Genomic DNA, 144,179 nt, shown 5'->3' with positions numbered 1-144,179 from the left:
TAAACCCATTCCTGGTAAATTGGGTTCCAAATGTCTCTTGATGAAGCTTTTGCCAACTGACAACTGGGTTTCTTAACTGCATTCCAATAATCCGCATATACTTTTGTGGGCTGGATGGAAATTTAATGTTGTTCTAAATTAAGTAGAGAACAAGAATGTGTTAATTATATGCAACGATGAACCAAGTGTAAAAACTGAAGTCTTTAAGTTTATTCTTTGAAGCATATCCCCAGTTTATTTAAAAGAAATGAAAGTAAGGAATTGATGAAATCATTTTGCGCCTGAAAAACCTGGATCCCTGATAGAAGTGTAATGTGCAAACTGTTAACTTAGTCATTATTGAGAGGCCGATCTGCCCTTGATAGTGCTTGTAATTAAAGCCTCTGATTTGGGAGTCTTTTATCTCTGACATGGCTCTCAGGATGGGTGAGAAAATTCTGAGGATTGACATCTGGAAAGAAGCAGAGTGACTGTCTGTAGTCAGAGTAAATCATTTCTAGTGAACAGTGAGAATTGGAGACAAGGGCAAGAACGAAAGGTTGAAAGAAAGAGGATCCTATGTGAAAAAGAAACACATAATTCTATCAAAAAGATTTATACTGACTTACTACAGAGGCCTGTTCACTTGGCAATCACTTGTTGCGACAGGTTAAGAGAGAAAAATTGCAAAGCTTCCATGGACTGAAATCCACTTCAGGTATTGGAGTCTTTGGGTCTTCTTTATCTGTAGTTCATGTAGAAGTGTGCAAAAATAAATCCTTGAGTATAATTTTCCATTCCTTGTTATTTGTTAAATCACAAAGCATCTCATGTAAGGAATACTAACATTAAGCACTTTTTAGTTAAGGAGAAGGGAGGCAAAGATTATCAAGGAACATTTCCAAAGAACATGGAATTGGAATTCAGGAAATTTGCTTGCCTTCTCCATAACTAACTGCCTTCCCTCTAACTCTGTGCCCAAGTCTCTCTCCTGCTTTGTTGAAGACAGTTCAGATTCCTCAATCAATGAAAAATGGAAGTCATTCTTAACATCTGGCTCATCTATTTGACTCAAAAGAGGTTTAATACACAGTAGCTATTTATTGGTTTTGTATGTCAAATTTATAGGAGAATAAGCTGAATTTGATAATTTGCAGCTCAGTCTGGAAGATATGGAATATGGATATAAGCATGGATAATGTAGATACAGATATAGTAGGCTTTATCTGTTGATTATCAAAGTATAGTATTGACTGGTGAGTATTTCCTAGTTAGTAAATGAGCTTTTACTTACTCAGTAAAAATAGTTTAGGGAGTGGGCTGGGTAGTTAAACAGCAGCTCTCTACTTTGCCAGTGGTGAGAGAAAGACCTGAGAGATGCTGATGTTATCAACAAACTGCATTTGGATTCAGAACCACAGTTGAAGATACTGGAATGAAGATTCTTTCCAAAGGGAGAGGAGCATTCCATGAGGAGAAACACGGAGGGAGGCTTGCTGGTCTGCAATCTGACTAGGGAGGAGGAAGGCAAACAACAGCCAGATGAATCCATAAAACTAACTTTTATAAGAAGGAGCAAGTATCACAAGAGGAAGGAGGAAATTCTGGGAGGTCCCTGGTGACTCACCAGGTTAAGAACTGGAAAACTGTCCCAAAATAACATCTAAAATATCCACTGCTGAATACTAATCACAGAACCTGGGCAATATTAAAAACAATATTTAAGATAAAAAAGCAAGACAATGTGAATTTGTGATCATGGCTGAGACTTGGTAGGATGCTTTCTTTCTGATGATGGTTGACAATTGAGACCCTCTGTCTGGAGGCATAAGCCTTCCTGGCCACTGGCTTTGCAAGGCATCTTTTCTTAGAAGCTGGATCCCACCCAGATTCCCTCTGGCACAGACTAGGGGCTCGTTTAAATTCTTTTAAAAAATTTGTTTAAAAAACTGCTTTATTATTTTGATGTGCTTTACAAATGCCTATTATAGGGGATCCAATGGATCTGGGACTCACGGCTCATCAATGTAAAAGATATGACCACAGAGGCAGCAATACACAACACAACAAGCTTTATTGGGCAGCCCTTGGACACGGTAGTGAGGGGGAGTCCTTCACTGCATAAGACCATGGGCAAGAGGGTCCCTATCCAGAATGGGAGGAGCGCAAATGGCCTTTTGGGAAAGAGGGGATATCAGAGACATAACACTTCAGCAGCACTGCAAGGAATCTCTGGTCAGAGAGCTCCAGAGGGCCTTAGCAGCTCCAGGGTCTTAGACCCACACTGTTCTACTTTATCAATGGGTAATAACTGTCCAGTGAGGTTTTCCAGGGTATGCAAAGCAGGTAGGCTTTAAATGGTTAAAAATATGCTTGTTTAGGCTAATTTTTAAGCCTTTTTTAAAATGATTGCTTGGGCTATTTTAAAAAGTGGTTGTGTCAAAATTTGAATCTGGTACTGGTAGACTTTTGAGCTAACAAGTTTCAGCCTATAGTAAAGAAGTAAACTGGCCCATACATGGACATCTTCCTTGGCTTATTTATATAATACCTGTGATAAAAACTTCACATAACAATTCAAACAATGCAATAAATAAAAAGAAGAAAGTAAAGCTACTCCATATCCTTCAACCAATAAGTAAGTACTATTAACATTTTGATCTTTATTCGTATTTTCACATGTATGCACATGCATACACACTACAGTATAATCAATTTTACATAAATGGAATCACATTATGGTAGCAAACTACAACTAGTCTCTAGCTTTTCTTCATTTGATAACATTGTTGTTGACATAGGGATAGATCTATATTATAATTTTTATTTTCATTTTTTTTAAAGATTTTATTTATTTATTCATGAAAGACACACAGAGAGAGGCAGAGAAATAGGCCCAGGGAGAAGCAGGCACAAGGAACATGATGTGGGACTCGATCCCAAGAACCTGGGATCATGACCTGAGCCAAAGGCAGATGCTCAACCACTGAGCCACCAAGGTGCTCCCATAATTTTTATTTTTGCATAGAATTTTACTATGTATGAGTTAATACTACAATTTACTTTTAAGTCCTTATTGACATATGTTTAGGTTTTATCCATTTTTCACTAAACAATTTTTCAGTGACCAATTTTGTGCATCATTTTCTAATTTTCATAAATTCCTGGAAGTGGGATTACTAAATCAAGGTGTATGAACATTTAACATTTTTTATACCAATTACTCATTGCTCATTTTTATCAGTTTGTACTCCCATGTATATTCATGAACTTTAAATTAGGAAGGACTGTCAGAAAGTTTAAAATAAAAAGGAATGAAAACATGTACAAGTTGCTATGGGTAAAACTTTGTTCTTAAAATGGTATTTGGAGCAAGAAGGTAATCACAGAAGGGATATATCCTCTGACCCTTCACTCTTGGCAGATGATCCATCTTTAACGTCCATAGAAAGCAGAAGTCAATGGGATTGAAGTCTCTACCCCTCCACCTCATTTCCATTCAGCATCATCTGCTGTATTAGAGGAGGAGGTATCTCTACTTCTTTCTGAAGCTCTTGATCTCTCTCTATTTCATAGATTTGTCACTCTCTTACTCTCTCCCCTTTAATAGTTTAAACCTAGAAACCTGTTCAAAACATCTTCAAAACATTCTAAAAGTAGTACCTTTGACTGTGCCTTCTCTTCAAGTCTTCACCTAGGATGAAAGAAAAAATGTGCCAAGTCCCAAGGATGTGAAAGTGCATATAAAAATACCTAATATGTAGTCCTAAACCCAGAAGAACATTTCTGGGACTCTTAAAGACTTTGACATACTTCTGTGACATAAAGCAGACTACTGATCAATTTCAGGAAGATAGTTTATAATCCTCTCCTTAACAAATTAGCATTTAATGCATAGAATCCTTCCCCATGTGGAATAAATTCCCTGTATGGCTTTGTATCTAGTCCTTCCTCTTTCAGCTTATAGAGACCTGCTGAAGTCTTCCTGAATGACTTGGCTCCACTCTGCTTGACAAAGAAATAAATTCACCTCTGATTTTGCTCTGGTGGTCTTTGTATACTCTTTGACTCTGCCTTCCTCCCTGTTATTATGGTACTCAAGAGATATCTACATGTCATGCCTCTACTTTTCCCATTTCCACTTATTTTTCAATCTGAAAAATGAGACTGAAATATGATTTCTGTCTCTACCAAGCTACCTGAAAAAGTCAACAAAAATAGGACTTCTAATTTATAAAGTTAGTGGTTTGTTTTTACTTCGTATTCTGGGTGATCTTCCTGTAGAGTTTGACCATTTCTGCCTTGAAATTTTTCTCAATCTTGGTTTCCTCAATATTATTTTCTCATTATTTCCCTTCTACCACTCTGATTTATTTTTCCTAGTCATTTTCCCCTTCTGGTTCCTTTTCCTTAACTGATACTTTAAACATTACTTTTACTTAAGGCTTTGTATTAGTCAGTTTTTGCTGTGTAACAACTCACTCCAGAGCTGAGTGACACAGGATAATGAATCGTTCTACTCTCATGTCTGCAAGTTGGCTGAAGGTCAGGTTATTTAGGCAGAGTTCAACTGGCCTTACCTCTTAAGGCAGGTCTGCTCCATAAGTCTCTCATTCTCTTTTGACTAACAGCCTGGATGGGGCATATATTTCTTGTGGTAGTGGCAAAAGTACAAGAGAGCAAACCCAACCATGCATGTGTATTTCAAACTTCTACTTACATTAAATCTGCTGGCATCTCGCCTCCCAAAGCAAGTCATATGGTCCAATCCAAAATCAAAGTCTAAGGGAGTATCCTTTGCTTATCATAGATCCACGACAAGAGCAAGCTGCATCATACTACTGTAAATGAGTGATGAATTTTTAATAGTAATATAACCTATTAAGCCTTCTTATTGCCTAAAAGGTCCTGTATGATGAGACTTCAGCTTATTCTATAGTCTTGTTTCTTGCAACTTTTCCTCTTCATTGCAAAGTTGCTGACACAATGCTGCATTTCCATTTCTCTAATGCCATGCTGCTTTTGCTTTGCCTACACAATCTTCAAGTCACAGTATAAATGTTACTCTTCGAGGGTGGTCTTCCCAGTCACTCCAGATTAAATCAGATTCCCTTGTTATATCTCCTAATAGGTTGTTACATTTTTCTTTATTGTATTTACTATGTTTTGGTGGAATAACTTGTTTATTTATTTTATAACTTCTTCCCTAGAATTTAAATTCCATTATGGTAAGAATTGTCTTTGTTTTGTTAACTAACATTCCTAGTGCTTCGTATTTACTCATCATATAAAAGATGTTCAATAAATTATGGAGTTAACAAATCTATGTGTTCTTCCTGGGAAATTTTTTCTATTTCTATGACTCAAACTCTCACCAGATCTAAATCAAGAGTTTCAAAATCTTTCCTGGGCTGCAAACAATATTTCCAACTAAATTTTCCATGGCAACTTCATACTGTACATGTCTAGAAGTCAAATCTTTCTTCTTCACTAATAAAAACATCCCAATTCACCTGGCCACATAGGATGTTTAGTTTTATGTGACAACTTGCTGGGCTTTGAGGTACTTAGATATTTGGTTAAACATTATTCTGGGTACATCTGTGACAGTGTTTCTGGCTAAGTTTAACATTTGGATTGGTAGATTGAGTAAAGCAGATTGCCCTCTTCAATGTGAGTGAACTTCATCTAGTGTGTTGATGGCATGAACAAAACAAAAAAGCCAAGGAATACAGGACTTGTTCTCTCTGCCTATTTTTGAGCTGGGCTATTGGTCTTTTCCTGCCTTTGGATTTATAATAGGACTGGGATTTATATATCTCTTTTTCTGGTTCTCAGGCCTTCAGAATTGAAGTGGAACCATCAGCTGATTTTATCTGCTCTCCTGGGTCTACAGCTTGCTGATCGCAGATCTTGGGATTTCTCAGGCTCCATTATCACTTGAGCCAATTCCTTATAACAAATCTCTCTCTCTCTCTCTCTCTCTCTCTCTCTCCATTCTCTTGGTTTCTCTGCGGGAACTCTGAGCAATATACCATTCAAAGTCCTGGAAACTACCCCTAGATCCATGTTTCCCTGAACCTTCATATGTAATTTGTTTCTAAAACTTGCTAATTTTTACTCATAAAATGTCTTTTTAGTTAGCACTCTGATTTTTCTTCTCTATCATGAATAATATTGGCACTAAAAAGTGTATGAATATGTCATTAGGAAGGAAAGGAAGTCCAAGATGGAGCAGAACAATCTAAGAAAACACCTGGCAGTTCTAAATGTGGTCTAAGTTTCCAGACCAAGATGAGTCACATCCTAGAGAGTGGAGAACATATACAGATGACCTTCCACAAGGGCATGCCAAAAAAAAATGAGATAACATATAAAACTGGTAGAGGGATCCCTGGGTGGCTCAGCGGGTTGGTGCCTGCCTTTGGCCCAGGGCGTGATCCTGGAGTCTTGGGATTGAGTCCCGCGTGGGGCTCCCAGCATGGAGCCTGCTTCTCCCTCCTCCTGTGTCTCTGCCTCTCTCTCTCTCTATGTCTATCATAAAATAAATAAATAAATCTTAAAAAAAAAGAAAACTGGTAGAGAGCATGGGGCTTACAGGTGATTGAAGGTCTCAGTTGATACTATGGTATTATAGGGACCTAAGATACAGTGTCTCACTGCCTGCCTCTGGGACCAGATTTCCAAAATACCTCTTTGCAGAAGCAGTGTACATGACAGTGTCAGCACCACAAATTGTGAGCTCTTACAAATAAGTAGACAATATAAGTAGCTCTGCCCAAGATAAGGAAGGAAACTAAAAGAAAAATATATATAATATTATTTAGTAGAATATACTATTGTGTAATAGTAGAATGTTTGCCCTTGGGGATTTACCTATTGATCCTTTTGGGAGTAAAAGAGAAGGGACTAGAGGATGTCAAGAACCCCTACTCCTTCCACTATTTCGACAACATGTAGCCCACCATCACCATTATAACACGCTCATGTTTGATTATATTGTATTTTGATAAAACTTATGAACATGTATCTTTTTTAAAAGATTTATTTATTGGAGAAAGAGAGTACAAGAGGAGGGAGGGGCAGAGGGAGAAGGAATCCTCAAGCAGACTTTCCACTGAGTATGGAGTCCAAAGTGGGGCTCGATCCCAGAACCCTGAGATCATGACCCAAGCTGAAATCACAAGTTGGACACTTAACCGACTAAACCACCCAGGCACCCCTGAACATTTATCTTTATGGACTTTCATTCGTATTTAAACAATAACTGTCCTGATTTAAAAATGCATTAAAACTAAATTAAAAACAATAGCCTTGGAAAGACAGAATTTAAGGATGTCAGTATGCTTAGCTATGCATAATCAGTGTGTGTGTGTGTGTGTGTGTGTATGTGCGTGCTCTGGGGGGAATGTGTAAATATATACTTAGTGCTCTTTGACCTTTCTGGGATCTCACTATTCAGTCTACATTGAAATGTTTGAACTGAAAATCCACATAAACTTTTGCTTGTCATGTCACATGACTATAAACAGAAGCAATAAGGGATGATAGGCATAGTTAGAAAGGAACAAAGGGAGGAAGCACTAGTAAGAATGACAAGAACAAGTGAAAGTTTCGAAAAGAGGCTGAAAATGTGTTTCTCTAATACACTGGTAAGGATGAAATAGTTCTTTGCAGAACTATTATACCAGTTAATTAGTGTGAAAGTCCAAAAAGAAATTTTCATAGGCAATTCTGCCCAAGATCTAAAAATGAAGCAATAACATCTGTTTCCATTTTTGTTAGCAATGACAATAAATGCAAATCATTGCAGAAATGGCATGTTGGGTAATGGAACAATGAAAAGAGAAATCCCTCTTCTTTAAAAATTATATGATTCCATGACATTAAATGATGAGAAATATCTTTTAAGGACCTACTGCTCTCCAGCCACCATTTGGTACATCTATCTTCCATTATCTCTTCCTTCCTTCCTTCTTCCTTCCTTCCTTCCTTCCTTCCTTCCTTCCTTCCTTCCTTCCTTCAATTCAACAAATATTTATCAGGTATCAAGCACTGTTCTAGGCACAGGGAATAAAGTAATTTAAAAAACATATAAAATTCCCTGACCCCTTGGAATTTATTTCCTAGCAGAGAAAACAAACAAGGCCAGGAATGGCCTCATTGAGACAGTCTTTATATGTAGAGGCTGGAAGGATATGAGAATGTGCCTATCCAGCTAGAGGGAGAATGTTTTAAGGAGAGAAGTACCTGCAAAGGCCCTGTGGTGAGAACATGCATGATGTGCTGGAGAAATAGCAAGGAGGCTAGTAGCTAGAAAGGAGTGAGCATGGGAGAGTAATAGGATTTGAGATCAGAGAAGTACTCGGGTGTCAGAATATGCAAGGCCTCATGGGCCATTGTAAGGCCATTGGCTTTTATTGAGAGTGACACAGGAAGGAAACAGGGGTTTGGTTTTGTTTAAATCAAATGTTTATTTTCAAATAATTCTAAACATATAGAAAGATTGCCAGGATAGTATAGAGATCCTCTATGCCTTTTACTCAGCTTTCCTTAATGTTAATATCTTACATGGCCATAGTGGATTTTTCAAAATCAAGAAATTGACATTGGTACAATACTACTAACCAAACTACAGATTCCATTTGAATTTATCAATTTTTCCAGTAATGTCCTTTTCCTGTTTTCTAGATTCTGCTCTAATGGAGGATACCATATTGCATTTAGAAATGAAGGGTTTTGGGATTCCCTGGGTGGTGCAGTGGTTTAGCGCCTGCCTTTGGCCCAGGACACGATCCTGGAGACCCGGGATCGAATCCCACGTTGGGCTCCCGGTGCATGGAGCCTGCTTCTCCCTCTGCCTGTGTCTCTGCCTCTCTCTCTCTCTCTCTGTGTGTGTGTGTGTGTGTGGCTATCATAAATAAATAAATAAAAAAGAAATGAAGGGTTTTGAGCAATGAACTGACCTTCATTTTGCAATTTTACTCTGGCTTCTCCATCTATACTCACAATTCATTTGCTATATACAGTATTTCTACTTCATTTATATCAAAGCAATGAATACTCATAATAAAATTACTTATCTGGTGGTAGACTCTGTTCTACTAGATGTTTTTCATTCCACATGACATTAAATAGATGCAGCCCTTTAATTCCCAGCATGTATTAAGGTAAATCAGCTGTGCATTTGAGAACATATACTTAAAGAAGCCCTTTAATGTTAAATAGAAGAAACTAGGGCTCAGAAACAGGATCATTGTTCAAGAGCGTAATTAGATCAATCACCCAAATATGGCCCATAGTTCAGATTTTGCTTTTATCTTCATTATAAGGGATGCCTGGGTAGCTCAGCAGTTAAGAGTCTCCCTTTGGCTCAGGATGTGATCCTGGAGTCCCAGGATAGAGTACCACACTGGGCTTCCCGCATGGAGCCTGCTTCTCCCTCTGCCTATGTCTCGGCCTCTCTCTCTCTCTCTCTCTCTCTCTCTCTCTCTCTCCATGTCTCTCATGAATAAATAAATAAAATCTTTAAAATAAATAAATAAAATATCTTCATTATACTGACGGTACAATTGGGTCAGCTTATTTGGGTTCCAATTGAGTAGCACTTTACAAATATTCCCATATACTGATGAACTGCCTTCACAATTATTCCCGTACTCAATAATATACAAAATACACTACATCAGGCATTATCTAGAATAGATTTCTTTTCTCAGACTTATGTGTGCAGAGACAGAAGGTCAGGGTGCCCTGGTTAACATAATGTCTGAATCATGCAATTTAAAGCACCATGTGATCCAACCACATGTTTTAAGTAATTACCTATAAATCCAGATACTGATGAATTAAATCTCACCATTCCACAGACACCTTGCTATCATTTCCATTAGTGTTAATGAGCCATTCCATTTTCCTGGTAAATTTACTTAGAGACCACATAGTTGTCCAAATAATAGCTCCCATTTTTCCTTAACATTTCATGTTGAGATTTATTAGTCTTTTAATGAATTCCATCAACTGTCAGGGAGACATTTAATGGTGATGTGAATAAAGCACTACTTACTAAAATGACGCACATAGTGTCCTATAAAATGTGTTTTAATTCATATTATTTGCTCTTCACACTGTTGGCATTTGCCCACCTCTGCTACCAATTTTAGATAGTAGTTTCAATACTGTTTAAGGTAAATTCTTCTGAAAATAAATAATTTTCCTTTTTATTATAGTATCCACTTAGATCTTAGCATAATGATAGATTTCTATCTTTTTTAATTTAAATTCCAGTTAGTTAACACATAGTGTAATATTAGTTTCAGGAATAGAATTTAGTAATTCATCACTTACATACAACACCCAGTGCTCATCACAAGTGCCCTTCTTGATATCCATAGCCCATCTACCTCCCCTCCAACAACCCTCAGTTGTCCTCTATAATTAAGAGTCTGTTTTATGGTTTGCATCTTTTCTCCCCCTATGTTCATCTGTCTTGTTCCTTAAATTCCACATAGGATTGAATCATATATTTGTCATTGTCTTACTGACTTACTTTGTAAGCATAATACACTCTAGCTCCATTCGCATTGTTGCAAATGGCAAGATTTCATTCTTTTTCTTTGGCTGAGTAATATTCCATTGTACATATCTACCACTTCTTTATCCATTCATCAGTGGATAGATATCTGGGCTCTTTCCATAATTTTACTATTCTTGATAAACATCTGGGTGAGTGTGTCCCTTTGAATTAGTATTTCTGTATCTTTTGGGTAAATATCTTATAGTGCAATTGCTGGATCATAAAGTAGTTCTATTTTTAACTTTTTGAGAAATCTCTATACTGTTTTCTGGAGCAGCTGCAGCAGCTTGCATTCCCACCAACAGTGGAAGAGGGTTCCCCTTTCTCTGCATCCTCACCAACACCCGTTGTTTCCTGTATTGTTAAATTTAGCAATCTGACAGGTGTGAGGTGTCTCTTTGTAATTTTGATTTGTATTTCCCTGATGATCAGTGATGTTGAGCAGCTTTTTTCATGTCTGTTAGCCATCTGTATGTCTTCTTTGGAAAAATGGCTATTCATGTCTTCTGCCCATTTTTTTAAACTGGATTGTTTGGGTTTGGGGTGTTGAGTTTTATAAGTTCTTAATATATATATATATATATATATAGATACTAACCCTTCATCAAATATGTAATTTGCAAATATCTTCTCACATTCCATAGTTTTGTTGACTGTTTCCTTCTGGTATGGAAATCTCAGATATTTTGTTCTTGAAAGCCAACTTACTAAACGCATTTGCTCCAGCTTAAATATTATTTTATTGGTGGATTTACCATTCTGAGATTCATCCAAGGCAAATCTAAAAAAACAAGGAATAGAACATGAATTTGTTTAAGAAATATCAAAAATTTCTCACCATTTCTTAACACTAGTAAAATTTAAAAAGTAATTTAAAAAATAAAAAAGAGGGTGCCTGGGTGTCTGAGTCGGTTAAGAACCTGCCTTCAAATCAGGTCATGATCCTGGAGTCCTGAGTTGGAGCCCTGCATCAGACTCCCAGATCAGTGAGGAGTCTGCTTCTCTCTCTCTGCTCCTATCTCTGTTTGTGTTCTCTGACTCACTCACTCACTCTCAAATAAATAAAAATTTAAAATTAAAAAAAATTGTAAAAAGAAAAGTAATTCTTTGGAAGTTAGTATAACTGGATAAACAGACTGAGAAATGATGGAAAGGAGGTAATTGAAACAAGCAATAAGTCATGTTTTACGCAAATTTTACAAAGAATTGCAATAAAATTTGATGTTACTCAAGGTCAGCTATGGAGGCCATGGGTCATAAGACAATTGCTACATTAAAATTTGGACAGTGTTTCTTTTGGGGTGAATGTTACAAGCTAATTTTACAGTGCTTACCTAGAAGGCCTTTTCAACTTTTGGTTTACAAAAATCTATTGACTTGAAAGCTTCCTCTCTAGTTGTTCTATGTTCTTTCTAGTAAATGGATGATGTGAGTTATGTTATCTGTCCTGCCAGTTAATCTTCATGCATTGCTGGTGACTTTATTTCCTTTTCTGAATAGATACACAGTTTAAATAATTTTCTAATAGAATTTAAACTAACTAAAGCCTATTTGTCTAAGATTTTAACATTTGAAATTATAGCTATAACTCCAATCACAATAATTTCTACAGCAGAAATGTCTATTGAAATTTGTGTGATTTATATCAAGAGTATCATCATCCATTGATAGATATTGGGCACATTTAGTATGAAATATGAAAATAGCAGTTTCTTCTTTCCCCTCTGTTATTATAAATACCTCCCTAATGAAATGATCCATTAACTATGTCACTTCAAAATAGTATTATCCAATGGATCATCTCTCCTAGATGTCTGTCAAAAAAGAGGAAATGAACATATGTATTTACCTGCCAACATCTATAATGCCTATAAAACTGTAGCCATATATTATAGTTGTGTGTGACTATGAAACTGGTATTAATTTATCTATGAAATTGGTTAGCTATTCATAGTAGAAACTGATCTTCTCGTTATCTAAAGCAGTCTGTGTATAGTAGTAGTAGTAGTAATAATAGCTAATATTTATGTGAAACTTATTATATGATTAATAACATGCTGATTACTTATATTTATATGGCTGAAAACTTTTAACACTTTCTTATGTCATCCTTAGAGGTTAGTGAGACATCTTAGAAATAGCCCTATTATAGCATTGAGTGGTAAAGCATGGGAAACATTATACATATTTCAATGGGAATTTTACCTTCTAAGATTCCTACCCATAGAGCTCATTAGCATTATCATTTGATTTCACCACTGGTACTAACTGGCCTATAAATCATTGAGATTCTCAGAGTTAAATATATAGATACATACACGTCATAAAATATATATGCACACTGGGATCTCAATATATCAGTGTGTTTTATACTCTATAAAAGTGACTTTTGAGATAGAGTTTTAATACCTGAAAAAAACCAAGATGTATTTATTATTTATGCTTATCTAGCTGTATAATGAATGATTTGAAAATCAATGGCAAATGATCAAGTTCAAATACAAATCAGAAACGTACTTAAGTCAGTACAATTCTGACTATTCCACTTCACTTGACTTGCACCTCAGTACTTTATTAAATTGTATGGGCTTATTTGCCCTAGAAGTCTAGATTCAGTATTTGCATTCATTTTTTCAGGGTAATGCCCTTTTAGTAAATCTCACATATTCCACCCACCAACCAGAAAGTTGAACCACAGAGCAGTAGTTCTTGATTACAACCAGGGAGTAATACTAACTAAAATGAGAAAATGTTTACACATGAGCAGGTTTGAGTACAAATGGACAATGATTCTCTAGGTGTTGCATCAAGTTCACATTTACATACATTTTTAATACAGATGAATATATCATTCCTTGTTTAAAACAAGTAACATAAAACTGAAAATAAACCAGAAAAATCTGAATGTTGGGAAAGCATAACTGCACAATTTATTTTTAAATATAAATTGTCATTGTGAGAAGCGCTAATATCAGCCTACCTTCACTACCTCCACTATCTTCAAACCTGAACCAAGCCATCTCTTTAGATTCGCTATTAAGACCAATATTATATACAAAGGTTAATATGTGAGAAAATTTATATGGCTTATCATTGGCAAAAATTCAGATTCCTCAAGAGTTCCTGCTTCAGGACTGGTTTCAATCTTCCCATCTCATCGTTCATCACTTTTGAGCAAATAGTCATAATTACCTCTCTTAATTTTACCTTTTTTACCTACTTTTTTCTTTTTCCTGAGATAGGAGTGCAAAGAAGTAATGAAATGGCCAAAGATAAATAGTAAGAAGAGGCTAGAGCAATGCTTTCCTAATTTGAAAAGTTAATTATATTGAATTATTCTTATTATACCACAATCCTATTGGTGTTCATGACAGAAAGGAAACTTCCATCCAATACTAAAAAGTAAAGACTGTTGCTAACAGAGAGAAAAATGATGGATTTGCCTGAATCTCATTTTTATATATTAGTACTCAGAATAATGCATTGAAATAAATTAGGTAGTGGGGTGTCATATAAAATTTTAGTTTAAAGTTTATTTTGGCATTGGGATCAATATAATCTTAGATCCAATACTCACCCTAAGTTTTTATCTTCCTACACAAAAGGCATTAATAGGGGTGCCTGGGTAGCTCAGTCAGTCAAGCCTCCAACTCCTGATTTAGGTTCAGGTCATAATCTCAGGGTGGTGTGATTGAGCCCGATATGGTGCTCGATGCTGGACATAGAGCCTGCTTAAGATTCTCTCTCTCCTCCTTCTGTCCCTCAATCCCCTCTCTCTCTCTTCCACTTAAAAAAAATCAGTAATACGGGAGATGCCTTAGTCACTGTCAGACATTTAACAGATTTCCTTAGTGGACAGCCTGGATTTTAGAGCTTGTATTTTAGCTTTACCCATATTTAGACTTTTTACTCACTCCAATTTGCAAAATTTCAAATAAAGCTTTTGGTTTGAAGGAATACTATGCCATCTTTGAAACTGTGATTACTGGCTTGCTTACATAGTTACATTATTGCAATGTTTTAGAAACAAATAAAGGAATCATAATGGTTCAATAGGTAAGATACTTTTATTGGCACATTCTACTATTCTATGTGGTACAGATGAAGAGTTAGCGTTTAGTCTAATAAGAATACAACATTTTATTTACTATATCTTGCACTTTATCAGTAAAATTCATTCAATTATTCAAATATTTACTGAGTCCTTATGATGTGCCAGAAGGCTCTGAAATTATAATGCATTTTAAATATCTTATTTGTAAAGACCTGTTTTCATTAGAAAGCCCTATTTAATAGTAACTCTTCTTTAGCTACTGGTCTCAAAGCATGTTCTTTTAATCACTTATTGATGTCCACCACTTATAAAAAATTACATCATCTACTGGATATAGAAATAGTTTTCCACTTTCAAAAGTCAGGAAGAAGCCTATTATTTAAAAGAAAATATCTGTTTTGCTTCTCTTATTTCTTGCAACAAGAACAGTATGATTCAGAATGACTTTTGTAATAATTACATGGAACTTCTTCTGAAACTTCTCCAATTTTCTTTTTGTTTTAATAGCAGTCTAATGATTCCTTGGGAAATCCTATATGGAAGGTAAAGGGTAATACCAACAGAGTCCATTTACAAATGAGGAAACGGTAATTATTTACCTTAGATTCAGGTTCAAATCAGAAAGTCAGAAGCTATTGTTCAAGCTCAAAAAAGATAATGATTTTTGTCCAGCATGTTTTTCAGATTATTGATTGATCTCAAGGTCATGTAATAATTTTTACAATTTCCCTTTAGCTTTATGCCAGCAACAATTGCAATTTGTCCCCAGTCTTGGGAAGGGATCAAGAGGTTGGCAAGGAATCATGCGGATGTTTTAAGAGACCTGCAGGAACATTAGTAATGTCATAGTGTATGTGTGTATGCAGTTACCAATCAACTAACAAGAATCTGAAGAATTTACAATAAATTGTATTAAACAGCTATAAGAATAAATTCAGAGAGCTGTTTGATTTTTTTATCTAAGATGTTTTTTGAATACTTTTTCAAGTTATTATTAATGTTTGAGACTTTATGCCTTTCTCTTTCAGTCTCCCAAGGTAAAATGATACAAGCTACTGGTATTAGTATTAAATACTATCTTTAGGGACAATTCTTTTAGCTGATAATCTTTGTATCTACCCTGGGAATTTCTTTCCTTGTATTCAAATTCCTGGCTGGAGATCTACTAAGAATAGAGTAAGGAGCAAGATAATCAACAGAAATTTTAAGTCAAAAACTAATATTGGGACCCCTAGGTGGCTCAGTGGTTGAGCATCTGCCTTTGGCTCAGGGTGTGACCCTGGAGTCCTGGGATGGAGTCCCACATTGGGCTCCCTATAGGGAGTTTGCTTCTCCCTCTGCCTGTGTCTCTGCCTCCGTGTGTCTCCCATGAATTAAAAAAAAAATTTTTTTAAAAACCCCAAAAACAAAAACTAATACTAGTGTATGGGATTGCACTTTCAGGAAAGAAGCTTTTTGTATTAAGGCATTTCACAAACCTAGTTGTCTTCCTTGAGTTTGCTGATATTCATTCTGTCAGATTTCAGTTACCCAGTTTTTGGAATATGATTCAGAAATATGTGGTATTTGTACTAAAGAAACGGCATTGGATGTTTGGGGGTGGGGGCTTGGGGAAAAGGCTGTAAACAGAAGCTTGGGTTGCCATGATCTTTGGGTCCTCACTTTCTGGAGTCACCAACGTTACCTCTTTTGACGCCCCTAATCCAATAAGCCCCTGTATTTCAAAAGAGATCTGTTGAATAACATTGCCCAATGGCCTGCATATCCCAAGTTAGACCTATGCATAGATGGCCTGGCTTCTTGACCATTCCCATATTAAGCTTTGGTTCTGTAGACTTTAACACTGTCTCTTCTATCCTAGATTGTGGATAGGACAATATTAGACTCTGGTGAAAAACATAAAGGTGGCTTGTTGATCTGTGAGTTATTAGGATCACTGAGAGTCTACTCAAGAGTACTTCTCAACCATATTTTCTGATCATTTGGGACCCAATCTCAATAGGCTGAAGCTCCATAGGTCAGGAAGATATTTAGAAACAGAAGCATCTGAAGAACTCCACAGTCTGACTGCTAATGTTACCCCTGTCTCCCAGAGTCAGGAGCACTGTCAGATCCTTAGACTCCAGTCCAGATCCCGTGCAAATGAGATGCCTGGAGAAATATTAATTTACTGTGTTCAAAATCTTCTAAAACTCTACTTTTAATGTCATTAAAACCTCTAGCATTTAGTGTCATTTGCCCTCCCCTGTCAGGTCTGTTATCTGACCCGTAGCTTGGAAGCCTGGATATTATGAACCCACAAAGGAAAACTCAAAAGTTATGTAGAACTATTGATTTCCTTTTTCTCATCCCAGAAGAAATTATTTTTTTCTGGAAACTCAGCTATATGGTGCCACAGGGGTGGAAGGTAAGAAAGAATCTAGCCAAACGAGAATATGACTTTTCATTTATGTCCTTAGCACTTTCATTTACCTCGTGTGTAAAAATCATTTAATTCAACAAGTATTTATTGAACCCCTAGTATGTGGCAGACACTGTTCTAAGTACTAGATGTTGTCAGTTAACAAAACTAACTAACTACTTCTTGTCATCAAGCTTATAGTTTCTTTACAGGGTTGTTGTGGTAATTGAGACATGCAATATATTTGGCACTATGCTTGGCATATAAAAACTATGTAAAATGCAGATTATGTTTAATAGAAAATAGGACAAATGGCAATGTTCCAGGTAGAGCTTAATTTAATCATCATTTGTCATTGCTATGATGAATATTGTAAAAATGAAAGATTTAGTTTGATACTTTCTAAGTCAAAACATGACAAAAAATATCCTTAGAGTCAATTGAAAAATGATGTTAATCTATCAGTTGATATTCTGACTTTCACAGCAATAGTCTAGTGCAAGTATTAACTTAATCCTAGCATAATTTATAAAATTTAAATATTAGTTCTGTTACAGCTGCCTTTTTCCATTTTTGAATAGTGCTGAGATCTCATCCCGAGGGTATGTTCTCTTTCCTAAGAAAAAACGCACATTTGATGAAAAAGATTCTGTGAAATATTTTAAGATGCTTAAGAAGAAAAATTTGCAATATGATTTTCCATTATTAAAATATGCCTCAATCTTTCAAAAAATGCTTCCATTTTTTGCTATGAATGAGACTCAATTGAAAATCAGTTATTCAATTGCCTTTTGATCTTTAGAAATTGAAGCTATCTGACAGCTTGCAGAATTATAGAGTTCCCTTTTTAAAAGTTCAACACTTTTAATAATAATCACCTTATTTTGTGTTAAAATCCTCAATAGTGTAATTAAAATATTATTCTTTATTATGTAAGGGAGACCTAATGGAACTACAAAGGCCAGAAAGTGAATCATAGTTGGAAAAATCATGAGATTAGCAGCATGACTAAACAAGAAGAAAAAAAGAAGTCTAGTGGATCTTAACTTTTTCCAATGATTAGAATGTTACAACTGTAATGCAGTTATAAGACATGCAACATACACATAGTAAAAGACAATCCACATTAGATTTTAAAATCCGCTATAATATTAATAAAGAAAGGAGTTCTGTATCATATATATATATATATATATATATATATAATCACTATATAATCACTATAATCACTATATGTGTTTAGCAATGGTGGGAAATTTCCTCAAAGGATTCTTTTGAATGGATATTCCTATCCATTAGGATGCAACCTAATACAGAAAACTCGTCATAAGAATTGAGACCTTCTGATCTTATGTGCTGTTCCTTTTGAGTTCCAAATGATATTTTTCTCAAAGATGTCTGTATCTTTCTCTAAATGAGTTTAGATTTGCTTTAAAATATCTCAACTCATTACATACAATCCAGGATGACTCTGAGATTTGTGTTAAGGGAGTATCTTGAATTTTGGTGCCCAGGTTTCTAGACATAGCCAATGGTAGATGTTTTTGTTTGTCAGAAATCATTGCAAACCTGCAGAACTTTCCTGTTCTATCCGTGAATGCTGTGGTCATTCAAAATGCATAAAGGTGCACTGGGTAGTCCAGTGAGTTGACTGTCCAACTCTTGGTTTTGGCTCAGGTCATGATCTCAGGGTTGTGGGATTGAACCCTATGCTGGGCTCCACTCTTGGGGAAGTCTGCTTGAGATTCTCTCCCTCCACCCCTTCCCCCACTCACATGCTCACTCACTCTCCCTCTCTCTGTCTCAAATGAATAAATCTTTAAAAAACAAAATGCATAAATGTGATACATATTTACAACAAAACAGTTTATGTTCTTTCTATTTATATCCAAACCCATTTTATGAAGACTGTTTTGAGGTAAGTTGCAATGTCTCATTAACCTCATTCTATAGGTGGAGTAAAGGAGGAAGGAATTATCTGTTTGCCTTTTTACTGTCTTCGCATTATATAATGGTTTGTTGTCTAACAGAATCACCTTAGCAATTTATTTATTATTTATTTATTTATTTATTATTTATAGTTATTTATTTTAAAGATTTTATTTATTTATTCATGAGAGACACACAGAGAGAGGCAGAGACACAGGCAGAGGGAGAAACAGGCTCCATTCAGGGAGCCTGATGTGGGACTTGATCCCGGGACTCCAGGATCACGCCCTGGGCCGAAGACAGGTGCTAAACAGCTGAGTGACCCAGGGATCCCCACCTTAGCAATTTTAAGTGCGGCATAACCTCTCAGACTTCTGCTAACAAGTGAATATAAGCTGTGGTTACTAAATTTCCTTCAAGGTAATTGGGGTGATCCAGCAAATTTCTTCAGGGAAGCTATAAAAAAGGGGGCCATTTGGAAAGAGATGGTATTATATCTAAGATTCTGAGATGTTTTCTGTATCATGCCCCAGTGGCATATATGATAATCATGAAGGCAGGAGGGATAATTTAGCAGGTCTTTGGAAAGGCCTAACTAGTTGCACTATCACATCATGCTACTTCAATTCTCTGCATAATGCTTGTTAATTAATGTTGATTTTAAAAATTTAATTAGTTAATTAATTATCTGTCTCCCTTTACCAGAATGTAAAAGGTAGCTGAGGAGGTAACATTTAAACAGAAATTTATGGGATAATGAAAAGCCCAGGAAGTATCAGGAAATGATATTACAGCCAGAGTAATAATAGCTCATTCCAAAGTCCTAGACTGAGAATGAGTTTGGTATGTTTGAAGGAAAGAAAGGACATAATATCTAGAGCATAGCAGAATAGAATAGCGTGAAAGATTTTGGAGAGGCAAAGGCCAGGTCACATAGAGTTTGGTAAATCAGAATTAGGGGTGTTACCAATTGATTTTTCTTTCCCCAACAAAGAGGTTGGAATCCTTGGAGTAACCCCTCTCTCTCCTTGAGAATACTTTCTCCGTTAGGTGTCACAAAGCAAAACTGAAACCGAAGCAGGGTGTTGGACAGCACAAGTGTTATTCAATGGCCAAAGAATGGAGAAGCAGAATCTTTACAAATCAACTTTGCTGACTTTCATGGAGCCCCATTGTAACAACATATCTTAATTTATTAACTTGCAATTTAAACCTTTCCATTGATCCATGTCAATCCCTCTCTCCCACTTCTTTCCTTGTCGGATAGAATACATTACTCATTATTATCTCCCAGTAAATTTTGCTCATTTTATCTTCTATAATTTTACATATACTAGTCTCCTAATCTAAAATACTTTTTCATCTTTATTCTACCATTCTTTGGGGCCTCAGTTCTCTAGGGCTTCAAAATACCAGGGTAATCCTCCATTTGTCTGAAGCATGTGACCTCTATGATGCTTTAACTTCTACAGGGCACTCCTCTTGTATTTTGCTTTCTTATGAAGTATTGCATCTGTATTGTTTTGATATCTACACTGAAGTCTTATATTTTTTCCTTTTAAAAAAGATTGGTTGATTTTAGGGAGAGAGAGCATGTACACATGTATGAGGGGAGTAGGGAGGGCCAGAGGGAGAGAGAGTCTTAAGGAGACTCCACGCTGAGTGCCCATGGAGCTTGATCTCATGATCCTGTGATCATGACCTGAGTCCAAACCAAGAGTCAAAGCTTAACTGACTCTGCCACCCAGGCACCCCTGTATCTTGTTCTTTGAGGATGTATGGAATCCATATTGCTTTAATTTCTACTCCTGTTTCCTCTATTTTGTTCCTTTGTGTGTCCATCACCTCTAGCATAGTACCTGGCGTAAGCTTCATATTCAATACATATTTGTTGAGTATGTGATGAAAGGATTCATTAATATGCATTGTTGGTTATCACTGATGTATTTTTTCCATCTTTCCACCTGGATTGTATGTTCTCTACAGCAAAACCCAGGTCTTATATTTCCCACCATATCATTCATAACATCTAGCAAGGTGACCTAGAGAAAGTAATAGACTGAAAAGTTAGCAACTCCTGTTTTTCCTAAAATGCATCTCTTTCCTTATCCTAATTGACTTCTCACTGATTCAAGTAACTTTGAGAGGTATGGGAAGGAGGGGTAATAATAGATACATTGTCGGTGCTCAAATTCGGTGTCTCAGCTGTGGGGGATGTGATTCAGATATCTGGTAAAACCTCTGGCAAACTCAAACTTAAAGATGCTTGTAAGATACACTTTCTGTAATTCTGGAAATTTACCAACCCTCCTTGGTAAGCAGATCCTATGCCCAGGAGCAAGACTGGACTATTCTTAAACACTTCCAATAAATGGGTATATAATAGCCACACAGATTGTTTCTACGTAATAAAGAACATGAGATTAAGAATAGTCAGTTCATCCTCCCATAAATTTTAATGAGGAAACTGAATTGACTGCCAAGCAATTTGATTATTAAAAAAAATTAATAGTAGGCAGACACAGTTTAATGTAAAGGCCATCAGAATATGAAACGGAGGACCTGGATTCAAGTTCTAATATTTTCCTTAACTAGATGTATGACTTTGGAAAATTTGCTTAAATTCTCTGAAATGTATTTCCTTATCTTCAAAGTAGGTATGATCAGAAAGGCGGTGAGGAGAGAATGAGATAGTGCATGAGTAGATCTTTGAAGGTATATGTGCCAATATAAATAATAAGGGGGCAAAAACATAATTTAAGAGATGGAAAATGTACATGTAGATCCAATAACTCACAGCCATGTTGCCTTACTGTTCCCTGTCAGGCACTGCACGCTTTTATGAGATGATCCATTTCTGGCTGACTCGTTTCACATTGACAAGTGTTCTCGTGGTTCTTGTCTCAGACTCCAGAGAGCTGTTCTGAATTGTCACTTGGGTTCATCCAGGCATCCCTCCAGTAGTGTTGGATTCCAATAGTTGTGGAAATTACCAGTTTTCCTGTCTGATGTGGCAGCTGGTAAGCAAACAGAACCCTCAATTTTATGTCAATAGCGCTTGGTATTTGGAAATTACCAGATTACAAAATTCAATAGCATCTTTGTATTGTCTTAACAGCAAGCCACCAGTGAAAGTCCAGGAAGCCATTTACATCACATTAGACCTCTAAATGATTTGGTATAAAAGTAGTTATAGTCTTGATAGCTCAGCTTTGCCAATCACAAAAGAATAATTCGAATCCCTTAGAGAAAACAACAAAAAATCTCAGTAAGTAAACATTTCTTTTAAGTATATGTAGAAAATAGGTTAGTAGAAAACAGTGACAGAGGAACAAAATGCGTTATTCAAAGTATTAATTATACATATCAACTAATTAATAATATAATTCTATTAGGTTTAGAAAGGAGATCAAGGTTAATTTTATTATCAAGTGCCCTCGGCCTTATTCATTTAATAGTAGAGGATACATAATCTATCAAAATAAAAAAAAGTTTAAAGCAATTTAAAATTGCTTTAACAAGGTCAGAAATTAAGTTTTCAGGTATTCATTCCAGAGTAAGTGCAATGTCATGACTTTAATAACAGCTAAAACTAAATTTAGACTTTTGAGAAAATTTTTTTTTCTGAAGAAACACAGACCTTGAAAATACCTTGAAGGAAATTACTAACCTCTCTGGAAATTAATGAATTCTTATAATATTCCTAAAGGGTTATGGGATGTTTTATAATTGTCCATTGCAGATGGGAAACCAAAGAGCTTGGCCAAATTTCTATTTTTAAGGATGAACTGACTGGGACTCTTGCAATGTTCTTCACTTTCAGTTTGTCCATCATTTGGCCTTGTCTTTTTTTTTTTTTCTTCCTAATACAGAGTGAGGAGATAACAAATATTTGTTCTTTGTTTTGGATTCTTATTTCATTCACTAAAATCTCTAGTTATACTCTGGACTGTTTAGAGCTAAATGAAAATCTTAGTTTTGAATGTGCAATATTGTACTTTCTTTCTAATTTTTGATGCCCAGCCCATAGGATTACGCATCTCCACATGCTGTCATGTGACGCACTGAAATCAGTGTGGGCCACATGCTAGTCAGCCAGTGGAATGTAAGCAGAAGTAGCATACACTACATATGTCCAAGCAAAAGCTTTGAGAACCATAGAATGCTCCCAACGTTTTTCCCTCCCTTTGCAATGACAAGGGCATGGCTAGATAGGAACTTCTCCTTTTAGCCTGTGTCTCAGAAGAAGACAGGCAGAGTGGAGCTGGAGCTGATCATAGATGACTCATAACATGAATAAAAAATAAATCTTTATTATCATAAGCCATTGCGATTATACAGTTGTTTTTTAACACAAATATCTTAGTAAAATTTGACAGTACACAGTTCTCACCATATTGTGATAGATTAAATAAAGGACTATTTTAGTTCTGATGCATAAAAGGTATTCAGTTGGGGATTTACGCAAAAGCTTGATATTTGCATTTGGTTCATTGTCACTGGATTTTCATCATCTTAATTACAGTATTGTCTGGATACTGGAATAAAGGATGTATATGTCTTTTAGAAAAGAGACAAAAGTTATGTTTCAGTGTATCACTCAGCTATACAAAAGCAGATAAAATTCAGTAGACAATTGGCATTTCTATATTTAAAATGGACAATATACATGTGATTGTTAAGTCTGTGACGAGGTGATTTATACTTTTGCTGAGGTGTCTGTTTGAGTGGTATTCTTGGTGAACTCATGATCCTGGCATTTGGCTTGTCACGGAATTTATGGAAAGCCCTAGTCCAATGTCCTTCAAAGCTTAGTTCCTGGACCAGCAGCATGAGAACTTGGGACTTTGTTAGGAATGTAAATTCTCAGACTTTACCCCAAACTAACTGAATCAAAAACTCTTGAGTTGAGGGCCTAAAAATCTGTTTTAACCAACCCTCCAGTTGATCCTTGTGCTTGTTAAAATTTGAGAACCATTGGCTTTGTCATTTTCCTTGAAGGCCTTTGTTACTGTCTCTATCACCTAGTGGGACAGGATCTAGAAATCAGATTTTTAAAAGCATCCTTGTAAAAAAAAATAAATAAATAAATAAAATAAAAGCATCCTTGTTATTCCTGATACTGGTGGCTCATTTTCACTGGCTTACATTTTAAGAGATAATAGAATAGTATTATTCAGAATATAACTTTCACAGTATATAAGTGACATTCAGAAAGAACTTGGAATACAGCTAATGTCAAGGGTTTCATGTACATGCAATTTATTTATTTATTTTAAAAGATTTTATTAATTTATTTAACAGAGAGAGAGAGAGCACAAGTAGGCAGAGTGTCAGCCACAGGGAGAGGGAGAAGCAGACTCCCACTGAATGGGGAGCCTGATGGGGGCTCATCTCAGGACCCTGGGGTCATGACCTCAGCCAAAGGCAGATGCTTAACTGACTGAGCCACCCAGGCACCCCTGTACATGCAATATAAAGTATTACATTGATGTCCAAATAATCATTATTATAATAAATATTAGCTTTTACAGAAGAGTGAAAACACAAATATGATTCCACAGTGTCTCTTGACATCCACAAGGAGCTGGGCCACTGCCAAGACCACAAAGCATGAAGTTCTAGTCCCTGCTTTTCTCTACCACACATTTTAGCTGCCTGCTCATCCTTTGGTACTGGTTGCCCTAAGGAGGAAGATAGGAGAAAGGGAACCTAAAGTTTGGAAAATAGCTTCCCAGGGGCAGATGCCTTAAATTAAAACATGAAAGCAGAAATCAGGGTCAAATCTGGGAAGGTAGCTCTGGTTGGGGTTTTGTCAGGATGAAGAGAGATCTGGATCCTTTCTCTCACCCCCAAAGTCAATAAGAAAGAAAAAGGAAAGAAAAGAAGTCAGAAGGAAAGAGGGAAAGCAATGAATTGTCAATAACAGTCTGTTTTAAGGGCTAATTTTCCGTCCTGTGCCAACATTATGCTCATATTAAATCACCACCTGAATACCATGAACTCCTGCTGGTCTTAATGTAGCAGAATATTTCCTGTAGTTAGAACGTGAGCACCATGGGAGGGATCTTTGTCAGGCTTATTGCTGCTATACTCCAAAGCCCTGACTAATCAGTGAAGCCCAAAGGCAGCTTTACTATGAAGTCTTAGGCCTCTTCCCTGGTAAGGTCACTTTCAATATACAAAATTTTATTTTTATAATTTTGTATTATTTTTCTTAAAGAGGACCCTGCAAATTGTATAAGTTTCAGATCTTCTCAAACATGGATCTGCCTGTGGTTAGGAAGTAAGAAGGAGAGGTGAAGTATGCTTAGACAAAGGTGGGAGCAAGGAAGGAGAAAAGAATAGAAAATATGTTAGAAGACAATCAGCTATACCTGGTGATTGATTAGGCTGTGGAAAAAGGAAATAAAAAGTGAACAATCCTATTTCTTTCTTTGATGATATTATTCAGTTCAAAGATAAATAATTTGTAACAGGCAGGATATCTGGATATCAACTAATAAATAGTAAGAATCTCAATGATACATTTTTTTTTCCAAAGTGGAGAAATAGGTACATTCTGCTATAATTCAGTAGATTACAAACTGGTTAAGTCACTGTACCAAACGATGGTGATTGAAGGTTTAATATGAATTTAGAAGTTTCTAAGGATATGTCAAATGCCAAGGTCTTTGTACCTCTTCTTTTTTTTTTTTTAATTTTTTTTTTTTTTTATTTATGATAGTCACAGAGAGAGAGAGAGAGAGAGAGGCAGAGACACAGGCAGAGGGAGAAGCAGGCTCCATGCACCGGGAGCCCGATGTGGGACTCGATCCTGGGTCTCCAGGATCGCGCCCTGGGCCAAAGGCAGGCGCCAAACCGCTGCACCACCCAGGGATCCCCTTTGTACCTCTTCTTTTCAATATATTTGTCACTGATTTGTACCAGATTATAGTCATATGCTCAATGCATTGATATATGTAATGTGATTTTGAAAAGACCAGAAGATTAAACTGAAAACTAAAAAAGAGGTAGAATTAGATACTAAGTAATTTTAATTGGGATGCAGGACCTGGCAGCAATACTGTTAAAACTGAGTTCACTTTGTGTCAAGTGTGTGATGTCCACCTACAAAGGCTAATATCATCTAGGTCACATTAATGGAAATGGTATCTAGACTCTGGAATAAAGGAGTGGTAGCTTCATTTGGCTCTACGATGTTCACTACTATCTTTAAAGAGGGGCTTGTTGATGTGTTCTTCCTGATAAAACTAGTTCTATTTAAGTCCCTGAGGATAAAAATGGGATGAATATGAGCAGATTTAATTTTTATTATAATCACTTTTTACAAGAGAGATAAAAGATAGTAGCATGAATTATGTAGTGAATTATCTGTTGTATGTGTTCAATCATAGGTTGGAAGACAACCAATTGGTAGGCAGTTTCAGGGGAGATAAGCATTAGATAGCTGTTATTTCATGCAATTTAAAGTAACTATTTAATGTATCTCAGAGATTTCAAGATTCTATCACTCTATGGCTCCTCAATAATTTTTACTTAAATTCCAGATTGTCAGTCCAACTTCTGAGTTGTTCTTTTGACTCCTAATTGAACTGGCAGCAATCTATAGCATTTTCCTTTCTATATTTTCAGTTTTCATTTTATGTATCCAAAAGATAAATTCTTCTTGAAAACTCATCTACTACTTATTCTTCTGTTGAAGCAGAATTCAGTTTATTTACCTATAGTAAAGCTCAATAAAGTGTAGTTTCTGGCATAATTAAAAATGTTAAATAAATAATTTTCACAAAAAAACCCACAGTGTACAGACACCCTGGCTGAAAGTCCCATTCAGTTTATAAACTATAATCGTATCATTCTAAAGTTTTCAGCTCAAGTTTCCTTGAAAAAGATTCTGTAGTCATACCTACCAAAGTTTTCAATCAAGTAACTGTCCAATTAGCATTAATAAATCATAAAATCAACCCTTTTTTTGCCCAGAGCTAATCTAGAAAATATTCTTTTAAAACCTATTTTTCTATTTGATGCATATGCCAAATTTTCGCAGTAACAACATTTAGGGTCTTGTATCACTTGGACTAGTAGCACTTAGTTAATTCTCTTAAAAGTCAATAAATTAAAAGGACATTTAATAACAAGAGACAGTGTAATTAACTTTAATAAGCAGTTAGTATTAACCAACCATTCTTTTATAAACTAACAAAGATGACCAAACTTAGATTTAATTCTCTTGTTTCTATGAAAGAAATTAATTAATTCTTCAATATAATCACCATAATTAAAGGGAAAAATGCCTATCGATTAGTTGGTTATTTAAATATCATGAACAGCCATGGGAAATGGAAAAAAAGTCAAGATGAGCAATCAATAATCATGTTCAGAAAATAACCAAATCAAATGGTAAATCTGAGTACAACCATTATAAAGATTGATGAGAGATAAAAGATGAAAGTGTTATGACAGTATTTATAGAGTATTTGTTCTTTGTCCCCCAACATCTTTGTAAATTAGGATTTTCCTTATTACTTCATCGAAGTCCTCAGAAGAAATTTGCTCTTTAGAATACAACTGACAGCTTACTTTTTGCAACTGAATTGTCATTACACTATCCAGGAATACTTGCACTGTAAATGCTACTTTCAGGGGAAATAGTAGAGAAAGATATACATTCCTTAAAAAGCAATAAGGGTGTACTAAAATGACTCCATCTTAAAATTACCCATTATGTGTCGTAGGCTGTTACTGAGCAGTGGTCCATCATTATAATTAACATGTGACAACTCTAAAGAAATCATCAATATTTACTTTTATGGAAATAATAGTAGGAAAATATATTGAATATTAGGGCCTAGTGAAGTATTTAGAACGAGAACAAATTGTGTACTTATACTTTAAAAATTTATCTTAAGGGTACATTTTATTATACATCATCATCATCATCATCATCATCTATCTGCTATTGTATTTAATTACTGCTCTGGAGCTGAATGTTGATCTCATAACTCACCTATGGTGCTACAAATCCAAAAATATCTCAATAATAGAAAGACTTTATAAGTAGTTGGATAGACCCCTATTCAGACATGGAATTTAGAGGGACGCCTGGGTGGCTCAGCAGTTAAGTGTCTACCTTAGGCTCAGGGCATGATCCTGGAGTCCCAGGATGAGTCCCACATCGGGCTCCCTGCATGGAGCCTGCTTCTCCTTCTGTCTATGTCTCTGCCTCTCTCTCTCTCTCTCTCTCTCACACACACACACACACTCTCTCTCTGTCTCATGAATAAATAAAATCTTTAAAAAAAGATAGGGAGTTTATATTTACTATATTACCATTAGCATGACTCAGGCATAACAGATAAATAAGGGCTGTATGTTTTAGTGAGTCATTCAGAAGGTACCACAAATTACTTGAAGCACGAACCAGTGTCTCTCCTCAAATGCAATCTTCTCTGGGAAGTCCTTCCTGATGCCTATTGAAAATAGCCACTTCTGTGCTGTTGGTTGTAGTTTCTTCCCTCTCATTTGTAATTTTACTTGAGTCTTTTCTCTTTCCTTTTTGATAAGTCTGGTTAAAGGTTTATCAATTTTATTAACATTTTCAAAGAACTATCTTCTGGTTTCATTTATCTGTTCTATTGCTTTTTTAGTTACTATATAATTTATTTCTGTTCTAATCTTTCTTATTTCCTTCCTTCTGCTGGCTTTAGACTTCATCTGTTGTTCTTCTAGCTCCTTTAGGTGTAAGGTTAGGTTACTTATTTGAGATTTTTAGTGATGTAAGAACTGAAATAGACACCAAGAAATGAAAAGACATTCCATGATCATAGATTGGAAGAATAAATATTGTTAAAATGTCTATACTACCCAAGGCAATCTACACATTTAATATAATCCCTATCAAAATAGCAATAGCATTTCTCATAGAGCTAGAACAAACAGTCCTAAAATATGTATGGAACCACAAAAGACCCCAAATAGCCAAAGTAACCTTGAAAAGGAAAAGCAAAGATTGATGCATCACAATTCCAGACTCCAAGGTATATTACAAAGCTGTAGTGATCAAAGCAGTATGATACTGGCACAAAAATAGATCAATAGAACAGAACAGACAACCCAGAAATAAACCCACAATTATTTAATCAAATAATCTTTGACAAATCAGGAAAGAATATGCAATGGGAAAAAGCCATTTCAACAAATGGTATTGGGAAAACCGGACAGCTACATGCCAAAGAATTAAACTGGGCCACTTTCTTACACATACACAAAAATAAATTCAAAATGTATTAAATACCTAAATGTGAGACCTGCAACCATAAAAATCCTAGAGGAGAACTCAGGAAGTAGCCCCTCTGACATTGGCCATAGCAACTTCTTTCTGGATATGAATCCTGAGGCAAGGGAAACAAAAGCAAAAATAAGCTATTGGGACTACCTCAAGATAAAAAGCTTCTCCACAGTGAAGAAAACAACCAACAAAGTTAAAAGGCAATCTATGGAATGGAAGAAGATATTTGCAAATGACGTATCTGATAGAGGTAGTATCCAAAATATATAAAGAACTTATACAACTCAACACCACAAAATCAAATAATCCAATTTAAAAATGGACAGAAGAAAAAAAATAAAAAAATAAAAATGGACAGAAGATATGAATAGACATTTTCCCAAAGAAGACACACAGATGGCCAATAGACACATGAATAGCTGCTAACATCACTCATCATCAGGGAGCTACAAATAGAAACTACAATAAAATATGACCTCATACCAGTCAGAATGGCTGAAATCAACAACACAAGAAATAACAGGTATTGGTGAGGATGTGGATAAATGGGAATACTCAGGCACTGTTGGTGGCAATGCTAACTGGTGCTGCTGCTCCAGAAAACAGTATACAGGTTCCTTAAAATGTTAAAAATAGAACTACCCTACAATCCAGCAATTGCACTACTAGGCAGTTACCCAAAGAAAACAAAAAAACTAATTCAGAGGAATACATGCACCAGGTTGTTTATAGCAATATCTACAGTAGCCAAATTATGGAAACAGCCCAAGTGACCATCAACTGATGAATGAATAAGGAAGAGATGGAATATTACTCAGCCATAAAAGAGAATGAAGTCTTGTCATTTGCAACCGTGTGAATGGAGCTAGAGAGTAATATGATAAGTGAAATAAGACAGGGAAAGACAAATACCATATGATTTCACTCATATGCAGAATTTAAGAAACAAAATATTGAAACAAAGGGGAAAAAAGAGAGAGAGAGAGGCAAGCCAAGAAATAGACTCTTAACTATAGTCTATAGAGAACAAACTGACAGTTACTAGAGGGGACGTGGGTGGGGGGACCAGTTAAATAGGGTTGGGGATAAAGGAGGGCACTTGCTGTGATGAGCACCAGGTGTTGTATGGAAATGTTGAATCACTGTATTATACCCCTGAAACTAATATTACACTGTTTGTTAACTAACTGGAATTTAAATAAAAACTTTAAAAAAAGTAAATAGCCCCCTCCATAGTCACTGTCTGGTTTTTTATTATATATTTTTTCCCTGTATTCATCACTACCTGATGCTATGTAGCATGTTGATTTATTTGTTTATAGTCTCTCTTTCCTTCTAAATTATAAACTCCAGGAGAACTGAGATGTTATTTAATTTGTTTATGGCCCTGAAAGCTGAATGTCTAAAATACAGGTGACTTTCAATAAACATTTGTTAAATGAATGAAATCCAGAATATCTGCCACTGAATGAAATGTGAAATCCTTCAGTGAAATCCTTGTCTTGTAGACATTTGGGATACAGAACACCATTTACTCAGACATTGCTGAAAGCATATGAAAAATAATACAAATTTCCTTGAACCCAATTTTCTCAGTGTGATAGTAGGAGGCATAAGGAGTCCAAAAAACCTATAAAACTTCCTTATCAAAAACAATGGTGGGTTCCCCCTGCTTTCTGTAAGTAGAGCATTCCTGTGAAACCTTTCATAAACCGAATGGCATAAAGCAAAGAAGCAATTATCATTAACTTAAATGGGAAATGTTTTGAACATTCCCAGACCCCCAAAATAGCCTCTCTTAGGTTTTTTGGATACTTTAGGACACATCTTGCTAACAGTGGCACAAAGTAAATCAAGAAAAAGCACAGATGCTCACAGACCTAGTTCAAAGCTATAGTGGCTTGATGCTCATTTGCTGAATGGCATTCCCAGGGAAAAAGATGGTGGTGTCACTCTGCTCCTCAGGGTACGTGCTGTCCCTATAAGGGCTCCCTGCAAAACAAATGCTGAACTTTTCATTTTTCTCCTTTTCTTTTGTAAAAGAAAAAATCCTCTTCAGATTTCTTTCAGTTAAAGAAAACAGGTCCTAACGTTGGTCTTTTCATGAAGGCAAAGTGGTGTAACTTGAACTTTGCAAAAATGGGAGATACACGTATAGTCCATATTCCATACATAAAAGTGAGTTCAGATTTTTTGGAGTTTCTCTCTTCTATTGAATTGATTGTGAGAAGAGAACAATCACCAATGTTAAAAGAACTGTATACACACAAAGATATAGAAGTAGAATATTCTAAGCAATTAGAAATGCAGCTATAGTCTACTGAACTCAAGAGTGAATTAAAAAACAAATTCAGAAATATTCTGGGGATAATTAGCACCAGAGAAGTCGAGCTGAATTGTACAAAGAAAACATTTATAATACATGAGATACTTTTAATATGTTCATGAAATTTTCAGCATTTATGATTGCGTTGGGGTTATTTATTTTGGCAAAGGAAAGGATTTGAGTACAGGAGCAGTAAAATCAGTGAGCCACAGGAAGCTGTTTACCCCATTACTTAGGGTTTTCAGTGAGTTTACACAGTGCTTTGGGGACTAGTGAGCTTCAGAGATTTATCTCATGGGGTTCCAAAACTGCTGGGAGAACCCACTGAGGAGAAGCACTGTTGATTTTCACATCCTGTGTGGGAAGAAACAAACAAACAAAAAAAGACATTTATTGAAAGTAGACATTGCACCAAACACTGAAAGATTATCTGATGACAACTGAGGCAAAACTGGAGATTTCCTTGCACTGAAGAAGCAGTATTGTTTTTGGTAGCAGCCAATTTGAATTCAGAAATGGAAGCTTCTGCACTTTCTTTCTGTGAAGGTAATGAGACTGGTTTTGTTGTTCTTTCTTATGAAGCATTCCTAAAGCACTAGTTGTTGGAGGGAACTTGGAAATAATCTTATCCTCTTAATTTTCATTTGAAAGACAAATCACCAGGAAGATGTCATTTAAAAAACCACTCTGATGGACTCTTTTTTGAAGTATAGATGATGGCAGTTGCCTGACAAAGGAATATTTTCCATAAGCAGTCAAAGACCCTTAATGGCAAAATTCCATTCTGATACTATGACCCATTTTGAAATTTGATGAAAATGGCAAGTAAGTGTAGATTCTGATCCAATCAGCATTACTCTGTTTGGTTCTGTTTACTTATGCCTTTTAGTTTTAAAGCACTGGTATCTTCATCTTTTCTAAGTTCCATTTAATTTATTCAGCAGTGTGCCCTTTCTTGTGCAAGAAATTCTCATTTCCCCTCTGTATCCTATTTGTTTTGCTGTCTTATTCACTGTCAACAAACAGCTTTGCTTACAAAAGCATAACCCAAATCAACACTTGACACGCAAGAGGCAGTTTCTGAAGTCAGATGTTCAACAGTTCTAACATTTTTTTCTAAATAACATTCCTTGTTTTATAAAAATAAGCTCATATTTAATGTCTAATGGGAAAAAGAAAGCCATACTATGATATAGCAATATTAGGATAAAGCATTATTTAAAAAAGACATCATTCTTAGAGTTTTCATTAGAAAGCACTAATGCCTGCCCATTTGTAAACCCAGTCTGGGTTTAAAGAACATAGTAACAAAACTCTTGCTTTGATTTTTCTCCTTGCCTAATTCTTCAACAGATTCTAACTGGATTTTAGCATATTTTGTTTTTATTTTGAGAGAGTTATTTTAGTCTGGTCTTTTATTTGACTTCATACTTTATTCTTTTCCTCCCTTTTAATTTTTCTGATTGAAATTTGATATATTCAAAGCAGGAAATGAATAAGAATAGCCTTCCAGGTTATTTCCTGAAGATATAATTCAGCTTCAAATCCAAGAAAAATAAAACTGAGTTTCAATCTCCAATTAAGGATTTTGGACAATAGAGCAATTTGAGAATTTTTTTTTTTTTTTTTACAATGCCTGATTGTTCTTCAAGATTTGGTATCTGGCTACTTACTAATGCTCTTCAGATCACTAAGTGACTTTTGCATTTTATCCACTGGAAGTTTACAAAACTTTTGAGCATGGTACTTTTTTCTATAACATTAACACTTTTGATTACCTGAGCAGCACTATTTTTTTTTTTTGTCATGTATTTCAAAACTTACCTTCCTTGCATTTTAATCAGGCTGCACACATCTTCATGATGTCATGCTTACCAAGCCTCAGTCCACAGGACACTGCTGGCTTTCTTCCCTTCCACCCTACCCTCAACACTTTCTGATTCCCTACTTCTCTGGTCAGTTCCTCAGCAATCTCCTCCAAAAGCTCATAAAGCAGGGATTTGATATGTAGTCCTTTGATCTTGGCAGAATATGTAACTTCTTGCAGTTGCCTATGATATTTAGCCTATTTAGCCTGTTCACACAGTGACATTGGGGCTTCCAAACATCTGAGGGATGAGAAAGAGGAGGCAGAGGCAAGGAAGATTAAGAACTATTCTCTGAAGCTGCTCTATGAAAAGGGAAAAAAAAATATGTCCAAGTCTGGTAGAAAGCATTTTAATAAGAGGTAGAAAGGGGCAGCAGATAGAGCACAAAATTAAAGGCTCAGGAGAATGGGGGAATGGCATAATGCCAGTTACTGCCGCTGTGTAACAAATGAGCCCAAACTTAGTGACTTAAAAATGGCTTCATCATGTAACAGGAGCACTGTTTCTCTTCTATGATGGCTAGGGCTTTAGCTGGAAAGATTCAGTGAACGACTAGGGTGACTCAGTGGGTGGGATTGGAATTTTCTGAATGTTTCCGCAAAGGATTTCCTTTAGTAGAAGATACTTGCAAATGTAGCAGCTCTATGCTTCATATTTGGGGTTCCTATTGCCATATCCAACCTTAAGATTTTTCCTTACTGCCATTATTTTTTTTAAGATTTTATTTATTTATTCATGGGAGACACAGAGAGAGAGAGAGAGAGGATTGAGAGAGAGAGAGAGGCAGAGACACAGGCAGAGGGAGAAGCAGGCTCCATGCAGGGAGCCTGAGGTGGGACTCAATCCCAGGTCTCCAGGATCAGGCCCTGGGCTGAAGGTGGTGCTAAACCACTGAGCCACCGGGGCTGCCCTCTTACTGCCATTAAAAAAATAGGCAAAAAACTTACCAATATATTTTGGTGGCCTTTTATAGTAGAGGTCCCAGAGTAGAACTCAAACAATGGACTCATAATTTTCTAGTATTTTCCAGGGCAGAGTGGTTCCCGATTTCTGTCCCAAACTAGTTCTCTTGCTCCTCGTTTTTAAGAAGGAACTATACCTTTTATCATAAAAGCTTCATAAAATGCTTGAGTATCTTTCCTTTTTTAAAAATTCTCTCTCATTTTTATTTTTTTGTTTCTCATATGTAGAAGACTGTCATAGAACAGGTATGTACTTCAGAAATTATGAAGGGAGGCGCAGCCTCATTTGGGAGTTTTATGGTCTTAGAATTCCTATAACAAAGAGTATAATCTCTCATGTAGGATGTACATAGAAAAGTTGTCATCTGAGGCATGGAAAAACTCCTTGAAATAAAAATGAGAGGATGTGAACACTTTGGAAACTCTTGTATAATAGTCCTCCTGAAAAGCTGCTTCCACTGCAGTTCCTATCTCTAGGTCTCATTTTCCCAGGGACAGGTATTTAGAGCAGAGCATAATTATTTTAAGACGGACCATGCTTCCATTTGTTCAAAGAGAATAAAAGCATAAAAAGTCCCTCACAGAAAAAACTCCAATTTCAAAATGAAAGCTAATCTCATGTATCCCATTGTTATACATTGTTTCGATTTAAAGATCTGAAGGAACGATCCAGATATTGCTTAACTTAATACTAGCATAAATTTGGGTCTTGTATCATAAATAAATATATACTCTAACGATTTTGAGAACAACTCATTTTTTACATTGATATGATAGTACAAGACAATATCCCAAACAATTATTCAAGAAACAATTGTCTCATAAGAGTTTCAGTAATACAATTCACACCAGCACATGCTTAGATTGATGAAGTAGCATACTCCTAAATATGCAATGAAAAAGTTATTTCCTAAGGATATCCTTAATTCTTTTCACAGTTACTTTGTTCCAAGATTTGTATTTTCCTAAGTATCATATCAGAACCTTTGCCGTCATCATTAACCAATATGTTTATTCAGTTGTTGTGTGAATAGTTTTGATCTGAGAATACCAAGATAAGCTTCCTGGAGTCTTAACCTTCTCTCCTTAAAGAAAAAACATTTTCCAGTAAACACTGAGAGTTGTTTTGGAGCATGATGTAACTGCTTTCCTTTTAGGAACTCTGGGCTTTAATGACTCATAACACTCAAACTGAAATTTAAACAATTGGGAAGGTTTATGAATTTTGGATAGTCTGGTTAGAAATCTTAGGCAAATTTACAATCATTAAATATTCTGCATTTGCTCTAATTTCTGTCCTGATTTCCCATCAAAGAAGAGGAAATGTGATGGAAATGTGATTTTTCCCCCTTTCTAACACATTTTCCCTAATTGAGTTAATGACAGAGTGACACCGATTAAAGCAGTGGGCTGACCATATGAATTAGCTTCTATTCCTTGCTCAAATCACAGTAACACAATGATAAAGGTCTTTTTTAAAGTAACATAAGAAGTACAGAAATAACTGGAGAGAGTACAGTGGTGACAAATTTTTAGAGACTGGAAAGTAGATGAATTAGAAAGTTAAATCCTAAGTTGGCAGTGGGATTCTGAGGAGCAACTTAAATGTATACTGAAGAATTCTCAAAAGATTCAAATTAATGATGCCACCAACCTCTGGGGGAAGATTGGGACTAAAATCTAAATTATAACTGAGAGTCTTTTAAAAAAGCAGTTAGATTCTCAGAGGCTCTCCCCTTCCACCTGCAACTGGATGACAACTCTCAACTCGTCTCAGGAGTGTTAGTCTTTGCAAAATATAAATATACCATCGTTAGAGTGAAGGACTGGACATTAAAGTAGGTGAGCAGTCAGGCTTTTGCCTGTAGGCAGAAGATTAGAAGCACCCTCTCTGAGGACTCCCAGAGTTTAGTCTAACAGCCCGGAGGAAAGAGCATGGAACTCTGGCTCACTGGAGATTCTACTATAGAAAGGCCTTCAGACACTAAACAGCATACTTATGCACAGAGCTTTCAATACACTGTTTAGTGCATTGCTCTTAAATCCAAAAGAGCAGACAAGCTTCCTGTAAGTTTTAGAGAACAGAGCAGAAGTTTTTGAAGACTGGGGATGAAGAAGATTTTTGAAGTATCAAGGAAGAAAAAACAGATTTCATTAAAAAAAATTGGGAAGAAGAATGGCTTGGACATAAAGCAGAATGGTTTGGATATCACAAGAACAATACTGGAATACAGAAATCAATCACATGATGCTACACAATACTAAGGAAAAATTACTATTTTCTAAAATTCCTGACCCAACAAATATCCACTAAAGACAAGAGTCAAATAAAATCATTGTCAAACATACAAAATCTCCTTGGAGGCCATGCTTTATGAAGATCAGGGAGGAAACAAAAATGAGAGAGAGAGAGAAAGAAAGGCAGAGAGGCAGGGAGAGACAGGGAAATGAGAGAGACAGAGAGAGCTCACGAGAGAGACAAAGGGTCCAAGAAGAAGGAAGTAACACAAGAGGCAAAGGTGAATGCAGTTTCCAAGATTGCAGAGCTCCAGAAGCCTCAGAGATGAATCTAAATTGGAGTATGGTGAAGCTCTAAATGACCTCTTCAAGAAGGAAAGGATACGACATCAGTGTATTTAATGAACAAAGAGGAGGTTTAACAATATGGGAAACTGAGTGCAAGGTATGCTTGAACTTTCTGTACTATCCTTGCCTAAATTATTCTCAATTAAACATTTATTTAAAAAATAGAACTGTGTTGGTAAGTTAGAATCATGGAAGTATGCATGAATATGGTGGTGATTGAAAAAGAACTAAGCCCTTATTTTTCTTCAGTCTAAAATTGGAACATCAAAAAGTTGAAATATAAACAGGTTATTTAATGATGTGGTGGTCAGAGCGCCTGGATGGCTCAGCTGATTCAATGTCTGACTCTTGATTTCAGCTCAGGTCATGACCTCAGGGTTTGTGAGATAGAGCCCCACCTTGGGTTCCCCACTGGAGATGGAGCCTGCTTAGGATTCTCTTTCTCCCTCTCTCTCTCCCCATTCTCACACACATAGCTCTCTCTATCTCAAGAAAGAAAGAGAGAGAGAAAAGAAGGAAAAGAAAGATGTGGAAGTCAATTTCAAAATATGAATATGTGAAGAGTGGGGAGTGGTGAATAGGAGCAGTGGTTAGGGGAAGACTGTTTTAGTACCAAGCCTTGTTACACTGTTTGATGCTAAATCATGTACATGAACTTGATAAAAATAGAAAATTAAAAGAACAAGATGTGGTCCCTATATTATCCAGATTTTCCAGGGAAATTTGAATGTCTAATAATCAATCCCATTGCCCCCTTATGTTATTTTGTCATATTATATCTATGCTTTAACAAATAATTTGATTTGGGAAATTCAGCCACTCTAAGAAGAGAAACAACACTAACGGTTCTATTTAATTTGCATATTTATCACTTGGATATAAATGACACTACTGAAATTGTGTCCAAAAATATTATTCTTCATCCTTAGGCTAAAGAAAATTGTTTATTATTTGCATCAAATACTTCCATTTTTCACAAATACATGTTAAACCACCTCCTTTTTTTTTTTTTTTTTTTTTTGAGAGATTGAGAGAGAGGAAGGGGCAGAGGGAGAGGGAGAGGGAGATTTTTAAGGCAGGGCTCGTCTCACCACCCAGAGATCATAACCTAAGCCAAAATCAGGAGTCAGACACTTAATCAACCTAGCCACCCAGGTGCCTCAGAACTACCTCTCATTCTGTAAAATCAAGGCAAAGTACAAATTAAAGAAGTCTTAGTGTATCTTCTTTATTTAATCCGATATTTCAGGATATATGATGTAACTTGTGTTTATATTTTCCCAAATACCTTCAAATATAAATATTTTGAAAATACTTGAAATGGATAAAAGAAATGTTTACTGTAAAAGTATTCATTCTGAAAAAAAAATGGCTGTGGCTGTTGAATCATCCTTTGACTACCATTAAATTATTTGTATATCAGTGAAAGTAGGAATCTTTTTATGCATTTCTCCTTCATAAATTGCAGGGCATATAGTTAGAAAGCTCTTACCCATCTTTAAATTATCTTAACTATTGTGTTTCTAGAAAGAATCAAGTTCTTATCTATATATATTGCAACTAGAATTTTTTCTTTGGTATAACTTGTGTCTTTGTCACTTTCATCCCAGAAAACAAGATGTCCTTGTTGAAATGCCATTTCTTCATGTCAATAGTTTTCTTGACCTATTCAATGGAACTGGTAACAATATGCAAATTTCTTCCATGAATTCAAATGTGTTTCAGTAATTGTGCCCTCAGAATGTTTTTGCATTATTTCAAACATGCCTGTCCCCTTCTGTTCACACCTTACTACATCTGCCTCTATATCCTATTGTCATCCATCCTCTTCATGTGGCTACACCGGCAAAACTGAATTATAATGGGTGGATAGAAACCTGGTGGGAGAGAATGGAAATGAATTTTAAGTCAAGATTAAATTTCTTTCTAGGCTTCCAAAGGAATCAATGTGTCTATGACCTTAAGATTATTTTAGGCATCCACAAATGAGCTATTTTGATTAAACTACAAATAATTTTAACTTTGTGGATAAGCTTCTGGATAATTTTTAGAAATGAATTTTTATTCAAATGATAATTAACAAGAGGGTTCTATGAATTAATTTATTTCTCCAATTGTTTTTCCTTAAAATTTCACAATACCTGAAAAAAAACCCCTGCCATCTAGACTCATTTCTACCTCTAAGGATTAAAATAATGTCCAAATGATTGTGGATTATCCCTTACTATTCCCTTTAAAGAAGAGAACTTAAAGATTAAAGAAGATTTAAAGAGAAAGAATTTAAAGATTAAAGAAGAAATTTATCATGAATCTGGATCACATGTAAAGTAATCCCTGATACTGTCCCAAAGGTATAGATAGCTTCTGGCGAGAATAAAGGCATTTAATCTAATCAGCTTGTTCTAGGGTTATAGATGGATGGAATCATATAAGAAGTGGCAGCTAGGAGAAGCCTATCCAAAGATCCAGCTTTAGGTACAGTCTTTCAGACCCTTACTCCTGCCTTTCCCCACATTCACTCCAGATCTCTCCCTCCATACTCTCAATTTACACTCCACTAATCTCGGTCCTGTGACCGTAGAGGAGCCCTTATTTTGTCCTAAAAAAATTATCCTATATTCTTCATATTTTTCACTAATATTCTTTAAAAATGGTCAAAAATCCCAGGTATAATTTATTAGGTCCTTACTTGTGAGTATTATCTAAATTTATTTTAGCCCTAGGAGTTCTATTATTATTCTATTTTATATACTCCTTATTTGCACTACTCCTTGCTTATTGATATTATTCCGTGAGAGCCAGGATACAGTCAAACTTCTGCAGAGACTTTGTCTTCTGGGAAAGACTCCTTTCTTCCCAGCATCTTTGGGGGAGACCCTTTTGGGTTGATTTCCTAATCTCACATTTTCTGCATCTCCTCAATTTGAAACTTTTCTTTTGACTTCCAAGATACTTTGGCAAGAAAGTATCTTAGCTTGCGTACCTCCCTGCCCTTATGTCCCCCCCTTGGATTACCTTCCTTCTCCTTTTTGCTATCTAAAGGTATCCCCCCAGGTTTTATCCTTTGCTCCATTCTCTCCAGTCTCACATTTTGTTGCTGTGAACTTTACATAAGCACAAAGACAGGTCATGTCACATCACATCTAATGAAGTCTGCTATATTATTTGATAATATTAAATTTTTCTATAAAAACTGCAAAACAAGGTGGATGAAATGCATAAGTGGCAGGCATAGATAGTAAGTTGGTAGCTTATGACATGCAGGCAAAACTCATGGCCCATGCTAAGTATGGATAATGTGTAAATAGGTCTTGTGAGACACAGGCAGATTACATGAGTAAGTTAGTAACCTGTAACACACATTTATGACAGAGTTAAAGGAATATATAATAGAACAAATGAGAATGTTACTTATACCCAAAAGGGATGGGAAAGCCAAGTCATGATCAAGCCCTACCCCAAATCTCAGCAGAAGCACTGATATTCCTTTGAAGGCTTTTAGCATTTAATTTGAACTTCTTGTATGCTACCTTTTCCTACCATGCATACATCTTATCTCCACATTTAGCCTGAAAGCTCCCAAAAAGCAGGCATACTAACACATGCATCTTTTATTCCTGGAAGCATTTGGTATCCAGAACTGCTGCCTCATAGAGCTGAATAGATGAGGACATAATGTGGACATCTTGGCCAGAAATTAACTCTCTTTTACTGTCATTTTCATAAAGCTGTTCATCTGTGAAATAACTGATACTGTGAAAATTCAACATTTTATCAAAAGTTAATGTTCTCCCATTCTCTCAACAGTTAAGACGTGTGTATCACCCAGGTAGCTTAGAAGAGTCTTTTCTTTTTTGAATGAAAACAAATAACTAATCTGTACATGCATATGCTGGTGTGACACACTTTATTTTTAATATAATGAAAATATGTAACATAGAGAGAGTACAGAATAGCAGGTAAAAGCATTGACTTTAGAGTCCAGTGCCAGGTTTCAAGACCTGGATTTGTAACTTCTATTCGTGCAACCTTGAGTAAGTTTATTTTTTACCTAACTTCTCCAGTGTCTCCATCTCTAAATGGTAGGGAAAAGAAATAGTACCTAGTGCATAGGGCTATTGTATAAAATAAATGAATGAAAGCAGGCAAAAAGTGCTTAGAACAGTGCCTGGCAAGCAGTGAGCTGTCAGTACTTGTTAGCTTTTATTATAAAAAGCTACAAATCCTACAAAGCCATTTTAAAACTGATTCCTTTTTCTGTACTCTGAATAACCTTCCAGCCAGAACTATTTGTCTTTCAAAACTAGATTCCAGCCTCACATCCTCCCTAGATAAGCAAATATATATACACTGATTATCAAGGCTAAGAAAAGCTGAAAATAATGCTGATGGTCATTAACTCTAATAATATTCCCTTTGTGTTTGTTTTGTCTTGTTGAGTTCAGGAGCCATTTTCACGTTCATTGCACCATTGGATTTTCACAACACCTCTGCAACAAAAGTGACCAGCTTTTTACCTTTCACTTTTGAAAGGTAAGGAAACTATTGCACAAAGGGGTTAAAAAAAGGTTTGCCTTTAAAACAATGGTTTGCCTTTGTCACCCGGAGGATGATCATGAACTCAGGGCACTGCAACTCTTGGCCATAGACCTTTCTGCCTTGACACTGTAGAAAGGGTTCAACGGATGTATTTTAAGAGCTGGGATAGCTTCAAGCCAATAGTCTCTGACCAGCCCTCCCCTATACTTTTTTTTCTTTTTAAAATTTCCCATAAGGACAAATACCTTAATATTTGTTCCACTCAAGGATTTTGTCACTAGGAGAACACAGCATAACAGAGTTAGAAGAGCACGGACTCAGAGTTGTATTGTCTGGGTTTAATTCCTATTTGCCACTTACCAGCTGCATGACCTTAAGAAAATTATTTAACTTCTCTGTCTCAGTTGTTCCATCTATAAAGAGGGAGAATGATACTACCCAATCCCTTGTGTTCTTGTGAAGATTGTTAAGAATATGTGTCAAGCATTCAAGAGAGCACCTGATGAAATTGGTGCAGGCTCTTGTTATTTTTTTAAATCTGTTTTTCTTATGACTTTATTTATTTATTCGTGAGAGCCACAGAGAGAGAGAGAGAGAGAGGCAGAGACACAGGCAGAGGGAGAAGCAGGCTCCATGCAGGGAACCCGATGTGGGACTCGATCCCAGGACCCCAGGATCACGACCTGGGCCGAAGGCAAGTGCTAAACCACTGAGCCACCTGGGCGTGCCTCTTGTTGTTGTTATTATGTATGAGAAAGTAGCCTTAATTCTTTCTCACTCCGGCTGCTATTGGTCAGCTGCCTAATGCAAGATTTGTCACTGTATGGATCCAAACAACCAGACCCCATAGTCATCAAGGGCTTGAACTAAACTGCATTGCACCTCTCACCTGAGATCTTTGACTTTTCTAAAACTGCTTTCCCTCACATACCTTGAACAAAAATATCCGTGATCTCATATTGCCCCAAAATAATCTCGACGAGTCTTTTTCCTGACTTTTACCCTTGTCACCATGATCATCCTCCAGTTTCGGCTAAGGAATTGGTTGCTATGGCAACACTCACCACCCACAGTCAACAGTCAAATTTCATTTCTCAGATACAACTATTAGAAAATAAATGATCCATGTAACATTCTTTGTGTTTGTTTCCCTGTTCATTTGCAAAATCTCCTACCTGTTTGAGGCACTCCTAAATGGGATAAAAATGCCTTTTTAAAAATTTGAAGACTAATTTGTTAATTCAGACAAAAACACTATTTGAGTTTTCAATGTTTTAAAAATAGGCTTCTGTCAACATAAGGTAAGAAAGAAAGCACAGTCATAAGCTACTTTAGTCTCAGATTCTGTTTAGTCAAACTGCTTATTTTGTAATAGGAACATCAAATGAATTGTAACATGTTATTTGCTAAAAGAATCTTCCCTCTTTTATTTTTACACCCTGGGCAAAAATGACTTGTTCAACTATTTCAGAAACAAGAAGAGACATGGAGAATTTCTACCTTTATTCAGTAACCTTCCCACCAAAACCATTTTTATGCCCCTAATCTAAGATGAGATAATAAACAGCACATGATATGTGTACCAGCAGTGCCCAACACCACACATTTCTAGGATACTTTTCCAAGTACACAGTCAGGGAAAACCTAGCCTAGGCCCCAACACTGGGACATGTGTCAATAGCAACCATGTTTATTCCTTTACATACCTTACTCTTCAAACTTCACCCAGTGATTCTGTAACAAGCCATGGTTTCCCCAATGATGGAGGTAAGGAGGAAGCCCTACTCCATCAGCTCCAACTCTCCACCCTTTTGGGAAATAGAGATGGCAAGCAGAAGCTCCGCACCCCCCTCTTCCCTCTATCCTCCCATTTTTCCCTATCTGATGCTCTCCTCCAACCTCTTCCCCCATCTCTCCTAATACCCTTTATTGGTGATTATTCATCATGTTCAATACAGCACTTAAAAGGGATATATATGGATATAATAACACTGCAAGTTTAGCAAAAGAGTAAAGCTAAGAAAGATTTAGGACAATGATCATATAAATCTTTTCTTGAAATAAAACTTTTAAGAATTTTGATCAAGTGACATTAAAAATCAGTATATCTAGGAGTGCCTGGATGGTTTTAGTCAGTTAAGTATCTGGCTCTTGATTCTAGCTCGGGTCTTGATCTCAGGGTCATGAGTTCAAGCCCCATGCTGAGCTCCATTCTGGGCGTGGAGCCTACTTAAAAAAAATCAGTATATATAAATATAATAATCGATTTCCATTTATCCCAATCAGTAAGCCCCCTTTTGCCTTTTAACTTTATTAGGGTCTTAGTTGATTCTTTTAAAACAATAAAGACTCATTTATATAAGTGGATACAGAAGACAAGCCCAACTTGCAGGAGCATACAAATTAGAAGGCATTGAAAATATTTGTTCCTGTAAGATTATAAATATGGTATGTAGCAATAAATATAATATTTAGCCTCACTTTATGTTGAGTAAAAGATGCACTCAAAAATTTCAAAGAAGCATTTTTTTTTTTAGTTCAGAAAAAAATATGACAGGGATTTTTACAAAAATTCTAAATATCAGACAAGTCCTTTCTGCTATACTGACATTTTCTATTAAAAGTGAGTAAATATTACAGCCAAAAATCAATGAAGTAATTCCTTTTGGAGAAGCAATGTGGATAGGTGGCAGAAAGGTGATGGGTGTAGATCAGGAAAACTAACATCACAACAGGCAGCAAGGGACCAGATATGAAGCAACTGCATGGAATGAGATAATCCTCTATGGTTGAAGCTAGGGATGTCTAGCTTTCAGGAATGGAGATTAGTGGAGGGTTCACTATAACTGGGGAGGGATGAAAAGATTTATCTTATTGAAAGTTTTTCCAAGTGGATTTTTAAAATACTAGATGAATGTAATTGTCGACCTGTAATAACCATTTCTTTTTCTTGTATCTAATGCATCAGACCCCCTGTAATTATAATTTCAAGAAAGTTAAATAGCAGTTAAAAGAAATTAGATTTCAACATAATGCAAAATAAAAAAAGTATTGCTTAAATCCCCTGTATTTGAGATGGGAAGAAACTGAAGCAAATTCCTGGGAAGAGGTTGTACATCTACAAATCAAAGGAAATTTCCTGATGGTGACATCCAAACCAAACCATCTTGCTTGTTATCCCAATGAGTCTCAAGTGAAGATTGTTGTTGCTTAATTCAATTTTTTTTCTAGTATTGCGCTATCTTCATTTAAGACTTCAGAATATTTGAAATTAATAAAAGGTGCAGTGTACTCCTGATGACTATTCAATACAGCATGGAAGTTCACCAAAAACTTTGCAGGCTTGGAATTAAACTCTCAGAGATGTTAACAGAAAGATGAAAGAAAGCAATTCTCTCTCTCATCATGTCAATGGAGGATGTGTTTTCCAGATCCTTCTTCTTGTGTCCAGTACTAATAAGAAGAATCTCTACTTTGACAGCATACACAGTTTAAACCTGTAAGCATGCTTGAGTTGTCCACTTACACCTAAGAAACTACAAGATTTACACCTTGAGGCTATTTTCTCTCCAACTTATTTGAAAGGAGAGCACATCAGGGGACTAAACTCTGTGAGCAGTGTCTGATGTGATGAGTGGATGATTTAAAATGGGATGAAGGCTCACAAAATGTCCTCACAAAAATGACCTCTAGCCTATAGAGACCAAGGGCTCAAAACAAAGAAAGCTAACATCCATAGGCAACCAAACATTCTTATTGCTCAAATAAAGCAGATGTTTATTATTTTAATTATGAAAAGGAAAGTTCTGGTTTTAAGCAGCCTCTAGCAATAAAACAGGACACCTGAGGGCCTCATTTATTAGCTGTTGATATTAATCAAATAATCTGCATTTTGCTCTTCTAGTTGCTCTGGAAGATATTGATACAGTCCCATTACAAAGTATTAATACTCCAAGAATTATAGTCAGGAAACTAGGACTATTACACAGGAAACAATTGTAAATAATACAAGATGCTATGTTCATAGAGCAAAGGTTTCTAGTTCCATTGCCTGGTGAACTGGGGAGACCCTGGGCCCTGAGGCCTCAATCTAGCCCATGCCTAAGATATTGCATAAGGCTCTTGGAATCATCACAAGAAAGAACTCAAGGATGGACATGACATGGTGGGTGAGTGACATAAGCAGGAAAGTTTATTAAAGCAAAAGTATATTCTAGAGGTGTGAGAGCAGGTGAGCTCAATAGAAAGAGCTATACATACTAGGGTATGGGTCTCTATTGTTTATTAAAAGTTGTTAACAGGGTAGTGGAATATCATTACTTGTGGCAGTGATTTCTTGGAAGCAGGATTTTGGGCCTTTTCTTCCTTATTTGCTCAGCCTTGGACCTCAGCTTTAGTGATGCATCCTCCCGATCCCAGGACCAACACTGTCAGCCATCTTGAGTTTGTCTGGTTTGATCTGGCTTCTTCTGGTTTGTTTTTGGAGTACTGCCAGGACAGGCTTCTGACTTTCCTGATAGCTGGCCATGACTTTTTCTTTGCTGGCCTCCAGGCATCCTATTAGAATCTGACTGCCTACTCTAACAGTGGTGTTAGAAGAAAATAAGCAATCATGTAGAATTTTTTAAATTGGAAGCCAGAGTGGGGAGGGGAAGGGAGAGGACCATGACCTAAATGGACAGGTGCTTATAATCCTGTGGGGATGGAATAGAGGTCAGAGTGTGCAGGGTGGGAGGGCCAATGGAGAGTTGTAGGAATAGAGACCAGGAGGCTGATTTGGAGGCTATTATAAAGCCTTAAGTGACTTAGGGGAGAGGTGGTGGGAACAGAAAAAACACAATGGATACATTCAAGAGACATGTCTAAAGTGGAGTCACAGGAAAGAGGCCAATTGTTCATGGAAGAAAGGAAGAGAAAGATTCAAGGCTATCTATGGTTTCTCCTTTGGAGAAGGACCTTAACTTGAAATAGTCAGTTTATGTAATTTGGGCATGCAATGATGAAACATCAGTCTAAAAGCTGAATGCTTTTGATGTTGGAAACCCATATAAATATTGTGACTACAGGTCACTTCCAATAGAACTCAGGGCTCAACTGACTACAGGTGATATACATTTAAAACTGAAAAGCAGGTTGTGCCTGCAGTGTTCTCACCACCCTGTACTCCTGAAAAGGGAGCCCGAACATTCCCTTGGGAGTTCACAGACTTGATGTCAAGCTACCATTCTCACTCACTCTTTCAGTAGGATTTGATCCTGTTTCTACTTTTACAATACCTGCTCAGCCTTGGACCTCAACTTAAATGATGCATCCTCCCAAAACCAGGACCAATGAGTCTTAGTGTATGCTTTCTGTATCCTTATAGCTCTCTGGTACTTTCCTTCATAGTGCTTATCACACTTTGTAACTATCCATCTGTTAATTTATTGTCTTTCACAAATCCAAGTTCCTTTAAAACATGGAGATGTTTTTATTTTTATTTTTTTACCACTGTATTCCCAGTATAAGGCTCAGGGCCAAGGACATGGAAGATGTATGGTAACATATATTGAACGAATAAAGGAATTATCAGTTCCACTGCCTTTGATACTTTGGGTACCTAACGCATACTGTCTCCATGAACAGGAGTTTGATAATCAATCTCATGTGATTGGAGAGGAAGTGATAGATAAAAGAATGATGAAAAATATAGGCCAGATTTAATGTCTAACTAGATATCAGAGATGGAGAAGGTAATGCCAGTGACTTAAATCTGGGATGGCTAGAAGCTTTCTCTCTCTAATCTCAGGCTTTAGGGAATACTACATTTTAGGCCAAAGAAAATGCTCTCTTTTGGCAGTTAAGTCAGAGTTGTACTCAGATTCAAATTACAAAGTGTTCAATTATATGATAATTGTATTCTTATTTTTTTTAGCAACCACCATACTGTTTTCCATAGCAGCTGCATCATGTTATATTACCACCAATAGCATACAGCAACACAAATATACTTAACATTACTAAACTATACACTTGAAAATGGCTACAATGGTAAATTTTTCCACAATTAAAAAAAAAATTGAAGCGCTCATTGGGCACCTACTGGATGCTGCCAAGCACATTGGTAGCATCTCAGCTGACATTACTGGGATAGTACTGGCACCTCTAAAGCCAAGTATTTCAATGAGGAGTCAGAGGAGAGAAGATGGAGGATTGAATGAAAAGCCCATTCTAACTTTATCACTACCCTGAATTTTTATCCAGAGGGACTAAAGTATTCCCAGTGTTTCTAATAGCCTAAATATCAGTTTTTCTTATTTTTATTGAAAAATACTTGATTTACAATAAATATTGTATTAGTTTCAGGTGTGCAACATAGTGATTCAATATTTATACACATTGCAAACTGGACACCACAGTAGGTCTAGTTGCCATCTGTCAACATACATAGTTATTATAATATTATTGACTATATTCCTGAATATCAGTTTTAAGATTGTGAAGTAATCTGAAAAAAAATAGGTAATTGCATGAATTTCATTTGGCCTTCCTTCATTTACTATTTTGTTTTCATTACACCATCCCAGGTTGGATGTGAGATGATTTCATCCTCTTTCATCATTGGATTGTCCCTTAAATCCTCCTGTACTCTAATTATTAATACTGATAGGGATGCCAGTAACTTAAAATATCAAAGGGTATTGGCTTCTGACATCTCCCTCATATGTCTGGGCTCTTTTAGGAATCCAGAGTATTCTGTTTAACAGTTTCAAAAACTGAAAGGAACACATTTTCTGAACACAAACATACTATCAACAGCAAACATATTACACTTACTCCCTATTGACTAAAAATATAAGTGTGTGTGTGTGTGTGTATGTGTGTGTGTGTGTGTGTGTGTGTGTGTGTGTGTGGCTTCCTAGGTGATGAAGATTTGGAGAGTGAGGACCAGGAAAGAGTCCCTTCAAGGCTGAGAAGTAGCAAAGGTAAAGGTTGTTTGTTCCAAATGGCCAGAAAATTGAATTCTTATCCCTCATCTTCAAAGAAGGATAACACAGAGCTTATTTTGTGTCCTGAAGAGAGAGTTAGAGAAGGACCCGGGATTTGCCCTCTCACTACTGGATTGAGAGTCCTAGATGGAGCAAAGTCTTGGTGTGTGCATCTGTTGCTTAACAAAGGGGACCCAGCAGAGCCTTTTCTGAATGCGCTCAGTACAGAGAGGAAAAGAGGATTTCCTGCTCTGCTGGTGAAGCCTTCTTTGTGCTGAAATCAGCTTTCTCCACAGTCTTGCTATTCCTCAAGGAGGGTCTAGGAGTGAGTGAGGAGGGATTTATGCAGCCTTTTCCCCGACTGGGTATTTCTTCTGCTTTTCCATGCCGCTAGGTAGAAGACCCAAAGCCCATAGGAGCACCCCACACCCACCTCCGTATTTCTCCTCCTTATCCTGAATGCACATTTAGAAACAATTCCAAGAAGTCTGCAGTTGTTCAAGACACCCCAAGTTATAACAGCATGTTTCTAAACTCCTTCCTTGACTCTCACCTCCATCTCCTAGGATTCAGGGTTACCTCGTCTAATAGAAAACCAGGAAAAGTATACATCTCCAGAGGTTTCCCCAGTTAGCTTTCCAATTAGCACATGCCCAATCACACAGTGTGTGCAGAAGGGTTATGATTAAGCAATGACATATTTACAAATACATTTAAAATTGTGAATGCTCATGCTAAATATAAGAGTTTGAGAGACGGTGCAATATTCCAATCTGTCAATAACTGCAAAGTCAAATCTACAGTAAGACCATTCACAAAAGGTGCAATTTGGCAAAAATATAGTAATAATGATCTTTAGTTTTTCACCGATAGATGCATGTGTATATAACTATAGTATAGCAGGTAGCACTTTTCCCTCTCTCCCCACTAAAATAAATATTATGTGAATTCATACAAAATAAAGAGGTGGTATACCAAAAAGATATATGGCATTGATTTTATTGAATAGATTTGCCTAAGTCACTGCCATTTTAAAACAAAAATTCCTGATGCTAAATCTGAAGGTCAAACAAAAATCTCCTGAATTTATCAGATTTGAAATGCTGTATAATACTGAGAATAAATCACAAAACTGGAATAGACAAGCCAATTTAGAATCTGTTGGGCAGGAGTGTGTGCATTAATCAGATACATAGGCCTTAAGATAGTCCAGTTATTAAGTCTGACTAATAATAATTTCAAGGTTCCCACTGCCTCTACAAGGTAAATGCTAAGGTAACTGCTGATTATCCCCAGTACTTACAAAGTGATAACAGATAAGCCTAATAGGATTTGAATTTAAGTAGCTGTGATTTTTTTCCCTCCTTCTTCCAGCTTTGTGAAGTGGAAATTGTACAGGCTCCAATGGAAAAGGAACAATTTCAGACTTCAGGCATGCCCTGATGATCAGACACACTTAACCACACAAATCCTCCAAGACCAAATCATAGCGTGAAACTAGAGTCAGATCAGGCACCAGAGTATGCTCAATAAAAACACTGTTGGCATTGTTACAGTGAGAATTTCTTAACAATATTTTCTAAAGCAGTATTTCAGATCAATTCACACTAGCCAAGGAGCCTAGAACTGATGGCCCCACAGAAAAATTATATGATTCTTGAGAAAAAAAACTAGAAAATCCTATGTGTTAAATTGCCAACATAACATTTTTGCAAAGTCACTAGGCTTTATCATATTTGTTTGTACTATATAGGTGTGTACACTGTATGTGTGTGCAGTCAACTGTCATTTCTTGAGTGCTTATTATATGCCAGCTATATTGCTATGGACTTGGGATAAGTGCTGAAGAAGAGAGACACAGTCACTGCCCTAAGAAAATACAGTCTAGTGGAGCTGTGCTTCTTTAACTTTTAATGTGCATACAAATCACCTGGGGATCTCATTAGTATGCAAATTCTGATTCAGTGTGTCTGGGGTAATGCTGAGATTCTGCATTTCTAATATACTCCCTTTTAATGCTGATGTTGCTGGCATTTGAGTAGCAAATATTGGAGGACACAGACATTAAATCATACAAATAACTATATGCTTACATTTGTGATAAGTGCCATGAAGAAAAAAACAAGGATCTATGAGATCAAGTAAAATGGGGGACCTAAGCTCTACCTCAGAGCTAGGGGAGGGGATATTTAAGCCAAAAGCTGGAGGATGGTGGAAATACATCAGGCTAAGCAATAGAGGCCAACTCTGGTAAATGCCACAAGTACCTTTGGTGTCTTTCTGCCTGAAGCTGCTCTCTGGACACCAGAGTATGCTTAACCTGTGCTCCGGGATTTTCAAATGTACCCAAAGCCAACTACTCCAGAGTTATTTGCATTGGGACAAGAATTTATAAATAAATATCCCAGCTTCTCCACCCGTTAGTGGACACACTTGGTTGGATATCATAGTCTCTGAGAGGGTTCCCAGTAGTATTGTGCCCTAGGAGCCTACAATTATAACTCATATTAACTTTGACTTTCCTCTTTTCTCTGTATCAGTCCCTACTCCTGGCCAATGACTCTGGTCTCACCTCCAAATAAGTTACTTTCTCCTAAATCCTTGTTTGCTTTTTGAGGGAACTCAGATTGAGAAACTAACCCACTCAGAGAGGACAATAAACAACGATGACATATATATACATGTGTGTATACACACACACACACATGACTAGGTTGAAATATAAGGGGAAGAAAGATATAGAAACCTGAAGTGAACACAGGCCACTTTTGCTTTTGGACGTTTGCCCCCAATCCTAGTGATCTTGAATTTCTGTTTTGATGATCTCATGGGGAAAGAGGAACAAATTGTAATTATAAACTGCCCTATTCTATTTCCTGAATTGGATGATGGCTTCATGGTTGCTTGAAAAACTGCACATCAGTGGTTTAGGCACTTTCCTATATGTATATTATATTTCACAGTATTTTAAAATGTACTTTTAAAGAAACTGACAAGAGAGGAATGATTTAGGCAAAGGGAAAACATGTAAGAATTATGTAAATGTTTTGGAAGAACAAAGAACGGGCCAGGGTGGCTGGAGCCATGATGAACAATGGGAAGAATGCTGGAAGATTCATTCATACATTCATTTACTCATTTGTGACAAGTATGGCCTTTTTTAATGGAGTTTTCATTGAGTGGGAGACAGGCAAACAACAACAACAACAAATGAGCAAGCAAATTTCAGAGATTAATGATTGTTATGAAGTAAACAAAATAGATTGATGTCATAGAAAAGCAGCGGGGGTGGGGGAGGGATGGTGGTAGAAGGTTGCTCAATGGGGTAATGGAGATTGGGTTACCTAGAAAGATCTCACTGAGGGTACTGGCAATTGAATTGAGATGAGAGGGAAAGGAGATAAAGCTAGAATGGGGCATAGAAGCTAGTGCCTGGAGGTCTTAGTAAGAATTTTGAGCTCTGTTTTAGAGCAATGGAAAGCCATTTAAGGTATTCAAACAGAAGAGGGAGATAATCATACTAACGTTCTTAAAGATCATCCTGATGACTCTGTGATGAATGGTTTCCAGTGACAAGACCTATCATAGGGGCTGACAAGGATGCCAAAATAGAGACATACAACTGGATTTATTCAGGTTATATTATAGACTTAAAGTAGAATATTTCTCACATTAAAATATCTGAGTAGTAGGATAAATGTTTATAATTTAGAACTTGTTAGGCGTTTGGATTATAACAAGCCTTTTGTGTGCATGACTCATTCTTACATTATTTCTTGATTATAAACTTGGCAATAGGGAAATATACTGATTCTGTGATGGCCACCAGAGAATAACTTTTTTATATTACCTCCAGGGTACATGGAATAAGGTCAGCATTGTCTATTTGGAAAGCAGTTTGAATGAAGGAGCTACAAGTGTAATGTTTTTTTAAGTTTCTTATTTCTGTACTTAAGTCATGTTGTTCACTAAACCAGAAGAGTACCTATCATTGTGACATACATTTCTGAGATGACTGAATATGTGTGAATGGATGTAGATGTCATAAATACAACGCTACCTAAAAGAATTCTTTATCTAGTCAAGCATATATTAATTTCTTTGGTTATGAGCCTGAGTGATCTGTTGGATTAAGAGTCAAACCAAAAAAAATTAAAAAAAAAAGAATCAGGGATCCCTGGGTGGCGCAGCGGTTTGGCGCCTGCCTTTGGCCCAGGGCGCGATCCTGGAGACCCGGGATCGAATCCCACGTCAGGCTCCCAGTGCATGGAGCCTGCTTCTCCCTCTGCCTGTGTCTCTGCCTCTCTCTCTCTCTCTCTGTGACTATCATAAATAAATAAAAATAAAAATTAAAAAAAAAAAAAGAATCAAATCATATATCCCGATTAAGTCATAATGATGCTCACTGATCATTTTGTTAAGGTCCAGTACAGTTCTAAAGGGCAGCCCAGGTGGCTCAGCGGTTTAGCGCCGCCTTCAGTCCAGGGTGTGATCCTGGAGACCCGGGGTCGAGTCCCATGTCGGGCTCCCTGCATGGAGCCTGCTTCTCCCTCTGCCTGTGTCTCTGCCTCTCTCCCTCTCCTCTCTGTGTTTCTCATGAATAAATGAATAGTTTTAAAAAATAATTAAAATAAAGGTCTATACATATTTTCACAATTCTTAGTCTCTAGCTTAGATTAGCTTCTGAATGCCATGTTCTCCTAATCGAATGTTATCTCCTTCTCAATTTCCTCTGAAGTATTTTTATATATTTTAAGTGAACTGAAAAATATGCTAAGACCCAGATGTTGTTTTTTTTCTACAGTTACAGAATTTATTTAGTGAGGATCAGCAACTTTATAAATTTATGAGACTACTTAAGATGTGATTAGTGAAATTTTATCTATATTTTTGTTTCAGATATTTTAAATTAAATAAAATTGATAATGTTGGCCTAAACTTACTCTTCTCCTCATATATTCTCTTTAGTCCTTTGGATGGCATTGTTAAAATGAATGAACCAATAAATACCATATATGATCCTTACTGATAATACAAAGGTTGTCTGAAAGGTGTAGAAACATTGGGAAAATATTTTATTTATTATTCTTTTTCAGATTAATAATTGGCTTAAATTTAAAAATGTGTTATCTGCAAAAGACTATGGGGGTCAAAAAATACATTTTGAAAATGTAACTAACATCTTGACTTTATTTTTATTTTACATTTTGAAATTCAGATGTCCAGAATCAGACTAATTATAATTTTTGATTTATGTCATTCTTTCATTTGTCTGAATATAGTCATATTAGTTTATTTTGTTAATTACTTATTTATGTTTAATAATGCAATAGTCACACACGAAGTCACTATGCAAAGCAAAAGCTGAGACTATAACAACAGCTCTAATCAAATCCTGTTTCCGCAACCAATCCATCCCCCTCTTCTCTCTCACCCAAAGGACCCATCACTCGGAATCTTCTACTCATTGTTCCTTTTATCTCATTATAACAATTTTTCCTAAAATATGCACAAATATACATATTTAGTAGTTTTTTTAAATTTATAAATGTACAATCTTTTGGCACTTCTGCCACTTAGTATTGTATCAATAAGACTAATTCACATGGTTACTTGCTGCTATAGTTTATTCATTTCCATTGCTATATATTTTCATTGAGTGAATGTATCATGGTTTATTGATCTACCATCAGTTGCTAGACATTTGGAGTCATTCTGGTTTCTGCTAATATGAATAGTGCTGCTATAAATATCCTCTTACATACCTTCTCTTATTCATGTGCAACAGTTTCTGTTGAGAATATACCTGGGCACTGGGGTATAGAGAATGTAAGATTTTAAGAAAAAAAAATGCCAAGGTTTTCCAAAGTTTGCTGCTCTCATCTGTAATATATAAAAGAACCTGTGAATCCACACTTGCTATTATCAAAGTTTTTAATATTTAGGGACTCCTGGGTGGCTCAGCATTTGAGCACCTGCCTTTGCTCAGAGCGTGATCCTGGGGGTCGGGGATCGAGTCCCACATTGGGATCCCTGCATGGAGCCTGCTTCTCCCTCTGCCTATGTCTCTGCCTCTTTCTGTGCCTCTCATGAATAAATAAATAAAATCTTTAAATTTTGTTTAAATATTTGGCATCCAGTGGAGGTAAAATGGTATCCTATTATGCTCTTAATAAACATCCCTTTTAAGTAAAAACATTCCTTCATTTCTGTTTTTTTTTTTTTTTCAGGAATACTATACATTTCAAAATATGATATTGGCATATAGACTGATACAAAGTAATGAATTACAAACTTACCTATGTCTTACTTTGAGTTATTTATTTATTTTTTGTAACTCTCCTCTCAAGTTACTGCAGGCATGGCCAGGGCTGGGACATGCAGTTATTTTGGCCACAATGTTCTCTTCTGATATCCCACCTCTTGAATGGCAAAATGCCAGGGTGTGAGATCATGTATTTGCTATAAGCTCTCCAGTCATTCATTCTTTCTGATTCTAGAAGCTTCACCTCATCCCAAGTGATTTAAAAAAAAATATCTGAGAGATTTCCATTGTCTACTTAGGTTTATAAAAGGTTTTATTTTATTAAAATACATAGTGCTACATGGACACATTTATGAACACAGAATCATTTGATTGCAAAGTCTATAGAGTTGCCCACATGATGAAGTGTTTTTAAAATCCGTTCAATTAGATTTCTAGATGTTCATGTTCCTCCCTCATAAGACATTTGTTACTTAATTTAAATGCAAAGTCATGTTTAAGGTGACATGGCCATCTGAAATGAAGGACTAATGAATGTCCTTTAAATTGGAAATCAGCACGGATAGTAGAGAAATCCTGCGGCGAAACACATCAGCAAAAGCAAGGTAAGTGTGATAATGATTCATGTATTTACTATCATTTCCTAACATACATAGAATTTCCAAGAGGAAAAGAAGAGTGAGAGCAGTGGTAAAAAGGAGGTGGGGACATACAGAAGTGATCCTGAGACCTTCCTTCCTACCCTTTCTCACTAATCTGAACCGTCTAATCCAGCATAAGAAAGTGAGTTTAAAAGTGTGGTATGCATTATTCATGGAATGGCAACTTTCATTCTGATTGTAGGTATTTAAAAGCATGGTGCATGTTAAGTGAGCTTAGTTGAAACTCTGTGCTTTTATTGCAATATATTTGGTTACTGTGAACCAAGGTAGATAATGCATTTCCTAAAATGATACAGAATTGCCTAAATTGCTAACAAGAAAATCTTTCCATAGACAGTGCAGTGTTTAAGCTTGTCTTCATTTACTCATCTTTAATTCTTCCCCACTTCCAATTGAGCTGTGTATATTTTTTAAAAATTGGAACGCTGTGGGCAGCCCGGGTGACTCAGCGGCTTAGCGCTGCCTTCAGCCCAGGGCCTGATCCTGGAGACCGGGGATCGAGTCCCACATCCGGCTCCCTGCATGGAGCCTGCTTCTCCCTCTGCCTGTGTCTCTGCCTCTCTCCCTCTCTCCCTCTCTCTATGTCTCAAACAGATAATAAATAAAATCTAAAAAAAAAAAAAAAATTGGAATGCTGGAGAAATGGACTCACCCGTCTCTTAGATGAGGGGGTATTTTTTGTTTACGGTATATAATATGCATTATAATGGAATAAATAATTTAATTTCTTAAGAATATTGAACTCTAGTGTCCCTTCAAGGGGACTTTTACAATTTACCGATACAAATATTGGCACCCAATCACAGGAGAAAATGATATTAAAATAGTTCAAGGATAAAGTTACACATGGGGTAGTTGTTCTCAAACATTAATCAGGCCACGATCTCATTTTTCTATAACATACAAGCTTGAATAAGTTATGAAGCAATACAGTGGTAAGGAAACCTAACTATACAACAGTTAAGATCGATGCCCATTATTTTTCATTTGGGCCTAGAAGTACATTTCCTTTCCTGAGTGAACCCATATGGCCGTTTCAAGGAGAAACAAATGGAAGCAAAAAAGAAACTTTAAAGCGAGCTCTGACTGAAGACGCAGGATTTACCCATTTAGGATACGCAAAGGGAGCTCTAAATTCTTAGACTGGCAATTAGCCCCCAGGAATCTCCTTTGACAGAACAGAGAAGCAGAGAGCAGGAGGCTGGCGCCCAAGCGGTGCTGCCTCTGGCGGTGGAGGGAGAGCCCCAGATTTCCCACCAGATAGATGCCCTCCGCGTCGCCCCAGCCTCCCGCCCGATGACGCCTGGAGCCGTCTACACGTTGCTGTGAAGCCAAGGCGGCTGGCCCGGACGAAACACAATGGGCGGGTGTGGGCTGTCAGCGAGTTCCTCGTTTCCAGTCCTTCCTGTCAACGTTCACCGAAGTGTTTTGGGATCTGAGCCCCTGAAACTTTCTAATGGGGGGGGGGGGGGGCACAGGATACGTTTCTTCCCAGTCGCGACTTTCTCTCTTTTTCTCCTGCTCTAAGCAGGGTGTCTGACCTGGTCGACTGTGTACCCCGCACCCCGGCGCCAGCTGTGTGCGTGACCCCAGAAGGAATCAGGGCTGCACGGGGCCTGGCACAGCTCCGAACCCATTTCCTGTCGCGGCCTAGGGGAAGCTGCTTGCCGCCAGGACCGTGCTGGGGAATCTTGGCAGTTGAGGGCCCCGGCGGGAGTGGGGCGGGGAGGCGGGGGAGGCCGGCTGGAGGGGGCGGTGACCGCGCTCTCGGGACAGCTCCGCGCCCTCGGGCGGGACAGAGCCAAGCCTAGTCGGGAACACTGTGGGAGCGGGGCCTCCAAGATGAGGCCGGCGCTCGCCCTGTGTCTCCTCTGGCAGGCGCTCTGGCCTCGGCCCGGCGGGGGCGAGCACCCCACGGCCGACCGCGCGGGCTGCTCGGCCTCGGGGGCCTGCTACAGCCTGCACCACGCTACCATCAAGAGGCTGGCGGCCGAGGAGGCCTGCAGTCTGCGCGGCGGGGCGCTCAGCACCGTGCGCGGGGGCGCCGAGCTCCAGGCGGTGCTCGCGCTCCTGCGGGCAGGCCCGGGGCCCGGAGGGGGCTCCAAAGACCTTCTGTTCTGGGTGGCGCTGGAACGCGGGCGATCCCACTGCACCCTGGAGGACGAGCCGTTGCGGGGCTTCTCCTGGCTGTCCCCCGACGTCAGCGGGTCCGAAAGCGACACGCTGCAGTGGGTGGAGGAGCCCCAGCGCTCCTGCACCTCTCGGAGTTGCGCGGGACTCCAGGCCACCCGGGGGGTCGAGCCCGCAGGCTGGAAGGAGATGCGCTGCCACTCGCGCGCCAACGGCTACCTGTGCAAATACCAGTTTGAGGGCTTGTGCCCGGCGCCGCGCCCCGGGGCCGCCTCTAACTTGAGCTACCGCGCGCCCTTCCAGCTGCACAGCGCGGCGCTGGACTTCAGTCCCCCAGGGACGCAGGTGAGTGCGCTCTGCCCCGGGCAGCTCTCCGTCAGAGCCACCTGCCTCGCCGACGAGGTCGGCGCGCGCTGGGACGGGATACCCTCCGGGGCTGTGCTCTGTCCCTGCCCCGGGAGGTACCTCCGTGCTGGCAAGTGCGCGGAGCTCCCTGACTGCCTAGACGACTCTGGAGGCTTTGCCTGCGAGTGCGCGGCGGGCTTCGTGCTGGGCAAAGACCGACGCTCTTGTGTAGCCAATGGGGAAGGACAGGCGGCCCCTGAGGGGACCAAGGTGCCCGCCAGGCCTGCCACTGCGGCCAGCCCCGTCCCGAAGAAAACGTGGTCACCCACGGTGCACGAGAAGCCAGGAGAGGTACCCCATGTCCCAGGACAAGGCAGTGCTGCAACATCTCTTCCCGGGACCCCTCGGTGGGGAGCACAGAGCACGATGTCTACCCTTCGGGTGTCCCCTCAAGCCAATTCAAAGGCCACCATCACCTCTTCAGGAAGCGTGATTCCCAAGTTTAATTCCACGTCTTCCTCTGCCATTCCCCAAGCTTTCGACTCCTCCTCCACCGTGGTCTTCATACTTGTGAGCATAGCGGTGGTGGTGTTGGTTATCTTGACCATGACAGTGCTGGGGCTTTTCAAACTCTGCTTCCACAAAAGCCCTTCCTCCCAGCCAAGAAAGGGGCCTTTGGCCCAGCCGGGCGTGGAGAGTGATACCGACGCCGCTGCTCTGCGCTCCAGTTCTGCGCAGTGCACAGACTATGGGGTGAAGGTGGGGGACTGTGGTCTGCGGGACAGGGCAGAGGGCGCCTCGCTGACAGAGTCCTCTCTTGGCTCTGGTGACACATAGGGGAACGGGACAATGGGCACTGCTTCTGAGCAGAGTTTTTCACTTTCAATGAAAAGGGTAAAGAAGAGGAACTTATTTATGCGACTGACTATTCTTATAGAAAATCCCCTTCCCCCCAATTCCCTCTACTCCACTGAGGAGCCAAATCTGAATTGGACACTCATTCCCTGAAGATGGAAGAGGTGGGAACAAGTGGAAGTGCCTTATGGTGGTCCTGGGGGCCGGGATCCTACTGGGGAGAGTTATTTCCCTGTGCTGATTCCTGGGCATTTGGAAAAGTGGTTGAACTTCTAAGGCGTTGGAAGCAGACAGAAAACAATACAATTAAAAAAAAAAATTTAACCAACATGGAAAGGAAACTGTCTACATTGTGCAGGTTGGACATATATTGGTTTGAACTTTCCAGCCAAAAAATAAAGAACTGTTGATAACCCACATCCAAATATCATTGGTTTCCCGGAGGATTAATTATTTAGGAAAAACAGCTGAGGGCACGCTGAGAATAGCAACAAGAGTTTATCCTGCTCTTGTTGAAGATTGACGGGGAAATCTTCAAGTCCTTGTAATGAGGAGTAGATCTTTAACAACTGGCAACTTTTTTCTTGGTCCTTTTTATACTTTGCTTTCAAAGTCACTGCTACTTAGTGCTCTGCTATAAATCCAAACTGTAGTGTTGCCAGAGTAGTGGCTCTGGAAGCAAATTATAGTTGGCCACCAGTTCAAGTGTTTACTGTGTGTCCTTGCTCAAGGAAACAAAAGATTTGTGTTTTCCTCATCCAACATTTGTGCTCTCCAGTGTAATGACCTTCCCAACGAAATAGCCCTCTCCTAAACATCAGGATGCTGATCCTCACTTCCAATTATGGCGATGTTAATTTTCAATTAAAACGTTAATGCTAAATATTGATTTGAAATCTTCTGGGTGCATTAAAGCAAAAATGAGCTGGATTTCTTCCAAAGTTGCTAGGTTTTTATGCACTATTTAATCCATGAAAAAACCTGAATTCTAAACTATTTCCTTACCTCCCTTTTAAAAAGAAGTGTGTGTAGTGACCATACATGCCCATCTTGGAATGTTTATCATTTAACAGCCAGCATGGTAAGAGTTAGTAGTATAAGAAATAAGTGGTAAATACAAATATTTATCATCTTGTTATGACTAGGGGCATTGGAAAGTAATCTAAATTAAGGATTCATCTAAAAATAATTAAGATGTGATAATAATCACTATCTAGTGGAATTGAGACCCCTATAAAATATCCCACTTCGATTAGTATGCTAAGACTTTAAGTGTGTGGGGGTTGTTACATGGAGAGAGAAGGAGAAACAAGCTTAGTAAGCAGGAAGAATGAAAACAGGACTATATTTTCATAGAACCATCTTGATGTTCTTAAGTGTGCAATGTATAAAATACATATATAAAACATACATGGTATTGTAACATTAAAGGAATAAAGTAATAGGTAATTTGCTTCATATACTACATATATGTCTAGTTGTAAAATAAAATCACAAGTGAATTTGAGTTAACATTTGAGGGAATTTTAAATAAAACCATTTCAGAAGAGAACTAAAAGCAGGTAAGTAATGGCTACTCAGTGTTCCTAACTTGTCAAGAGTATGTCTCAGTTCACCTCAGTTGTGGTGTTTTATCCTTGCTCTTTACTACATGACCTCTCTGCAGAGAAGGTTCTGTTCTATTTGAACAGAATATAGGATCTTTTATTTTGTAACTTGAAAAATAGGCCCTTCTATAAGTGAACTGAACTGTAAATTATCTATATCTATTATTATAAATATATCTATAATTATTTATACCTGTGTGTGTGCATATATCTGTGTATGTGCTTTGTCTTAATGTAGATTGCCTTTATATCATGGTTAGAATGCAATGGAGTATGCATCAACTTATGATGCAATATGACGTTGGTGAAATTACAAATCTTGGGTTCCAAATGCCCTATGTGAAAAACAAATAGGTTTGGGCTCAATTACTCAACTATTACCTGCCATTATTTCCCTCTTGTAAGTAGAAAAGGAAAGAATTACAGAAAACCATCTGTTTTCATGTTTGATTTCCTGACAGGCAGCAATTGCAGACCAAGCTTCATATGACTGTGTTAGATTTCTGGCTGTGAAATCTTCCATACAGTTTTGAATCCATGGCAGAATCAGGCCAGCCCAGCTTGCTCTCTGGAGACCTAAGGTTAGGGATATGCTGCTTCTCTACTACCACTTCATTACTTCTCCGATCCTTTGGAGGTTCAATCCTTTCTTACTTAAAACTCTCTGTCCCCACATTCATCAAATATAGCTGCCTGTTCAGTTATCTCCTTAAAAGGAAGACTTGGCATCTACTTTATAGTCTTTCTCTTCAGCCTAAGTCCTGCCATTATTTTACAGAATTTCAAAGCCCTCGTGTATGACTCTTCCAATGCCTGTACATTTCAGTTTCTCGACTTCCTCACTTCCAGTGACTTTCCCTTCATTTTAGTCATCCAATCCAACAACCACAGCTTAGCCTTTCAGATGATTCTAAAACTGCTTTATGTCTGAAATCACAAATTCACACCTCTGTATGTTTGCACATATGTTGAGACTTGTGCTTTAGGGAGTTTTGCCACTGATTATAAGTAAACCATTATTGTTTGACCAGTATTCTCATAGAATTCTTTTTTGTTTCCATGAGGTTGGTAGTGACATCTTCTCTTTGATTTCTAATTTTAGTAATTTGAACATTTCCTGTTTTGGCATGGGATTCGTCTAACTAAAGGTCTATCAATTGTGTTGATCTTCTCAAAGAACTAGCTTTTGGATTCAATGATTTATTTCCCTATTGTGTTTCTAGTCTCTTTCATTTATTCTCATTTAATCTTTATTATTTCCATCCCTATCCTTGTTTTGGGTCTAGTATATTCAGATTTTTCTAAATTTTTAGGGTGATAAGTTAAACTATTGATTTGAGATTTTCCTTTTTTTAATATAGGCATTTACAGTTATGGATTTCCCTTTAAATACTGCTCTAAATGGTCCAATATGGAACTGGAGGGTATTATGCTGAGTGAAATAAGTCAATCGGAGAAGGACAAACATTATATGTTCTCATTCATTTGGGGAATATAAATAATAGTGAAAGGGAATAGAAGGGAAGGGAGAAGAAATGTGTGGGAAATATCAGAAAGGGAGACAGAACATGAAGACTCCTAACTCTGGGAAACGAACTAGGGGTGGTGGGAGGGGAGAAGGGCGGGGGGTGGGGGTGAATGGGTGACGGGCACTGAGGGGGGCACTTGACGGGATGAGCACTGGGTGTTATTCTGTATGTTGGCAAATTGAACACCAATAAAAAATAAATTTATTATTTAAAAAAAGAATAAATAAATAATAAATAAATAAATAAATAAATAAATAAATAAATAAATAAATGGTATCCAATAAGTTTGGGCAAGTTTTGTTTTCTTTTTCATTCATCTCAAAGTATTTTCTTTTTTAAAAAAAGATTTTATTTATTTATTCATGAGAGACACACAGAGTGAGGCAGAGACATAGGCAGAGGGAGAAGCAGTCTCCCTCTGGGGAGCTTGATGTGGGACTTGATCCCAGGACTCCGGGATCAGGACCCGAGCTGAAGGCAGATGCTCAACCACTGAGCCACTCAGGCATCCCTCAAAGTATTTTCTAATTTCCCATGTGATCTTTCTCTTCAATACATTGGTTATTTAGGAAGATATTGCTTAATTTCTACATATTTGAAAACTTCCCTAAATTCCTTCTGTTTTTAATTTTTTTTTTGTTTTTAATTTTTAACTTGATTCCATTGTACATACTTTGTGTGATTAGAAAGCTTACTTTGTATGGTTTCAACCATTTTAAACTTATTGAGTCTTCTTTATGGTCTATCCCAGAGCCTAGCTTAGGTCTATCCTGGAAAATGTTCCACAGGTACTTGAGAAGATAGTGTTGGTGTTGAGTAATGTACTATAGCAGTCTGTGTCTTTCAAGTCCTTTATTTAAGTTTGATCTTTTTCTTCATTGAGGGCCACTGAAGTCTCTTAACTTTTTATTGTTGGATAATATATTTCTAACTTCAGTACTTTCAGTTATTTTTAAATGTATTTTGAGCTCTGTTATTAGGTACTTATATGTTTATGGTTTATAAACATAGATATTTATATGTTTATGGTTATATCTCTTGGTGTATGGGCTCTTTTTTCATAAAATATCCGTTTATCTCCAGTAACATTTTTTATTTGTTTTAAAGACTATTTTGCATGAGAGCAACTTCAGTTGCCCTATGGTTGCTTTTTCTTGTTATATTTTTTTACATCTTTTTAGCTTTCAACCATTTTGCTTTAAATGCAAAGTATCTTTTGTAGACAGTATATGTTAGGACTGTTTTCTTTAATCCATTTTCCAATCTCCACCTTCTGAATGGATGTTAAATACATTTGTGATTATTATAATTACTGATAATGTAGGATTAAATCTGCCATTTTCTATTTGCTTCCTCCACGTGTTATCTCTCTTTTGTCCCTGTATTCTATTACTGATTTTTTTGTACTGAATATTTTATAGAGTGCCATTTAAAATCTCTTGTTTCTTATACTTTCATAAAGATTTTTGCTAAGTGGCTACCATGGAGATTATAATTAACATCTTAATTTAAAGACTATGTTATTAGGATTAACGTCAACTAATTTCAATAGTATACAACAATTTTTCTCCAACATAGTTACATCTTTTTTGGGGGATCGCATCAGGCTAACTAAAGGCCTGCTACCTCCCTCCTTCTTTGTGCTATTATTGCCAATCAAATTACATCTCTATACAATGTAAGCCTACCATCACAGTTTTATAACTCTTGCTTTATTATGCAATTATCTTTTAAATCATATAGAATAAAAATTATAAAGAAAAAATACATTTATACTGTCTTTCATATTTACCTATGTTGATACATTTACCCGTGCTCTTTATCTTTGTGTGGTTTTGTGACTGCTTACTGTCTTTTATCATCATCTTGAAGGATTCATGTTAGTATTTCTTATAGGGCATGTCTTATAGGGCATGACAAATTCTCTCAATTTTTGTTTGAATATGGCTTAATTTCTTCATTTATTATTTTTTTAAAGATTTTAATTATTTATTTATGACAGAGAGAGAAAGAGAGGCAGAGACACAGGCAGAGGGAGAAGCAGGCTCTATGCAGGGAGTGTTGTGCCCAAGATTGCGAATCCGAGAAACCACCAAGGAGCCAATACCGATGCAAGTGCTCGAGGGCTTATTAGCAAGCTCGAGCTTGGGTCCAAGTATACCCGACACAGTAGAGCAGGGACTTGGACCCTGAAGTGGGTTACAGCTGGGTTTTTTATAGGCTGGTCTAGGGGATTTTCAGAAGGGCTGGAGGAATTTCTCAAGTTCTGTTTACATTCTGATATGGGGCTTTCAAGGGCATTGAGCTCTGTTCTCATTCTAATATGGGACTTTCTACCATGGGCGTGGGCTCTGTTGTCTTTCTGATATGGGATTCCCTGCTAAGGACATTGAGGACATTCTGCAGTTTTTCCCATAAAGTTCAGCTCTTATTCACAGGGGCCTAAGATGGCTGTACTTGTGCTAATGCTAAACTTTAGGTGGGATGGCCTTAATTTTTCTCGGCCTCCACAGGGAGCCCGATGTGGAACTTGATCCCGGGTCTCCAGGATCACACCCCAGGCCAAAGGCAGGTGCTAAACCACTGGGCCACCAGGGCTGCCCTCTTCTTCATTTATTGATGGATACTTTTGCTAGATATAGAATTAGAGGTTGGCCATCTTTTCCTTTAACACTTTGCCTAAGTCAACACACTGCCTTCTGGGCTTCATGATTTCTGATAAAAGCCAGTTAACTTTTTTGAACATCCTTTGTACATTTTGACTTGTTTTTCTCTTGCTACTTTTGAGCTTCTTTCCTATGACTAATTTCCTGTTTCTTTGTATTGCTTTTGCATTTTTGTTGAAAACTGGTTGTTTTAGATAATATAATGTGGCAACTCTGTAAATCCACCCCCTGATAGCCACACCACAGTTTGGCTATTGCTGCTTATTTGGTAGCATGCCTTATACAAGCATCTGCCTTCCAAAATTCCTGGAAATATGTTGAAGCATTGCAAAGCCCCTATAGACATCTCTTTCCCCAAATCTTCCTTTTTTAGTTTTTGTTCAGTCTCTGGTTTGTTAGATTAACATCACCACCTGCGTTGGTTTCTTAAGGCTGCTGTAACAAATTATCACAAACTTCCTGGCTTCAAACAACAGAAATTGATTCTCTCACAATTCCGGAGGATTAAGTTCAAACTCAAGGTGTTGGAAGGTCTTTGATACCTCTGAAGTCTCTGGAAAAGAATCATTCATTGCATCTTCCTAGCATCTGGTGATTGATGCAATCCTTGATGTTCCTTGGCTTACAGCTATATCATTACAGTCTCTCTCCATTATCACATAAACTGCTTATCTCTGTGTCTTTTATCTCTGTGTCCAAAATTCCCTCTTTTTTCAAGGACATCAGTCACTGGATTTAAGTCCCACCCTAATTTGATATGACTTTGTTTTAACTTAATTCATTGCAATAATTCTATTTTCAAGTAAGGTCACATTCAGAGGGACTGGGAGTTAGGACTTAAATATATATATTTGGAGGAGGGTGGCACAATTGCAGACTGATAAATAGCGATAATTCTCTGTGGATGGAGTTCTCTGAAAGTTCTAAACCTGTTCTGCCCCTGCCAGTGGCTTCTAGGCTGATGATTTTCATAACTACTCCACTTGCAATCTGCTGGTTTTCAAGACTTCTTCAGAGCTGGGGAATAGAGAATGGGAATAGAGCAATCTGGAGGGGTGGGAGCAATGTTGATTATCTGATGCTCTCCTCAAATAACACCAATTAATTTGCTGCCATAGGCTTGCCTTGCCTGAATGGCAATTTACTCTACTTGTGGTTCCTAAACCTACTTCATCATTAAAATCATCTGTGATGATTTATTATTATTTATAAACTATATATAATAGAATATGTAATATAACATAATATTATATAAAATAAAATATATAACATGATATTTATTTATATCTATCTATATATCTAAACTTATATAACTTGCAACCACAGATGTAGACAGCCAGAAAGCACTGGAGATTATATGCCCCACTCTAAAGCAGACTGGACAGATCTAGTGATCATTAACCATGGGACTGGGTATTTAGCCCTCCATGCCAGAGCTGTATGTAAACCTCCTAGAACTTAGATCATCCCTATAGTTAAGTGATCAGGTGAGAGGAAGAGAATCCTAGAATGACCATTTAATCAGGTGGCACTAAGAAAACTCCAAAATAACTGATTTATAAATATGACAATAAGGGCATTTCATATCTTCCCTTCTCAATCTGCTACTAGGGCATTTGATGAGTGCTTCCTCTACTCCAGGTTACTGTACTAAGTAAGTCTCTACAGTCATTTTCCTACAATGATCGTACAAGGAAGTTAACATTACCTTTATTTTGTAGAAGAAGCTAAGAATATATACAATTTTTTCTAAGTATGTACATAGAAATTTCATAATTTCTCAGTAACAGAACTTAATTCTTGAGCTGATGACAGAAGATTTAATATAAACCACTCAGACCACACTCATTCAGGGTTTTAGGAAGTCTTATTGTCATAACAAACTAGTGAACATATTCAAGAGTCCTGAAAACCAGAAAACAAGTCTATAACTACTAGCCCATAACTCTGGGGGAAAAGAAGTACTTACATGTGGCCAAGAATAGCAAACAATGCTAGATATATTTTTGTTGTTTTTGCCCAGTGGGCTAACTTATTATGTGAAATGAGGGTGTGATAGGAGCGAGTGGTAAGACTCATTATTTGAAAAAATGACCACTTCCCAATTCCCCCATTTCTCCCTCTAAAATTTCAGATGGCAGATCTGGGAGCATAAGTAGCAGCCAATGGATACTGGATGGATAGACAAAGTGGCCAGAAAGCATCTTTCTCAAAGCCTTGGGTAGGAACATGTCATTTAGGTGACCCACCTCAAAGGATAAGTTCTGGAATTATACTGTCTCAGAAGACAGTGATTGCAGTTTATTGTCTGGACAAGCCCCAGATAGCCTGGCCATCTAATGCTATGATTGTGTGCACATCAAAAGTGAACTGTTTTTGGTTCAATTCCAGGTTTTGGCACAAAAAAAAAAAAAAAAAAGTGAACTGTTTGGCAGACACCATTATTCCCAGTGCACTGTGCTTGGTCTAAAGCATTTTCTTTCCCACTACTCCCTTCATCAACATATATAGAAAGCTCCAAAATGATAAACCATGAAAAAATGCTTTAAATTCTTTTTGTAAGAAAGTTGAATATAAATTAAAAAGAACAAAATAATTCTAGATTGTTTCGATATGTCATCATATCCACATAGCACTTTTTTATAGACCTATAAATGTTCTCATAACAACTTTTTATAGAAAAAATATTTTTATATGTACTATCTTGTTTTATTTATCCTCACAAAATCCTTGTGAAACTAGAGGAGTGATAGATAGGTAGAAATCTGCAGTGTCTATGACAGTTCTTTCCAAGCTGGGGCCTATAGAATTATTGAAACTGTTATCATAGCAGATGAGCCATGCTTTTTATTTTAACAAGAGGCTTTTCTCCTTGAAAACATAAGAAGCAAAGGAGTTTTATATGGCTTAAAATGTCTATGTCCTAAGGTGGAGCCACATTGGACTGAAATTCACAGGTTTATGTGAAAGCCAAGTCAGAATTAAAACTTCTTATTCACACTTCTCCTGTATTTGGCAGGTGATACAGAAAGTACGGAACGATGCTAGGAAATCCTCACTTTCAGATGTTAGCACCTTCATCTGTACCCCCTCACATGATCTTCACATTTCTTCTTTTTCCCCTATTTGAGGTCTCAGAGAAGGTAGCAATAGGGTAGCTGACCCTGACATTTGTGGTCTTAACATTCCCATCCATAATTTGAGACTCTCATTTTTACCTTCAATTTTCCTCTCTGCCCTGGTCTTCCCTTTGGACTATACATCAAGTCTAATCCATCCTAAATCACCACCACAAACAGAAATCTCATCACAGTGCTTTTCCCCTTTACTCTTCATCTCTCTCCTTCTGGTGATTTATCCCAGCTTGTTATTACATTTACCTTCATAATGTACTACATCATTTTACTACTCTGCTCAGTAGAATCCCAGGCTCCTTCACCGAAGTCCACATTCCTGAACCCTGTAAGTCAGGGTCTTCCAAGCTTTTATCAGGTTAGTCCACACTCTTATCATATTGTGCCCTGTGTTTTTGTTAAACTGAATTACTCGGTTTTGCTTAATTGTGGCTCCATGATTTTAACACATATTCTTACCACCTGGAATGCCAGCAGTCATCCACTGGCACACTGAAATGTGTCTGTACTTTCAATCCCATTTTAAATGCTACTTGCTCCAAGATATCTTCCCCAGCTACCTCCGACTCAAACCAGTTCTCTGAAGTCCCTCACCACTATTTGAATCTCTCTTAAAGCTACTGGTACGTGTTTTTTTTTTTTTTTTTCATCTCCCCTACTGTACTGCGTGCTGTTGAAGTGAGGAATTACACATGACACATTTTGTAAAAAATAAATTATCTTTACATTGCGAGTTATGCGGGATGTTTCCTAACTAAATTATAATTAGATAAGAAGGATAATAACTTTGCTTAAATGAATACTAATTTTTACACTGAATAATCAAGTTTTTACAATTTTAAATTCTTTAGAATTTCTTAACTATGTTATGCGTTATTACTAAAAGTTTCCCTGGATACCTTGTATGAGTCTTCACTTCAAGACATATACATATTAACTTGGGCAAGTATGAAACAAAATTCTTTGATCTGTATCCCTGAAAGTCTGTCTTTCTTTGTTCCCACACATATACTCCCACATGGTTAAAAATGGAGACACTTTTCCTTCCCTCTTGTTTTATAAAGACATTCCTAAATAAGAATCCAGATGGAATCTATTTCTCCAAAAATTCTTCCAAGACCTGGCTCCTCTACCCACTGTGCCCAATGTCCTCCTTTCTGAAGACCAGTGTCAGATGTCCTGACCACTCAAAGTAGCAATTAGACTTTCTGAGGTGCCATTGTTTGGGGGAATAAAGGTGGGGGCAGATCCAAGGAAGACAGTGAACTCTATGCTGAAGAACATATGGCAATGAACTCTCCCTAGAGATAAAATTGCCCTTAGAAGGACTTATCCAATAGGACAGTCCCCAGTCCCATAGCCGTAACTTGAGGAAAACAGGGATCTCTGGGGACAGTGGCTTCTCTACTCAAGAATCTGTGGAACTAGGCTCTTTAGTGGTTCCAGATAGCAATACCAATACAGACCCTATTACCCAACAAATCTGTGATCCAACAGGTAGACAAAAAATATATATAAATTAAAAATGTACACATCTATGGTTCTTTTGCTCTTACCCTAAACCTCCAATATTATTGTTCTCATCTTGATAGCCCATGTGTATCATCTTTCCACCATCCTTAAATCCCTAGTTTCTTGAGCCCAAAGATAGACCTATAGACTGAAATTGGAAGCAAGTGGGGAGAATGCTGAATAGATATTTCTAGGCCTCCAAAGCTGAAGGTAGACTTCTCCTCTCAGTGAGTTCACCTTTTGTACATGGTGCTGGGATATAGATGGCATGTGAGGTAGGAATGACTCTGTGTGTCCACAGTCAGGCCATCCTCTCCAGGCCACCAGGCTAGTGTTTTCCCAAATGAACTATTTTCATAGTATTAGCTGACCCAAAATACTCTTGCTTTTGTACAGCTCTATTTACCCTTCTTACTTTGAGGAGGAAAAGGTAATAGAATTTAAGAGCACATAGCTCTCTCCTTATGACTTAACACGATTTTAGTAAATTAATCAATTAATAAGTATTCAACTTCTCTATCACCTTTAATATATAGGTCCTGTGAGGGCAGAAACCATGTCTGCCTGGTTCTTTCTTATGTCCACATACATGGCCTGAAATTTTTATTGAATAAATGGAGGTAAGTGGTTTGAAATATGGCTAAGTGGCAGGGTTGGTGGAGACATATATATGCTGATCTTTTCTGAATATATATGCATTTGGCACACACACACACACACACACACACACACAATCATATCTTTCACCTCTTTAGCTCTATAGAAGTTGCCTATGTGCCTGTGCCCTGGACCTTGGCACCTCCCAGCTCTGCCTTTTTTTCAGGGATGCATTCCTTGTACCACTCTTTATCTCTCCATCCATCCTCTATCCTTTTTGTTTAAATGATCTGGCATCTTCCTCTCTTTGATTATACATGGGCATGTACAGAAGGTCCAGGGGCTCTACTGATGGAGGAAGAGTCTACAAGAGGACAAGGCCCACTTGACAATTGTATTGAGTATGGTCTTGTTTACCTTAACATAAGCTGGAAAAGATAAAATCTGAGCAGATGTCTGTTCAGATCTTACATGTCCACAGAATGTGGCTCCCAAGGCTATATCTTCATTACTGACAACACCTGCTCTCCAGGCCTCAGCAGCCTGTTCAACATCCCCACAAAGACTGCCTCCTGCCACAGCAAATACAACATGCCTCAAATTAAACTTATCACAAGTTCCTTTTGTAACATTTATCTCTTTAATGGTACGACGCTCATTCCAGAATTTCAGGCTGGAACCTTCAAATATTCTTTTCAAATTCATTTTTTCCCTTAACCTTATATTACATATTACCAATTCCTATTGATCGTCGCTTTGACATGTCCTTTATATTTGCTCTTTTATATGGACATCCACCACTGCCATTCCAAAGTAGGTTTTCATCACCATAGCCTTCACTTAGTTATCTTTTTTTATTTTAATATTTATATTTAGACAAGAGTGAGTGCATTTATGGTGGTATGGCCATAGACAATATTTATACCCAAATCAATTCAGAAAACCAGCTTAGTCTTCTTACAGCCTCCTTAAAAAAATAGCTTATGATTCTCATTTCCTAGCAAATGACTCAAGAATCTGTGACTGACTTCTCAAAATTTGGTCCTACCCTATGCACTGGCCCAACCTTACAGCCCAAGAGCCTTCAAGATGCCCGTCAGGCCACAGGGGCCATGAAAAAAACGGAAACATATTACATTGTTCCAGCCCCAGTGATCCGCACTGGAGACAAGGCAAAATTTGAGACAGGCATGATCAATGTTTTCATGCATCCTACAATCTACCTTGGGATTTTCCCCCTTCTACTGTCAGTAGGCTCTGCCACTTAATATTAATCGCATGCTATCATATTGTCATTTATTAACCATATAGTTTGAGTAGGGCACAGTGATAGGCAGGTGGAAGCTTCATGCTCTGGAAGTTGGAGATTATGTCGCCATTATTCACCCAGTATCTAGGACAATGCCTGAGGGTAGGGAAGTAGTCCATGACCATTTTTAAATGAAAACATTACATAATAAAAGGTTATAACCCTCAGCCATCAGAATTTAAAAGAGAGAGGAATCAGAATTATGAATTTGCAGAAGGCTGTGCCTTGGAGGATGTGTGGGATGTGCAAGACTGAGAAGAAGGAGGGGGGCATTCCAAGCCTGTACAGCGCTGGAGTGTGAGACGAGGAAAGGAGGCCCCACCCCGCCCTTGAGCCAGCTCTTCTGGTCCTTTGTTTCCATGGTAACGGAGTATAAACAGCCCAGCTAGCCCTTGAACCAGGATTATCCATGTGACTGTTCTCACTGATAAAATGCTGGCAGAAAGAATGTACAACGTCTGCTTCATCAGTTGTACTAGCCACTGCAGGACAGGTTATGTTGTGGAATAAACAGTACAAAGAGTGTATGCCTTGCTCTCTAAAATCCCCTGAAAGCGTGAGAACTTCTTCACATTCATTCGGGATGCCTGCGGGTTTCTTTATCCCAGCACCTCCACATCAACCTGCATTTCATGGTCATCGTGGAAAGGGGAGCCAAGGCTGGAGAAACAAGTACCAGCAATGAAAATTGCAGCCCACAAGTGACCCACACCACTTTGGCTCCTATTGCTTGATCAAAACTAGTCACATGGCTGTGCCTAACTACAAATAGTGAAGAAGTATAACCCTCTGTGTGCCCATAAGGAAAAAATAACTTGTTATTGGTAAATGTTGTTATGTCTATGACACTTATAAAAACTGAAATTGCATACCGTAGACTTATACTGTATTTTCTGAAGGTGAAACCTATGTGGCATCAATCAGTCTTTTAACATAAAAATGAGGACACCCCTCTAGGAGATGGTAGAAGCATAAGATGAAAGGGACCTGAGTCCCTGAATGGTTTTGTGGAGTAGGGCCACTACGCCAGCCTTCCCACCTCCAGACTATTGCAGGAACGAGAAATACACTTCTATCAGGTTCAAGTCCCTCTGTCTTGAGGTTTCTGTCATTAGTTTACCCTATACTCCAGCCAATAGAGGGCAAGTCACGGGAGACAATGGTCTAAACAGGAGTTAAGGCTTACTTAAGGAAATAGTATTGTGGCATTAAAAATCAACAAAAGGATTATCAAGGCACATCTGTTTATTTCCAACCCAATAATAAGCTTTGAGCTAATAGAAACTAAAACACAGAAACTATTTTTTCCAAATATCTTCAAGATCTAGCAGTACATTTGTATTTGTACATGCAGAGGGTGTTCTTTTGTAGAAATTGTTGGCTGATTCATAAAAATAAGAAGAAACAAAAATATAAGAGATCAAAAGTCTATCTCTAGCTATGTCAAAAACACAAGGATCTCTGAAATACAGCACACAGCTTCCAAACTGAGGAGAACATATACCACCTAGACACAGAAAAAGTTTAGATCAGCCTTCTAATGGAAAGGGAGGAGATACTTAGGTGAGAACATCCATTAACCCATTGCTCCTCCAAATGCATGATGTGAAATGGTTTTACCCTCCTGAACACCACTACAGAAGAAAAGCATAACCACATAGCAGACCCTTTTGTTTATTTGCTCTTTAAGTTTTATTTTACTTTTATTATTATTTCTTTTGCTCTTTGCTTATGTTGGGACAGTAGAGAATGATTAAGGATTTTCAGTAAAGAGGTGTGTTTCTTTTGCTCTTTCACTATAAGTGATTTTCTTTTCCTCTCTATTTCTGGAACGACTAGGGGAGGAATGTGTTTCAACAAGTAAGGTCATAATCATAACCGACACTTTTTTTATATTTCACTTGAACATGGAAAAGGTCCACCTGTTTGTCCATTAGAAATACTATAAGTATTACGTTATAACAATAATAAAGCAGTATACAATTCTCTCATTAGTAACAATTAACTGAAATAAGCATCAACCAGAAGAGAGTTAATATCCTAATCTCATATCCAGAGACATGTCAAGAGTGAAATGATAGTAACCTTAAAGGGCCACTTGAAGCAGTGTTACATAAAACAAAAAAATTAGAGAATTGACAAAATAATTTGAGAAAAAGTAAAAATAAACATGTTTTTTTAAAATAAACATGTTTATAATAAAAAATGTTTTTATAACCTAACTCATAATGATTTATTTATGTTTATCTCATTAATCTGATTATTACCCAATTTTTTTTATTAAGTTGGCTCCATAAATATATATTTCATTAGCCTCAAACCGGGTTCATGGTGAAATCATTATAAAAGTGTCTTTAACCAAAATTAGCATGGAGAACACATAAATAAGAGGATAGTCTTGCTCCTGTAGCATGGGTCAGGGGGCTGCTGATGGTAGCAGAGACAGTCTAGGGGTGGCTGAACTGGAATTAGCTGAGGTATGTGCACTACCCATTGGAAATCAGAGCTGAAGCTTGGGAAGATTAGAATTCTAGTCCTTAACTTTGATAGTGACCAACTGTAGAGCTTTGGTGTTGAGATACAAAGGAGCTAAACTTACCGGTTATGAATGAATGAAAATAGGTAGAGGAATAAAAAATATATTTCTTTTTAAACTAATAAAAGCTAGATTTGAGAAGAGGGCTTAAATGTGCAAGCACTTTGGCCCTGAAAATATTGAACCCAAAATTAGAGAAACCTGGCCCTCTATCCCCAGTCAGAAGCACAAGTAGATACCTGCAGGCCTCCCCAGGAGGCAGAGCCTGACCCTGAAAACCTGGGAGAAGGAGCAGTGCAAAATGTGTAGGTCCTGTGATAGATCCCTTAGTGAGAGAGCCTGAGGGCCTGAAACTGCCTACCTATTTTCTCTCCCAAACTCAAAATCCTCCAACTCACTCTACCTTCAACAGGGAAGAGGCCAGGAGTATTTCAGGAAAATTATTTCATCAGGGAATATAGAGGAATAGAGAAATGATGCCTCCTAAGGTAAGTCACTTCAGATTTATAAAACTCAAAATTTTCTGTCTGTGAACTAGTATCTGCAGTGTACCTTTTAGCTCTAATATTTATGATCTTTAAAAGCCTCTTTGAGGCAAATCTGTACCCAGAACTGGTGAAGAGAGGGTCATGCTCCTTGGGGGCCACTTAATGGTCGCTGGAATGGGGAAGGTGTGTCTGAGCTAAGTGGTATGGACTTTGTGCCATCAGTGTGAGTTTATTCTATCATATTTCAACAAATATTTATCAAGTACCTTCTATATGCTGATGAACAGAGTGGTAAATAAAGCAGATCAGGTCCCAAGCTGCTTTCCTAGAACTTACACTCCAGTAAGAAGAGGCAATAAATAAAGGAATACACAAATGTGCAATTACCAAATGCAAAATGGACTGTAAAGCAAGAAAAAGTGGAGGGGGTAGTTGGAGAGAGAGAGAGAGAGAGAGAAAACAACCTTCCAGGAAGAGGAAACAGTATGTGCAAAGTCCCTGTGGCTGAAATGAACACAGTATATGTAAGCCTTTGGAAGAAGGCTCTGGCTGTAGTTTAGTGAGTAAAGACATGAATGATATGAATTGAATACAGAGGGACCATGCAGACAAGGCATTATAGAATATGCCAAGGAGTTTGGATTTTATTCTTAGTGAGTGAAAAATCCATTGAAGAGTTTCAAGATAAGAAAAGATATGATCTAATTTGGGATGCTAAAAAAATCTACCCAGCAGTGTGGAAAACAGATTTGGGGCATGGAGGATGAATACCCCCATGAAATAATGCAAGCCATGTAGCCAAAGCCATAGAGGAAAAGGAAGAAAGTATCCTTTGGACCTCTGAAATGTAGCCCCAGGGTTTCTGTGTCACAATCATCACTGTGAGAGCATCTGATGCCTAAATGAGTCATTAGAACCAAGTATGCTAGTAACTGAGAGTTGTGTGGGATGATGTTAACCTGTCAGTATATGTATTAATGTTAACACTATTTATTGCTTAGTTTAGAGGAATAGAAGTGGATTTTTTTAAAAAAAGACTTTATTTATTTATTTATTTATTTAGAAAGAGAGAGAGAGCAACAGCAAGTGAGCATGAGCTGTGTGAGGAGCAGAAGGCAGGGTGAGGAGCAGAGGGAGAGTCAGGCTACCCTGCTGAGCAGGGAGCCCCAAGTGAGGCTTGATCCCAATACTCCAGGATCATGACCTGAGCCAAAGGCAGACACCCAACCATCTGAGCCAGATGCCCCTAGAAGTGAATTTTTTTCCAACAACCCCCATATATAATTTATTCCAAGTAGATTTTTTTTTAAGATTTTATTTATTTATTCATGAGAGACACACACAGAGAGAGAGAGAGAGAGGCAGAGACACAGGCAGAAGGAGAAGCAGGCTCCATGCAAGGAGCCCGACATGGGACTTGATCCTGGGTTTCCAGGATCACACCCTGGGCTGAAGCAGCGCTAAACCACTGGGCCACCCAGGCTGCCCCCAAGTAGATGTTTATACTTGTTTCATTAAAATGGCTTTCCTTATGCTCCACTCACTTCTAGCCCTCAGAAAATTTAAAATCTGGATTCTCAGGGTGCATGGGTGGCTCAGTGGGTTAAGTGTCTGACTCTTGGTTTCAGCTCAGATTGTGATCTCAGGGTCATGAGATTGAGCCCAGCATCAGGCTCCCTGCTCAGCAGAAAGTCTGCTTCTCTCTCTCTCTCTCTCTCTCTCTCTCTCTCTCTCTCTTCCTCTCGCTGTCTCCCTCTCCCTGTGTCCCTCCCCTTGCTATCACTCCTCCCTTCTCTCTTTCTCTAAAATAAGTAAATAAATCTTTAAAAATAAATAAGTAAAATCTAGATTCTGAAGTCAAATTTTGTCAGGTAACTTATTTCCCCCAGAATCCAGAATGAGTTGACCAACCAATAAGTAAATTAAATTGTGTTCATTATGGTGCTGGACAGTGTGGGGAACCCTTGGTGAGTTTTCACCCGGGGCAGGGGCTGTTTACATAATGATTATGACACTACCCATGCCCTCCCTACTACAAAATGTTTCATAGGCTTTGGTATTTGTGACCCCTAAAGTATTTTTTTTCCTCTATATTTTTATTTAAGTCTTCTTAGATTAGAGGACATGTGAAAGCAGTGTTCATATGGCAAATCAGACCAAAGTGGCAGTCTGAAGTGTGTAGGTGCTTAGACAAAGCCCCTTTGTCTTGGTAAAAGAAGGGACGAGACAAGGATTAGGGCAAGATGGTTTTCGTGTTGTTAGTATATTTCAAACTTCTGGTTACTGTTATAAACAATAGCTGGAAGTAACACCTCCTTTTACTTCACCAGCTGTCCCCAAAATTACTATCAAGTCACTGATGGCAAAAATGCCTATAAAACGGAACAAGAAACAAAAATGAGAGCCAGTGATGACTGCTGCCAGAGCTCTCCCCGAAGAAAGCACCACTGGGTAGAGCACTCCTAAAGACCACGTAATTTGGCCACAGGTCTAGGGAGCTGCAGGTGGGAGTGTTACCTGTGGTCATTCACAGACCTGAGAATGCCCACCAGGAACCATCTATCCATCCTCTCAACTCATTCAACTGAGACTTACGGAGTACCTTCTATAGCCCAGATCGCAGTGGTCAGGAAAAAAAACTACCTTTCTGCAAAAGGTAGAAACAGCTCAAACTGACTTCAGCAAAAAAAGGAATGTATGGGCTCATGTAGCTCAAAAATACAAGGTGAAACCACCTAGCATCAGGCAACACTGGAGAAAAAAAAGCTCCAGTGGTTTCTTGGAAGATCCAGGTCTGTTTTCTCCTACATTTATTTCATTCTCATGAGTGGCTCTTCTTGGAGGGGAAGCTTCTTCTGGCAGCAAAACAACAAAAGTGGACATTGAACTTCCTCTTCTCCCAGCTTGAAAAAAAAATCCCCCAAACTGGCTCTAGATCACCATGTACAGATCTGTGCGAATTGCTGACTGATGGGGACTAGCCTGTGACTTGTGATGCTTTGACCAGTGGAATCCAAGTCATGTCTCTTCCCACAAGGGGCAAAGTAGGGGTGGATTCAGCTCCATCCAAATAACAGGCATGGGAATTTGTAGCAGCCAAAGAGTGGGGTAGGATGATTCCCTAGGGAAACTTTTACTAGAAGAAAGGTAATGGTAAAGCAGTAGATATTAGGATGCCTGGGCAGCTCAGTGGTTGAGCATCTGCCTTCGGCTCAGGATGTGATCCTGGGTTCCTGGGGTTGAGTCCCCCATCAGTTTCCCAGCAGGGAGCCTGCTTCTCCCTCTGCCTATGTCTCTGCCTCTTTCTCTGTGTCTCTCATGAATAAGTAAATAAAATCTTTTTAAAAAAGCAGTAGATATCCACTAAGTATTTAAATACCACTAGCCATTACATAAGGTACAAAATAGGCTTGCCTTCACATTCTCATTGCAGGAGGATGATGGTTGCACCATACAGTGCCATAAGTGCTATAATTAGGGCAACCACATACCCTAGTTGGCCAGGATGGTCATCCATGCCCAGTGTAATTATTAACAATGCCCTCTTGTACCCTTAAAAGTGCCCTGGTTTGGACAATACATCATATGGCCACCCTGACAGTAACTGATATATGTTCAACTGCACATAGAAAGGAGAGGGAATGACTAACTGTGAGATAGGTGATCGAAAAGCCTTCATAAAGAAGGTGATGCTTGGGCAGCCCCGGTGGCGTAGTGGTTTAGCGCCTCCTGCAGCCTGGGGTTTGATCCTGGAGAGCCGGGCATGGAGCCTGTTTCTCCCTCTGTCTGCGTCTCTGCCCCTCTGTCTGTCTCTATGAATAAATAAACAAAATCTTAAAAAAAAAAAAAAAGAAGAAGAAGAAGAAGAAGGTGATGCTTCACCTGAGTGCTGAAGGATGTGTGGAAATGTTTCAAGTGGCTGAAGAAGCTAAAAGTGTTCCAAGCATCAGGAAAGGTGTGAAGGTATGAACAATCATTTGATGTATAGGGATTGCTCCCACACCTCTGTGATCCAATAGAATCAAAGGTGTGCAGAGAAAAGGGACGGGGCAAAGGACAGGAAAGATGGGCCAGGTAGCCAGCTGCTGGCCAAAAGAAGAAACACTACATTAAAATGATTTAGCCAAGTTTATAGAATCTCGAAGGAAGCTAAAGGCTTACTAAAAATAAAATAGAAAAAAAATATTTTGCTTTCATTTCTGGTTCCATGAAACACTGAAGTATGTCATACCTGAGAAGTGAACCTGAGAATCCTGTTTCACTTCACTTAGATTCATAACACCGGCTGCTGAAGATGTAACCCAGACTGGAAAGATGAAAAATGTCCTCTGTCAGGCACAGACATGTGTTACTGGTTTGGATCATATGTCATTTGTGACTCAAGTAATCATGAACGCGAAATGAGAAAACAAACAGTTGTGTTGTATAATATGTTTTCTGCTTATCCTTCTTATGAGATACAATATAAAAAAAGACAGATAGAAATAGATCTATCATAGGGTGTCAACAGAGCCATACATTTGTCAAAAGAACTGGAAGAACCATGTGTCATAAGTTGTTTCTGTAAATTGTACCCCAGATATACTGATTATTTTGCATTATTAGTTTCACATGGCCAAAAGCAGGGTTGGTTTTTTAGTGTTAAATTGTTATATTTACAGTTGGAGAGGGAAAATGAAAATGTAAGCATACAATCTTATTACCTATGGGAACTAGCTTCTTCCTAATCTTCTATTTCTAGTCATTATATCACAATTTCTCATCCTCCTCCAGTGCAAAGATGTCAAAGTTTATTTCAGTCGAGGAAAATCTTAAAATGAATAATGAAAGTGAATGTATTATAATTTAAAATACTTTATGTGTAATAGCTAATTATTCTCTAGAGTAATGTGGATAAGGTTAAATATCTTCATATAATAGAAGAAAAATTAAACAAAAGTGTTAAACTCTAATGAATCCTATCCATTTATAGATATAATTCATCGATGAAACAAATATTGTGTTGTCCACAAGACCACTTACCTAAAAATTGAAGAGAATAATTTGGACATCAATACAGATAACCCCTTGGGGTCTGATAGTGAAGTTGGTGTCTCTGTTCTCTTTATGCTTTGTATAACTTCTCCTCCATCCTTGAAGCTTTCACACAGCTTTGCAGTTCATATCAGACTATACCACCTTGTATACTGAAGAATAATTAACATACAGTGTTATATTAGCTTTAGGTGTACAATGCAATGATTCAACAATCATCTACTTCACTCAGCACTCACCTTTCCTGTAGCTCACTTCCTAAATTCCTGGTCCCTTCCCTTTGCTCATAGAAGACTTCCATATGTGAAGTCTCTACTCCGGTATCCATCATTTTTATTGGTGACTTCAATTTCCTTGTGAAAAACTCATCCTTTACGTGGCTTCATAGTTCCTTGACCTTCCTCGTCTTCAGCATCCTTTTCCCCATCTTACAATAGCTAGTCACTCCCCCAGGTGTATCTTTGATCTCATTACCACTGACACCTGTGCTGCTCCTCCAATTTTTCTGTATTCAGTTCTTTAACCTTACTGCCCTTTGTTCTCTCTTTCCCACTCCAGCTGTGCTTGGATCCTACCAAGTTCTCTAAATCATCAATCTTTATTCTTGTTCATTCTTCCTGATTGCTCTTTATTCCTTATTTAGCTGATATTTCATGTTATAGCATTCTATGTACTTTAAAAGATGTAACTATATTGCTCCTTTTTTCTTCCGTATTACTTCCCCTCAAAAAACTCTAACTCTAGTTATCCCACTATTTCTTATTTCACATTGACAACTGAACAAGTCTAGAGAAAATCATCCACTTCTGCTGACTGATTCCAATTTGAACTCATGACCACAAATTTTTACTGGATAGTCAATAATGGTTGGCTATCTTTATATTTTAATATGTGCTGGTTTCCTACTCTTCAAAATGAGACTATGTCATGATTTTCACATCTCCTTAAACTGCTAATCTGCATTCCAAGATGCAAACCACTTTCTATGCACCCATTTCCTCACACCTTCATTGTAAGAGATGAACGTGCTTCTGCCAAAGCCAAAACTTGGGGGCATGCTCTCCAGCTCATGCCTTTCCCACTCTAAAACTTACTTCCTGAAATAGTCCTTCTTTTCATCCATTTATCCCTCTGACCTAATTATTCCTACTAATATAAACATGCTTTCTTGGCTTCTTCCTCTGGCTCCTGCTAAATTGTTGACTAAAGTTGCTATCTCCATTTCTTCTCCATTCCTTTCTTTCCTCAGCCAATTTCAATTGGCCTTCACCCCTTGGTCCTCTGAAACTGTGCTACGTTAGGTTAGCAACAACCAATGTTTTATCACATTCAATGATCATTTGATTGTCCTTATCTCGCTGGACTTCTCATGAGCATTTGGCACAAGAGAAGACTTCTTGTTATAGAAACACTTTCCTCTCTTGATTTTCCTCTTTTCTCACTGGCCATTTCTTTCCTGATCCTCCTTCAGTTCAATCTCCAGTTGGTTTCTGGAATATATCATTCCCATATTAGGTCCTCAGCTGGGAATTCCCTTTCCCTCAATCTTTCTAGGATAATCTCTTACTGTAATTCAAGTCTCACCTTAAATAACTTCCCGTTAGAAAGGTATTTTCTGACAACTCAATTTTAGTTACTCAGAAACACCATTTCATAACCTCTTGTTTTTTCTTCACTATAGTTCTTTTTTTAGTGTTTTTTTTTGGGGGGGGGTGGAAGATTACAGATTTTTATTCTTTGTATTTCTTTCAAGTTATTACATTCAACATGTTTCACTTTTGTGATCATTAAATCATTTAAAAAATAAACCCCTGAAATAATTCCTTAAACTAAGCAGCATGCTAAACAGCTAAATGAAATGTTAGCCCCAGCCCAAAAATACATTATTCCAATGAGATATTACACTTTTCTTAAATCTACTGATGAATTAGCTGCCCTATAATCATGGCATTTAATTTTTTTTTTTTTTTTTTTGGCCAGCTTTTCCAGATAAGCCTACTTTGTTAAAACTTTTGCTACAACAACTAACAAAAACCGATATGGTTAGAATAGCCAAAAAATATTCCAGAACCTCAAATAGAAAAATAAAGCCAATTTCTATCATTCCTACGACACCACTAGTTACATCTTGCTAACACTGTGTTTACGGTGTCTTGCAGGATACTAGATTTCCTCCATACTCTCTTTGAACGGTGCTAAACCATAGTTTTTAAAAGACTTTATTTATTTATTTATTTATTTATTTATTTATTTATTTAAGAGAGAGAGAAAGAGCATGAGCAGGGGGGAGGGGTACAGGGAGAGGGAAAAGTAGACTCTCCACTGAGCGGGAGCCTGATATGGGGCTCAATCCCAGGACTCCAGGATCATGACCTGAGCCGAAGGCAAATGCTTAACCAACTGAGCCACCCAAGTGTCTTTCCCTATAGCTCTTAATATATTTGTGTTTATTTTGTTTATTGTCTGTCTCCCCCCATTAAAATATGAATTCCTGCTCTGGTCTTGTTTGAATCTGCATTGTCTTGCTCAAGTTTGTAGGCAATTAAAAATATTTCTTGTGTGAATGAGAAAATTAACATCTATTTGCTCAGTGACAATTACTTTTTCACTGTACCTTCATTTTATTCTATGTTTATCAAAACATTTGATGTCATATAGATGAAAATTTCTCTACCTGGCTATAAAATAAGATTGGTTTTCTTTTAATTTAAACTCAAAGAAAGTCTAGAATTCAATAAAGTTTAAGAAACCACTGCATTTACTTTAATCTCTGTTTTCAAATACTAACTTAGGAACTGTAATAATACTAATCCTTTGTAGGTCAAGACCTGCTCTTCTTTTTTTTTCTTTTCAAATTTTTATTTAACTTCTCGTTAGTTAACATATAAGTATTGGTTTCAGGAGTAGGATTTAGTGATTTATCACTTACATATAATCAAATCATAGACAAATATACTAAAAGAATGATTTTGTCTATCCCAGACTAAAACTTCGTGTTAAGATAAATATACACTTAAATATATTAGGATTTATTTGAATATAATTCTATATTATTTTCTACAGCATTGTTCCATGCAAAGAGATTATTATGTATTTGTTTTTCCATAGGTCATGATAATACTTTATTTAAACTTCAATACATCATTTTCTTTAAATCTAGTTACTGAGGTAGAAAATAAATTCTGGAAACCGGAATTCTGAAAACTTGGGTAAAATTTTAAAAGTTATTTATTGACAAAAGACTATATCAACTAAAAAAATCTGTCAATCATTAGTTATACATTTCATGAAATTTAGAGCAGTTTAATTTTGCTTTTTAGAGAGAGCGCTTGAGCATGTGAACGTGGGAAAAAGAGAGAGAATCCCAAGTGGGCTCCATACCTGGCTTGAGGCTTGATCTCACCACCTGATATCATGACCTGAGTCAAAATCAAGAGTTGGATGCTTAATGACTGAGCCACCCATGCACCTCTAGAGCAAGTTTTTATGGTAATCTAAAGATTGATGTGCCCTTGTAAAAACTAGATCCTATAAATAATGTGTTTAATAAATATAACAATACTTGGTGCTGCCAAACCTCTCTCCTAATATGTGAAACAAATGTATATTTTTCAACATCTTCTTATTTTCATGCCAAAAATCACTGATTCAGATTATTTATTTATACTATAGCAGGACAAATGAAATTTTACCCTAAAGAACAAAGGCTGGGCATTCCTGGCCAATATGAATGATGACTCACTCTGATTTCATAAAAAGACAAAGCTCAGGGAAAAGAAAAACACATTTTTAAGGACCTTTTTCTCATAACACTTCAGTTGTGCAAAATATTATTAACCAATCTTACTTGTCTAGGGATGTTAATCCATATATAGGGCATTACTCCAGTGAGGAAATAATATGAATATAACCATTTCAAGAAGATATTTTAAGAATCCACAATTGCAAACTTGCTATTTAAAATTTGTTATTTTTGTAAAAGAGATAAATCATTTTGGGGGACAAACAATTGAAGCAAAGATATGGAAGTAGGCTGTTTACAGGGTCATGTTATCATGAATCTTTGATTTTAAAGAATATTATTTGAGTTTTTAACTTACCTAGACATACTATTAAGATATACTTTCTAACTCAAAACTAACCTTCAATGGTGATGAAATCGGAGAGTAGAAGTAAATAGGTGCGACTTTTGTTAAAAAAAAAAAAATATTCCTGATACTAAACACTTATTATATATTACTAAAGACTATGAGAAAAAAAATTAAATGGAATTGACCTTTTAAGCATTGATTTTCTTTCTCTAATACTTTTGACTAAAAAAAAAAAAAAAAAGTGTTTGTTTTCCTATTCCTAGAGAGTTCTTTACAAAATGTGTTGTTATTTCACATTATTGGCCAATGTTTATTTTTTTAGTTTTATGCAGCTTATGGAAAACAAATATTTATTTGAATTATTCTTGGATGTTGGGCTACCATACTTTTATACCCTGGCTAATATTGTTCTGATCTATTAAATGTATGCCCTACACTCTCCCTTTATAGTCATATCTGTCACTTGATTTTTTTTCCAAGTCATTAGTCCTCCATTTCATTTTCTTTATCGTGGCCTTAAATATCCAGTGAGACCCTATGGTTTCTCATCTGAATGCTAATAACTCACTCCTTTGAAGCTGCTTCAACTACAGCTGCACAGCCAGGAGGTCATAACAAGGATGATGGAGGTAATAGCCGTCAGTGTCATTACCACCATTCCCACTGCTCACAATCACAATTTCTTTAGGCCTTAGCACACTCTCCATTCTCTATAATGTTAATGAACTAAAATATCCAAGAAACAAAGTCTGCTTTTGCTCAGTGATCTCAAAGCACTTTCAAAATTTGACTTTTATATTTCATATGCTAATCACATGAACTAAATAGAAAAAGATGCAGTGGAAGAAGTTAAAGTTATGCATGTTATATACTCTTTCTTAATTGGAATAACTAATGGGGCATGAACCAAGACCTAGAAGAATATTACAAGATATAGAAAGGAAAGCTGCAGAAACTTGTGTATGTACAAAGCCTGGCTGGTTCCCGTGAAGAGAAGTGTCTGCAGGATAGATATTAAAGAGGAAGAATAATAGACTGAAGATTTTCCATTGCTCTTGAAAATGATAAGAGTAAAAGAGGGGTTGGCAACAACACCCTTGTACTTGGGAGATTTACAGAAGGCCTCTAAAGGGCTATTGGGGTCCCAGGCAATTCTGATGATGGTGTGGTGAAATTTGAAAAGGATGACAGATTGAAAAAGAAAAACACCACCTTTATGAGTATAGACTAATCACAGTCCCCACAATCTCTTCTCCAGGTCCTCCCCTTTGCACTTCTTTGTGCAAAGACTTCTTTGTGAAGTCTTTTTAATCTGTAGGGAGGGGTCCCCAAATACTGTTAGTGAAACCATCTGTGTCAGAATCCTGTTGAAACCTTATTTCCAAATGATGCTTAGGTTTTATTTTTAGGAGTTTCTTAAGCTGTGCATTAGGAATCTTAGGTTTTTATTTTTTTTAATTAGATTTTATTTATTTGTTTATGAGAGACACAAAGGCAGAGACATAGGCAGAGGGAGAGGAAGGCTCCCTGCAGGGAGCCTGATCCGGGGCTCCATCCCAGGACTGTGGGATCAAGACCTGAGCCAAAGGCAGAAGCTCAACCACTGAGCCACCCAGGTGCCCCAGGAATCTTAGGTTTTTAAAAGACTTTCCAGATGTGTTTGATGTGGAGCCAGGTTAGAGAGCCATTTTTATTATCTATCATCAAAAAGCCAGCACACTGGGGGCACCTGGGTGGCTCAGTTGGCTAAGTGTCCAATTCTTGATTTTGGCTTGGGTCATGATCTCAGGGTCATGGGATCAAGCCACTAGCTGGGCTTCTAACTCAGCAGGGGAATCTGCTCAGGACTGTCTCTCTACCTCTCCCTCTGCCCTGCTCCTACTCTCGCTTTCTCTCTCTCTCTCTCTCTCTCTTTCTAAAAGAAAAAAAAGAAAAAGCAAGCACACTTATGATTAAGGAATTCATAATTTAAGTCATTAAGTACTTGTACTTTAGAAAATTCGTTGACATGTGAGAATGAAATGATTATGTGGGGAAGATCTCAGAAGACCACAGGTAAGGAGAGAGATACTCACAACGTAAGCGATGGCCCCAAGACCAAAATCAGTGACTTCAAAGCTTTGCCTTGTCTTAATAAATCCATCAATTTAATGTAATGATATTTTGCTAAGTTCTTAGAAAACGCGTCATGCCAAGTGTTGTTCAAATACTTTACAAATGTTAGCTTATTTACCCTTCATAACAATCCTAGGATGTAGGTACTAGTATTTCCCCCACTTTATAGATGAGGAAATTAAAGCTAAGGTGAAGCTATGAAGTCATTTACCTGAGGTCACAGAGTTATTAAGTCACTGAGCTCCACAGTCCCTGTACCTAACTACTGTATATCTGTTAGATGGCAGGCTAGGCACTGAGAAGTCAAAAACAAATAACCCTAAGGGAATTTATACACTAGTGGAAAACAACTGGGCATTCCTGCCATCTGTGCTCTAGGAAGAGAGAGCATACACTGAGTTTTGCCCAAGCAAATTCCGGTTGACCTTCCATCCTGTTCATGCTGCTCATCATCTTTGCAAAGACCCATCACTTGGCTTGCCAAATGCTTCCCCTTCATCTCCTCTGTGCCTTTGTTGGGAAAATGATAGGAAAATTTGAATAATATACTCAATTTAGAGTAGAGTCAGTTTTATTCCATTTAAAAAATGGGAGGTAACAGGCTATTGGTTGTAATGATTCTTCAGATTCTTACTTTGGGGGAGATATTGCCATAGGGAAAGGACTAACAGGAGAATCAGTGCAGTCTTCAATTTTATTCTTATAGACGCGTCCTTGGTTTACAAATGAGAAGAGAGATGCAGCTGCAGGTGAGACAGCACTCATTTCGAAGAAATACTTGGCAGACCCCAGCTTTAAAGTGTCCACAGCTGTTTGAAGTTGTGCTTTGCATATTTACCTCTTTATTTTGCACACTACTCCTGTTGCTCATAGATTCAATGAGATAACATAAAAAAATTATAAGAAAATAAGTTGTTTTATAATTTTGTAATGCCAGCTTTCAATATATATTGATATATATATATTTCCATATATATATATATTTTTTTAGTTTCTCATCTTTTCTTAACTAGAATCCATTCACTTGAATAATTCAGTGGATTCTATTTAATTGGTATCCTGATAAATGATATGACCTGTTAATTGGGAAGAATGCCAGATTAAAAAATTAGTTTAATGTGTTTTGATTACTTTATACTATTGTTATAGCATAACACCTTACTAGGTTAAGTAGAGAGGAAAGAACCCAACTTGTTTCTAATGCCCTAAAAGTTAATTACAATAGTTTATGGAACTGAATTAATATTACTCATTTAGACTTTTGCTTTTTTAAACTCCAGTTTTGTCCTGTTCTAATGGCCACTAAAGGTGTAGTATCTAATATTATTTTAATATTTCTTAATTATTTAATTAGTAATTATTGGAACATATTTACTCTATTTTCAAAAGTGAAAAGTAAACTCTGCTTTTAGTGTTCTTGAACTATTGCTATCTCTGATAGTTATGTTAACAAAAAGGATTATTAAAGTGTGTAAAAAAAGCGAAAAGAACTTATGTGTCACTCTGCTAACATTATGGAAAAGAAAGTATTTTAATTCTCATTTTTCAGTTAAGAAGTTTGAGGCATAGGGTCACCTGGGTGGCTCAGTCCGTTAAGTCTCCCACTCTTAATTTCCTCCTAGGTCATGATCTGGGTAGATCTTGAGATGGAGCCCTGTGTCAGCTCATGCTGAGCAGGAGCCTGCTTAAAATTCTCTTTCCCTTTCCCTCTGCCCCTCCCCACTTCTGGCTTGCACTTGAGTGTGCACCTGCTCTCTCTCTCCCTAAAAAACAAAACAAAACAAAAAGTATCAGGCATAGGTGGATGACTGGTCCATTGTCACTAGTTAGTGGCTTTGAAAGCCAGGATTCTTAACCATGCATTCTGACTCCTGACCCCACCTAGTTAATCGCTGTCTTACCAGGTCTCCCTCTTTAGAGGAAGAGCGTGTACGGGGAGGCCTCAGATGTACTCAGTGGAGTTCTTGACATGGGTACATTTGGCTTAGAGATGAAACTGGTGTTTTTTGTAGGCAATTGTATCATCTCTGTGTTCTAAGTAATATAGCTCCTTTAGTATTTGCCAATAATTTATTTGGTTATTCTTCTTTAGGTACAGACCATTAGCAGAGCGGTACATTTTGACATTTTGGATTTGGTCACTGTGATTTGTAAAACTTGAGGCAATAGTCAGACTTTTCCCATTTCTATGAGTTTACGGAATGGACTCTGTGTGACATTTAAAAGGACTTTAACTGATATGGTAGAAGGATCATTGTTCTTGGAGTCAGAAAGTTTGTCCTGGTTCTTCCAACCACCTGCTTTACCATACTGGGCAGTTCTTGATCTCTCTCTCTCTCTCTCTCTCTCTCTCTCTCTCTCTCTCCCCTCTCCCTTTCCCCCACTCCCTCCCCACTCCCCCCTTGTTTGTAGGAAAAATAGAGATTTCTAGTTTATAGGAATCTTGAGGAAGACCAAATGAGTGACATAAAAAGCACCTAGCAAATGTATCACTTACAAAGTAGGTACAGAATAAATGTTACTTCTCTTTCCTTCCTCTGCCTGCCCTGCTGCTATATTTTAAACCTTGGTTACTGACAGTTTTATATAACTGCTATGAAACCTGAGGGGAACTGAAGCTGTCACTCTAATTCATGGGAGTTGGTTATCTTCACAATGGTATCTCAGGCCCTAAATATGTGGCACAAATATATTTGTGAGCCACACTAAAACAGAAGGAAATTTGTTTGGATATTACTTTACTAATCATTGGTACCTATCTTGGCTGTGTTGGGCTGTCTTACTTCTATTACTTAAAACTGTGTTTAAAGTAAACCTTTCCCCCACTGCTGATGCTAAAATGTAGCTTCAGAGTTGATTCAACCAAATCTTTGTATTTCACTTCATGCTTTATTCATTTATACTTCTGATCTCAATGCCATTTTCAATATATCAAACTGTATGCTGTGTATAACATTAAAATACCCTTATAACCTTATTTAAAATATGTGTGAATGATGTCATTTATCTTATAGGAATGTAATAAACTATTATTAATCTAATTATTCTCATTTTAAAGATGTAGAATCTGATGCACAAAGTGATTAATTCTCTTGAAGTCATTTGGAACCTATCAGCAATATCTGTGAGATGTTTTGGAGTTTCCCAAATAAATAATATTACCATATTCTTTAATTTTTTTTTGAATATTTTTTATTTATTTATGATAGTCACACAGAGAGAGAGAGCGAGAAGCAGAGACATAGGCAGAGGGAGAAGCAGGCTCCATGCACCGGGAGCCCGACGTGGGATTCGATCCCGGGTCTCCAGGATCACTCCCCGGGCCAAAGGCAGGCGCTAAACCGCTGCGCCACCCAGGGATCCCTACCATATTCTTTATCAGAGAAAAAATATATGAATAAAAATATATTTTGCTCAAGTTTCATATGTACTTACATTTAAAGAAATGAAGCAAAGTTTTATATATTTAATCTAACACCATCCACTTAATGATATGACAAGAAGTAGAAGCATTTTAAAACATGAATCACTTTTTCTTTATCTTGTAGATATACCAATAATGGTTAATAATGATAATAGAATCTGTCACTTATTGAGATAACTGTATCAATCTATCGGTCTGTCTGGTTCCTGGATCTGTGTTGGGCAGTTGCAGATGGTTCTTATTTAATTTTATTTTTGCCACATAACCTACCTTTCATTATCTACTTTGGGTAATTGTATCTCACTTTTCTTTTTTGGGCTCCACCCTGCTATCCCATCCCAACTCTGGGCAGAGTTGACTCTCCCAACTCCAAGGATTGGGTATAGAACTCAGGTCTAGGCAAAACTATTCTCCAGAACTTGCTAATGGGTTCAGTGGTAGATACTATCAGTGTCTGAAATTTGATTTTACTTAACTTACAAGTTAATAAGTGAGTCTCTTGTTGTTTCATAGATGCTGGCAGAAGACACAAGATTTCTGGGTCAGAGACAAAGGTTTTTATTACTTGTGGTGCAGCCAGTAAGCAACATGATTTGCATGAGTTCCTTTTGCTTCTGATTCTCATGGAGTTGATGCAGCATGAGCCTATCTGGATATTGTGGGTTTGTGTCACTGCCCTTGGGGGAACCACTGCTTTTTAGCAGGCAGTAATCAAGGCTTCCTTGTTCTTAAAAGAGATGCTACCTGATTGCTCAATATTCTTGCTACAAACAGAACCTTGATAAATAATCCAGGAAAAAAGCAGTCAGGGCCTTTATTCTTGGCAGACCCAGTAGGATATATGGAGGATGAGAGATGTGGAGTGGTGCCTCCCAACAGATGAACTATCTCAAACAGTCCAATTAGAATCATTTTTACTCTTTCTTTTGAAATTTGAACCTGGAAAAATATTGTGTTTAATTTTCCGCAGCTATCTTGTACTTACAAAGGACTGACCTATCTGAGAATGGAGTCAGCATGGCAAAAATCAGAGATAAGAAAAGAAAATGAAAAAAAAATAAAATAAAAGATCTTACTGAGCTATGGATCAAGTATACCCTGAAGCCAGAGCTTCCCACCCTCAAGAATTTTCAGCTGTGTGAGCTAATTAGATTTTCATTCATTCACACTTAAAAGAGTTCTGATGGCTTTGGCATTTGGCATATGTCTCATCACAACATCCCTAAAAAGGAGGTATTATTATCTGCTTTTATAAATGAGCAAAACACACATTGTGAAGATTTACTCGCTCAGTATCATACTATTAATAAAGTAGAGCTACATTTGCTGATGGCAAACTCCATGCACTTCACCCTTAGACCGTTAGTTTTCGAACTTTAGTGTTCTTTAGAAACACTGAGTCTCACCCCAGACCTAATGAATCAAAACCTCTATAGTGGAGCAAAGAGAATATAAATTTTTTAAAGTTCTTGAGTGATTCTGATGCAAGGCTCATGGACCACTTGTTAAGAAATATTTCCCTTAGACAAAGGTGTGACTTCAGGATACTGCTGCCTGATGTTCTGATACTATACACCCTTATTAAAAAGCCTTGCTTCTGGACGATAACACTTGAAGCTTTGTCAGTGATATAAACTACAAATCAAAGGAAATCGTCTTCTGAGAAGTCTTCTGAGAAGAGCTCCATTGGGAGAAGTAGGAAAAGCCAGGGAAAAAAAGGCTTCTGAGCTGGGGACAGAAGGGTTAGGGGATGGGAACTTGAAAGGGTAGGGGGGCGGACAGAGTCTTAAAGTTCTATTTCACCAATTAAAAGATTCCTTTTTGTTTGAGGTACGTGGTGTGTGTGTGTGTGTGTGTGTGTGTGTGTGTGTGTTTTAGGTTCAGTTTCCACAGAGTTTATATACGTATAGGGAGACTCAGGAGTCCTTTGAAAAAAGCATATAGACATCTACTTGATTTACTAGTTACAGTGGCTCATTGGACATGAAGGAGAATGTTTAATTTAATTATTGACTTTGAATAGACATTTTGCCACTGCTAATAATATTAGCCAGATTAATGAATTGTTCAAGGGTTATAGAGACAGAAAGACACAGTGAGTGCTATCGTCCATCAATATTTAGACAGCCTTTCCCAGAATAGTCATGTAAACCACATATGTCATTGTACAATATTTTCCTGCTTGCCTATCGTGTCTTGGATTTTTCTCTCTCCCTTTTTTTTCTCTCCCTTTTTAAATGTAAATGCAGTACTGTCTTTTGATACAGGTGTTATTATTATGAAAGTCAGAACTATTTTTGTACATGATATTCTAGTGTCTCCACAAGGCATCCTCCTCCAAGTGGACTCTGATACATAGTAAATCTTTCTTAAATTTTTAAAGCTGGGAGTACTCCTGAGGCCTTTATCTGTAGCCAGTCTGGGCATGTAGGCAATGAGGCAGGTTTGCAGAGTTGAACCCCACCACAGGGCTTAGCTAGTAGCATTCCCCACCTCTCATATTTTTAACTTCTTGTCCACTCAAAACTGAAGACTTGAATCATACTAGCTTAAAGAGATCTTTTTTAGAGTCTTAATTCACTATTATTCCAAAGAATTTTGAGATCATGCCGGTAGTCTCAGTCTTGAAAGAGTGTAATATTTCCAAATATTGACTAATAAGATTGAGTTTAATATATGTTTTGAAAATAATTAAGCTCATTATCAAAGTGATGTCTATTTTACCAAAGTGTGTCTATTTTAAATTATGGCTCCTTTTTAGATGAAGTTCCTCTCTACTCAACAGTTTGACAAAAAGGTATTTTGATATTTTATTTTGCACTCGTTACTTCTGTTCACAGGCCTCCTCAACTTTGTCATCATTGCAGAAACACATTCCTTTCCTTTATAGTTGAAATCAGAAGCTGGACTATATCTGATCATCCCTACTACAAATCCTTTCATGAATACACTCACTATAATACCCTGTCTCTAGATCTTTAACAAAGTAGCAAATGATCACTTACACCATTATCTCTGTACCTGCCTTCCTCCAGGGAAACCAGGTAACAATGTTGAACCTCTCTGCCTTCTTTTAAAGCCAGCAAATTGAAATGTGTTGAATGAAAAACAAGATTTCCATCTGAATATGTGGAAGAGACTCTCCTTAGCTCAAAGGTGTATGGTGTGACAAGATAGCAGCATAGCCTTTGCAATACTGTATTTTCTTAAGCACACACCACTGTAATAATTTTGTGAATATCTATCAATTATTTCAGTTGAGTGTCTAACCTCTCTGCTGTGGTACATTGAATGAGGTGATGAGCGAGATTTACAAAGCAAGGTGTTTTTTAAATTGATATGATATCTCTAATATTTATTTACAATAAGTTGGAACTGTATCATAGTTTCTTAAAAAAAAAAAAAAAATGTATCCTCCAGGAGAATACCTTGGCTTTCTTCTCAGGCCAAAATCATGCATACGGCATTTTGTACAATGGTCAAGGTTGAATTAGATGAGGCATCAAAGATTTTCAACATAATCCTCTTGGGGGATATTGTGTGGGAAGATGGCCTGAGGAATTCTCCCCTAGGAGCACAGGGGTCACTAGTAAGAGAGATAATAGTGCACAGACTCTAAAATGATGCATTTTAACTTCCTCCATAAATCATGTTTCATTGCAGTCTCTCATTCCAAGGCGAGGTTCATCACCTTAGGATAGGAAAGGTGGAAATCTTCAACTTCTAGGCAATTCAAAAAGGCTTGGAAATCAGGTGAGGCAGTTGGGGTATGGGATTGTACAGAGATTTGCTAAATCCTTTTATTTTGCTTCAGTACATCAAAGGCTAAGAATAAAAGACTCCTCTCCTATGTTTTTCCTCTAGTGGAAAGGGAATGTGAGGAGAATGGTTTGAAAAAGTAAAGTTGACCATGGTAAGCAGAGGCAGAAAAGACCTGAGATGGAGCCACCCAAAAAGACACAGACAGGAGATCCTGAGGGTCACCAGTCCAGAGCCACCCTAGAACCCCTAGCCACTGAACCAAGGGGTTCACCATGGGGCTGCCTATGGCAGGGTGAGATCACTCCTTGACAGATGCTGGAGGTAGCCCCCCCAGTCTCTGAGGGACTGTAGGAACACTGTGGAAGACTGAAAGGTCCACGGCCCACAGAAGCTTAGTGTGGCCCTCATCAAGCTGAGAGGTTGGATCATAGACTCCAGAAGCTGCAGATTCCAACAGACTGTAGAAAGGAATCATCTGCAGGGGGAAAACACCTGTTCCCAGAAACCCAAGGGCAGGGAGAGCCCCTTTCCAAAGGACCACCCCCCCTCAAATGTCCTCCACTAGGATGCAGAAAGCCTCTTCCTAATCTTCACTTCAAAGCCGTTTTAAGGCTAACTAGAGAGGACAAGGAGGCCAGCTGGGAGACTATCTAAACTTATTCAAATGAAATTTAGAATTTTTTTTCAATTTCAAAGTTAAATTGAGTTAAATCATTAACTCAATTGGATGTTTGAATATTTATTTGATTTTTTTTCTCCCAGCTAGCCAGTTGGAAGGGGCCTAGAATAAAGTTCAGGTTAGTTAAAACCAAAACAGGAAAATGTTTTCTCTGCACATCTAAATTATGAGTTCAATTTACCATCTTGCTCCAGCTTTTAAAAATAATTTAAAAAGACAAATCCAGTTATCCTTAGTCATATTGAGATAATGTATAGAACTATAAAGCCTAGAGTTACAGGGCATTTGGAGTTTTTTGAACTTCCCCACCCACCACTCTGGTTCTGGAATCACTGCTATTGCCTGCTTGGAAAATGTTACTTTCCACTGATTTTGCTATGAAAAGAAAACTACTCTAAAAAATAAAGTCTGTTAAAAAAATTCCTCTAATAAGACCTTAAATTCTTCTTGGGATAGAAACGGCTATCACTGAACAAAGCATAAAATATGACTCTCTTATGATGAAATCTGATTTTTCTATTTATGTAATCCATTTTCTCTGGAACATCTTTAGGCAATCTCTCCCTCTCCCTGTCTCTGTCTCTGTTTCTCTCTCTCTCTCTCTGTGTCTCTCTCTCTCCAGTTTTTTCTCTGTTATCTCTCCCTAGGATGTAAGTCAGCAATTATTTAGCTCCCACAACAAAGCCTGAGGTCATAAATGAGGGCAGACAGTAATTTAATCTGTGAGAGATTGAGATACCATCTAGTAAATTTGGTGACAACAGCAAACCATAGAGAGTACAGGCCACTGCACTGCTTCCTATTCATATTGACTCAAAACTTTTTCCTCTTCCTCTGAACTAACAGACTTTTCTTTAAAAAAAAAAAAAAAATTCAAAGTATAACCCCAATCTTGGTAAAATGTCCAAACGTAATCTGGAAACCTTTTTCTTACAACCTAAGTGAGACACAAAGCAACCAAGCCCGTGTATATGTGTTTTTAAATAATCCCCTGAAACAGTAAAATTCAAAAGGCAAAGTCAGACAATTTGCAACAACATAATACATTTGTTTATTTAGTTAATATTACAATGGTAACAGGTTTAAGAGCACTAGATTTGAATCCCCTTAAGAGGATAATGTTTAAGATTCATAAATTTCATTGTTCTTAACCATTAAAAATCCATTTTCCAAAGGAGTAATAATATATATTATCATTAAGGAACAGACCTAAACTTTATGATGTAGAACCAAAAGTGTGTATTTGTTCATTATTTTAAACAAAACATCAGAGACATTTTTACTCTTGGCCACTGCTTTCAGGAAAGCACAATGTTCTTGAAGCAAATATTACACAAAACATTTTTTTTTTCCGTAGTGATTTCAACCACTGTGTATCATGTCAGTGAGAGAACCTGACAGCCCCAGACTTAGTTATTTCCAATGGTTGTAATACACTCTGGCCTACTTAAACAACCAACCAGCAAACATGTATTTAGTGCCTACTATGTACATGCCAGCATACTAAAGCAATACAGGAAATACACAGAAGTAAAATTATTGGTCCTTGCCCTGCCAAGGCTTCCAATATAATTGGTAAGATTGAAACATAGACACAAATTACTTTCAATGTGTTCAAAAGAAGTGACAATGTTAACTAGATTGTATATTAGAATGGCCTATGCTGGAACCCAGAAGAAGCAGGGACATAAACAGGGAGGGACATTCTCAGCACTGATTAAGATCTGTCTTGCATCAGATTTCTCAGCTCCAGACTTGAGTGCTTTCTTGAACACTCATATCTTCAAGTGCTCCTGCCAGCCTCACATTGTTTCATGGATTTATGACAATGGAGCAAGATAAATATGTGTAATATGTAAAAAAATAAAAAAATAAATAAAATCGTACATAGGGTAATGCTGAAAGGAATTCAGGACATTCCACTCTGCGTTGGGAGGTGGCTAGCCCACATTATCATTTATTTATTATTAAGACAAACAAGAGACTACATAAGAAAAAGTATAAAAGAACCTCCAAACTTCACTGAACACAAGCAAAAATAAAAAGATAAGGAAAGAAGGCCCAACAAAGAGGAGAGGTTTTGAGGGGTCTTTGCACAAAAAGACCCCCACCTCCTCACTGCCACCCCTGTCCCCACCCCCGCCCCCTGGGTCCTGAAGAAAAGGCCCTGGGCTAGGCAAATAGGGAAAAGCAAAGCACAGACACACCTTCCAACATCACAAATAAATAAATAAATATGTCAAACAAGAAAAGAACGTATTAGGCACCGCTGGAAAGGCAGCAACCTTCAGCGGCCAGGCGGGCCGCGCTCTTTAGCCCGCGGGCGGCAGCAATGCGCTCGGGATTGGCCGAGGCCCCGAAGGCGCCCCCGGGGTCCTGGCCCGGGTGCCTGGGCTTCGCGATAAGCCGGGGCGGGAACCCGAGTCCGCTGCTGCTCTTGCATCTGCACCGCCTGAAGCTTCGGCGCGGGAGCAACGCTAGTGGCCGCACAGGCCCCGGGGGGCGGCGGAGAGAGCGCGCCCGGCCCTGCCCTGCCCTGCCCTGCCCGGCCCTGCCCGGCCCGGCCCTGCCCGGCGGACGCTGACCCCGGAGTGCCCCGCGCTGGCTCTGAACCCAAAAGCGCCGTCGCGGGGCGGAAAAGAGGGTGGTTTCGCTTCCCTGCCAAAGCCCGGAACCTTCTCAAAACTCCCGGGTCGCTCGCTTGCTGCCAGTTCCTCTTTGCTCCAAGAGGGGGGGCTGGCTGGGGACTGCACGACGCCTGCGGTTCGAAGCGCGGGACCGACTTCACTAAGCCCCTGGCTCCGCCGCGGGTGGGGTGGAAGAGGTGAGGGGGTTCCGCGCAGGGCACGACCCCACCCGAGAGCAGGAGGAAAGACCAACCGCCCAGGTCCTTCTCGGGTCCTACTTCCCGTCACCGAGGGCTGAGCACGGCGAGAGCGGCGATTCCCCAGGCTCCGCTAGGGGCACCCCGCGGAGCCTGGCGGGCGGAGGGGCGCGGCGGGGCGGGCGGGGCGGAGGGCGAGCTGGGGACTCACCCCGCGGGAAGCCCGTGGCGGTAACCGAGGCGCAGCTTAAACAAAAATAACGGCTGGCCGGGCTGACAGTCAGGCCGAGTTGACGACGTGAACGAGTTCATGATCTGCACCTGCAGGACGGGGCGGAAGGAAAGATCGAAGTTACAGAGTGGGGAGCACAGCGGGGCGCACAGCGGGGCGAGGCAGTGCTAGCGCAGAGGAGGAGGGACCGAACGTAGCCGACGGAGGAGAAGGGAGCAGCAAGCCTCCCCAACCTGTCAGCCAAGTGCCCGAGGCAGCTTTGTCGCGCGACTTCCCCCCCACGCGCACGCAGTGCCGGGGCCCCACTTTGCCCCCGCCACACCCAGGCGCCTGGGATACTGTCACCTCTCGCACCCGGCCTCCCTTCCTCCTCATCTTCCTCCTCCCGTGCGCAGGGCCCTCGCGTGGCCGAGGCTCAGAGAGTCGTGATCCGAGACGTGCAGGTGCCATTACGGAAGACAGCGCCTCCCGACTCCAGGTTCTCGGGCTGGAAGTCCTCCACGCTGTAGGCGCGGCTCTTGAGGGCCGTGGCGTAGTAGTCGACAGGCTCCTCGGCCGCGTTGTCCATCCAGCTGAGGCACAGGATGCGCTGGAAAGAGCGCTTGAAGTTGTCCGAAAGGAAGCCGTAGAGGATGGGATTGGCGCAGCTGTTGGCGTAGCCCAGGATGACCGACAGCTGGCTCACCGTGGCGTCGTCCTGCTCGGCAAACACGTTGACCAGCTGCACTACATAGAAGGGCATCCAGCAGATGACAAACACCATCACCACCATCATCACCATCAGGGTGATCTTGCGCTCCGAGCGCTTGCGCTGCTGCCAGCCGGCCTTGAGAGCCACCATGCGCATTTTGGCGATGATGAGCACGTAGCACAGGCAGATGGCCCCGACGGGCAGCAGGAAGCCCATGAGAAACGTGTACAACACGAAGCCCACTAGCCAGCGCTGGGCCGGCTCAGGCATGAGCATGTTGCAGGCCACCGTGCCGTCACTGTTGGCCGCTGTGCGCGAGAAGACCACGATGGGCAGAATGACCAGCAGCGAGAGCACCCACACGCCCAGATTCACCACCTTGGCCACGGTGGGCCGGCGGTAGCGTGCCGCCTTGATGGGGTGCACCACGGCCACGTACCGGTCCACGCTCAGCACAGTCAGACAGTAGATGCTGGTGAACATGTTGACCGCGTCCACGCTGAGCACGAGGCGGCAGAGCAGCGCGCCGAAGGGCCAGTGGCGAAGCAACGTGGAGGTGACCAGGAACGGCACGCTGAGCATGAGCAGCTCGTCGGCGATGGCCAGGTTCAGGATGTAGATGTTGGTGGCCGTCTTCATTTTGGCGTAGCGCAGGATCACGTAGATGACCATGGAGTTACCACACAGCCCCACCAGGCACACCACGGAGTAGATGAAAGAGATGAGGATGGCGCTGCCCTGGCCCTCGCTCAAGGTCCCGTTCTGGGACGCGTTTCGCCCCGGCTCCTCCATGCCGTCCGCGGCGCCGGCCCCGGGGCCCCTGCTGCCGCCGCCTTCCCCGCAGCTGCCCGGGCTGGGGCTAGGAGAAGAAGGAGAGGAGGCAGTGCCATTGGGGAACATTTCAGCTGACGGGGGCCGGCGGGGCCGCCCGGGCCGGGCGCTCTCCCCGCGCCCCCGCCGCTCGCGCGCTCACTCGGGGCCCCGCCCGCGCGCCCGCCGGGAGCTCACTGCAGCCGGGCCCCTGGGGGAGCGGGCGGCGGCCGCGGGAAGCTCGGCTCGGACGGGCGCCGGCGGGGCGCATTGCCCGGCGGCTGGAGGCTGGAGGCTGCGGGGCGCCCGGGCACACGCGAGCGCCGAGAGCCGCGGCCGGCGGGCTGGAGCCCCGCGCCGCACAGCCATTAAGTGGCGCGGCTCCGGGCTGGTGAATGATTAATAGGCACCACCAGCGCGTCAGCAGCTACGGAGAGGGAGGGGTGGGGGTGGGGGTGGGGGGAGGAGGGGGGAGGCGGTGGAGGTGGCTTACCACCCCTTGCCCAACGCTTTTCCTTCCCAGTGCTGTGCTCTGATCAACTCTGGCAGCTGCTTCTGGGGAAGGGGTTCCCCTGCGGTACCCTGTACCCATCCCTCAGGGGGAACGCCTTCTTGGAGGGCGGGTGTAGAATCCGTCCCCCCCCCCACTGCCCCCCCCCCCCCCCGGCTCCTGTCCGGGGAAGCAGCCCCCAGGCACTGATGTCTGGAGTTCAGCTCAGTTTCCCTCAGTCGCTGCCCGGTCCCGAGACACCCCCAACTCCACTCCCAGGCGATCGTCCCGGGCCCTACCCCCACCTCGCGCTCGCCCTGCCGCTCCGGGCCCGCCGCGCAAGCTGTGGGTCCCCCTTACCCAGGGCGCTCCACCTGCGGCCCGCCGCGTAGATGGCCCGGGCAGAGTGCCGTGCGGGCTGGCGGCCCGTGACGTCCTTCGCGCGGTGCCACTCCTGTCCTCGGGCTGGACCCGCGCACAGGCGCCCACGCAGACAGTCTTAGAGTCGCTGCGACTGACCCAGAGCGGGGTTAGGAGGAGGAAGGACACACACCGCGCGCCTTAGGAGGTCCTGCGTTCCAACACCGCGGGCAGCTCTTCGCCGGCGGGAGGGATTTAGGGGCCCGAGTGAACCCCTGCGAATCTCCTAATAAAGCCTGTAGTGCCCAGAGCCCCCTGCGCCTCCCAGAGGAATCTGGGCCGCAGAAAGGAGGCCGCGCGGCGGGGAGCACGGCAGGAGCCGGGGCTCCCTCCCCCACGTGCCAGGCGCGGCGTTGGAAATCCATCTAGGTGTGCACTGGGCAGAGATACGGCTGCGCCGCTCCGAGAGGCTCCGCCTGCGTCCCTGCTGTACTTTGTACCCGGGAGAGTTGGCGGGCCCCGGGGAGGAGAGTGTAAAGCCCCGGGAGAGCAAGGATGCCAGCTCCTCGAAACCCACGCGCGGCCCGCCGTGCGGGTGACCAGCCCCGGCACCAGCTCCACAAACTGGCAGGAAGACCTCCGGGGCTTTCCGCGACTTACCAGGGTTTCAGCCTTTTCTGAGGCCCCTGGACGTGTGACCCCGTTCTGGTTTACTTTCCGAAACTTGGAAGAGACAAGAATCAATCGATGTAGGCACGCCTAAAACTCGCTTGCTGCATTTAAGGATTGAATGGTTTCTGTGCAGGAGGATGAATGTTCAATCACCGTGATTTTTAACCACCTCTGGGACTTCCTACCATCCCTAGTCTAGGCTCGCTTTGGCTTTCTACCGGTTCCAGTCCAAGGAAGGATCAGTCCACCCAGCCCTCCTGTCCCTTTGCGAAACCCATCAGGTCTTTTTCTGAAGTGGCCCCAGGAAGACTGACCTGCAGCAGACTAGGGCAGGGCCTCTTTCAAGCTTGAGCTTTGTCTTCAGCTTCTTGTTAGTTCCTCCTTCCTTTCAACCAGGTGGGATGCCCATGGTGCCCTGGGTCTCAAGTCCCTGCCCACCCCACCCACCCCACCCCCTGCGCCCCCATCACTACAGTTTGCACTCAGGAGAGCAATCTGAAACAGAAACTCAACTCCTCACTGAAGCCAGACCGTTCAGCATGAAGAAATGGATGCAGAACTTGGGGGGGGGGGGTGTATAATTCCTATCGCCCCTTGTTTTGTATGGGCAATCTTCTGCGTATATGTGTTTTAGTTCCTGAACCTAAATGCTCCTGAAGGGGAAAGAATGACTTCTGTAGTGTGTTGATTATACCAGTCAAAGATAAATTATGTCAGGCCCTCCTAGGAAGGTGTACAATGGACACTGAATTATTAATGAGAAATGTGCTAGGAAAGAATTTGAAATTTCATAAGGCCCAAGCTATTTAACCCATTACTTTATCTAAACAAATTACTTTTTTACCTTTTATGAAAATGGGATGTGGAATTGATGGTTAGTTGTGTTTTATCTTCCTTAAAAAATACTGAACATATGGAGAGGGAAAAAAAGAATGTTCATCAAGTTTTTTTTTTTTTTTTTTTAATGGCCATTTTTTCCCCCAGAAGAGCTTTTTTACAAGCCAAGCCTCATAATGGTTTAGATGCCTCTTTGCCAATCACTGACTAAAGACACCTGGCTATTCTTCAGGGGGCTGACATTTCAACAGTCATCATTTAAATGCCTTGGCATTGATCATGGTTGCTCCAGGGGGAGTAGGTGATGGGAGCCAGTAAAGCACAGCTCTGTTGTTCAGACTCTCACATGTTCACTTCGCAGCTCACCTTAGGAAAATCTCCTCTCCATTTAGTGGTAGTCTTATATACCAAAGAAGAAAACTTAAGACCTGACATGAAGATGTTTGTTTGTTTGCTTGCTTGTTTCTGAAGTGGTTTCTATGATGAATTACTTATCTATAAAAAAGATTGACAAGGAAATATCATTTACACCCACTAGAATGGCTATAATAATTTTTAAAGGAAAAAAATGTTGGCCAGCATGTAGAAAAATTGGAAACCTTACATGTTGCTGATTGAAATAAAAAATAATGCAGCAGCTTTAGAATGTTATCGATTTTTCAAAAAGTTAAACAGAATTCCATATGACCAGCAACATCCTGCCCCTAGGTATTCCCCCCCCCATACACAAAACCCTGCAAATAGGCATTTGAACAAAAATTGGTACACTAATGTTCATAGCAACACCATTCATAATAGCCAAAAAGTCAAACCCAAATACCCATCAACTGATGAATGGATAAACAACGTGTAGTACATCCTCTCAACAGATTATTCATCCACAAAAAGGAATGAAGCACACATACGTGAGCCTTGAAAACATCATGTGGTGAAAGGAGCAAAACAGAAAAAGTCATGTATTGTGTGATTCCATTTGTCTGAGACATCCAGAACAAGCAAATCCATAGAGACAAAGCTGCCTAGAGGTTGGCAGGCTCTGAGGGGAGAAGGAATGGAAAATGACTACTTAATGGGTACAGGGGTTCTTTTTTGGGTGATGGAAATGTTTTGGAGTTGGATAATGGTGGTGGTTGTACACTGTGAATGTACCAAAGGCCACGGAATTGTGCATTTCAAAATGGTTAACATTATGATTTTCATAGCATGTGACTTTTACTTCAGTAAGAGAGTGATCGAGATGGGTATGAGTCATGTTGTGTTATGGATTCATTTCAGTCACATATTTCTTAACAATGTATCTGTGAATTAATCCATGAACAAACAAAAACAATCCAGCAGAAGACAGCATATCTGGGCTAAATAATATGAGGTTGGGGTTGCAGCTGTTTTGAAATTATATTAGGAACAGGAGCCCAGTTAGGAATCCGCCTGCCTCTCAGACCTTAATTTAATGTCTCTTAATGAAACTGGAGCACTAATGTGGGCATGGCATTGTTATAATGTGTAAGGAACACAGCCTAAGAGAAGTCAGAACTCCACAGTCTTCATATCTTGTTTTAAAACTATTTATTTATTTTTAAAAATATTTTATTTAGTTATTCATGAGAGACACACACACACAGAGAGGCAGAGACATAGGCAGAGAGGGAAGCAGGGTCCCAGTGGGAGCCTGATGCAGGACTTGATCCCAAGACCCCGAAATCACGACCTGAGCTGAAGGCAGACCCTCAACCACTGAGCCACCCAGGTGCCCCCAAACTTTTTTTTTTTTTTTTTTAAATCACAAATCTAAAGCCTGGAAAAGCTTAGGATAGGCTTGTTTTCCCTGTGAAAGTTAACCACCCTGTAGTCTTCCCCTCTTTGGTTATTATCTTTTCTATGCTTCTGTAATATGAACATTTCTAGATAGGAGAGAAGAAAATGATGGCTGCCTGCAAAAAGGGGAGAAGGAAAAGTTCTAACTTAGGGAGTTGCAGATTCTTAAGTGAGCAGTTTTTCTTCCCCATCTCAGTACTCTTACAAGTTACACTCTCCTATGCTATCAGGTACCAGGTGCACACTTGGATTACTGTATTTATCACACTGTGCTGTGATTTCTTTGTGTACTTATCTCTCCTTCCTTCTATATCTGTAAGCTTGCTGAGAACAGTGGCTATATTTTACTTATCTTTATATCCCCAGCACCCAGCACAGTACCTGGAAAATTGCCAAACACCGCCTTATTTTATTTTTCTGAGGTATGCCATAGATAATATCTTTCTTTTGTTCCAACCCATAAGATGTAGATACAAAGAAATGAACTTCCAGCCCCTTGCAAGAAAAGTTTTAATATCTGTGTAATATCATCATCTGTAATAATTTATTATACATTTAAATCATTCTGAACAATTTCAATTTGCATGTCCTATATCAACAGTGATCATGCTGATGATTCCTTCATTGATCATTCTTGGTCTTAAATTTCTTGGCAGAGAAAAGGCTCTGAAAAAATGGGTGGTACGTACTTTAGTAGCTAATGATGGTTATTTAATAGCATCATGCAGTGTGAAAGCCATTATATGTGGAAGATCGTTTCTTTTAATTGCAGTCCTGAGTCTCAGTTGGTTTGGTGGAATAGTAATTAACAGGAGCTCAAACTCTGCTTCTGTCAAATCATTAATAATGTGATTTTTCCAACTGAAGCCTATGGTGGTCTTCAAATGAGTTTCTCTAATCAATGCAGTGCTAAAGTGCTGGTTAGGCCAGGGATTAAAAGGAACACTTTCTGGAATGTGCTCTGCACTAGCATCATCACAGTTGTGTTTACAAACACCTGTCTGGGCAGATGGGACCAAGGTGGCGATAAGGGGCAAGCACCATTCAGCAATATGGCCCTCAGCAAAGGTATGTGTCACTTAAAGACCATCTGCCACCAAGCAGTTAACGTGATGACAGTCTGATAAGAAAGTTAACCAGAGTGCAAAAGTGGTGATGAAACTAAGGAAGAATGCTGGACCTCATTTTCCAGGGATGCCCCCTTGCTTCACAGCAGCCCTGGTTGCCTGTGGTTCAGTTCATCACCAATCTCAGCAACTCACCCTGGCCTGCTGATTTTCCTATTGCCTCTTCTGTGAAACAGCATGACAGAGTCATTTTTGTGCTTTCAAAAAAGACACACATGGTGCAACAACTCACATTTTCTCCTATGGATTCTCTTACTACTGGATACTATTTCTAATAACAAGAATTCAGCACATACGGGAAAGTATTCATTATTATCGATGAAAAAATAAAAATAGAGCAAAGAACAAAAGCAGGTGCATGTTACTCAGATTATTTTGAGTAGTCCTTACCACTAGTACATTTTTCTCTAACGTCATCTGTTAGTCAAGGATTTCCAGCTCAATTTAATTTCGAACAATTTTATCTAAATTTGTTGACGTTATTCTTTTTAGCAGAAACCTCAAAAATGCCTTCAAAATCACAAGACCACATTTTTGTTTCTTTTAATTGATGTTTGATTTTAAGCAGAGCATTTTTTTTTTAAGATTTTATTTATTTATTCAGAGAGACACAGGAAGAGAGGGAGAGAGGCAGAGGGAGAAGCAGGCTCCATGCAGGAAGCCCAACGTGGGACTCGATCCCGGGTCTCCAGGATCACATCCCAGGCTGTAGGCGGCGCTAAACCACTGCACCACCGGGGCTGCCCTTAAGCAGAGCATTTAAACAGTTACAGCAAATCACTCATTCCCTGAGAAAGGGTTGTTTCTTTGGAGTGGGCTGATTTGTCAATCGGTTTCATCAATCGGTTTCATCTAAGGAACAGCCCAAAGCCAGCAAAACAAAAACAAAAACAAAAACAAAAACAAAAACAAAAACAAAAACAAAAACAAAAACTGGCCGTGGGAAGGAAAGACAGCTTTGTAGATGAAACCCGTGAAGCTATCTTTTATTTTTTAAGATATAAAAAGTTTTGTTCTTAATTAAAAACAAAAAGGCATATAATTAGAGAGTGATTTAAATCTATGTAGTCATCACAATACCTGCCACTGCGATACTGCCACTTTGTTCTCATTTTAAGTATGTTGAGGCAGGAGACCAGGACCAAAACATTGCTTTACTTAGATGACACGAGACAACTAAATGACTGATCTTCTCTTTTTTTGTAAGTGGAAGGTGGAACTGTAAATAATGGGTTTGTGTTGAATACATCTCTATCTTCTACCAGAGATAGGAGGAATGGGGCAATATGTCCGTGAGCTACAGACTCAGAAGGCAGGCTCAGAACCACTGAGATTGGTCTAGAAAGAGAACTCCTGTATGGCCACTCATCTTTCTCTTTCTGAGGGTGGGCTGCCTCCCCAAAGCCAGGCCCTGCCTCTGCTCTTCTTTCTCCAGGTAACATGGGGTGGTATTTTATTTTGTCCTTGGGGAAGAAGCAGCCTATGTGACAAGCTTGATTCTTCCTTTCTTGTCAGAAGAGGGAGGCAAGAAGATAGCACAATCCAGGAAGGACCACTTGGCCTAGAATAAGAAATTACCATTCCTTGTTGATGGCCTGGGTGAACTGAAATTTCTCTGCTTATGCAATTTGCCAATACATTGGCTTCTAATACTGTATCCTGTGATTAAAAAAAAAAATCAGAGAAGTGAAACTCAGACTATAGTAGAACAGACTGAATTTCATAGCTGTGTTATGTATAGTCGCTTTTTTTTTTGCCTCAATTTCTTTTTTTTAAAGATTTTATATATTTATTCATAAAAAACACACAGAGAGATCAGAGACATAGGCAGAGGGAGAAACAGGCTCCGTGCAGGAAGCCTGATGCGGGACTTGATTCCAGGACCTCAGGATCATGGCCTCAGTCAAAGGCAGCCACTCAACCACTGAGCCACCCAGGTGTCCCTTTTTGCCCCCATTTCTTAATAACAAGGTACTAAAAATAAATATCATAATTCCACTATGTATGAATAATGCTGGTTTAATCAAAGCCAAATAATTTATTCATTAACTTAACAAATATTTATTGAATGCCCACTGGGTGGCAGACACTGGTCTAGGTGCTGGAAATATAGTGGCAAAGATTAAGTAGTTTCCTATAGACTTCTAGAGAGACAGAAGGAGAGTAAGCAAGTAGACTTATGGGTAGTGGAATTGCATTTGGTGATAAGTCCTAAGAAGAAAAATTAGAGATGAGAGGCCAGAGATTGCTAGAGAGGCTGGGTGTATTTGACCTAGGTTGGACCGAAAGGGAAGGGAAGAAGATGATGCTTGAGAGGCACTGAGTGATGCGAAGGTAAAGGAGCACATCATGGTGGGGGGAGGTGTGTTCCAACAGAGCATGTGAAGCAGTTCAGGCCCTTGGAGGAAGATGTGGAGCATGGGGTGCTATGGAATTGTGGTTGGCCTGTGTGACATCTGGGCCCAATCCACCAGTAAACAGTAGTAGTCTATTATACTTCTAACAGCAAAAAACTGGATGGGGCAAAAGAGGCATTAATATATTTCTTGCATTTAATACAATAGAATGGAAACTAAATACTAAAAATGGTGTTGCAGGTGAATTATTATTGACACAGAAAGATAGTCAAGACATTGCTAAGCATGAAAAGTCTATTTCATTATCAACAATAGCCACACTATGAAGAAAGCACAAATGTCCATCGATGGATGAATGGATAAAGAGGAGGTGGTATATATACACAATGGAATATACTAGCCATCAAAAAGAATGAAGCCTTGCCACTTGCAATGATATTTATGGAGCTAGAATGTGAAATAAGTCTGTTAGAGAAAGACAAATCTCATGATTTCACTCCTATGTGGAATTTAAGAAACAAAATAGATGGACAAACGGGGGGGGGGGAAGAGAGAGAGAAAGCATAAGAGACTCTTAATGACAGAGAACAAACAGAGGGTTGATGTAAGGAGGTGGATGGGGGATGCAGGAGATGGATATTAAGGAGGGCATGTGTTATGATAAGCACCGAGTGTTGTATGTAAATGATGAATCACTGAATTCTACTCCTGAAACCAATATTGTACTATATGTTAACTAACTAGAATTTAAATAATTTTTCTTAAAAAGTCTATTTCAAAACTACCTGGGACCCCTGGGTGGTTCAGCGGTTTAGCACCTGCCTTCAGCCTAGGGCATGATCCTGGAGTCCCAGGATCAAGTCCCATATCAGGCTCCTGGGAATGGAGTCTGCTTCTCCCTCTGCCTGTGTCTCTACCTCTCTTTTTCTCTGTGTCTCTCATGAATAAATAAATAAAATCTTTTTTAAAAAAAATATATGAACCCATTAAATACATACATGCACACCCCAAATGAGCATATGCATATATATCATTAGGCCTGAAAAGGTGGTTACTAAGATATTATAAAAGTGGTCATCACAAGGCAGTTGGGTTATGGATGTTTTCAGTTCCCTTTGATATTGAGAGGTTTTCTAATTTTTCAGCCATGAGTATGTATTGCTTTTTAAGCAAGATAAGAGTAATAAAAGCTTTGTTTTAATTTAAAAAAAGAAAAGGCTCTAGGCCATAAGTGTCTGCTCTATTTAATGGGACATTCACTGATTTATTTCTTCCTTAATTATTTTACTTTCAGAAAAACACTAATAAATTTATTCTTGAAATTATCATATTATGTTGCAAATTAAATAGTAAATGAAATGTACCTAGCAGAAGGCAATAGAAGGAACTGAAACAGGAGCTGGAATAGTCTACTATCTTCCAGGCAACCTCTACAGCCCAATGGTCATGTGGTCTCTGGAATTGGCTATGCCCACCTCTTGGAATTGCCATAGTAATATGAATCACAAGATGATGTTTGTGGGGGCGCTTGCCTCACTCCCTTTGTTAAGCATCTGTCTTCAGCTCAGGTCATGATCACAGGGTCCTGAGATAGAGCTCTATATCAGGCTCCCTGCTCAGTGGGGAATCTGCTTCTCCCTCTCCCTCTCCCTCTGCTTCTCCCCTTGCTTGCGTGCTCTTTCCTCTCTCTGTGTCAAATAAATAAATAAAATCTTAAAATAAGATGATGTTTGTGAAAGCATGTGATAGTTGCTTAAAGCCAAATATGTCAATTTCAATCACATATTTTCCATGTATTTGGAAACTTGAGCATGTTATTTGACCTGTCTATGCCTCAGTTTCCTCTTTTATAAAGTGAAGATCACCATACATCTACCTAGTAGGGTTGTTAATAGGATGAAATATGTTCAAAGTGTTAAGAGCAGTGTCTGGCATGTAGTAAGAACTATGTAGGTATTTAGCTTTTATAAAATAATTTCTAAAGTATGGATTACAATGTAACATTTTTTAATCAGTGAAAAGAACTTGAGAACTTCATTTTTGCCTCTTGCTTAAGAATGATTTAATCCAGTAGGTCTAGTAGTTACTTATTCAAGGGTTAAAGCAGTTACCCTGTGCATGTTACTTATCCTTTCATTTTCCTCCTGACTATCCAGCCTCATAACTCAGCACAGTGAACTATGTTCCATTCACAGGTTTTTAGTACATGTCATACACTCAGCTAAAATCAATCTAAAATGTTAATCACTGTTATCAGCATTACACTAAGGTGAATCCAGTCTAACTACATCCTAAGGGTTCGAAAAAACCACTGTATTCACTGACTCAAATAACCTAATTGGTTGACTGTTACAAAGGCAGTCAGTTTGCTGTAAGTTTTCTTTCGGTCTCAATTTCCAATGAGACCCCCAAGTTTTCGGGCTGATAGCTATAGCTAAAAAATGTGTCTACATTCTAAAGAGAGGTGCTAGCCAGTCCACTCCACTCAAGCCATCACCCACCTCCAGTCTATATGGAAGAATAGAAGGATCCTTAGAGATTGTTTCCTTAGAGTTTTCAGAGTACTGTGCATTTTCTCTCTCACTGCAGATGGAAAGTGGCTTCTGACCCCCCAGCCATTGAAGCATGGGGAGCTTCTACAAAATCATTTGGAGAGCTTGTCAGGTGTCCACTGGGGTTGGTAAGACTCAGAGATTAGAGCTTGATTCTTACTTGGAAAATTTAAAAGTGAGTAAGAGACCCACTGGTACTTCCTCAATGATAGAGTGAAGAGAAAAGGCTACAGCTGGACAATGCTGATTCCCACTGAAAGTGGGGCAGAGGCAGTGTTTCCCATGTACTGGAATGAATAGCACAGCAGGCAGACAGATGGGAGCACCTTGATGCACCTGCTCTGCCCAACTGGATGATAGTAGACTATTCCAGTTCCTGAGTGAGATGCTTTGACCAGGATGTTTATGTATCAGAAGGAGGAACTGAGTAGGGAAAATGGTCAGCTGGCAAGGGCTAGTCAGGAGGCCAGCAAAGGGCACAGTGAGAGGTCTCTAGCAAGGGGTGGGAACAATGCTGAAGAACTTGATGAAGAACTCCACAAGAGAAAGCCACTCCCAGAGGATGCCAGTGCACGATTATAATTGCACCAATGAACGGAGAGGCTTTCCTGTCAGATGAAGCTGTCCCCTCTCAACTACAGGAGCTGAAGACAGAGGAGGGAGTGAGGGAGAGGTGGAAAAATAATAAATAATAAATAATCCAACTACTTATCTCTTCTCTACTGTAGGATCCAAGCATGGATGAAGCTGAAGTTAGTACAGGGACAAGGAATTTTAAATTGAAGGAGAAATTAAAGTTTCAATTTAGAAAGAATTGCTTTTTATAATATCTTAAAATAAGACTTGATATTTATTTGAAATTGAACTAAAAAGGCATGGGATTGTGTGTACCAAAGAGTTTCCAATTAGTTTTGGCATATTTAACCCTCCCAACTGCACCATGAGGACATTTCTACTTACTACCCTCATTTTGCAGATGAAGAAACCAAAGTACAGAGAGGTTGAATAACTAACTCAAGTCACACAGCTAAAAATGTCAGAGATCTGATTTGTCTAGCAATTTGACTGAGGCCCTGTGCTCTTAACCAGCATGCCACACTGCTGTGGTCTTCTCTCTCACTGAACTACTCAATTAAAGGTTTTTTTTTTTTTCCTCTCTTTTTAAATGTTTCAATAGTTAGTGTTTTCCAGTGTTGCTAGAAATAAATGACATACACATCACAGTATATGTTTAGGGCATACAGCATAATAGTTTCATTTAGATATATTGTGAAATGATTTGCCACAATGAATTCAGCTAATATCCATATTCTCATATAGATACAATAAAAAGAAAAGAAGGAAAGAAAAAAGAAAAAAATTTCTTGTTGTGATGAGAACTCTTGGGATCTACTCTTCACCACATTCCTGTATAGCCTACAGCAGTGCTAGCTACAGCCATCATGTTATACATTATATACCTAGTATTTATTTATCTTGTAACTGGAAGTTTGTACCTTTTTTAAATTATTTTTTTAAAGATTTTATTTATTTATTCATGAGGGACACAGAGATGGGTTGGGGGGGGAGACACAGAAACACAGGCAGAGGGAGAAGCAGGCTACATGTCGGGAACCCAACCTGGGACTGAATCCCAGGTCTCCAGGGTCGTGCCCTGGGCTGAAGGTGGCTCTGAACCACTGAGCCACCCGGGCTAAATTCGTACCTTTTGACCATCTTCCTCCAATTTCCCCTGCCCTGAACCTTCCTATCTGGTAACTATGAGTCTGATCTTTTTTTCTAGGAGTTGAATTGTTGTTGTTGTTTTAATCCCACATATAAGTGAGATCATACACTACTTGTCTTCCTCTGACTTTTTTCACTTCGCATAATGCCTCCAAGTCCATCCACGTTGTAGCAAATGCTGGAATTTCCTCATTTTTTATGGCCAAATAATATTCCATTGATGTATACTGCATCACCCTTATCCATTCATCTATTCACGGACACTTAGGTTGTTTCTAGGTCTCAGCTATTGTAAATAATGCCGCTATAAGAATGGATACAGCTAACTCTTTTATTTAGTGTTTTCATTTCCTTTGGATATATTCCCAGAAGTAAAGTTGCTGGGTCAGATTGTTGTTCTATTTTTAGTTTTTTGAGAATCCTTCATATTGTTTTCCATAGTGGTTATACAAATTTACAATCTCACCATTAATCCCTTTCTCCATATCCATGTCAGCATTTGTTATCTCTTGCTTCTGCTGATGGCCATTCTAACAGGCATGAGGTAATATCTCATTATGATTTTCATTTGCGTTTTCCTAATGATTAGTGATATTGTGCATCTTTTCATGTTACCTGTGGGACTTTCATATATCTTCTTTGGAGAAATGTCTATGCAGGTACTTTGCCCATTTTTCAAATGGATAATGATGATGATGATGATGATGATGATGATGATGATGATGATTTTGATATTGAGTGGTATGAGCTCTTTATTTTGGATTTTAACCTCTTAATATGTGATTTGCAAATCCTTTCTCCATTCTATAGTTTGTCTTTTAACTTTGTTGATGGTTTATTTTGCTGTGCAGAAGCTTTTTAGTTCGATGTTTATTTTTTATTTTGTTTCTTGTGCTTGAGGTGTTATATCCAAAAATTCATTGCCAAGACTCATGTTGAGGAGATTTATGCCTACATTTTCTCGAGGTTTCAGGTCTTACATTTAAGTCTTTGATCCATTTTGAGTTAATATTTTGTGATCTGGGGATCCCTGGGTGGCGCAGCGCTTTGGCGCCTGCCTTTGGCCCAGGGCGCGATCCTGGAAGACCCGGGATCGAATCCCACGTCGGGCTCCCGGTACATGGAGCCTGCTTCTCCCTCTGCCTGTGTCTCTGCCTCTCTCTCTCTCTGTGAGACTATCATAAATAAATAAAAATTAAAAAAAAATATTTTGTGATCTGTATAAAATAGGATCCAGTTTCATTCTTTTACATGTGAATAGCCAATTATCTCATTGCTTTCACTAATGTCTTACAATTTTTCAGACTAGAGCTCTTAAACCTCCTTGGTTAAACTTGTTCCTAAGTATTTTATTGTTTTTGATGCTATTGCAAATGGGATCAATTTCTTTTTCTCTTTTTTCAGAAAATTTGTTGTTAGTGTATAGAAACACTATTCATTTTTCAATGTTAATTTTTCTATGTTAATTTTGTATTAGTGTATAGAAATACTGCTCATTTTTCTCTGTTAATTTCATAGCTGAATTCATTGATTAGATCGAACAGGTTTTTGGTTGAATCTTTAGAATTTTCTATACAAAAAAAAATATGTCATCTGCAAACAGAGAGAGTTCTATTTCTTCCTAAAGGGTGATTTTGATGTCAAGAAATTACATTAGGAAATCTGTCATTTTAGTGGTCTATGTATTCCTCAAATCTAACAGCTACTTAAATTTTCTACTTTGCTTATGTTGCCTATCATTTAAATGTAAAAATTTTGCCTTCAATTAGAAATTTAGAATAATGTATTTTGAAAAAAATACCCTTGGTAAAATATGTTGCAAGGAATTTAAGACTGATGAGCCATTGGTATATCTGTGTCCCCCCAAAATGCATTTTTTATTAACTGCTAACAATCATTTCTCTGTTCTGAATATGTGACTGTCAGCACTGTAGGTAGCTTGCATGAGCATTTCTGTATAGTTTTTTTTTTTCTGCTTTATTCCTGTGCTCTTGTCATGCCTCACTTTTGCCCCGTCGGGTGAATGCATACCAGATGGGTCAGCAGAGTCACTAGACAGGGAAGGACTAAGAGCTGCTTTGAAATATGCACCAATGTACAAAATTACAGCCAAAATGTATTTCCAGAAAAAAGGGAGAAATGTTGCTGCTGAAACAAAATCAATGAAAAAAATACAGTTCCTTTCCCTAAAGCAAGTACGTACACACTTCAAGTGGCCTAGGGCTTTGAACTAGGACCTCCATTGATTTGATTGACAGCTATAGCAAGGGTAAGAATATACAGATGCCAGATCCATTCAGATGGGGGCATATTCTTTCCTAATGGAAACGTTGTATCTCTTTTCACTAAACAATTAAGTGGGAAATTGACATTTTTAGTCCATAAAAATGCCTCAACTCATTAGAAGGTAATCACATAACAGAAAAAATAGTAAAACTCAATATTCACACTTGTGCCCAAGACTAGAGTAAATCAAAACAATTCTACTTTAGTACTGGACTTTGTTTTTGATGGGAACAGTTTAAGGAATTGCAGTGCTTTCCCCCCTAAATATAAAGATCAACAGATCTGATTTTCATACCTGCAAAATTTTAGCATCTATTCATTTTCTTGGAAAATGCCATCCAATTTAATCTGTGAAAACACATACTCTTCAAATCCACCAGGGGGAGATTTTAACATTGAGAACTTCAATAGAAAAAGTTTTAGCTATAATATAGTTGTATTTCAGTTGACAGCTGAAACAACTTAAATTTTGAACTAAGCCTTTATGATAAGGTTTACATCTTGACAAAGCTACCCAAGATATTCCAGCTATATTAAAACCAGGACTGGGTGGCTAGGGAGGGCTAACGAAATATTGCTCAGTCTCGTCAGAGACTACAGGCAGTGACTGAGCGTGTCTGGGAGTGCAGAGTTGGGTGTGGATGGGATGAGACCTTGTGTCTCTAGAGGGAGAATCAGATGACTGATTGAATCTCAGACTGTTGCCACTATGTACACCGTCAGTAATTCCTGGTTTCCACTGATCTATAATATCTTGATTTACTTCCTATGGCGGGCTTTTGAGACTTAGAATAACACTGCAATGCTCTGTAAGAATGATGAAAGAAGAAATAAACATGTATATTAGGGGTTTTGGGGGGGACAACTTGTTTTATTTGGGAAGACCTGATACTGCTGCAGAAATCTTTGGATAATTAACACCACCGTGGTCCATCAATCACTTGTTTGTACCAAGGAGTGAGAACTTGATGCCATCAAAATTCTCGCAACTTTTTTTAAAGACATAATCTCCAGAAAGGGTTCTGTAATAGTATTTGAAATGCAACAACTTCCCCAAAGTTTGATTAACCTTTACTAATAGAGGTACTCCTTTATTGGAAGTACTCCTAATGCTCATTTTAACACCAACCATTTTGTTAATTGTTTCCCCCTAGAACTAAAAAAGGATAACAAGACCACTGGTGCTGGCTCTAGCATACCCACTGTATTTCTGTCACTTTTAGACATGATTTTCTGCATACAAATGACAGTCATTTCTCCTAATAAATGAACTTTCTCATACTTTTGACTGAATATACATGGATAATATAATAGACAAACTAAGCATGCCCTTTCAGATACTGTGTATTTTTTTTTTTTTTTTTTTTTTTTTAGATTTGAACTAATGTTTTATTATGCCTTTAGCTCCTTAGCTCAGCAGGCAACAAACTATTTGGTCCTTGTCTCAATGCAGTGGTGGCTGACTTTGTGACCTTTTTTCTGTAAGGCCTAAGCCCACTGAGAGAACACGGTTTGAGAAGACATATTTCTGTGAAATAGAAAGAGCTCCCTGGAGACATGATGGGGTTAGGGTAAGGAAGAGGTTGGTGGGTTCCAAGGATAGAGGGTATCTGGGCTTTGCTTTCTGGCAAGAACACGGCAAGCCCTTGAAGCTAATGGATACATACTGCAGCAGGGAGGCCTGAGTTTAGACCTAGGGTACCCAGTATCTCCTAAGAATTCTGTACCTGAAACAAGACATGGAAGTAGTAGAGGCATGGACCATGAAAGCTGGTCCATGAATATGAGCTATAACCAATGCAGACAAATGACCAATGACTGGAAAAGTCTCCAGAGACTTCAACACTAAGTGCGAAATAGCTCTGAAATTTGGCACAATCCTGGGGGAAAGGAAGCACCAGGAATGGCAGGGAAAGTTTCTCTCCAACTTTGAAAAACTCATGCTCTAACCACAAGCCTCGGCTTCTCCACAGCTCATTTCCTAGTACTTCTATACATGTTTTTCAGGCTTCAGAACTCCCAAACATTAGCCCCTCATGACTTCACAGACTTCATTTTCTTACTAGACCCAGGATTCATCACTTCAGACACTAGCTTGCTGGTATTGTCAATTTCCTTGCTGTCCCCTTCACCTTCTCCTATTGCCCAACAAAATCCCAGCCCCAACCCATCTTATCCGTGTTCTCCATCTCTCAACCCAAGCTGTTGAGTGGCAACTAGAGAAATTCTACAACAGCATGAGATTACTACTACTAAAAATTGCTTTTCATCTCCAATTGGGCTCATGAACTTGCCTGACAGTTGGTCTGTCCCTATACAGTCCCCTTTCCTATTCCCTATAACTTCAAATCAGCACTACTCTTTTTAAGTACCATACTTCATTCTGTCTTTCTTTAACCATCAGTGGTTAGACTTCTTTTTTTTTTTAAGATTTATTTATTTATTCATGATAGACACACACACACACACACACACACACACACAGAGAGAGAGGCAGAGACACAGGTACAGGAAGAAGCAGGCTCCATGCCGGGAGCCCGATGCGGGATTCGATGCCGGGACTCCAGGATCACACCCTGGGCCAAAGGCAGAAGCTAAACCACTGAGCCACCCAGGGATCCCAGTGGCTGGACTTCTGATCTCACTTCACATGAAAAATAGAGTTCATCCATGAAGCAGAAACTCCCCCACTTTAATTAACTCTACTTCTAAAACCTATTAACATCCAAGCCAATCTTTCCCTCCCTCTCTCCCTCTCATCTTGGTGGAAAACATAGTCCTTTTTAAGGCAAATTGTCCCCTTTGCTCTAAATCTCTTGCTTTCCAGCTCTCTCAGGAAACTTCCTTCACAAGTCATCCCCATTCCCTCTGCTACAGTTGACTTTTGCTTCTCCTTCCCCTTCCCCTTAGCATCAGCAAATATCTTATCAGTTGACATTTATTGACCTGGTATATTTGATGTGGTGCCAAGGATCGTATCTTATTTAATTTTGATAATTTTTTGTTTAATTAAATTAGATATTATTTAATTTTATGAAAAATTATGAGCATGAGGCCAGGACACCACTGCACTGAACATGTGAAGAAACTGAGGCGTGAAAGGATTTTGTAACTTGCCCAGCATCTCCCAGCTAGTAAATAACAGATCTCATTCAGTGTTGTCTGTGTTCCATTAGATGCAACATACAATTACACACACATATACACAACACAACACACACAGAGACATACACAAAAATGCATGTGCTTTTTAAAAAAATTGTACTTTTTACTTAAAAAAATCCTTTATTGACCCTTCTTTATTTATCACTGTATTTCCTTCCTTCCACTCAGGGCCAGCCCTCTTAAAAAAAAAAAAAAATCAACATTTGTTATCTCACTTTCTGTTATCAAACTGTTCTTGTTAAGGTCATGGCTGTTCTCTTGTTGCTACTTTTGTTGCTAAACACAATGAAAACATTCCCGGCCTTCTCTTACCAACTTTCCAGTTGCATATGATAATGTTGATATTCTTTCCTCAGTGAATCTTCTACTTTTGTTTTCCTGACATTCTCTTATCCAATTTTCTTCTTACCTCTCTACCCACCACCTAAGTTGATGTTTCCCCAGTTTCTATCCTCAACTAACATACTCTGTACTCTTCAAGAGCAACCTCACACATTATCACAGCCACAACTCCTCCTCTAGGTTGATGACTCACATATATGTATCCCCACTCTAGGCCTGTCCTGATTACTGGCTACTTACCAGATGCCTTCACTTTAGATGGTGGACATGCACCTCTAACTCAAAATTGCATCTCCACCTTCTCAAATCTGCTGCTTATTACTTATAAATTTGTTCAACTAAAATATTCTGATCAGTTAGTATACGCCAGGAACTACTCTAGGGTCACAGCAGTCATCAAAAAGATAAAAAAGAAATCTGCTTTATGTAATCTACATTCTAGTGAGAAATGCAGTAATTCTGTCTATATCAGTCAAGATTTAACCAGAGGAATAGAACCTCTTTAAGTTCTATCAAGTAAGGAGTGTATCATAGCAATTATATCTTACACAATGGTGGGAGAAGCTGGGAATTTAAGAGTCTGAGAGAGAGAGAGTTGGAGGCAATTGGAAAAGTTAGTAATCAGGCCTCCTGAAAATACATCCATGTAGTTACCAGAGTGGACTCTGCAGAATCTCTGTAAGAATAGTGGATCAGTGTAGGCACTGCCACTGCCTCTTCTCACCCTGAATATAACCTCTAGGACCTTCAGAGAGCAATGACTGCTTCTTTATTTCTGCCCACTTTGCTGAAGAATGTAGAGCCACATAATCCCAGCTCAGTTAAATTCACACAGTTCCAAACCACCGTACTCTGACAAACAGCATGTAGCTAATTCTTTCATTGGTATTTTAGATCCACTTTGGAAATTTCTCTTTTAATAACTGAGAAAGGAGAGGGGATGAAAAGCCAAGAATACACATCCCAAAGGAGGATATGTTTTTCATATAAACATGGAGGAATAACAGAATAATGGTTAAGAGTAGCAATGGGAGCCCTGAAAAAATGAGATGCTCTTGAGAAAGAAATTTGAGATCCTCAGTGTGAAGCCTAGTTGCATTTATTGCAAGAAGAGTAGGTTGAACAATGCCCCCCCAAAAGTTGATGTTCACCCAGAACTTCACAATATGACCTTATTTAGAAATAGAGTCTTTGTAGATATAATTTGTTAAGGATCCTCAAGAGGAAATCATTCTAGATTTAGGGTGAGTCCTAAATCCAATGACTGGTGTCCTTATAAGGAGAGGTAAGGACAGAGAGAGATACACATAGGCCAGAAGGCCATACAAAGACAGAATCAGAGGCTGAAATGATGCTGCTACAAGCCAAAGAACACCAGGAACCACCAGAAGTTGGAAAAGACAAAAGTAGAGTCTCCCTTTTAGGCTTTGGAGGGAGCATTGCCCTGAAATACCTTAATTTCAAACCTCTGGCCTCCAGAACTGTGAGAGAATAAATGTTTGTGTTTTTAAGCCACCAAATGGTAATAACTTGTTAGAGCAGCCCTAAGAGACTAATAAAATAAGAATATTCTACAAATATATTACAATTCTGTGAAGAGAGTGAGATTTTTAAAAGTATTTCTTTGATTTTTAAAAATATTTTATATAAAATATCTGCTTGTATTATTTTTAATAAATCCCTTCTCTCCTTAGAGAGGATCCTGTTGTCAGAACTCAATACTCTGGTGATGCCAAAGAAGAGCCAAGTGAACAGGAGACAGTGAAAAGGGATTGTCTGCAAGAGGCTGTTTAATTCTTTAAATCCCTGCCATGCTAATTAAATAATGTTAGACTATGAACTTAAAACCTACCTACTCTATCTTACTTATGCTGACATTTTCTTCCACTGTACCAAAATAACTCTACATTTTAAATTTGCTGATTGCATATGCTCTGTGTAGATTAGGCAAGAAATGCCACAGAGGAAAGACCAGCAGAAAAGGCCAGGCAAACTCAGCATGTCACCTCTGGAAGAGCAATAGTCCCCACCCTCATTTATTTCCTGTGTTGTGCCAGATGACAGAGAGCCAGGAGAGGCATGGGAGTATAGAACCTCAGAAAGATAAGGTGCTTTAAAAACCCTCCAGTCCAATCACCAAATGATTATTTGATACTATGTGCAACGTCCTTGGAAAGTCAAGTCTGACTATTCCTGTGCCTCTCTGGTGAAAGAGGACTCATTTCCTCCTGAAGCAGCCATTGCATTGCAGGATACTCTATAAAAAAATACCAGATTTTTAATCATCTGGAAAAATTTTGTCTTAATTTCCAAATTTTGCGGTCTGGGGCTACCAAGAACCACATTCATCTTCCTAAATGACAGCACCTCTCACCCTTGAACCCAGCTCTCATTTCCATTCCACACCTTCTTCTCAAGCTTCAGGCTCCATTTTCTGAAATAAAAGACTGATGTGATTTCATTCGCTCTCCCCCTTCAGCTTCTTTTTCCTCCAGTTGTGCTCCAATTGGTGGGACTAAGTGTTCTCTTGAAGCTGAAGGCCACAATCTTATCCTTCCTTGATTTCCTGTGACTCTATGTAGCATTTTGACTTCCCCAGCACCATTAGGTCCAATCACAACTCCCTCCTTTGTGCTCCAGCAGCTTTAGTCTAGTATGTATCACATTGTGATACAATGTATAGTTATATTTCTGCCCTGTTGCCCAATTGGACAGTGATCTTACTCAAGGCAGAGGTGGTGCCTTTTATCTTTAAATCACAAATAAACTTTTGGGGTTTAAAAATTATTTGAAGCATAGTGAACAGAGTGAATGGATCATAAAGACTTTCCCAGGAATGGTCTTTGACTACTGATATATCTTATGAAATGACTAAAAAGTCAAAATATGCAGGATTATATAAAACTGAAGTTTTGACAGGTCATGTGATCAAATTACCTCAAAGAATTCAATAAATATCATATTACAGGAAATGGTCTTAAGTCTATGGAAAGGTCAACTCAGGGTGGGGAAGTCCTGGATTGGACAGGGGTCTCATCTGGACAGTGGTCTGGGTTGGTGCAGATTGGAGTCTGAATTTTGTGACAAAAGTCACACTTTCATGAGACAGGTAAAGTAAGTAGTTACAGGGCCAGATGATAATTATAAGGGAAGATAATATGGAACATAGCAGGGATAAATGATCACATTTGAAGGGTAGTGGGTAGTAGTAGAAAGTGATATTTCTTGAAGAAAGTAGGAGAAAGTTCCAGAATAGCAATGAGGAGACTAAAGAACACCTATCCCAAATCTAAGTCTAGAAGTTAGAGGAAAGGAGAGAAACAATAATTATTTGAGAGGGCTTCCAGGAGAAAAATGTTCTTATGAGAAAACCAAAATTAAGTCAGAGCCAAATGAAGATTCTAGAAGACATTGAAATATAGGGGATGCAGTATTAGAGGGAGCACAGTCTACAAGACCACCCTTACTTCTGAAATGAATTGCAAGTTTTGATAACCCATTTGAAAGACTCACAGAACTTATGGAAATTTGTTATAATCACAGTTATGGTTACAGGAACAGAATATAGGTTAAAATTAACCTAGAGAAGAAGTATCTAGAACAAAGCCCAGGAAAGTATCAGACTCACAACTTTGAGTTGTCCTCTCCACACTGAATCATGGGCAGCTTTACTTTTCCATCATTGATGTCTGTTGATAAGCATGGACTATTGACAGCTAGGGAAGCTCATTCAAGTCTGGCAACCAGAGTTTTTACTGGGGCTCCATCACATAAGTCTAGTTGACTGACCAATGGCTAATCTCCATCTTCTGCTCATCAGGAAACTGGGCTAACATTGTGTGTCCCAAAACCTCTACTCTAAATTATATTGTTATTTATCTGACATGCTCAAGGCCAGCAGGCAAACAAAGATACCGCCATCAGGCATGACATTACACTGGTTTAGAGAGTATTTCCAGAAAGCCAAAGGCAAAGGCCAAATCTCTCTTTGGGCAAGGTTAAATTCTTTACTACACAGGGATTTATATTAATGACTGAATTTTCACATTGTGTTATAAGTATTCATGTGTATCTCCTAAAATGGAGGGGTTATCCTTGAGGTCAGAGTCCAGGCACTATAAAATGTCCTTGTGTTAGATAAAAAAAAGAGAAAATGAATCCCTTTGTTTTTGGTGTGTTCTGCACAATATAGTAGCCTCAAACGCCTTGGTCTAGGAAACATAGTTTTATTTGTTCTTTTTGAGGAACATGAGTCTTTCAACTTCTCTTGTTCCTACAGCGAACAAAAGTTTTTATTTTATCAGTGGGAAACTCTCTGGAAGACTACTGCTCTAAAGCATTCTAGCTCTATGCCTTCAGTGACAATGCATTCAAGGATTTATTGGACATCAGAAGGACATAGTTTCCTAAAGTGAGGGTTTGTTGCTTAAACCAATGCATATTCTACAAGGTAGAAAATGAATGAATTTGTAAAACATTTCATGACTTGACAGGCATCTGATTTACCTCAGTACAAAGGAAGATTAAAACTGCTCTCAAAGGCAGATGTAAGCTTATTCGTTCGACTAACAGAATTATTCTAACCACTCTTCTCTCTCATTACCACTGGAAAAATGAAAGAATGGCTTGAAATGAAAACATAAAAGAATGTGAATAAAAGGCCAGAGTTAAATACATCTATCAGAACTTCTTTTGATGTTGTAGGTTCCCAGGCTTGCATTCTTTCAACAAGCACAGCACTTCAAAAGGTGAACCTTGATGCTATTACAAATAGCTAAGGAATATAAAACACTATTATGCAACTAAAGTATACAATATTTCAGGTGTTAGGAAAACCACTACAGAAAGAGAAAAGATTATCATTCCCCTGATTCTTCTAAGCCTAACAATAGCGTTAAATCCATGGTTACCTAGAACATGTGTGTCTCCTACAATGGAGGTGCAATCCTTGAAGATAATAGACATTCACTGTATTATTCAACTTCCATCTAGAGTCCTGTGTTTGGTCTTCCCTCAGATCATGACGTGAGGATTAAAGAAATCATTTGTCAACAATTCTTTTTTTGTTTGCTCATTCTAAGTTGTTTTGGACATAGTTTTCATTCTCAGGAATCAAGCAGAAGGTCAGTGAGCAGAAATCAATAAGTAAAATAAAATCAATAAGTAAAGTAAAATCCATTTTTGTATAAAAGAAAGCAATCCATAATTTGAGACCAGGAACCCCTATCAGCTATTTCGGGATAAAGCACAACTATGATGGTACCTGGTTCAACCTAATCTCTTCACTGAGTCCCCCTGATTTCACTTGCCAGACTGTATCTTCAAGAAAATCTTGAGGCAGATTTGTTAGGTCAAAAATGTGACTCTTAATGAAGCCCTTTGTAGTGCCAATTTTTAGTTCTTCCACTAGAGACTGTGCGTTCATAACACGATACAGTGTTCTTCGAACTAATACCACCTCACTTCATGTAATACGTGAGAATCCTACCAGAGTAAAACTCCATTTATTCCCCAGTTCTCTGTGCAATTGTTACCATATATTTTACCTCTCCATACATTATAAATCTGACCAAATCAATGTTTTTATTTTAATTTTAAGTAGTTAGCAATCTTTTAAAGGAATTAAGAGGGAGACATAACTATATTCATCCACATATTTACCACTTTAATGCTCTGCATTTCTTCTTACTGATTCATGATTCCACATGGTATCATTTCCCATTAGCCTTAGTGTTTCTTATAGTGCAGGTGTGTTGAGATGAATTTTTGTTGTTTTCACCTGTCTGAAAATGCCTTTATTTTAGTCTCACTGTGAAGGACAAGAATTCTGGCTGATGGTGGTTTTTTGTTTTTTGTTTTTTGTTTTTTTTTCTTTCTTCCTTTCAGCTTTTTAAAAATATCATTCTACTTTCTTCTGGCTTTCATTTTGTGATGAGAGCTCAGCCATCATTTACAACCTTATTTTCCTGTATGTAACGTATACTTTTTCTATGAGTACTTTTAATATTTTCTCTTTATCAGCAATTTGATTATGATGTACCTTGATGTGGATAGTTTTATGTTTATCTTGCTTGTGGTTTCCTAGGTTGTTTGGATCTTTAGGTTGATGTTCTTACCAAATTTAGGAAATTTTTGGTCATTATTCATTGATATCTTCTCCTTCATTAACTTTATCTTTTCCTTCTGGGGCTACAATCACTCATTTGTTATACTGCTTGCTATTGTCTGCAAGTCCCTAAGTGTGTGTTCATTTTTTTGCAAGTCTTTTTTCTCTAAATATTTCATATTGGGTAATTTCTATTGATCTGTCTTCAAGTTCACTTACCTATTCTTTACAGTCTCCAGTTTGTTGTTAAACCAATCCAATGAAGTTTTCTTTTGAGATACAGGCTTCTAAGTTCTAGAAATTGAATTCTTTACAGTTTGTATTTCTTTGCTGATTTTTCTTATTTGTTTATTCCTTGTGCTTATTTTCTTTTGTGTCCTTGAACCTGATCAAAGCTCTTTTAAAATTCTTGTCTGACACTTCCAATATTTGGGTCATCAGTTTCTGTTGACTTCATTTGTTTTGATTTCAGTTTGCATTTTTTCCTGCGGTTTCATAAATCTAGTAATTATCTTTTTATAGTTAGTGGAACTTATAATAATTATTTTGTCTTTATCATATTGTCTTCTTTGAAAGAGCATTACATTTTGTTATGTCCTTTTGCTTCTTTTGGGCTTGGTTTTACTTTTTATCAGGACTCACTGGTCTATTTATATATTTTTTTTCTTTTTTCATTAGTTCTGGAGCTTATCCCTTTACTCGAGTAGTTCTTATTCCTTGGATGTAGCCTTTTGTGAATTCTAACTAAATGAGTGAGGCTAGATAAGCATTCAAATATCTCCTGGCACTTTTAGACCTTTTGCATCTCTGTTGTGGGCAACTGTCAATCCCACAGCATCTACTCTCTCTTAAGCCCTGTAGTATCTCTCCCTACACATGTGCAGCCAAACTTTCAGCCAAGGACCTCTTGTGTGGATTTATGGGGTACCACTTCCACATAGACACTTCCTCTCCAGGACTCTATTCCAGAAGCTTTTGCATTTTCAGACTTTCATATCTGCCTCCCACATTCAATGAGACCAGCAGCCTCTGTGTGGGCCCACTGCCCTGAGCTGTGCTCTGGAAAATGCCCTAGGCAGGAGGCCAGACAAATATGATGCTCATCTTGTGTTATTTGTTTTGCTCAATGATAGCAGTCTTGGGAGGACTGTGTTTAATGCCTAAAAAGCAATTGTCTCATATATTTTGTCCGGTTTTATAGTTTCTCATGGCAGGAGGGAGAGTCTGGTACTATTTATTTCATTATGGTGTGAGGCAGAATTCTGATTTTCTTTTATGCATGCAGACATGGATCAGGTAAAATTGTGAAGTTCCAAAATATTGACACTATCATAGATTGCTAGCAACGTATTTTGTACATGATCATTTCTCAGTGAATATAAATAAAATGTTTTACATTAAGTTGAACTGTAGTTCTTTGATAGGATGATATTTTCTATTGCTAAGACCTCTAAAATCCTTGATTCATCCTTCCTAGATATACAGAGTATGGTATTGAGGCTAAAATGCATTGATGTCATGAAAGTAAATGCTACGTAAGATTTAGTTAAAAGTGAAACTTCATTATTGTTATGACAATTCTTAGGCCAAGTTTTTATATTACCAACATTTATAAAATAAAACATAAAAACTTAATAGTTTAAGGAAAGTTCAGTCTGCCCTGTATGCAGGCCCCATGAAAATTGCTAAAGCTAGAACACTGTTGTGACTACATCATGCTTAAAAATGCATATTTTTGTTCATAAAGGAGACCCAGGGGAAAGTCTTTCACTAATACAAACACATTTGTTGTCAAACTGAGATGAGCAGTGAAGTCATTACGCTTTTAGGTAACCAAAGATATTGAGGCCTTAATAATATTTCCATCGATCCCGTCAGGGGTATTCCAATAAATACTTGAATTTTGTTGAAATTTTACTTTTATAAGCCTTGTAGAGATGCTTTCAGAGTGGTATTTTTGTCTTTATCATAATTTTATACCTAAGAGTTGAAGTCTGATTGAAAGAAAGGGAAGACTTCTCAAGTCCTAGGGTAAGACTATGGAGGAAAAGAAACTGGCCCCCAAATTTGCTCATTGTAATTATATTTTGAGTGTTTTTAAAAGAAAATTTAAAAATCAAGGAATGCAAGCAGAATTGTGCTCAGAGGTTTGCTAGCATATAGAAAATTGTGTGTCTAACTTGCTTATTATATTTCTTTCCGAAACCAGAAAAGGATACCAAATGAACCCTTTCACTGACTATTCATTAATTTTTGTTCAGTCTACAACATTTATTTATTTATTTATTTATTTATTTATTTATTTATTTATATCACTATATCAGTTAATACGGTTCACTTTGCTTTCATGTTGGTTGTAAAGAGTGGTAAAAATCTGCTGTTTGGAAATGCCTCTGGCTTTATAATTAACCCTACCCTCTGAAACATTTCCACTTAGGGGGAAAATTACAAACTGAGTGATATATTTTTTTTTCTGAGTGATATTTAAAAAAAAAAATTTTAGTTATTCACTCATGAGAGACACACAGAGGCAGAGACATAGGCAGAAGGAAAAGCAGGCTCCCTGTGGGAAACCTGTTGCAGGACTCAATTCCAGGACCCTGGGATCATGCTCTGAGCAGAAGGCAGATGCTCAACCACTTAGCCACTCAGGCGTCCTGCAAACTAAATGGTTTTGGGTTTTTTGTTTTGTTTTGTTTTGTTTTGCTTTTACTTCTCTAAAATGAGTTTCCTGCTAGTCAAGATCAATTCTCTGCCACAAGTATTTCCCTATTCATTCTTACCTTCTGTTTTTAAGTATTCAGGGAATTAGCCTGTTTCCCCCTCTTCATTGTTGCTGTTTGTCATCTTTTTCTTTAATTTCTTCATTCAACAAATATTCATTAAACATCAATCTCTTATCTTCATAGTGCTTATATTTGGGGCAAAAATAAGCAAAAATAAAATGAATAAGAGAAGTACATGGTATATCATAAGGTGACAAATAATGTAGAGAAAAGACGGACAGGGAGTGTGGAGAAGGCAGTTCACATAAAGGAGTCAGGTGAAACCTCCCTAACAAGGTAACTAGAAGAAATGAGGGAGCAAACCAAGTAGAGGATGTGAAGAAGAATGTCCTTAGAAGTAGTAATTTTAAGTGTAAAGGTTCAGAGACAGAACTTTGTTGTGTTCTAGGAAGAGCAAAGAGGTGAGTCCTGATGGTTAGAGTGAAATAAACATGGAAGAAGGTAGTGTGTGAGATCTGTTGTGGGATAAGAAATGGGACAGAAGGTGTAAGACCTTCTAAGCCATTGTAAGGGCCTTGGTTTTCATTTATGACCATAGCAGAGAGATTTTTGAACAGAGAAATAACACATTTTTAAATGGTCATTTTGACTGCAGTGTTGAAAACTGTCTGAAGAAGGGCAAAAATGGGAGCAGAGAGATAATTTAGGAGGCTACTCTAGTAATCCATGAAACCTATCATGGCGATTTGGACCAGAGTGGTAGGAGTGGAGGTAGCAAAAAGTGGTCACATTCTGAGTATGTTTTGAAAGTATAGCTGACAGCATTTGCTGACAAATTGGGAGTAGAGTATGAGAGAAAGGGAAGAATTGCAATCATGTCAATGTCTTGTGCCCAAGAAATTTGAGCAAGAACCTCTATGAACTAAGACAGAAAATATTACAGCCTATTGATTAGAAAGAATATCAGAAATTCCATTTTGAATATGTTATTTTTGTGATGTGTTTTAGACATTCACACTGCAATGTCAGCAGGAATTGGATTTGGGGGTTGGGTTCAGAAGAGAGGCTGGGCCTGGAGAGTATAAATTTGGATGTCATTGGCATGTGAAGTACTCAAAGCCGTGAGTCTGAAGACCACCAAGGAAATGAGTAATGGTAAAAGTCAGAGATGAAGCAGAACCAGGAAAAGAAATAGAAAAGAAAGAGCCAGTGCTATACCAGGAAAAGCAGGAAAGTAGAGGGTCTTGCAAGTCAAGTGAACCACATGTTTCAAGGCAAATCAAAGATGAAAGAACGTGAGGACTAGAAACTTACTTTAAGTAAGTCATCTATGACTTTGACAAGATTATTTTCAGTGGAGCGGTGGAGGAAAAAACCTGATTGATGTGGTTTAAGAGAGCAGGGGAGGAATTAAATTGGGTCCATCCCATCAAGGGGCACTAACATGTCAAGGAGGTGTTTTTGTTTTTGTTTTTGTTTTTGTTTTTGTTTTTGTTTTTGTTTTGTAAAACGGAGCAGAGAAATGGAGAGGTAGTGGAGGGAAAAGTAGAATCAGGAGAGGATTATTTTAAGGATATTTTTAAGATGGGGAAAATAACAGCTTTGTTAATAACAAACAATAACAGCTTGTTTGTATGCTAATGAGAATGATCCTAGGGAACAGAGACAATGTGATATAGAGGAAGTAATTTTCCTGAGTGAAGTGATAAGGGGCCACGCAAGGTCTGAGCTTTAGCAAGGAGCGTGAATGGTTCATCCACAGTAAAAGTAAATGTCTCAAGCATTGAATAAAGATAGGTGTGCAACAGCTTGTAGAAGTGCTCTTCTGAATGCTTCAATTTTCTTAGGAAGTTGGTAATATGGCCTCCAGCTGAGAGTGAGGATCCAAAGAGCTATTTTGGGGTTTTATGAGAGAGGAGAAAAAGTGAAATAGTTATCCAGGAAAGCAGAAAAGTGAATGCCATGAAGCAGTAGAGAATGAGTGCCAACAGTGTGAGGAACCCTCTTGAGTTGTTAGAACTTAAAAATATATTAATTTGTCTAATGATGTGCTTTACTGCAACTTCATTCAACTGTGACGGTGGAGTCATGGAGTGGGCAGGGAGATGGCTTTCACCAAGCTTGTGGTTTAGTCACACAGGCACAAACAGGGAGAAATCAATGGAATTGAGGGAGTTTGGAAGGATGTGATCATAATGACTGACTATGGAATTCAGGTGTGGCAAGGGGGAGTGATCAGGAAAGAGGTGAAGGAGAGTGAAAGGTAGTAGAACCATAGATTACAGACTCTGTTAGAGTTAGGAGATTGTCTACATTCTTGGCATTTCAGTAGATGTTTGCAGATGAACATGCTCACACACACATGTACACATACTCACACAAGCATAGCTATGGCAATATGACCTGGTTTTAACAAAGAAAAGATTCCACATAAATAGCCAGGCATTCTGAGAATTTACACAGCCTCAAATAACACTTGTGGAAAAAGAACTGAGTGTCAGACATTTGGAGTAAGTACAGAAGATGTGCAGATGAAAAGACAGCTCCTAGAAGTAGCTTATAGTCTAGAAGAAATATAGACATGTAAACAGGCAAATATAAGCAGACTTCATTTATTGCTGGACCTCATAGACATATTCAACTGCAGTTCTGAACTGTAGTCTTTCCTGTAGCTATTCTTACACCCAAGAGGTTCACACTATGCTAACGAGAAATATTAATAGAAGTCCTCTAAAAATATTGGTCCTTTTTTTCCCAAAATGCCTCACTATTCCAGCTACATAGTTCCTTCATGGCTGTGATAGGCTTTTCTTCTATTTTCCCTAGTTTAGCCCTTTCTGCTGAGCTGGAACTGACTGTCCAGTTCCTTCTTATAATGTAAGAAGAAATTTATCCTTAACTAATTAACAATCATAAAAGAAAATTATAATTAATGAGCCAAAAACCCAGTGCAGGAGGAACACAGAATTGAGATTAAGTACTATACTATAAATATAAATAAACCAATGCTTATCTTCAAAGAATTTATAATATGATGAGCACTTACTGCTACTACTAATATATAATCATTTACAGTAAAGCAATAGAATTTGTATTACCAATAAAATAATAAAACATTTTGTAAGGAAAATTGTGGTCCTGCAATACATCGTACTCTGTGGTTGTCATAATTGTTTTGGATCTTATTTTTTTTCAAATGAGTAACAGTGGAGAGGCATGTACCTAGGAAGAGAAAGTTTGTGAAGTGAATGTTACAGACTTAAAGTCTCTGAAAATGCCAGCATCATTAAGGTAAAAAATCACATGCTGTTAACTATAGGGGTTAGGAATGCTACTTTCTCCACATTGTAGTAACATAGGCCACTGTTAAATTCTTTCTCTCAGATCCAACTCCAAGCTCTACCCCTTATTCTGAGATTTTGAAAATGCTACTATTGTGCTCTAGGGAATAAATTAGTGCAGCTAAGAAAGCTAACGAACAGTTGTTGAGAAATAAAAACAACACACACACACACAATCAATGCAGGGAATTAAACACAAATGGTTTTTCATAGACAAGAGAGTATTTTGGAACAATATCTAAAACTCATAAAAGTTTTATCACAATTCAAAGAAAGTACAACGTGGGAAATAAGAAAAAAACCCTAAAATATTGGGTAGTTATTTATGACCAACCCAATGAATAGCTGGATTATGAATGAATATTCTTATTCTCATCCCTCTACTCATCCCAATTCAGGTAAATTGAAGCTACATGTTTGCTACTTAAATGTGCCATAGCAGTATATATTCTTTCACTACCAAGTTCTCAAACATTATTTGGAAGCACTAGCAAGAAAATGAATGTAATTAACAACACTTTTCTTCTTGCTAGAAGATAAAAGTAGCTTATGCACGTATCTTTAAAACTCTGATTATAGGAGGTTGATTGAGTCCTTCTTACTCTTGTCATTTACTAAAAATTGCAAGATATGCTTCCATGTAGATTGTGGTAGAAACTATTATCTTTGTGTGTCTCATGGTATTGTGGAAAAAATATGGGAACAGAGGGAATGAGATGGAATTGTCATGACAATTCATTGAGGGAACTCTGGTGAGCCAAAATCTTTCCTACCTTAGTCTTTAAAGTTTTAAAAAAAAGTTATTTGCTAAGCTCTGAGTATTTTTTCTTTTTTTAATAATCAAAGAATGTACAAATGAATAAATAAATTTTGATCCATATATTACAAACCTGTATCTCAATGACATACCTTCAGTTGTCCAGAAACAGATTTGTTTGATTTATCAAAGTTCATCACTATTTTTTGAGCCATTAATACATTTCATTTCTTATAAGAAAATACTTATAAAGCACTAACGAAATCTCTAATTCTACAGAAAATAAAATTAATTTTTGACATAGTTGCTAAGCTTGAGAATTTAATTCTCAAACTGTAGTACTTTAGGAGAGATCCAGAATCTTTTTAAAAAGATTTTGTTTATTTATTTATTTATTTATTTATTTATTTATTTATTTATTTATGAGACAGAGAGCATGAGTGGTAGGAGGGAGAGAGGGAAAGGGAAAAGCAGACTCCCCACTGAGCAGGGAGCCTGATGCAATATTCAATCCCAAGACTCTGGGATCATGACCTCAGCTGGAGGAAGATGCTTAACCAGCTGAGCCACCCTGGTGTCCTGACAGCTAGGATTTTAACATATAAAGCATTTAGCAAATAATTTTACATGTATATATAATAACATTATTTAGAAATAATAAATGATCAAATCTGGGATTAAATGGTAGTCACTGTAAAGTAAAGAACATTGACATTAACAAAAAAAAGGTTCTAAGAATGGAGAGGAATGTGGGCTAGAGTTTTCAAGACCACATGCAGTAAACAGGGTTTCATTAATCTACTCAGTTAACTAGTAATGTAGTTATAGGAAATACTAGAAATAATGGAGTTAGAGAGAAGATTGTATGTTTCATTTGGAACATGGAAGTCCATTCAAGAAGGACTGTCTAGTGGATAGATTAATATATAGAACTGTAGCTCCAAGGAAGGAAGATATATTTGGAAGCTTATATATTTAACAGTTAAGCTATGAGAGTCAATGAGTTTACCTAGAGAAAGTAGACAGAAAAAGTCACCCAAGAAGAGGATTCTAAAGAACATTACCATTTTAAGTTAATGGTAAGTCAATTGAGATAAGGACTTAAATATATTGAAGAGTTTAATGCCAGTAAAATAACATAATAAATAACATTTCAGTAAAATGTTAGAGACCAGAGATTTGTAATATGATCAATCCACCTTCTTGTATGACTTGTTTTCCAGAGATCATCTGTCCAGATATTTTTTAAAAGGAAAGAAAATGTAGAAATTCAAATTAAATCAGAATTATAGTATCCTTGGACAGAAGAATAAGGAATATAGGATTTGCAAGTGCTAGCAACTAAAATATTAAAAGTTATGCATAATTAAGTGTTGGTTTTATTTTTACATAAAGAGCAAATCTGGTAGGGAATTAACTAACTGAAAGGAAAGAAGAAGCAAAAATACAGTAGCCTCAATAAGGACAAAGAACAGGCATAGGTGAGTAAAAACATGAAAGAGTTGGAAGGATACAAAGCTATTGACAGAGAGAGGGATGTAGGTGTTGAAGACATCAGAAGTGGAAGAGACTTGAAACAGACGATGTCTATAGTGTGATTGTGGGTGACTAGGATGGAGTAAAAGCAGAAATCACTGGTGAAGATGTAGAGTGGTTCATCCCCATGGTCCTTGAAAGGATAGATGAATGGGGAAAAGAAGAAGACTTAGCCAGGTACAGGAGTTCTTTAATGATTGCAGATGAGTGTGTGCGTAAGCTCTTGAGTGGGATCTTGAAGATGAAGTCCTCTCTATGCTGATCCTCGTACAAATCAAGAAGGTAGAGAAAATGCAAACTGGTGTAGCCACTCAGGAAAACAGTATGGAAGTTCCTCAGAAAGCTAAATATAGAACTACTGTACAACTCAGCAATTGCACTAGTAGGTATTTACCCAAAGGATGCAAAAATGCTGATTTGAAGGAGGACAGGCACCCTGATGTTTAGAGGGTATTATCAACAGCAGCCAAATTATGGAAAGAGCCCAAACATCCATCAACTGATGAATGGATAAAGAAGAGATGATATTTATACACAATAGAATATTACTTAGCCATCTAAAAGGATGAAATCTTGACACTTGCAACAACATGGATGGAAGTAGAACATATTATGCTAAGTGAAACGTCAATCAGAGAAAAACACATGCCATATAATTTCACTTATATGTGGAATTTAAGAAACAAAACAGATAAACATATGGAAAGGAGGATAAAGGAGAGAGGGAAACAAACCATAACAGACTCTTAAGGATAGAGAGCAAACTGAGCCTTGCTGGAGAGGAGGTGAGTGGGGGGAATGGGCTAAATGGGTGATGGAGATTAAGGAGGGCACTTGTTGGGATGAGCACTGGGTGTTCTACGTTAGTGATGAATCACTAAATTCCACTCCTGAAACTGATATTTTATTATATTTTAACTAACTACAATTTAAATTAAAACTTTAAAAAAACCTATTTTTTTAAAAAAAGGTAAGAAGAAACACTTCCACAAAGGAGATGTTTCAAGAACATCAACACCTTCACTAGAGAAGAAGTACAAGTAGAGAATAAAACCAACATCTCTTAAATTTGTTACCACTAACTAGTTGTGAAATATTTTGCAGGAGAGAACTGAAAATCTTGACTGAAGCAGTCTGCATTATTTGGGTACTGCATATGTTTGTCCAATCTTAGTCCCATAGTGACACAGGTAAGAATGAACTCTGTATCTGATCTTTTCACATGATTTTTGTATTTAAACCTTGGCTTCAAATATTAAATTAAAATAGGAAAATATTTTTAAAAGGAGATAATGTGTCAGCATTGATGACAGGGTAATATTACATTCCCATTTTAATTTAATCACAGGGTATATTTTCTTCTCTATAAATTATACACATTTCCTAACTTTACGTATGTGTTTAATTTAGAACTTACGTATAAATAAGACTGCATGCTTTTAATTCTATCCAAAGAAATTATTATTTTTTTTAGGAATTTATTTATGTGAGAGAGAGCAAGCATGTGGGGAGGGGCAAAGTGAGAAGAAGATGCAGACTCCCCTCCAAGCTCCTTGCAGGACTGGATCCCAGGACCCCGAGTTCATGACCGGAACCAAATGCAGACACTCAACCAACTGAGCCACCCAGGCACCTGCTGTTTAAAGAAATTATAAACCAGTTCCTTTCAGGTCAGGCTGATAGCAGACGCAATATATTTTCTTCTTGGTCATTCCTCTTACGCTAGGAGAAAAGGCTTTGATCTGCACAGGTTTCTCTTTTTCTTTTCTTTTCTTTTCTTTTTTTTTTTCTTTTTTCTTTTCTTTTTTCTTTCCTTTCTTTTCTTTTCTTTCTTTTCTTTTCTTTTCTTCTTCTTTCTTTCTTTCTTTCTTTCTTTCTTCTTTCTTTCTTCTTTCTTTCTTTCTTTCTTTCTTCTTCTTTTCTTCCCTTCCCTTTTCTTCCCTTCCCTTTTCTTCCCTTCCCTTTTCTCCCTTCCCTTCCCTTTCCCTTCCCTTTCCCCTTCCCTCCCTCCCCTCCCCTCCCCTCCCCTCCCCTCCCTCCCTCTCCTCTCCTCTCCTCTCCTCTCCTCTCCTCTCCTCTCCTCTCCTCTCCTCTCCTCTCCTCTCCTCTCCTTTCCTTTCCTTTCCTTTCCTTTCCTTCTTTCCTTTTTTCTGCTTTAAGTAAGCATTGCAAATGGCAATTTTTTGTCATTAGTTGCCTACTAAATTATAATCAACTAAGCAATTTGGAAACACTATTAGCCAATTTCAAGAGCCATTTTTCAAAGTGACAGAAGTAATGTGCAACATTGTACATGCTATAAACATGCTGCAATATTGTCTACGTTCTCTATTTACCCCAATTTGTTTCTGATTCACTAACAAACATCCCTTTGTTTTCTTGTACATATTTCTCATCTCTCCTTTTTATTTCATGTAATAAAATTTTCAGGTCATATAAATAGTTTCTTAAATTCAGAGAAATACTTTTTTTCCTGAGATTTAAAAACATGAAAGAAAGGGAAATGCATGTGAAGGCCAGGGAAAAAAAAGTGAGAAAAAACATGAAGCAAATTTAAACCTACCATGATTCTTCATTAACGGGTGTTTTATATAATGAGCTAAAAATATCTGGCACTTTGGTCACCTTTAATCAGCAAACAAAATTTGTGAGATAATGAAATCCCACATCAGCAGGGCAAGTATGCTCAAACAAAGCTCTCAAGCCCAGTCATTGTGGGTATTGGGTGTGGATTGTTTTTTAAACATGTGTTGAGGGTCCACAGTGTGGGTGGAATGAAAAAGACCAGGAACAGCATGTTTCTGCCATCTAAAGTAAGACAATCTTAGTATGACAAAATGCTCCTAAAGGGTTACATGAAAAACCACGTTTTTGCCATTTGACTTATTTTAAGTCCATTTGGAAGCTTCCTATTACATTTGTTTAAATACTATGAAAAATACCTTGTTGCATAAAGTCGTACTGTTACTTCAAGACCACTTACTGATGGAAAGGGTATAGATTTTGGGGACTGATTTAGGTCCATAATCCTGACTCTACCCAGACTTAATAACTGTAATTTAGGGCATTTTACTTAATATTTATGGGCCCATCTCAGTAAAACTGGGTTAACAGACCCTTCAAAATTGCTTAGGGTAAATTTTGAGAAAAGCTGGACACATAATGCATCAAATTGAGTAAGTTACTCATAATTTTTAAATAACATGATTTTTCTTATAAATGTTTAGCTTCAAATTGATTTTTTAGAATTGATTTTGTATAATTTTTGTACAATTATAGCTTCAAATTGATTCAAGATGATGAGGGCTAAGTCAAACTGCCATCTATTATTTCCAAATCTCTCTTGGAAGTCATCCTCTTTACCTGGGACTGGCAGATTCTCATAGATACTATTGGCTCATGTTATGTCCATTGATTGCTTTTGCCTTGTAGATCAGAGTGTCTTATTACCAAATCATTTTAATATTTCTTCATCTAAAGTGGACTCCTTATCAGATGCTCATAAAATCACATCCACTGAATAATAATTAGTGAGATCATGGTATTGTACTGCTTGAAGCACTTTCAACATAAAGAAATAGTTATTTTTCAAACAGGTAATTGGGGAAAGTATCAAAATGATATTTACTGTGTATCTACAATGCAATAATCATCAGGTAAGGCATTCAAATGTTATTTAAACCTCATATTTTTCCCATGGCATCTCATTTCCTCAGAGAACATCTTATAAACTGTTTATCCAAATAGGCAGGTGATATCTGGTGGCCTCCTTTGGTAGTGTCAGAAATATCAGGGACCCAAGTTTCTACACAGAAGATTTTCAATATGATAGAAGGGAACAGAGGGATTGGGATCTCAGTGGCAGAAACACTATCTTTTTTTTCCCCTAGTGAAGAGAGACAGAAGTTTCTCAAAATAGGGCCTACAGAATGCTAAATTCCAAAAGATACTTTGTGGGAAAAAAAAAATCTATAGTCAATTTGGAAACACATAATACCATATCCCCGTCTTGGAAATAATCAGCATATTGAATGCAAATAAACATATTGAGGGCTATGAGTAACACTGGAGGGAGAGAAAATCTGTTAGCCTGAAAAAAATCAAAATTCCCTAAACTTACTCTTGGAAACCCTTTTGTGTAGAACTCATATTTTCTGCAGACAAAATAGACCAACTTAGCTCTCATGAAATGAAAGACTTCCTGCATTATTTCAAATTAACACACACAAACTGTTTGTATTGTTTACCTCCTGATTATACAAGTCCAACTAATTGAAACTTTCCAGATATTTTAGGATGTTTTTGCCAGGTTTCCATTGGAAAAAATGAGCAAGCATCTGAAGAGTTCAGATTCTCCAAACCCACAAAGTCTTTGGTTATTAACCTACTTCAAACAAAAGCTTGAAAAGGTCTTTTTTCAAAGTGTCAGAATAAGAGCTATGGTCTGGTCTCTAACTCAGGGGTAGAAATTCTGTTTTTGCTGGAGAGACTGGTGTGGGCAGAGGCAAAACTATCTCAGCACAGATCAGGGTAATTATATATTTTTTGGCTTACATGTTGGAGCAACGCTAAATTACTTACCACACACTTAACGAAAACATAGTTATGTCAGATTATAGCTTCCATTATTCCAGCTGTTTTCCAGTGATTTTAAACTCTATTGCCCAGATTGTTAAACCTTGCTCATCTTGCCTCATCTCCCCGGTTTAGTTAACCCAATGGAACAGAAAAGAGTACTTAAGAGAACACACATTTTCATTTTAACTTGCTCCTGGAAGGGGATCACAAGCATAATTTCTGTCTACCTCTAGAAATGTCGTGGCTTAGAGAAGCTGCAGGGACAGGGGTTGGCATGGTTGTTACTTCTATCCAATACCTTTCTAAACAGAAAGAATTGATTGCTACAAAATCAGCCAATCTAACATCTTGGAGGAATTCACTGGAAGCAAGTCAATGCTTTTCATAGATCATCTTTCTGGAAAAGCCTTCATAAAGCCAGCATCCTGGGCAGCATAAAAGGCAGTCTTGTAACATAATTGATAACATGTTCCTTTTTAAGATGGAGGTAAACTATTTTTAAAAAATGAAAGTAATTTCTTTTCCTCCTACCCGATGGCATATCAAGAGTAGTCATCAGTTCACACTGGTATAGGCACTAAAGGGGTGCATTGGCTATAGTAAATTTAAAAATAATAAAGCTGAGGTGCCAGTTAGTTAAGAATCTGACTCTTATCTCAGCTTGGGTCTTGATCTCAGGGTTGTGAGTACAAGCCCCATGTTGGGCTCTATGCTGGATGTGGAGCCTACTTAAATAATAATAATAATAATAATAATAATAATAATGCCAGGAAAATGCTGGTCTGCTTTTATTATCACCATGTACCATCAATGCTAAGCACTGTCAGTGATAAATATCATGCATTGAAAAAAATACTGTTTCTTTATGTTCAAACAATTATTATAATTTATAATTATAGTTACAAGTGAGTTATCTAATATATCTGTAAAGTTCAAATTCACATATTTTTATTACTTATCATTTAAGACACACTATATTCTACATGGAAGTTAATTCAGAGGACTGCCAATTTTACTTTTCTCCCAAGACTCAGATACACATTTTCAATATAAGAATAAGTGTGTCAGGGATCAGAATTATTCAAACCCACTTCAGACTCAGGTTATGTCTCCAACCACTGTGGTACTACATATTTCTGTACTTAAATGATAGATTGATATCACAGTGATTGGAAAGCAAAAAAAAAATAGAGTATGTGTTTCTTAAATCCTATCATTCCACATGCAAATCATTCTCTGAACCTTACAGATTTCAGACTTTTTGGAAGAGTTTATTTTTTATTGTGCTTCCCTTTTTCTCTTTCAAAAAAGACTTAATATAATTAGATAGTATTAATCCATTACTTTTTTCTTTTTCTCTGTTAGACTCAGTACATATTTTCTTTCTATAATGAACATTTTCTGGCCATTATTATTGTTATTTCCTTCCTTTCATAATTATCACTGAGAATCATTCCACCATACCATACAGAGGAGTGTTTGTTTAGAAATGGTTATGCTCCAGTTGTCAAATGTACTATGTATCTACTCTCCCATTTGGAGGGCTTCATTCATCAAAATGTCTTTTTAGAAGATAAGAGTAGGTACAGTGCTTCATATACGATTCATAAACCCAGTTTCTTCAGACTATGCCTCATGGTTCATCCTTACATCCTTACATTATGAAGCAATGATGACTCTGAGTTGGGTATACTCTTCTTTGTAGGACTTGATTTTTAATGTTTTCTTGTTTTCATCTTTGGTTTGAGAACTTTGTGATAAAGATGTCAATGGAAGGACCCGGAAGAATGTTTCTAAAATTCCAGATGATAGTGCCTACCCACAGGTAGGCTCCTGTGGACAGAGTTGAAAAACAAAACAAAACAAAACAAAACAAAACAAAACAAAAAAAAAACAAGCCTCTCAGAAGAACAGAGCTCACAAATAGAAAGCAAAACTTGGAGAACCAAGACAATCTGCAAACCCAAATACCTAAGGCAGAGAAAGAAAGCTCCTCCAAGATTGTCTGGAATAATAGTGCTCAATTTTTTTAAAGAATTCTTTATTTATTTGACAGAGGGAGAGAGAATGAGCATGAGTGGGAAGAGGGGCAGAGGGAGAGGGAGAGAGAGAATCCTCAAGCAGACTCTCTGAGCACAGAGCCTGACATGGAGCTCTATCCCAGGAACCTGGGATCTTGACCTGAGCTCAAGTCAGAGGTTTATCAGACTGAACCACCCAGGCACCCTAGTGCTCAATTTTTATTGGTTAAAAACCACTGTGCTAGACATTAGGGAAAGTTTTGGCTCCACTCCTCAGAACATCAGTTATATCTACACAAGATACACACAAATTTTAAAAATTTCTCATATGACCCCTAGAGTTACACAGACTCCATCTTTGGGGTCTGTATCCAGAAGCTCTGGTCTAGTTCAGAGGTGATGGAAATGACCCCCAGAGTGGGGGTCATTTTTAAAAAGACTTTTATTTATTTTTTCATGAGAGACAGAGAGAGAGACAGAGACACAGGCAGAGGGAGAAGCAGGCTCCATGCAGGAAGCCTGATGCGGGACTTGATTTTGAGTCTCCAGGATGAGGGCCCTGGGCTGAAGGCAGCGCTAAACCACTGAGCCACTGAGAATAGGGTGGCTGCCCTATTCTCATTATTATTAAGGGTAGGAGTAATCTTAAAGTCATACAATCTTTTTACAAATGAGAATCCTCAGATGAGGAACAGTAGCTTCTCCAGGGATATGCAGCTAATTCATAACAGAAAACAGACTACTGATAGAGAACTTGCAGTAACATGTATATGATCCTCAGCCTCCTCCCCAAACCTTATCTCCACTCCCCTATAAGCTCCCAGGAACAGAAGTAATCATTGCCTGTATATGCATGAGGAATGCTTTCTTTACTTCCTGGGATTTCTTACATTCTTTGCATTTTTTATTTTGTTATCTTTTCATGCCTTGCTTACCTGATGGTGTGTGGGTATGTGTCTTTCTACACATGTCTCTGGCTTTTTTTTTTTTTTTTTAAGATTCCCTAATCAATTATTGGTAAAAGAGTCATAAGCAGGAACTAAGCAAGTCCAGACCTCATATCCAAAATGAAGAGTTTTAAATGAATATGGAGGCTGGGACACTTGGGTGGCTGAGCAGTTGAATGTCTGCCTTCGGCTCAGGGTGTGATCCTAGGGTCGGGGGATTGAGTCACACATTGGGCTCCCTGCCATGAGCCTGCTTCTCCCTCTGCCTATGTCTCCGCCTCCTCTTTCTCTGTGTGTCTCTCATGAATAAATAAATGAAAAAATCTTTAAAAAAATTAATATGGAGGCCAAAACCTCTTTTATTTACTATTTTATTTACTACACTGGCTTAGCCAAACAAAGCTGATTAACTTTCTGCGTAGGCCAGAAAAACTAAAACAAAACAGAATAAAATAGATGAGGTGAAACCATCACCCAATTGCCATGATGTGTGCACAGCCTCTCCAAACCCTTTGGCTCCCCCAAAGATGGGGAGGACTTAGAACCTTCCGGAAAATTGTGTTAGAAAAGCCACATCTCCTCTCCCTAGCCCATTAACACTTTCAGTCAAGTAAAGTTAGGTTAACAGCAATTTCCAGAATGGCCTGAAATGGAGAGAAACATCTCTCACATTTAGTCTCAGAAGCTGTGTATACAAATAGATTGGGCTAAAGTCATCATCTTTAGGTTAAGCAACAGACAAGATGGAAGAGATTGGGAGAAGGGCTAGAAAGGGTTGTCTAGGTGAATTTCACGTCTGCACTGGCAAGCAATGAGAGGAATGAGCCTTTTCACTGCCAGCCCCCTCACGGATTAGCTGCCATTCCTGCAGCCCCATCAAACTGGCCAGGAGTGACCAGTCAGGTGATGTGAGTGGATGTGGAATAAAAACCACCCAGCAGAGGCAGCAAACTTAAGATTGACAACTTGCACCAAAAAAAAAAAAAAAAAAAAAAAAAAAAAAAAGATTGACAACTTGCAGAAAGCAGACTCTTTTTTATCTGCTGGAAATGCTTTTTTTTTTTTTTTACCAAATGCTTCTACTTTCTTCTCCTCCATAAATATTGTAGGTGCTTTTTCATTGAGTTGCACTTTCTTTGACATAACTCAAGAACAGGGGTGGAGGCTGGGAGGTGGGGGTGGATCTTCTGAACTCTTAATGCTTTCCTCCAAATAAAATATAAATGCCAGCTGTGCTTTCAAGTTTTTATGTTCTCACATATGGGCTGAGATTTTCTATGCTCTGTTAACACTTGAACACAAATTCTTAGCTAGCTAGTTCATTGTTATTAAAATCAAATGAAAAGACAAATTGAAACCTACTATGCATGCCTGATATTTAGTAAGTGCTCAAAGTATATTTAGTGCATAAAGGAATAAATATGTGATACCCTGGACCAGGTGCCAAAATTTAAAGCAACTGATAGAAATCTGATTGAATACTGCATTTCTCAAATTATCTTTTCCTTTAAAGAGGTTCAGATAGAATGGGTAATACATATGCTTGCACATATGGCAAAATGTTTAAAAATTGAAATTGCATTCTTCAAATTTTTGATTAAGTACTATCTTCTATTAAGAGAAGAACCATAACAGGAAAATTAAACGCAGACAAAAATATTACTTCTTGTTTTTGAACACAAAACAAGCATTATTTTACTATAGATATGATATATAGCAATGCATCAAGTCATATCCCTGTGGAATCGTCCATTTTTTCACCACTGTCTGGACATTTTAGAGAATGAGATCTTTTTCATTTTCTTTTAGCTAATTCAGCCTAACAGATTTCTCCTTTATGTGTGTATATTGATACTGTTTCAGCATTCTCCCACAGCCTCCTGGTGGGCAGAGGCTGTATACTTCTAATTCTTTCCTGTACAATATTTTGCTGATCATATTTTAAGTCATATACTCATACAAAGGCTATTTAACTGGCTGGATATTTGGTGCATGAAGCTTAAGGACCACTCCTTCTTTATGTATAACTCTTTCCACTTTTCATTTTCAAGTAGCTGAACAAAATGTTTCTGTGTAAAAAGCATTACTTCAATAATCCCTTCCTGATAATGATGATATGGCCATTTAATTATTTTTCCTGTTATAAAAAATTCCATCAAGAATCCAGCCTTCTATTTATCACCAGACAACCAGTTGACACCCAACGGTAATTTAAATTGCCCTTTATTAATTTTATGCATAATTAAAATTTCATTTGAAAGTACCAAATTATAAAGATGAGGAAAGTTGAAGCCAGACAAATTTGAAAGGGGTAATAATTACACTACTATTTTCATCTGGAACGCATTAGAAAACTAACTACCCTTTTTAAGGTTTCATTAAATCAAGCTATAAATGAAAAGTGAACAAAGCTGAAGAATAATCTACTATAATAGTAGTGAGAAAAGAGGAAACCCCAGGCGAGGTTGCCAAATAATTTAGCTGTTTATGTGCAAACACCCAATGGAAAATAAATAGGATTCATACATTTAAAGCAAATCTTGCCCTGTCCTTCTTGATGTCTTTGTAAATATGGCAAGAGCAATCAGAGAATTATTCTGTGCTTTTGTTATTGGTACTGCAATGGGTAGACTCAATTTATGAATTTTAATATTAAATAGATTATACAAAAAGAGATCAATAAAAACTCAATTTTATAATAAAAATATTTACTAACTAAAGTCTTTATTGACATTTAGCTTTGCAATAAAGAGTTGGTACAGTGCACTTTTTATTGATCAGTAATTAGAATAGTTGCACTTCTTTGGTTTGTGTGTATGAATAGCTCATAAAAAGATAAAGCTTCATATATTCATGTAGAAATATTAGACTTACTGAATCCAGTTTTTAATTTCTGGGAGAGAGTGAGGCATTTTTGGAAGCATCATTAACATTTGAAAGTCACTAAGGAGTCATTAGAAAGTTACATTAGGGTTGTATGCAGAAAAGTTGGACAGCAGGAGGATAGGTCAGTACTGTGCATTTAGGTAAGCTCATGCCCTCGGCTACCTTCATTTAAGTTGTTTTGAAGGAACTTGTCCATTTGTTTTCCATGCTTATATACCAATGAGAAATTGAAGAAGAAGGACTAGTGCTCAAATCCATGATCCTCAAACGAAATTACACTTGCCATTACTATAAATTATACTGGCCTTCTTGTTCTCATATATGTGGAATAAACTATTGTTCTTCTGGAGTTACAGGAACTCTTTTAGGTCAACAAGGAAATATTTCCCAAGCTAGTGTGACAATTTGTTTAATGGTACGTTGTCTGCCTAAAAAGGTCAATATATATGATCTGTTACTCTTGTTTCTCCCATTAACAAAATCTGATCTGAGACCTCTTTGGTAACTAAACAGAAGATAGTTGATCACTTGTCACATTGTCAAGGAAATATTAAAATTAACATGGAAATACTTTATTAAAAATACATTTGAAAATGTGGGAAAGAAACAATGAATCTGTTTGCACAGTCCTAACAAACTGCCATGCCCAGGTCTTATGTATATAGTTCAAAATGTCTCTTGGCAACAAAAAATAAAAATAGTAATAATAAGTTTACAGGCTATGTCTGTAATTATCCAATAAGTACACAAAATCACAGTGGTTGATGAGTGTAGAAAAACAGGCAAAATTTTAAAAGCAGGAAAATCCCATCAGGATATATAACAGAGTTCTGGCCCTGTAATTTAAAAATTAATTTGAAAACATGTGTCTTACTAAGAGTAGGGGAAGAAAATAGAGATGAGAGAAATTGAGAAGGAAATAGTCTTTTCCTATACCTTTTGAAATTTTACAGTTGTATCTAGAATTCATAGAATTTCGACTGCTCAAATCATTGCAATTGTTTAGACAAAGAAACGAAAATACAATAGAGGCAAGACAAACAAACATGTCCAAATTAGTGTAGGGTCAGTAACTAAATTTCCTGGCTGGTGCTCTTTCCACACTCCACTCATTCCTTTCTTGTTCTCATCAGCCTGGTCAAGCTTTGTCCCAGTGAAAGCTCTTAAAAAATAGGCACCATCTACCATGAGGAACCCCAAACCAAGGAAGGGCTGTGCATAAAAGATTAATAGATGACTTTACCCACATATCCAGCATTAGTTTTTTAGCCTTCAAGTAAATATGCTTCTTTAAGATTTTCTAGTTGATTCTCTCACTGTGAAAACATTGACTTTCATTGTTAGAAGTAATTTTTTCCAATTTCCCTCTATATATGAAATGCTATAAAGCTTATTCATGAATGAGCTCATAAAGATGAGTGAAATGCACTATAAAGCTAGAAGGGGAAGGAGAGAACAAGGACATGCAAAGGAGAAAAGAATCTTGGCCAGTGACATAATTCTGTGCTACCCAAACCTAAAGTTCTAACCCAGTTGGGTAAGACATAGCAGCTTTAGTAGATGCTGGCACACACACTTTGAATGACTTGGAATTTTATATGATTCTTTATGAGTCTTCTTTTCATATACTTGACATTCCCTTAACTTTCATCAGAGTGAGGGAGCTCTGTCCAGCCACCAAATACAGACATAACTAAATTTCTGATCATAGAAAATTTCACCGTAGAAAATAATTGCCAAATTTTGTGTGTATGTGCTAACTATATGTATATATGTGTGTGCCTCTTTTTGTGTGTGATAGAGTAGTCTAGGCAATGGTATTTCTTTTGGAACAAGAGGAAAAATATTATTTATAGATAAACTGGAAAATGGTCCCCTTATGTCTTACACCCAGAACCTGAACCTCTAATGAGAGCAAGAAAATATGAAAAACACTTTCGAGGGGCACCTGCAGGCTCAGGATTGAGCCCAGCATCAGGCTCGCTGCTCAGTGGGGTGGGCAGTCTTCTTCTCCCTCTACCTCTCCAGCCCTGCTTGGACTCTCTCTCTCATTCACTCTCTCTCTCTCAAACAAATAAATAAAATCTAAAAAAAGGAAAAAGAGAAACACATTTTAGAAATATTTCTGAAAATAATCAAGCAGTTTTGAAAAAAACTAAAACTTACAGACATGAAAAATATAATCATCAAAATTAAAGAGTGAATGACAGATTAATAGAACAATAGACACACATAGAAAATTAGTAAACTGGAAAAGGTACCTGAAGAAATTATCCAGAAAACATTACAGAAAGACAAAGAGAAAATAAGAGATGTTTAGAGGCACAGAGAGTGGAGTGAAAAGGTCTAATACATACTTAATAAAATTTTCTGAAACAGAGGAGTGTAAAAGCAGAGACAATACTTGAAAACAGCTGAGAGTTTCCAGAAGTGATGAAAAATATCAATCCACAGTATCATTTTTCAATTGCTGTGTAAATGATCTCCACAGATTTAGAGGCTATAGCAAAACAAATTTGTTATCACCCAGTTGCTATGGATTAGGATCTGGGCACCTAGTTGGGTCCCTTTGCTCAGGAACTCACAAGGCTCCAAAGAAGGTGCTGTCCAGGGCTGGGATCTCATCTAAGGCTCAGGGTCTTGTTCCAGGTCCAGCATTTTTGGCACAATTCCTTCTCTTGCAGTTGTAAAAGTAATATATAGTCAACCTCAACACATAGTTCAAGTTTGAACTGTGCAAGTCCACTTATATGTGGATTTTTACAGTGCAGTACTGTAAGTGTATTTTCTCTTCCTTATGACTTCTTAATAACATTTTTTCTAGCTTATTTTATTGCAAGAATACAGTATATAGTACATAAAACATACCAATTATGTGTAAATTGACTATTTACATGATCATTAAGGTTTCTGGTCAACAGTAGGCTATTGGTAGATAAATTTTAAATGAGTCACAAACTAAAAGCAGAATTATCATATGCCCCTAGTCACCACATTGTGAGTATTTTATATACTTTTAGCTCCTAAAGGCTACCCTCAGGTCCTTGCCACATGACCTTCCATCGGCAGTTCACATGTACTTGTTTGTTTCTTCAGAGCCAGCAGGAGAATCTCCCTCACTTTGAATCCTACTTTCTGGGAAGGCTTAGACCTACTTCTAAAGGACTCACCTGATTAAGTCAGGCCCACCTAGAATAATCTTTTTTTAATTCAAAGCCATCTGAATAGAGGTTTTAATTACATTTTAAAAAATCCCTTCATCTTTGCTATATAGCATAACCTCATTATGAGAGTGAGATCCCACTAGATTCATAAATCACCCCAAGTAACCCCCTTCCTTATAAGGAATTATACAAGGCATGTTTATCAGAGGACAGGAATCTTGAGGACCCTCTTAGAATTCTGATTACGGAAAGAAAGAAGAAAGAAAGAAAGAAAGAAAGAAGAAAGAAAGAAAGAAAGAAAGAAAGAAAGAAAGAAAGAAAGAAAGAAGAAAGAAAGAAAAAGAGAGAGAGAAAGAAAGAAAGAAAGAAAGAAGAAAGAAAGAAAGAAGAGAGAGAGAAAGAAAGAAAGAAAGAAAGAAAGAAAGAAAGAAAGAAAGAAAGAGAAAGAAAGAATTCTGCTTACTACATGCACCTGTTGTGCCCAAGATTGCGAATCCGAGAAACCACCAAGAAGCCGACACTGATGCAAACACAGGAGGGTTTATTTACAAGCTCGAGTTTGGGTCCAAGTATAACCGACACAGGGACTTGGACCCCGAGGTGGGTTTCAGCT

At 38.2% G+C, this 144,179-nt stretch overlaps 2 protein-coding genes across 4 annotated transcripts; one reads left to right on the top strand and one right to left on the bottom strand.

Annotated features, from left to right (window-relative positions):
- The first annotated feature begins 57,157 nt into the window (after positions 1-57,157).
- Positions 57,158-60,533, top strand: CLEC14A (C-type lectin domain containing 14A). Its single transcript, XM_025443238.3, has one exon. The coding sequence runs from the start codon at positions 57,249-57,251 to the stop codon at positions 58,716-58,718; it is 1,470 nt and encodes a 489-aa protein (XP_025299023.1). The 5' UTR covers positions 57,158-57,248; the 3' UTR covers positions 58,719-60,533.
- Positions 60,534-94,246: 33,713 nt separating this feature from the next.
- Positions 94,247-99,121, bottom strand: SSTR1 (somatostatin receptor 1). 3 transcript variants are annotated; one of them, XM_049113072.1, is made up of 2 exons: positions 98,627-99,121; positions 94,247-97,825 (listed from the first exon to the last, which is right to left on the bottom strand). In XM_049113072.1, exon 2 carries the CDS (start codon positions 97,756-97,758, stop codon positions 96,691-96,693), a length of 1,068 nt encoding a protein of 355 aa, XP_048969029.1. In that variant the 5' UTR covers positions 97,759-97,825; positions 98,627-99,121; the 3' UTR covers positions 94,247-96,690. The 3 variants fall into 3 exon arrangements, with proteins under 3 accessions (XP_048969029.1, XP_025299103.1, XP_025299104.1); XM_025443318.3 differs by lacking the exon at positions 98,627-99,121 and having other exon boundaries at positions 94,247-96,364; positions 96,621-97,945; XM_025443319.3 differs by lacking the exon at positions 98,627-99,121 and having other exon boundaries at positions 94,247-96,364; positions 96,630-97,945.
- Between the last annotated feature and the right edge of the window lie 45,058 nt (positions 99,122-144,179).

The sequence above is a fragment of the Canis lupus genome, chromosome 8 (genome assembly GCF_003254725.2).
Source record: "Canis lupus dingo isolate Sandy chromosome 8, ASM325472v2, whole genome shotgun sequence".
In the NCBI taxonomy this organism is placed as follows: Eukaryota; Metazoa; Chordata; class Mammalia; order Carnivora; family Canidae; genus Canis; species Canis lupus.
The sequence above is the reverse complement of the archived record's forward strand: the minus strand, read 5'-3'. Positions and strand labels throughout refer to the sequence as shown.

Bases quoted from the DNA above. Each gene is read 5' to 3' on its own strand.
- SSTR1 (XM_025443318.3), bottom strand. From the start codon at position 97,866: ATGTTCCCCAATGGCACTGCCTCCTCTCCTTCTTCTCCTAGCCCCAGC.
- CLEC14A (XM_025443238.3), top strand. From the start codon at position 57,249: ATGAGGCCGGCGCTCGCCCTGTGTCTCCTCTGGCAGGCGCTCTGGCCT.